Genomic DNA, 144,179 nt, shown 5'->3' with positions numbered 1-144,179 from the left:
CTTTCTTTTAATTTGAAATTTGCTTACTCAACAAGCTCTTACGCAGTTCCCTACATTACTAGAACTATATCATGAGGCCCTTCCTACAACGCGCCTTTTGTCACCTGAGATCGTGTTTAAGAAATACCTTAAACAAATATCTTTTCTTAATGTAGATAATTTTCAAGTGGCAAATTGTTATATCCCTATTAAAAAAATAAATTCCAGGGGTGAGACTAATGAGGTAGGATACTTTGGTACCTAAAGATAATGTGAACCTCACTGTCTTTTTAGAAGATTCACAAGACATTATTCCTAGAAGAGCTGTTTTGTTGGTTTCTTTGGTGTCCAAATCTAAGAAAATGTTGATACTGAGATGAAGAATGATATGTTTTTTTGTGGAGCAAAAATTCAGATTTTTCTGAAATGTATTGAGATCCATGCTACTGCACAGAAAGATTTTATTTTTCAATTAAAATCATGTGTTATTGCTGCCAGTTCACCTTTTTTTGCTTAAGTTTCACTGCAAGTGTTTAATTATATTACCCTGTAAGTGGTACGTTTTTTTCTGATCCAGCTTAGTCGAAGTGTCTCTTACATAGTAACATAGTAGATGACGGCAGAAAAAGACCTGCACGGTCCATCCAGTCTGCCCAACAAGATAAACTCATATGTGCTACTTTTTGTGTATACCTTACCTTGATTTGTACCTGTCCTTTTCAGGGCACAGACCGTGTAAGTCTGCCCAGCACTATCCCCGCCTCCCAACCACCAGCCCCTCCTCCCACCACCGGCTATGCCACCCAATCTCAGCTAAGCTTCTGAGGATCCATTCCCGCGGAACAGGATTCCTTTATGTTTATCCCACGCATTTTTGAATTCCGTTACCATTTTCCTCTCCACCACTCTCTCCATGAAAAAACACTTCCTTATCTTGATGGATCTTGAGAGTAAAGTTAATGAAGCTGAAGCAAAGTCCTGAAGATGAAGGTTTTAAATAATAATAAGAAGAATGATATCTTAAAGTAATTGGGTGGAATTTATATTATGCTATATCCCACTATAAGTTCTTGTAAGGTTTTCTTGAATAATCACCTGTTCCTCCTCTTGATGTGGGCTAGTTGGGAAGTGTTCCTCTTTTCTTAATATCTGTTAGAATGTATTTGTTTAAAATATGTATTTTTTAAAAAGTCCATAAACCATTATTAAGGCAGACTCGGGGAAATCCACTGTATCCTTGAGGGTAAGTAGCATAGAATCTAGCTACTTTTTGGGATCCTGCCAGATAACTTGTGACCTGTATTAGTCACAGTTGAAAACAGGATGCTGGGCTAGATGGACCTTTGGTCTGACCCAGTATGGCAATTCTTACGTTCCTATGCAATCATCTCTAAGTTTATCACATCATGATTTTGTTAACATATCAGGAAGCTGATACTCCTTTAAGGAGAGTAATTTTGCAGTTCCTTGCAGTGGTGCAAATTTGATGTGGAATTTGCTTGACTTTCAAATTGTAAGTATATAGATATCTTCATTTTTAAAATTATTCTAGTAAAACACCTACACACATTTCCCAAGGAAAAATACACTCATATTTTTGAAAATGGAAAAATGTGTATGTAAATGCAAACTCTCAAAACCTGCCCCGATGAATGCCTCTTGTCACCATGGGTAAACCTACCATATACAGACACTATGGGGATAACTGAGTATCTGTGTTTAGGTGTCCCATGGCCTGATAGTAGGAGCCTGTTCTATTATAGAATGCAATCATTACCTGGCATCAGTATTCCCCTATGTTTAGCCATCGGCTCTTACATTAGCCATAGAGCTGGTGTAATGACAAGCTCCTAAATGTGGCAATGATGCACATAACCTACAGAATTCTGTAAGCTGTGCTCATGAGAGACTCCTCCCCCCCCCCCCCCCCCCCCCCCCCCCCATGCTCTGGCTGTGTGAACCCCTGCCTTGCAAATACACGCTCTGCAAGATAAGTGGGTATTTACAGAATAGTGCTTAAGGGGAATATTGGCATAATGGTACAGAATAGCGAAGATTATATGGCTGAGATAAGAAGAAAGTTGGATAACAGATAATATTGCACCCTCTTTGACTCAGACTCCACTGAACCTTTACAGAAAGACAGTGAAGAAGCATTCTTTTTAGCATCATCCATAGGCATCCTGACCAAGAAAGAAATAGTTTTTTTGCTGGTAAAATATCCAGTCATCTCCACAATATACACACTGGCCAAGGTTCACAAATCATTGGCGAACCCACCAGGAAGACCTATTGTATCCAGGAAAGGATCAGTTTTGGAAACAAAATAGAATCTTTTCTTAGAAATTCAGGCCACATGATTAATGTATTAGATACCTTTGATGGTGATTTGTCCGACGTGCTTTTGGTTACACTTGATATTGATGCTCTATACACAAACATTCCAGTTAGAAGAACTCCAGATCCTAGAAACTGCCTTGCAAGACTGTACATTCAACTGTCATATTCAAAACTGGTTCATTCTGACACTTGCTACAGTAGCTCTAAGAATTACGTTTGTTTTCTGGATCAATTCTATCTACGGATTCATGGTACCGCCATGGGGCAGTCATGGCCCCTGACGTGGCTAACCTGTATATGGTGCACTTCGAAGACATTCATCTCAAAGATCATCCTTACAAGAAAATAATTCTCTATAAACAATATGTAGATTATATTTTCTTCCTATGGCAAGGTGATAGCACAAGTCTACAGTTCTTTTTTACTGGCAATGACAGGGATAATAATTTGAATTTTAAATTACAGTACGATGCACATAAATTAGTTTTTTAGATCTACTTATCCAGACCAATGATTATGCATTTACTATAAGCCTGTACCAAAAACCCACAGATGAAAATGCTTTCTTACACTTCTCAAGTTTCCATAACCCACCATTAAAAAGAAATCTACCCTTTTGTGCCAGTTCCTCCATTTAAAGAAAAATTGCTCAACATTTGAAGATTTTGAACAACAGTCTTCCATTACGCAACACAGATTTTCCAAAAGGAACTAACCTGAAAACTGTATCAGGAGGATTTTTGAAAGCGAGCAGGCAAGCCGGAGATGAGTTGTTGACCATGAAACAAGCCAGAAAAGCACCAGATTTGGGGCCCTGGTCACTAAGCCACACTAGATGTGTGTTAGCATTTTTAGCACGCGCTAACAGTGTAGATGGCCATAATATTCCTATGAGCGTCTACATTGTTAGCACATGCTAATTTTTAACACACACTAAAAATGCTAGTGCACCTTAGTAAACAATGTCCTTGGTTTGCACTTTGAAATACTCCCACATTTCAAGCCAAAAACAGAAGGTGATCAGGAAACATTGGCAGATACTAGAAGGGCACGATTGCTTCAAGAATAAGGATCTTGTTATTGCATAGTCCAGGAATAGGAACTTCAAAGTGAAGTTAGTACCATCTGCCCTCCTAGATCCCTTGAAGGATCCATTTGAAGATATATACTTTGGTCATAGACAGTGTGGCAAGTACAGTGTCCGTCCACATGCACTGGTTATTATCAGCTTCACTCATCCCAAGAGCGGCAAAATGTACCATCTCAAACATTCCTCAAACTGCAACACAGCTCAAGCAATCTACATCATCATCTACCCATGTAAGCTTTTGTACATGGGGAAAACAAAACACCCCATCAAAACACGCATCATAGAACATAGGAGCTGCATCAGTTGAAATTTCACAACTGAGCCACTGTTGGGAGTGCTGACAAACCTTGGATCATACTATATCTGACCTTAAGTTTTTTTTTTTTTTTGTCTACAAAGCAATGAAAACATCCTGGAGAGGGCGTGACATAGACAAAATTCTTTTGAAAGAAGAACAAAGGTGAATTTTTCGGGATATTTATCCCCACATGACCTCAACTCTGAGATAGAGTATAACCACTTTTTATAGGAAGATTTACTGGTTTAAACCTCAACTCAGTTCTTTCTCCAGTGCAGTTTTGTCTTGCCACAATACACTAATGTATCTCCAAAATATATTAAGCTGCCTAGTTTTTGGTATCTACTTTTATTCACATTATGGCTACAAAGATGCTGTTTCACTGTTTTCTTTAAACACCTGATTTCACAATGCATATGTTAGCTGTGCTACAATCTGTTGTATTATGTCATTCATTTTGATTATATTGACTTATTACATATTATTTTAAAGCGATAGGTGTGCTATGCCTTAATCTGCTTTTACTCCCATATGTCTCATTATGCTTAACTCAGTGTTTAATGGTGCTTTTTCCTTTCAGTGCCGGGTTTATTTCATTTATTATTATTTTTATCATTGATTTTGTAGCCGGTTTAGAAAACAACCGGTTAGTTTTTAAACCTGTTATATTTATGTCCAGTTATCGTTACCAACCGCACAGCCTTAGCTTTTGCATATGTATGATAATCATACATACGTATTTAAATATGGCGAGTTTTGGCCATGTTTGTTTTTCACCGTGAGTCCATATTAGCTACATTGTGTTCCCATCACTGATATACCAGACCGCAAAGTGAGTTTATAATAGATATATTTCCAAAGATAGATGTTTTTTGAAGCGTTGACTGGTTTTAAAGTTTAACAGTTATTCTCTGGTCTTTTATTCCACATAACTTATTCATGGATGTATATTACATTGAGCTAAGTCTGCATCGTTCTTCAGATTTTTATTTCCATCCAAGACTTAGTAGCACTATTTCACAAATAGCATGGTTTATTAGTCCACAGTAATAAGATAGCTGGTTTTGGCACCTCAGATTGGTTATGGCATTCTTAACTGGTTAAGGCTTCCTACCTTGCAATTACTTAATTTGGGTTTTAGATCTATATTAAGCACTGTACGCACTTCACAAATATAGATATCCCCCCCCCCCCTTGTTGAAGAGCAGTCAGAACCAGTAAGCTGTGCTGCACTCCTGCACCAGGCACACTTTGCTTGATTTAACTGCCAGAGGTAGACATGTTTTAGGTTCTTATTTTACATGGTTTATGCAGTTAATATATGTAGGTTATAAGGTATTTTAAGTGGCTTTTTAGATTGTCTTTAACTAGTAGTTTTATACCATATACATGTACGTGTGTATATATATATATATATATATATATATAAATGGTACACATGTATATGGTATAAAACTACTAGTTATATATATATTTTTTATGTATCTATATATTTATAAGTGATTGTACAGTTGAAGTTTTTCCCTCACTCTTTCACAGTATATTTTAAAACCTTTTTATATTATTTATTACTTTAATTATATATCAATATTAATATAATGTATAAGTATATTGATTATGAACCATCTCTTTTTTTATGTAGTTTGTGACCCCTGAGGCAGGTGGCTGCTTCTGCCAAAACATGGACTGTGTTGGGTCCATATTTCTGGTGCTTTTATTAAAGAACTTTGAAATTAATCTCCCTGGTTGGTCATCATTAGTGTCATCCTCTACTACTTTTTGGTTCCTGCTGGATTTACGTAGAGGCTTCTTCCTGTTTGCATGTTTTACTATGCTAGTATGCTGTAAATTTACCTGAGTAATGCATGCATAAATGTTTATAAAATTGCCCTTTGTGCACATAACTTTACTTGCACGTAATGCACACAGTTTTGTAAAAGCCCATTTCTGTAGTAAAGCACTGTTTTTCCTATGGGAATGGCTGTCAAAGTTATTTTTCCCAGTATATTATCCCTAACTGCCTCTGCTGTTCCATTATTTCATTCATTAATCCTGATGTGTAAAATTTGCTATTACTATCAATCTATTCCAAAACATGGCATAAATTACATACAATATCATATAATTATACAATTTTGGTCATTGCATCTCAAAAAAGATATAGTAGAATCCTCAAGTTAATATTCCCTTATCTCTTTTTTATCCTGTTTGTCCTAATTAGATTGTAAGCTCTGTCGAGCAGGGACTGTCTCTTCATGTTCAAATGTACAGCGCTGCGTACGTCTAGTAGCGCTTTAGAAATGATAAGTAGTAGAATTAGAAAAGGTGCAGTAAAGGGTAACAAATGATAAAGGGGATGGGACAATTTCCCTATCAGGAAAGGCTAGAGACAGCTGAAGGGGAGATAAGATAGAGGTCTATAAAATCCTGAGTGGAACCAATAGGCATTAATCTCTTGTTTACTCTGTTAAGCATCTCATATCCTCAGATCCCAGAGACTGCCACATGGTCTGTTGTGTACAGCACCCTCTTGCCTCGGGGCCTGCTACAGACAGGGGGAAATAGCTATTGATAGTCTGTTTACATTTTGTGTCCTTCCTCAGGACCTACCACCACTTTTTGATGTCTTCAACATCTCTGTTATAGTGATGCATAGCATTTACTTGCCTGCCAATATATTACTATTCAAACTGTTTCATATGTGTATCACCATCCTTACATGGTTTATGGTTTATTTGATTTGATATATTGCACTTCCTGACAAGCATAACAGAGCAGTTCACATAAAATAATATTTAAATAGAACAAAATGCCAATTCTTGGACAGGATATGGAGAATAACAGGTTGTAGAATCATGTTAATCTGTTCTTCACGTTCCCAGAAGCTAATTAAAACCATCTCTTTCTCAAACAAATAAGTCTTAAGGGCTGAGTGAATCTTCATAAAAGACTGCTCTGTATGCAGGACTAAAGGAAGAGAGTTCCAAAGAAAGGGAGTAGTGCGAAAACCCCAAGTGAGCCTGACATGGAGAAGGTAAATGCAGGCAGCCATCGTGCAAGGAACGAAGGGCCCTGCAAGGTACATGGAGAGTTATGAGGCTATTCAGAGTATAATAATGTATATGTTTTTGTAGTGGGAGCCAATGATAAGACTTAAGTAATGGAATAAAGGAGTCTTGTCGTTTGGCAAAACAAGAAGTTTTTATTGCAAAGTTTTGAATTATTTGTAAATGTTTGATTAATTAAAGAGGTAGACCAAAGTGATCAGAATAACAGTAGTCTAGTTGAAGCCACTAACATAGGAGGCCTTTTTGTGAAGTCTCATCAAGGAATGAACGAATACAGCAGAATTGTCTCAGTGCCAAAAAACATTTCTCAACAGGAGCAGAAATTTGGTTTTCAAATGTTAAATGTTGATCAATGTAAATGCCAAGATATTTCAAGTGTGTGATCAAAGTAATAGGTAATGAATTTAACTGTGATGTAATTTTATCATTTATTGGGATTTATTAACTGCCTTTATGAAGAGATTCACCAAGGTGGTGTACAGCTGGTACTATCCTATATAATAATACGCACCTCCAACATTCTGAAGCTGACTGCATGGCTGAAGCATTCCTGCTCTCTCTATCCATCTCCTGAATTGACATCACATACTTCCGGGTTCGTCACAAGCAGAAGTGACCAACCACACGAGGTTTCTTGGCTTCAGAATGTTGGAGGTGCGTTCTATTAAATAGGATTGGTCAGTTCCTTGAAGCACAGCCAGAGCTCAGCGTCCTGCACAGTAACGCTCAGACACCAGAGAGAGGGGGGGGGCTGACACCAGAGAGGGGGGGGGGGGAATCTCTGTCACACACACTCTCTCTCTCTCTCTCACACGTCTTTCTCTCTCTCTCTCACACACACTCTCTCTCACAGTCAATGTCTCACTCTCACACACTCTATGTTTCACACTGTATCACATTCACTCTCTATGTGCCACACAGTCACTCACACACTCTCTTGGTCTCATACACTCAGTCTCACAGAGAGTCTGTGTCTCACACACACTCTCTCTCGTACACACTGTATCTGTGTGAAACATGCTCTCTCTCTCTCACACTGTCTCTCACATATGCACTTGCACACACTCTCATTCTCACACACACACTTGCACCCAGACTCACTCACTCTCTCACACACACTCGCACATTCACTCTCTTTCTCTCACACAGTCACAAATGAAACGGGCGCTAGCAAGGTTTTCCTTGGAGTGTATATTTGAGAGAGTGTATGTGAGAGTGTCAGAAACAGGCCTTTTTTACTAGTTTAACATAAAATTTACAATTTTGTTAACAACATAGCAATAGTAAAATAACAAGCATAAACTAAAAACAATAAATGAGGAAAACAGTAAATTGAAACCTAATAATAGAACTCTGTGTAATTGTAGGAGGAGTTAAACCATTAGTAAACCAAGTTTTAGATGGGTTTAAAACTAGACAGTTTTCAGACAGCCAGAATGATAATCTAAATAGTTTGCATTTTTATCAAGTCGGGCTGTAGCGGATCAGTGGAATTGAGAAGAAGGATGTCATCTGCATAATAAAATGATGCAATACAGTGCAAATGAGTATGGTTAAAGGGTTCAGGAAGATATTAGACAGAAGAGGCACCAATACTGACCTTTGTGGAACACTGCAAGAGGGGAGGTATTGAATTGAAGTTGAATTAATACATTTCTGTCAGAAAGAAATGAAGTATATGGACTTCATGCTCAGGCACAATCCTCCCGCACTTTACCCTATGCTCAGAGATAATAGTACGCATAAATTTGCATGCTATTATCTAAGATCATAGGGGTGGTAAACTTAGAGTGCTGTTTGGAACTGCGTAGGGCTTTCGATCATCTGGGCATTAGAAAGGTAACAAAGATTAGAAATAGGTCAGTGATTTTAGAAGAGTCAGCCTTACTTTGTTTCGGTCTAATAACTGCTTGTTTCCACAAGGGAGGAAATTCACCAAATGTAAAACTATTACTTAGAAGAATCAGAGAAAGGGGAATCAAGTTGTATTTGGTGATTTTGTACCAAGATGAGGGCACAGGATTCAGAATGCAAGTTGTAGCACAAGTAGAGAAAAGCAGCTTTGTCAATGAAGTAAAGATTGCTAGATTAAAGGATAACCATGTGTTGATTAGTGAGGAGGAAGATACTGTGTCAGTATTGATTCCCAATGATGATTCTAACAAACATGATGATTGTTCATGAACTTTGCTTCACAATGAGCAAATTTGACTGTAATTTGCAAAAACATAGGTGAATTTCTTTGCAAAGAGAGTAGAAGTTGAAACAGTAGTAGTAATGTTTGTTAAATCAGATATAATTGAAAAGAGCTTTTTTGGACGGTTCGTGGCTTTAATGATCAGAGAAGAGTAAAACTGCTTCTTTGAATGTTTTAGTTCATCGTGATAGGGTCGCTAGCTCTGTTTATGACATTGTAACAAATCAGAAGACCTCAGTCTGCTCCACTGACGTTCAGCTGGTCTTACCTGTGTTTTTTAAGGAGACATAAACTGATATGAGAAAGATGGCAATTAGAATGAGATCATTGAGAATGAGTTACTGAAGTAGTTGAAGATAGTCCCATTTTTCAGCCTGGTCTGATAGAGAACAAGATTCAAAATCAGTTGGGAATAAAGAGCAAAGTGGAGAATAAAGTGATAGGTTGGTGTTGAGCAGAAGGAAATTGTAAGGATTATGGTACGATAGTAAGCATTAAAAGTAAATGATCTGTCTAAGGCACAGGTAATGTAGAAAAATTTCAGGGCGTTAAAATAGAGCACTGTGTTAGAATCAAATCTAAAGTATGCCCCCACAGTGTATGTTGGACAGATAACATGCTGATTCAGATCAAATCCAAAAAGTGAGAAACCACCTATCCTGTGGCCAAGAAGTATTGTCCATATAAAAATTAAACTGAGTACTAACAAATTGGGGAATCAGGTGGTCATTGTAGCCAGTGTTACAGCATTCCATGTGATGCCATTAAAGGAAGGGAGAAAATATAAAATTAAAAGATAATTTGGAGATGGGAGAGAGAGCTTTATCAGCAGAGATTCCTAATAAATTAGAGACTCAGTAAAAAGTCTGGTTGGAGATAAAAGATTGGGTAGAATTAATGCCACCCTGCCATCAGTGAGAGAGGTATGGTAAACAATGCACCAGAATAGCTGCCTCTCCATTTCTGAGCCAAGTTTCATTTAAGGCCAGTACTCATAAGCTGGACCCAGCAAGTCATATATTTATTTATTTTATTTTATTTATTTATTATTACATTTGTACCCCGTGCTTTCCCACTCAAAGCAGGTTCAATGATAGCAGTTGTCTTTCTCTTAAGTGACCGGCAATTAAGTAAACCGAACTTAATGGGGCTTGATGTAAGAGGTGCAGATATGTTTGTGAAAATAGTAGAAAGACATGGAGTTAAGTATCTTACCTTAGCATGTGTAGAAAAGGACAATAAACAGTTCAGGCAAATGCGCCAAATATTAGAAATAGAGTATGCCATAGACGGTGCCACAAGAGATAAACAGGAATAGCCAAACATATGAAGAGAGATACTATTAAAAAGTGCCATTAAAAATAATGGAATCTCCCCCAGAGTTGCCCCAAAGAGCTGGGTGGGACACAGAAATGGTAATAGTTTTATGGCGAAGGTAAACGACGTCACCACCTGAGTACGAGATCTTGGTAAGCGTGGCTACAGATAGAATAACATTAAGAATAGTAAAAAAAAAAAAGGCACGTCTACAATAAAAAGAAATAAAATCAGCATTCTTCAAGTACTAACAGATAAAATTAACAGAACAATAAAAAGAATGGTACGGTGCCTCAGGACAAGGCCAGTATCCATCTCTGTCTCCTGTGTAGAGACCTGGCTTTTCTCAAGCCAGGCATTCTGTCAGGGTACTGCAATAGAAAAGTGTTTGGTCAGCTTTTTAAATATCCCCCTGACAACTCTTAGCAAATGAGGCAATGCTTGAATACATAAATGCTTGTTAGCCAGGTAATATTTAACTTCTATTTTTTTGAATATAGCCAATATATGAATACAGTTATTGAGCAATTATCCAGATAGTTGCAGCTCTCTGGAGATGTTTGCCATCTATCTGGATGAATGATAAACAGATAGGAATGAATATTTCAAGCTTCTATATCTGCATTAATATCCACTTTTTCTTTTCTTTCTTTTAATGATATTGTATTTTCTTTTGTATTTTGTGTTAACCACTTTGCTGTACTGTCCAGTCTGAAAGGCAGTAGTATATCATAAAAGCATTGTTGCAGTGAATGAAGTAGTGCCAATTGGAACTAAATGTAATCAAATACAACAATACCTTAAGCAAAGACAAGACCTACTGTGAATACACAAGTAACAATATCATATCGTGAACGAACCTGCAAACATTGCATGCGCAAAAAGGTGCTTAACCCGTGAGCTTGCTTGATTATAAAAGGAGTAATATATACCCATGGGCAATTATTGAGCAAGGGATCCTCAGCCCAGTAAACACAGATTAGATACTGATTACACGTCAAATGAAAGGCACGAAATGAAAATCAGGGAGCCAGATGTATCTGAAAGAAGTTGTAAAGGTATATGAAATGACCCAGAGGAACTATTTATTTCATCTTGTTCCACACATAAGAACACATCTCCTGTCACTAATAGAAACACCAAAGAGAATGATTTTTTAGACAAACTTTGGAGAGAAGACCAACCATGAAATCTGTGAGCAAGAAAATGTTTCACAATACACATTACAGAGATCATCAGACGAATTACAGGGGCTGAGGGAGAGGCAGTGACAGACAGACATTTTATTCCAGAGATTGTCCCCAAGACCCTTAAGATCCCAATAATCAATTTGTCCAACATGGCTCTCACTTAGCCATAAATTTCTGTATTACAGAAAGGGCTTAAGTTTGTACCTACAAAACCTCATGATGCTTTTCAATTTCGAGTAGACTTATTCAAGTTCAAAAGAAAACTACAGATTGCTCATTTTTTCAACAGGAAAACTCCACTTACACAGAAATGTCTACACTTAAAAAGAAATCAAAATGAGGCCCTCTTGGACCTGTGGACTGTTTGATAGCAGCTTATTTTGAATGTGTTTTGCGTGATATTACCACTTTAGAAAAGAAGAACAAATAGATTTTTTTTACAATTTAACCAAAACTGAAAATAAGGCATTAAAAGAACTATGAGAAAATTGTGATATTGTAATCAAGCCTGCAGACAAGGGTGGTGGAGTAGTAATTCTTAATACTACCAAATATATTGGAGAGATTGATCATCAGTTATCAGATTGTAATTTCTATGAACCATTGGCATCTGATCCAACCAAAGAAATAAAATATGCAGTTGATAGTTTAGTTACACTTGGATTTGAAGCAGGTTATTTAACTTTAAAAGAAAAATATTTTTTGACTGTTTCAAGACCAGTCATTCCAACTATTTATGTACTTCCCAAGGTACATAAATCTTTAACAAAACCTGTTGGTAAGCCGATAGTGTCAGTCATTGGTTCTGTATTAGAGCCCTTGTCCATTTTCAATGACACTTTTCTAAGACCATTTGTTCCCCAAATTAAGTATTTTGTGTGCGATTCAAGTCATGTAATAAATATATTGAATGATTTTGATGCTGACACCTCTGACATCATTTTGGTTACATTTGATATTTAGGCACTGTAATATTCCTCAAGAAGAGTCTCCTCTGAATGTGATTGAAAATACAGTCAACCAAAGAACTAACAATAAATGTGTTCTCACAGCTTTTTTGATTGAATTAGCCTGACTGGCCTTAAAAGGCAATTATTTTTCTTTCCGTGGAAATTTTGTTAAAGAAATCAAAGGGACTGGTATGGGCACCACAATGGCCCCTGAAATTGCCATACTCTACGAGACATATTTTAAAGATCAGTTTCTGACATATCATCCTTTTAATGAAGAAGTATGTCTATGTTGTCAGTACAAAGGCAGCGTGAAAAGATTACAACAATTCTATGTTTGGTTGAACACTTTAGATTACAACCTGAAGTTTACTATGCAATATGATTTTTGCAAAATAGCATTTTAGATATTATTATTTCAAAGGGAGTATACGTTTTTGATAAAAACAACTTCCTACACTTTGACAGTTATCAGAGGCCTTAAAGAAAATTTACCATTCACACAATTTTTGAGATTAAAATGATTATGTAATTAATTTGATGAATTTGAAAAGCAATCAGCAGAAATGACACACAGATTCTGTAACAAAGGTTATCTGCAAGAATGCATTGAGAAGAGGGTAAACAGGGCTAGAACTGCATATCGTGAAGATCTCCATGCAAAAGCCAACCCTGATCTTGTTTTTACCATTAAGTTTTCCAATCTTTCTAATGAGCATAAAAGAATTATGAGAAAACATTGGCCTACTTTGGTTAGACACCAGTGTTTTAGGGAGAAAGAGCTTGTCACTGCACATACTAGAAATAAAAAGATTAAGGAATTAGTAGCACCATCTTCCTTTCCTGTGCACAAAGATGTTAACAATGCAAACAGAGGACATGTACAGTATTGGAGATGTTTTGGATACCCATTGTCGTTATCCTTATCAGAATTTCAGCATCCATGCAATGGAAGAACCTTTCAATTACAACATACGTCTGATTGCTGTACAAAAAAATGTAATATCCATGATCATATACCCATGCTTTATGATGTACATAGGAAAAAACAATCAGGCAAGTTAATAAAGGATGATTAAATACAAGAGTAATATCAGAAGATGCAATCATGAAGGTCCTTTGGTACAACACTAGAACTCTTTGGGACACTATTTCAATGAAAATATTGTGCCCACATGATGTGGAAGTGGCACAATGCATTTTATTACGTCGTCTTATATCTGAATTTGATATGGTTACTCCAGCAGGTCTAAATAATGAACTAGACCTTACTGTTTTCTTATAGATGTTTTTCTTGGTATATTATGTCTGGTTCAGTACAGTTCTGTGTTTATATAATAAATATATGAGTTTTAAACACATTTTACATTTTATTTTATTATTTTAGTCTCATAGTATTCATATCTCATTTTGAACACTGTCATTGCAAATTATATATCAGAATATCACCTCCTTTTTTATGTATTGTTTTACTTTGTTTTATTGTTTCATTTTCAATGAGATACATTCATTCATTATGATGTATGTTTATTTAATTAATTCAGGCATTTAAACTATTTATGCACTAAGCAAATGTTATGGGGTGCATATGTATGAGTTTTCAAAATGGATAGAAATGCTGTTTCCTTTCTCACACACACTCAGAAGACTTCTTTTTGATATTAAATTGCTCTTGATCCAATTTTACATTGTGTAGAATTCAATATCTGCATTCACATTTTTGTAGTTTTTATATTTTTTATCTCTCTACCTGACATCACATGCACACGCTTTAAGATCTTCTTAGCAGGTTCAGCAGTTTCACTTTTTAAAGTGTTACCCTGCCGGTTTCCAGCTGTTTTCATTTATGCGGGCTTGTTGCATACTAGATTTTATGTTGGTAAGTAAAGACTGAGTGTCAGATGCACAAAGCACACTGTGCTATTAACTTTGCTTCAGACTGATTCTAGTCAGTCTAAAGCAAGTGATTATGTAGCTAGTAATGCAGAAAGAGGTTTTCTGTTGCTCTAATGTGTGCCATTAGCAGCCACTGAAACCCCCATGCAAATGTATAACAATGACCTCATTAGTATTCTAATGTGTATTCCGGGGGATGCACAGCTCCAGGGCAGCTGTAATTTAATGAGCAAATTTTACAGCTGCTCTGGAGCTGTCAGAGGGGAAAGAAGCACAAGTAGACAGCTGTTAAGGCTGCCTGCTTGTGCTTCCTATCTCTTACCTCCTGGTGCCACTCCCCCAATTTTTTAACTTCCCTGTTGGCCCAATGGACTGACACCCTCCCTGAATCTTTTTTTTTTTTATTTCCTTGGTGGTCCAGTGGACCCTGCCAACCTCCCCCCCCCCTCCCCCCCAGCCCTCCTTTAAACTTTTTTTTTTTTAGTTTTCCTTGGTGGTCCAGTGGACCCTGACCCTCCCTCCCCATGGCTGTCCCCATGATTGTCCCCATGACCACCCCAAATCTGGTGGTTCAGTGAACCAGAACCCTTCCCCCGCGTGTGCACACACTGCTTCCAACCCAATCCTGAAAGCTCCTTTTGCCTTGTTCTTTGCTCCTGTGTGAGTCTACTTTGGATTCACTTTTTTGCATTTCCTCCAAACTCTTGTTCTGTGACATATCTTGTAATATGATTATGCACTCTACCTCAGATAGCCTTATTGTATTAAAGCCCGTATTTTCCTTGTTTAATGAAAACTATAGTTTATGTAACCACTAAAATGTGTCTCTTTATATTCTTGGCTACAGTGTGGTAGCTCTCTTTCCATGCTGTCACATCATGGCTTCTCAAGAGTGCTGTCAGCTGTGCAGTACATACATCTGCTGTACTGACACATGTAGATTCTGATTCATGCATACATGTGGTATACTTATGTGTGTGGTTTTAATCCGTGTATGTCTGTGGCATGCATGGACAATTGGTGTAGTGTTAAGAATTTGGTATATCAATACATCTAGGATCAGGCTGGAGTACATATGTAGCATACAAACATCTGAATGGTCTGTGCAATAGAGGCCAACCGAATTTTGGGTTTTCGGCACCAAAATTGGCCCAAAATCCAGGTTCGAATTTCAGCCAAAAATGTCAGTGCATTTTCAGATGAAACTCACTCTGGGTGTACCACCACTACCACCTTCTACCCAGAGGCCTTTCCTGGGCCTACCTTTAAATCTTCTGGTATCATGGCTCTTCAGGGCAAGAGCGATCCCCAGTCTCTCCACATCCAACATGACTGCTAGGACTTCCCATGGCAGTCTTGTGAGACAGTTGTGGGAGGTCCCAATGCCCATTTTGAGATTAGAACCAGCATACGTAAGAGTAATTTCCAACCTCAAAATGGTGCTGGTACCTCTTGTGGCAGTCTGGGCAGCCATTTTGGCTGTGGAACCAGTGGAAGCAAGAGTAACTGGGGATTGCTCTTGCCCTGAAGAGCCACTAGACCACCAGGAGATTTAAAGGTGGTGATGGGTAGAGGAGGGTGGAGGTGGGTGGGCACTGTTATGGGCACTGAGGGTGTTCACGAATGGGGCGGGTGGAGGGAGGGAGCCCCTGAGATTGTGAGGAGGTAGGTGGGGAGGGGGGATTGGTTTTGGTTTCAGCTGAAACAACTGCAAATTTTGGTTGCTAGTTTGGTTTTGGTCAAAACTGAGAATCCTGGTTTCGGTCACCCTTTACCATGCAAGATATCACAGGAAGACTAGAAAGCCATGCAGCTGAAGGAAGGCAATGAGACAGGTGAGATGGCAAGAAGATGATGCCACTGTGAAGGTAGGAAAGAGAGAATGGCTAGATATTCTCTGTTGAATTTTCATTGGGTTACAGCTAGGATTAGCGAGTTATTTTGCCCTACATTCTGTAGCATTTAGCACATTGGTTTTAGCACAGTCTCAGATACCTTGCATTTTTTTCAGTGCAGTGTTTTCCTGGCATCTCTGAACAGTCCATAAGCTGTCTTCCAATTGTCGTGGATCAGTATGTTCCACTTGGCCTCAACGAAATGAATTCTAGTTATGTGCAGGCTCTTTCCTATTAGAGCTTCGGTGTAGCTGATCCACTCCTTCCTCTGTGATTCCCTTGTTTTCCTTTTCTGAAGGAAAGAGAAATCCATTAAAGGCTATTATTTTAACCATGAGTTGATTTTCTTTTAAATGTTACACATGTTTTTCTTCCTATTTCCTCCATTCCTGTCTTATGAATTATGGTGCCCAGCCATACACAATATACAGCTTTAGTTCAGACTCTCTGGCATGGCCCAAATGTATCCCTATAATACATCTGAATCTTATTATGACAGATGGTATTCTTAAGATCAGACTCATATAAGCCTGCAGTGGGCACAGTTCTAACTATGTATGTACATCAAACTAGAAATACACAGAAAGAAACTATTAGGATGAGTGAATTTGCACATCTTAAGAAGAATTTTGGGTTTATGACAAATTCAGATTTTACACACAAAGAATGAATGGCTCAGAGAATTGAAATATGAATGCAGTGCAAACCCTGTGTCCTGAAGTCAGTCAGAATTTTCCCTTGGTCCATGCAATCTTTTCACTACTATCTGAGGGATGAGTTGTTTGTGTGTTTATTTCATGAAAGTCAATCACAGCTCACATATTAATCACAGTGCTAAATTTTAAACTAAACTGAAATTTGGTTGGCCTCTAGCTCAGTGTAATTTTTACAGTGCTGCAGTTTCATTGATAAGGTTGTTGCTCTTTGAGATCTGGGAATTGGTGCTATTATGTTATGGTAAGGTTCTGAATGTGTTTTTGCACAAACTTGTGCATAGTGATTTCCAGTTGAGGGATTTTGTGTTGCCCTGACTGAGACTACATCAAAATATTAATTTTATCCAATTGCTGATATTTGCCCCTGAGGTACACTACTATACAAATACTGGCAAGAAAGAATATTATGATAGTTCTCTGTAAGGAGGAAAGACTTCAGAAACTCTGTATTCACTATAAAGGAAACGTGAATTACAGACTGTCATAGATCTCATGCATACTCGATATTAGAGACCATGATACAGGTTCCTCATCAGTCAAAAACCTCCACTAACAATCAAAACTGTGATTATAGTATTGTGCTTTGTTATGCATCAAATAAACAAGGTAATAACACCTATCTGGGCTATAGCGTTGTCTGCAGGGTATGCTCGACAGAAAGCTTCTGTTTCCCAAAGGCTTTAGCGGGAGCTCAGCCCTCATGCGCCAAAAATTGCCCTAAGGCGAATGAACGGAGAAACACTCATAAAAAAGTACATCAAGGAAGACAGACATACAGCCTACGCTAAAGTATATTTATAACTGCTGCTAGGCATTATATCCTATCTATGAAAATATTAATATAATTTTAGTTTTTTATAGTATCAAATGGGGTTTTAGAACATTTTGCAGGATCTAATATGTGTTGAGTTGGCTGTCTTTATAGCAGACTCGTATCTGGTCAGGTTTAAATTATGAGACACTGCCTGTTGGGGGGGGGGGGGGGGGGGTCTTTAAATACATTTGAATTGTTTCCATAGATGTGTATATTGTTTAGTCTTGGTAAGTGCTTAAAATAATTGAGTTTAGTAACATACCATGATACAGAACTTAACAGAACGTAAGAGTAGCCATACTGGGTCAGACCAATGGTCCATCTAGCCCAGTATACTGTTTTCCAAACAGTGGCCAAGCCAGGTCAAATCGTGACAACACTCCATACTACAAATCCTAGGGCATGTAGTTGCTTCCCGTGTCTGTCTCAATAGCAGACTATGAACTTTTCCTCCAGGAATTTGTCCAAACCTTTTTTAAACGCAGATACGCTAACTGCTGTTACCACATCCTCCAGCAAAGAGTTCCAGAGTTTAACTATTTGTTGAGTGAAAAAATATTTCCTCCTATTTGTTTTCAAAGTATTTCCATGTAACTTCCTCGAGTGTCCCCCAGTCTTTGTACTATTGGAATGAGTAAAAAATCTATTTACATCTACTCGTTTAACACCACTCAGGATTTTGTAGACCTCAATCATATTTCCTCTCATTCGTCTCTTTTCCAAGCTGAAGAGCCCCAACCTCTTTAGTGTTTCCTCATACAAGAGGAGTTCCACCCCCTTTATCATTTTGGTCGCTCTTCTTTGAATCTTTTCTAATTCCTCTATATCTTTTTTGAGATCCGGTGACCAGAACTGAACGCAATACTCAAGGTGTGGATGCACCATGGAGTGATACAAAGGCATTATAGTATTTTTGGTCTTATTCACCATCCCTTTCCTAATAATTCCTAGCATCCTGTTTGCATTTTTGGTTGCCGCCACACACTGAGCAGAAGATTTCAGCGTATTATCTACTACGACACCCAGATCTTTTTCTTGAGCACTGACCCCCAAGGTGGACCCTAGCATCAGGTAACTATGATTCGGATTATTTCTTACAATGTGTATCACCTTGCATTTGGTCACATTACATTTAATCTGCTATTTAGATGGCCAGTCTTCCAATTTCCTGAGGTCTCCTTGCAATATTTCACAGTCCGCACATGTTTTAACAACCTTGAATAGCTTTGTATCATCTGCAAATGTAATCACCTCACTCCTCGTTCCGATTTCCATATCATTTATAAATAGCACCGGTCCCAGTACATATCCCTGTGGCACTCCACTGTTCGCCCTCCTCCATTGAAAGAAATGACCATGTAACCCTACCCTCTGTCCAATAACCAATTCCTAATCCACACCAGAACCTTGCCTCCTATCCCAATTTTCTCAGGAGTCTCTCATGAGGAACATTATCAAAAGCTTTCTGAAAATCTAGATATACTACATCAATCGGCTCACCTTTATCCACGTCTTCAAAGAAATGAAACAAATTGGTGAGGCAAGACTTCCCTTGGCTGAACCCATGCTGATTCTGTCCCATTAAATCATGTTTGTCTACGTGTTCTATAATTTTATTCTTTATAATAGTTTCCACTATTTTTCCCAGCACTGATGTCAGGCTTACTGGTCTATAATTTCCCGGATCACCCCTAGAACCCTTTTTAACAATCGGTGTCACATTAGCTACCCCCCAATCTTTCAGGTACTATGGACAATTTTAATGACAGGTTATATATTACTAACAGCAGATCAGCAATTTCATGCTTGAGTTCTTTGAATACCCTTGGATGTATGCCATCCGGTCCAGGTGATTTACTACTCTTTAATTTGTCGGTTTGGCTCAGTACATCTTCCAGGTTCACTGAGATTTCTTTCAGTTCCTCTGCATCATCACCCTTGAAAACTATTTCCGGTACAGGCAGATCTCTTACATCTTCCGTAAAGACAGAAGCAATGAATTCATTCAGTTTTTCTGCTATGGCCTTGTCCTCCCTGAGCACTTTTGGTGGTTTTTTTTTTCTACCGACAGCGTTCTGAAGCATAAGCGGATTGACTTGTACAGTTAGGAAACATTTCCTGTATTGTTTGTTTATATCCTTTATGTCCAGAAGCAGACCTGTAGGACACAAAAAATTTTTGACCCCTGATGCAGGTGCTTGTGCGCCAAAACACGGCCCGTGTCGGGTCAATTTCATATAAAAGAAGGACTTTGATTATCTCAATCCTGAAGGCCCAGTGTTGCTTTTTTTTTTTGTTTTGTTTCTGTATTGGTTTGTATGCTGTTCACCCTCTCTTTTGGTTTCTTCCTACAGACCTGGATGTCCATATTCTGAGCTGGAAGTCCTTTCTAAAATTCAGCTCCACAATTCTATGTGCTAATTAGTTGACCTAGAATTACAACATGCAAGTTTGAAGCTTGTCTGATGGGAGGGAAGGGAACCTCAATAACAATTTTTGTTTTGGGGATATTCAGCATAAGAACATTATGCAGACAGAAGTGTATGTAAATCTACCTCATCTGTATTCAGCGTGAATATCCTGAAACCCCCTCCTCTGTGGGGTCCCTTGAATTAAATGATTTATGTCCCAAAATAGACACCAAATGCCAAGAAACAAGTATTTGTATGGGCACAGTGTCATTAAACTTTTGAATGCGCCCTACCTATATTGAAAAATATGTTGTTGTTTTTTTTAATTAAAGTGTCACTGAAAACAAGTTTTAATACTGAAATAAGTTAGTATATTTAGCCTGCAGGAATGAGCCTTAGAAAACGAAAGAACTTCAGTGCTGGTAAAATAAAATCAGGATGCTTCAGCAGGGAAAGAAGCTAACCAAGCACCTTTCGATATAGTGTTTGCATCACGATCATTTTGTAAATGAATCTAGAAACAAAACAAAAAAACAAAACTTGGAAGACCCATTCTACGAAACGAAACATTTATTTTATGGTTCCAATCCTGCTGGCTTGTCCGTTTGTTTTGGTTCCTGTCTATAGTGGCTACCTAAAACGTTGCAAAACTAGTTTATCCGCTTCCACAAGGCTGTGCAGAGCAGTTCCGCGGAATGCCATCATCCCTGGCTTTCCCCTATATCCTGCTTCCAGATCTCATCATGCTGGTACATTTATAAAGTCAGATTTCTAAGTGCTGCGGGGGGGGGGATGATTTAGCTTTAGTAAACCCTAAGTTCTGGAAATTCACAGTTCCCAATACCTGAGAGCCTATGTAAACAGGTTGAACTACTGCCGATCCCACTCACATCATTAGAGAGCTTGCCCGGTAGAAATATATGTTGCAGTTATACAGAGAGATGAGAAAACAATTGCTCCGACACAATCAAAAATACTTTTAATGATTTAAAATCCCATAAATGCGCTTCATTTAGAAAGGAGGGTTTCTGGCCCAAATATATATATTTTTAAGCAGGGATGTTTCCTGATTTACATTTAAGACCAGTGGGTAATGTAGAACGATGATATTGAAGGGAAATACGTCACTTTGAATGTATTTAATAAAGGACTATTTGGTTTATAATGATAACGTTTTTTTAAAGTCTCTTTTTAACGAATGTGGAAAAAAACCCTTGTACTTGATGGCTGTGGTTATCTTGCAGACCTTGAGTTATAACAGCATCAAAAGTTTCCCTTGTGGGAAAACATTTTTCTTTTTATTATGAAGCAAGCCCTTTGTGGGGTTTAATAAATATGGAAAAATCACCTGCTTCTTTGCAGAAGGAACATTTGTTTCGACGCTACAGATTATGTGGACTTGATAAGCTACACGTTGACCATGTCAGTATTTCTTTTTGTATGTAATATAGTTTTGCCTTTAAAACTACCATGAGACTTTCCCAGAACTCTTTAAATATTTTGTTTTTCATATAACGAGGCCACATACGGTTTGCAAGCCAGTTAAGCTCTATATTTATCCTTAAAAATGAAAAAGAACAAAACAAAACACACCTTAGTATTGGACAGAACTGCCTGCAATCCAGTTCAGCGAACTTATCGGCCCCTGTAATTAACGCATCAAAATATTTAAACGGGAGTTCTCCGGTGTTGAAAACTGAAGGTGATCCCATGTGCTGAAACTTGCCAAAAACGTTAGCAGCACTTCCAGTGGAAATGTGGCTTGATAGCCGGTTGCAGCGTATATTTCAGTAAAAGGTAATATGAGAAAAACGGGGACTCGTTTGGTTACGATATTTGATGTACCTTCCAAACGATTGATTCTATATGCGTGTAATACATCTTTTAATCGTATATTTGTCCGTCCTCCCCGTAAAGAAGCGTTGGAATATGAGATTCTCAAGGGTTATGCTAGAGGCCTTTTCGTGGGAATTTTGGGGATGAGGAAACACGGTGACTTCTGTCGGGCCCCCTCTACTCCCCTGCACTTAAAGTACAGCAGTCACTGAAGGGCAGAGGCAGAAATAATCAAGCAGCCAGGAAGCCAGCCCCGCCTGATCCGAAATAAGCAGCTCCCTTTCTCTCTCTCTCTGCAAGAGGGTTAAGTGACGCTTAGCTTCCTGAAAGTGGTTCACTTCACGATGCTTTTAAACGGACGTCTCGGTTCCTTGCACTTATTTTAGGCCGCCATAGTCTTCAGCAAGTTCAAGTGCTTGCGCTTTGGAAAACAAAAGCCCGAATTTGCTCAGTCTGTTAAACCCACGAACTTGGACTAAGGTGACGCCTAGCTCAATAATTGGTGTAAATATCCCCCAAAACATTAAAGGACTCTGCAAGACATACACTAACAGCCTGGAAGAGACTGTCAGCAAGCTTTCTCCTTGGGGGGGAGGGGAGGGGAGTAAATTCTGGCTACATTCCTTCGGATACTCAAGCAGTCTAAGGCTGGAAATAGAAGGAAGGCAAAACGACTAGGGAGGGGTAATAAAATACAATCTGTGCCTTATTTTTAATAGCTAAAAAAAAATGTCCTGCTCACAGATTTAATGGCAAGTTCGATTTTTCTGATTTCTGATTCTCTTCTAAAGGTCTCTTTCCTCAGGTAATCATTGCTGTTAGAAATGTTTAACTTATTTGTCCTGTTTGTCTGGCTTTAAATAGATTGTAAGCTCTGGCCAGCAGGTGTTTGCTGTATAGATCAGATCAGCCAATTTTGGGTGGGCCTGAGCCCAAATTAGGTAGGAGCAACATTTTTTCTGCCACTGCCTTACTCCCACTTTCACCCCTCCCCCAGCACCTCACAACTCAAAATATAAATACTTGAACTCATGAGGATCCCCTAGCTCTGTCAGCGGAAGACTTCCTCTGAATCAGTGGCATAGCTAGGTGGGGCCACGGGGGCCTGCCCCCCCCCAAATTTCATCCGGGCCCCTGGTTTTGCTGGTGGGGGTTCCCAACCCCTGCCAGCTGAAGCCTTCTTCAGCACTGGTCTCTGTCACGCCGTGTTCCCTGCCCTATGCTCTTTCTTCCTCCTGACATCCTGCACGTTCCCTTAAGTAAGTGAAACTGAGCATACTCAGTTTCACTTAAAGGAGCATGGACAGGACATCAGGAGGAAGAAAGAGCAGGGCAGCGAACGTGGTGGCGCGGGAGACTGGCATTGAAGAAGGCTTTGACTGGTATTTGCTGCTTTGGGGTGCGGCAGGGGTGAGGTGGTGGGGCGGCAGACTAAAATGTGCCTCCCCACTTCGGGCTCTGGCCCCCTCCCACTGTGAAGTCTGGCTACGCCCCTGCTCTGAAGGTGGCCAGAACCCCATTTTACCAAGTTTGGTGGGCAGCAGCAAAATTTCTGAGCCACCGATGTCGGCACCCTATACATGTGTGGTTGGTGAGTCAAAGATGATGTTGCACACTGCAGAGCTTGGTAGAATGGAGTTCTGACTGCCTCTGGAGGAGTTCCTCAGCTGGCTGTGCTTGGAGATCCCCACCGGCTACAGCAAGGGTCAGAACTGGGGTTAGACATGCTAGGGCCCAGGTCAGAAAATCAAGGAAGAGGCCCTCCCGATCCCTGCCTCCCCTCCAGACTCTCCACAAGCCGTTACTATCAGCAGACCTCCACCAAATTCAGAATGAAGGATCACAAACATTGAAGTGGGAACCCCAAGAAGTTAAACTTGGCATGTACTGTATTGCAACACTAGAGAAATAAAAACAGATATGCATTTCATTTACTACTGAACACATTGCACATTTCCCAAAGTTAACATACTCCATTTAATACATTCAAAATAAAATGTTGTTTGTTTTTTTTTGCTACCTCCAACTGTCCAGCATCTCTTCCTCACTCCCTTCTGTCCTTGGCTCCAACATCTCCTTCTTTTTCCCTTTCCCCTTCTGTGCATATCTCTCCTCCAACCTCTCTTCCCTCCTCCCTCTCTCCCATTGTCCACATCACTCTCTCTCTCTCTCTCTCTGTTCCTTCCTTGCATCCTGGGTCCAACATATTTTTCTTTTTTCCTTCCCCTTCTCCATACAGCATCTCTCCTTCCCTCCCTTCCTCCCACTTTCATATCCAACATTTCTCCCTCTCTTACCCCTGTCCCTCCCTGTGTAGCATCTCTCCCTCCCACCCCACCTCCAATAATTTTCCCTCTCTCTCCAACCCATGCAGCAGCTCTTCCTCCCACCCCCACCAATTTTCTGTCTCACCCAACCCATGTAGCATCTTTCCCTCCCATCCTATATGCAACATTTCTCCCTCTCTCCCTACCCCACTATGCAGCATCTCTCCCTCCCACCCCACCTCCAACAATTCTCCCCCCAAGCCATATAGCATCTCTCCATCCCATCCCATGTCCAATATTTCTCCCTCTCTCCCTACCCCCCTGTGCAGCATCTTTCCCTCCAACCCACCTCCAATAATTCTTCCTCTCCCTCCAACCCAGGTCGCAGCTCTCCCTCCCACCCCATATCCAAAATTTCTTCCTGTACCTCCAACCCATGTAGCATCTCTCCCTTCCATCCCATCCCATATCCAGCAATTCTCTCTTCCCCTAAACCCCATGCAGCATCTCTCCCTCCCATCCAAAAGTGAACCCCCTCTCTTCCCTCCCCCATGTGCAGCACTTTTTTCCTTCCCTCCCCTCCTCTCCACTCCCATGCATTTCTTTGCCCGTGTGATCCTCGGTTTGAATCTCCCCTCTCCCTTCATAAATGTTTCGCAATTCAAGGGGTTGCTGGCAGCAGTAGCGATTCCCACATGCTGCATGCAGCTAACACAGAAGCCTCCCCTCTGCCGCGTACCTCTGAGTGAAAACAGGAAGTTGCATTGAGTGGAGGCAGCATGCGGCAGAGGGGAGGCTTCCAGGTTATCTGAGGGAAGCGTGTAGGAATCATTGCTGCTGCGAACAACCCAATGATGTGAGAAACATTTGTGAAGGGAAGAAGATGCAGGACTACATAAGTATTGCCATACTGGGAAAGACCAAAGGTCCATCAAGCCCAGCATCCTGTTTCCAACCGTGGCCAATCCAGGTCACAAATACCTGGCAAGATCCCAAAATAGTACAAAACATTTTATACTGCTTATTCCAGAAATAGTGGATTTTCCCCAAGTCCATTTAATAATGGTCTATGGACATTTCCTTTAGGAAGCCATCCAAACCTTTTTTTAAAACTTCGTTAAGCTAACCGCCTTTACCACATTCTCTGGCAATGAATTCCAGAGTTTAATTATATGTTGAGTGAAGAAAAATTTTCTCTGATTCGTTTTAAATTTACTACATTGTAGCTTCAACGCATGCCCCCTAGTCCTAGTATTTTTGGAAAGCGTAAACAGACGTTTCACATCAACCCGTTCAACCCACTCCTTATTCTATCATATGTCCCCTCAGCCATCTTTTCTCCAAGCTGAAGAGCCCTAGTCATTTTAGCTTTTCCTCATAGGGAGTCTCTGGATCCCAGCTTGCTCCCTCACATACCAGTGCTGTCAAAGCTGCAGAGCTTCTGGGTGGGCCTCAGCCCACATGGCTACGACCATGGTAGGTCTAGAAGTCCTATACAAATGATAAGAACTAGTAGTAATAGAAATTAAGGGACCCTTTTGCTAAGCTGCATTAGGTGCTAACACATGCCTAATGCAACAAAAAATGGAGTACAGTGGGTTGCTCTACAGTGTCATGTGGTAACTTTAGAATGTGGGTGCTAACCACATGGTTAAATAGTTTTTGAGGTTTTTATTGAGGGGGGATGTCAGGGGTGGAGAGTGGGCATTCCTGCACTAACCAGTTAGCGCATCTACATTAGTACATGGATACCACAGGAGCCCTTAGGGCTTACAACATAGGTAACAGTAAGTTTTCTCTCTCTCTCTCTCTCTCTCACACACACACACACTCACACTCACACTCACACACACACACTCTCTCTCTATCTCTCCCCCAATGGCCTTACACTAGTTTACAGTGTGGCCCTAAAATGTGTTTAATGCCTTTACTGTTAATAAGAAGCCTCCTCTCCTTTCTTCAAGTGAGTTGAAGGAAAGATTTGTGCCAGTGCCTTTCCTTTCTGACAGCTCAGTCTGTGCCCCTGTTAAATTAACCCTATATGCCACAGCACATCATACCACCAAACCATGACCTTGTAGCATATGTAAACTATGGTAAACTCTAATAGACTGAAATGAAACGAAATATTTAACCCCCACCCCTACCCCCAATAAAGAAACAGTGAATGTGGTTCTTCAAGGCATGGCAGATTAACAAATTGACTTCTAAGAAGAGATTTGTATTAGGAAATCATCCAACACCCTGTTATCCCCAATTGTCTTGCATCAGGGTTAGGATTTGATGACTCATAATGTATTGATGTGGTCCAGCAGTTTCCTCCTGCTCCTCTGTGCTGCTAGCTCAACAGGCACTGGCAAGTACAGCTGTCCTTAGGTTCTTTTTATTTATTAAATTGCATAGCAAGAATGAGCCAGACATAGGCAATAGATAGCTACGGCAGGGGCGTAGCCAGACAACAGATTTTGGGTGGGCCTAGGCAAGAAGTGGGTGGGCACCGAGTGTTCTCCCCCCCCCCCCCCCACCAAGCATGCGTACGTGCTGGTATCGTGGACAGTAACATTTTTGTTACCATCAGGAGGAAGTCTTCAGCTGGTGGAGCTTGGGATCCCCACCAGCTACTGCTAAACATGTGCTACTGTTGGGTGGGCCTGAGCCCTAAGTGGGTGGGCCCTGGCCCACCCAGGCCCACCTGTGGCTACGCCACTGAGCTACGGCACTAAAATATTCAAATAAAACAGTACATATATTTCCTTCCCAGCTAAGCTCAGCAATTCCTACCACAGCTTTCCTTTAGGATAGAGGTGGGAATGGTAGAACCAGTGATGAGGCATGCAGAGGCCACAGCCCTGAGCCTTTTTTTTCCATATAAATGCTGCTGTTGCTCCTGCAGTGATAGGAAACAGCAGCAGCCAAGTAATGGGGTGGGGGGCAGGAGGGGAGTGTCAGAGGTAGGGGAACAAAAGATGCTGGGGGTGGATAGGGAAGGGGATGGAAGGGGGAGAGAGAAAGGAGAAGCTAAATGAAAGGGGGAAGAAAGAGAGAGGAGAGATGCTGGATGGAAAAGTGAGAAAGAGAGTGGAAATGCTGGATGGAAGAGGAGAGGAGATGATGGAAAGGTGAGAGGAGATGCTGGGTGGAAGGGAGAGAAATAGATGCTGGATGGAGGGGAGAGAAAAGAGATGGATAAAAGGGGGAGAGAAAGATACTGGATGGAAGGGAGGAGGGAGAGGAGGTGCTGGATGGAAGTAGCAAGAGAGAGGAGGTGTTGGATTTAAAGGGGGATAGAAGGTAGAGACAATGATAGACTGAGGAATAAGAGAAAGGGGAATAGGTGGACTAGGGTGAGGGAAAGAGATGGAAAGCTGTAGATGCAGTAAGAATAAGGAAATTAAAGACTGAATAGTAAGAATAAATGAAATCTGAACACAGATGCAGAAAAACAAAGGGAAGAGAACGTGAAGGAAAAGATGTAGTGGAGGAAATGAAGACAGGAGGAGTGAGAAAAATGACAAATAGACAGGAAATCCTGGCAAGACAGTTGAGAGAGAGAGAGAGAGAGACGAAAGCAGAAACCAGTGACTGGGTCCAACAGGATTATAAATGGTTGGACAACAAAGGTGGAAAAATAATTTTACTTTTAATTTAGGATAAAGTAGTGTGGTAGCCACGTCGGTCCACTCTAACAGTTAATAAATAAAACAATAATAGAAATTAAGGCGATTCCTTTTTATTGACCTAGCTTAATACATTTTTCATTAGCTTTTACAGTTTGCTATAACAGCAGTTCACTGTCCTGATTTGAGAAAGGAGGTTTTGGGCTTCTACAAGCTAATTGAAAAATGTATTAGTCCTATACAAAGGTATCCCCTTATTTTTCCTCTTTTAACATTTTTTTATTTGTTAATTTATAATGTAGTGATTGGAATATGTCAGTTTTTGAAATTCATATTGCTGTCTGTATATTTTGCACAGTACAGGAGGGCACACATCACAGTTTCTCTTTCTCTGGTGTTGCATCTGTATGCCAAGTCTGGCTTCTTGGGGGTTCAGTTTAATTTTGTGTACACATTTCTATTTTTAGTTTGTGGTTGCTTATTCTAAACTTTTTGAAGGTCTGTCTGTGTTCTGTGTGCATGAAAGAGGCCAGGTATTCTGTTAGTATTGAATGCCTATGTAGGACTGATCTGTACTAGTCCAGCTTATTTAATTTTTAAATTGGTTTGCTGATGTTCTAATGTCCACTGCAATGTTTATGGTGTTGGCTTTTCCTAGGTAAACCCTTGCTGTGTGACTCCTGGAAATGATGTAGGGTTTTAAATTACTTCACAATATGCCTGGCACTAAATTTTGGATTGAGATTTAGATCATGCCTTTCTCAGTAGCAGATCAAAGTGAGTTACATTCAAGTACAGTAGGAATTTTCCTGTCCCTGGAGGGCTTGCAGTCTAGATTTGTTCTTGAGACAATGGGGAATTAAGTGGCTTACCCAAGATCTCAAGAAGCAACAGTGAGATCTGAACCCTGACTTCTCTAGTTTTCAGTACCGCTGCTTTATCATACAGATAATACACATTCCAAAGACGCGTGCTAACTCAACAGTAAACTAAAGGCCAGGAGATCTGAAGCCTAGTGACTATTTGGCAACCAGCCTAATAAAAAATTGATAAGCAAATCATTTAATGGTTGACAGTAACCATAGAATTTTTGTTATAGTACTGAGGCCAACAGGAAGATGCTTGACTGGGAAGTTAGGGCTGATTGGGAGCCAAGTGTACTTTCTCAAAGTACCTGCATATAGTTCCAGAATACTGCAAATACTATTCTATTTAATATGTTGAATTAACTCGGTGTGCATTATTTTGCTTTTTTTTGTTTGTTGGGTACATAGTTCCCTGGAGTACATAAGTATTGCCATACTGGGACAGACCAAAGGTCCATCAAGCCCAGCATTCTGTTTTGAACAGTGGCCAATCCAGGTCACAAATACCTGGCAAGATCTCAAAAAAGTACAAAACATTTTATACTGCTTATCCCAGAAATAGTGGATTTACCCCAAGTCCAATTTAATAATGGTCTATGGACTTCCTTTAGGAGGCCGTCCAAACCTTTTTTTAAACTCTGCTAAGCTAACTGCCTTTACCTCCTCCTGCTCCTAAGTATATTCAGTGTGCATAATACCGTTAGTAACTGAGGTCTTGGGGAGCAGCTGCTGCATCTGCACCAGAGACATGTACTTGGGAAAATCCACTGCTTATTCCTGGGATAAGCAGTATAAAATCTGTGCTACTCTTGTTGGATCTTGCCAGATACTTGTGACCTGGATTCCTGGATTGGCCACTTTTGGAAACAGGATACTGGGTTTGATGGACCTTCAGTTTGTTCCAGGATTGCAATGCTTATGATGAAGGGGTACGTCCCTGCTATATTAAAGAAAAATACCTCCACTGTTTCTCTACTACTGACATTGGTGTTGCTCCCACCTAAGGATTTTAACTTGCCCCACCATAAGTACATAAGCATCACCATGCTGGGACAGACCAAGGGTCCATTGAGCCCAGCACCCTGTCACCGACAGCGGCCAAAAGAACAAGCAATTTGTCCCCGCCCATCCTAGAAATACTGTATTATTCCCTTGTCCATTCAATAACATTCTATGGCTTTTTCATCCAGGAAGCCGTCCAACCCTTTTTTGAAGTCTGCTAAGTTAACCACCTTAACCACCTTTTCCAGCAGTGAATTCCAGAGTTTAACTATGTGTTGAGTGAAGAAAAATTTCCTCCGATTAGTTTTAAATTTACCACACTGCAGCTTCATCGCATGCCCCCTTGGCCTAGTATTTTTGGAAAACGTAAACAGACGCTCCACATCGACCTGTTCCATTCCACTCATTATCTTATAGACCTCTATCATATCTCCCCTCAGCCGCCTTTTCTCCAAGCTGATGAGCCCCAGCCTCTTCAGCCTATCCTGATAGGGAAGTCATCCCATCCCCTGTATCATCTTTGTCACCCTTCTCTGCACCTTTTCCAATTACATTATGTCTTTTTTGAGGTGCGGTGACCAGTATTGAACACAATACTCGAGGTGCGGTCACACCATGGAGCGATACAACGGCAGAATAACATCCTTATTTTTGTTTTCAATCCCTTTCCTAATGATACCCCCACTCTAGTCTCAACATGAGCTGAGTCATTGACTGCCTATGACCCCAGGGCAGGTTTGGGAAGCCCTGCTCTATGGGTTACAAACCACTGCTCCATCTACAACTTACGATACTTGCTACTTCTACAACCTGACTATTGTAATGTCTTATACAATGGCCTCTCAATGAACTTAATGAAAACATTCAGAATATGTGCATCAAAATTATTCTGACAATCTTACACCACTTTTCATAAATAGTCCAGTAGTTTCCAAACCTGCCTTGGAGGTTCACCAGCGAGTCAGATTTACAGGATATCCACAATGAATATTTATGAGAGAGATTTGCAAGTACTGCCTCCGCTGCATTCAGATTTCTCTCATGAATATTCATTGTGGATATCCTAAAAACTTGACTGGCAGGGGTTCCTCCAGGATCGGGTTTGGGAACCACTGCCCTAAGGCCTAAAAGTTTCAGCCCTTCTCCAGAATACAACTCAGGTGTTCTGTAGGGCAGAGCACAGTATTTGCCTTTGAACTAGAGTGATCTGTAATTATTTAAAAAAATAAATCTGGAAACATCGGTTTCTTTTATTTCTGTAATTTTCTTCCAGCAATATTTGTGTTTGCTGCATAGCTTAACAAGCATGAAAACTGAGTTGGAAGTGGCAAGGATTCACTATTAAATTCAAGTACTCTTCTGCCTATGCACCAATTAAATATGACATCACGTGAGCTATTTACACAGAAACCCTGAATCCTATTTCATATTTTATTAACTAGCCACATATACTTTTTTTTTTTTAAATAAAATGGCTACCAGTTGTATTCTAATCTACTATTTAGCTAAGTGATTTCTGCTTGAATGATGGGCTACTGTATTTATTTGTTTTCTTAAAAGGCATTTATTTCTTTATATTCTTAGGGTACGATGATATTATTAAGGGGCCCTTTTACTAAGCCGCGTAGGTGCATCCTATGCGTGTCAATTTGGAGTTACTGCCTGGCTACTGCATGGCCTGGGTGGTAATTTCATTCTTTGTGTTCCAGGTGCGCTGGAAAATAATTTTTATTTTCCTGCACGTGGTGGAAACCAGGCGGTAATTATCATTCTATGCACGTAGACAATTACCGCACGATTACCATGTGAGACCTTACCGCTAAGTCAATGGCTGGCGGTAAGGTCTCAGACCCAAATTAGATGCACGCCGATTTTTATTTTGCCGCCTGTTCATTTTCAGCAAAAATGTTAAAAAGGCCTTTTTTTTACAGGTGCGCTGAAAACTGGATCTGCGTGTGCCCAAAACACGCACCTACACTAGCGCAGCCCATTTTTCAGCGTACCTTAGTAAAAGGACCCTTAAGTTTTCTGAGAATTATTGGTTCGTTTTAAATGAGGGAGTAATTACAGTGGGGGAAATAAGTATTTGATCCCTTGCTGATTTTGTAAGTTTGCCCACTGACAAAGACATGAGCAGCCCATAATTGAAGGGTAGGTTATTGGTAACAGTGAGAGATAGCACATCACAAATTAAATCCGGAAAATCACATTGTGGAAAGTATATGAATTTATTTGCATTCTGCAGAGGGAAATAAGTATTTGATCCCTCTGGCAAACAAGACCTAATACTTGGTGGCAAAACCCTTGTTGGCAAGCACAGCGGTCAGACGTCTTCTGTAGTTGATGATGAGGTTTGCACACATGTCAGGAGGAATTTTGGTCCACTCCTCTTTGCAGATCATCTCTAAATCATTAAGAGTTCTGGGCTGTCGCTTGGCAACTCGCAGCTTCAGCTCCCTCCATAAGTTTTCAATGGGATTAAGGTCTGGTGACTGGCTAGGCCACTCCATGACCCTAATGTGCTTCTTCCTGAGCCACTCCTTTGTTGCCTTGGCTGTATGTTTTGGGTCATTGTCGTGCTGGAAGACCCAGCCACGACCCATTTTTAAGGCCCTGGCGGAGGGAAGGAGGTTGTCACTCAGAATTGTACGGTACATGGCCCCATCCATTCTCCCAATGATGCGGTGAAGTAGTCCTGTGCCCTTAGCAGAGAAACACCCCCAAAACATAACATTTCCACCTCCATGCTTGACAGTGGGGACGGTGTTCTTTGGGTCATAGGCAGCATTTCTCTTCCTCCAAACACGGCGAGTTGAGTTCATGCCAAAGAGCTCAATTTTTGTCTCATCTGACCACAGCACCTTCTCCCAATCACTCTCGGCATCATCCAGGTGTTCACTGGCAAACTTCAGACGGGCCGTCACATGTGCCTTCCGGAGCAGGGGGACCTTGCAGGCACTGCAGGATTGCAATCCGTTATGTCGTAATGTGTTACCAATGGTTTTCGTGGTGACAGTGGTCCCAGCTGCCTTGAGATCATTGACAAGTTCCCCCCTTGTAGTTGTAGGCTGATTTCTAACCTTCCTCATGATCAAGGATACCCCACGAGGTGAGATTTTGCGTGGAGCCCCAGATCTTTGTCGATTGACAGTCATTTTGTACTTCTTCCATTTTCTTACTATGGCACCAACAGTTGTCTCCTTCTCGCCCAGCGTCTTACTGATGGTTTTGTAGCCCATTCCAGCCTTGTGCAGGTGTATGATCTTGTCCCTGACATCCTTAGACAGCTCCTTGCTCTTGGCCATTTTGTAGAGGTTAGAGTCTGACTGATTCACTGAGTCTGTGGACAGGTGTCTTTCATACAGGTGACCATTGCCGACAGCTGTCTGTCATGCAGGTAACGAGTTGATTTGGAGCATCTACCTGGTCTGTAGGGGCCAGGTCTCTTACTGGTTGGTGGGGGATCAAATACTTATTTCCCTCTGCAGAATGCAAATAAATTCATATACTTTCCACAATGTGATTTTCCGGATTTAATTTGTGATGTGCTATCTCTCACTGTTACCAATAACCTACCCTTCAATTATGGGCTGCTCATGTCTTTGTCAGTGGGCACACTTACAAAATCAGCAAGGGATCAAATACTTATTTCCCCCACTGTACTTATAGAAAAAGTTTTCATGGAATTTTACCTTGTCTCTCTCCATATTGTGGACTTGAAAAGGATGAGATAGAAATATTTTTTCCTCACAATTTGAATTAGTAATGAAAAGATGTATAATTTCTTCTTTTTTTTGCATGGCAAGTGTTCTTGTAAAAAATTGTTAAAGTTTATAAATAAATTTAAAAAATAAATAAAATGAGGGAGTAAGACATGAAGAAAAATCTTTAAATAACTGCTCATCCTTTTTATTTTAAAAGCCCAGAATGCACTGTGTTAATTAATTAATTTTTAAATGTATTTATTTAGATTTTGCTCACACCTTTTTCAGGGCTCACAATCTAAGTTTGTACCTGAGGCAATGGAGGGTGAAGAATGATCGTTGTCTGTAGGGAAAAGAATAAACTTGATCCTGGGAAACAATCTTACTATAGAAGGGGGGGGGGGGGGGGGGGAAACAAAACTAAAGGCAAGATTTAAAAACTGGAGTAGTCCTGGAAAGCTGCCTGTCTTGGGTGACAGCTTGGGGCTGAGGGAAAACTGAAAGGCATCTTGCCTCCTGGTAGTTACAAACAAGGAGGAGCCGAATCTTGGAGCACCTCCAGCGTAATTGGAGGAACCTGCTTCTCAGGAGCTGATAAATACAGTCAGACTGCAGGAACTAGAGGCAGACTCTTCAAGGAAGGTACCTGCTGTCATCCTTTCAAGGAGCTAGAAAGACTGAATCGCCGGTGGTGGTGGGGGGAAACGAAGTCATAAAACGTCAGTGGAAAGGAAAGCTCAGGGGCGATTGCTGGCGTCAGAGAAGTTCAGGAAAGTTCAGCCAGCGAGGGCGACTTTTGCAGGCCACTCGCCTTCCACTGCTATGACTTCCCTGCTGGGCTCCTACTCGTGGCCAGAAGGACTGGACTGCTCTCCCCTGCACGGGGGGCGTCCCGACGGGCTTCCCACGCACAGATCCCCGGCGGAGAAGGGCTCAGAGACCCGCATCAGGAGACCCATGAACGCCTTCATGGTGTGGGCTAAGGACGAGAGAAAGAGGCTGGCGGTGCAGAACCCGGACTTACACAATGCTGAGCTGAGCAAGATGCTGGGTAAGAGCCCTCCCTGAGCTATTATTGCCCTGACTGGTTTTACTTGCGCTTATTTATCTTCATACAATCCCGCGCTAGTTAGAGACGTTTTTCAGTTTTGCGGCCTCCCCCCCCCCCCCCCCCCCCCCCCAATAAGTCAGCACTATTTATGCGCTTGGATGCTGACAAAACGCTTCAAACGGATTTCTTTACTCTGAAAGTAGAGGAGTGTGGTAGCCGTGTTAGTCCACTCTTAAGGTTATCAATAGAAATCAAACAAAATAAAACATGGAAAAGAAAATAAGATGATACCTTTTTTATTGGACATAACTTAACACATTTCTTGATTAGCTTTCGAAGGTTGCCCTTCTTCCTCGACTGTGACCTATCTACTTATCATTTCTGTAGCGCTACAAGGCACACGCAGCGCTGTACTCCATACACAGAAGACAGTCCCTGCTCAAAGAGCTTACAATCTAGATAGATAGACCTAGTAAACGAGAAAAAAAGTCAATATAATCATCAATGTTTTAAACGGCTTTCTTTCAAAATTTATTTTGTTGTCACGCCTAATTCCCTGCACACAGTTTTCTTTGAAAACAATAAAGAAAATATTAACATTCTTTCTTCTTGGAATAAAATACTATATAGTTTCGCTTCTGACGAAACGTTTTCTGTATGGTTTTATTACTGTCTATTATTTGTTGTTTGCTATACTGTTATAATTACGCAAATAAACGTTACGAAAGAAAAAGACGTACAACGTTTGCCAAAATTGTTCAAAGCTTTAAAGACGTTCTAAAATCCGATATATATTTCCATACTTTTCTCGTCATTTTGCTGGTGGGACAGGACGAGGAAAGAGTTGAGTTCTGCTTCTTGTTTGGGAACTTGCCATGAATACTTGTTTTCCTATTTGCTTTAACTCGGGAACTGCAGAGGAAACCATCTGATTGCAGAGATGGAACCCGATAAGGTGCTCAATACAACTGGCCTTCGACGGTACATTAGTGTCATGCAAAATGTTGCTCTGAAATAGCCTTTCATTAGAAAGCTGTCTTCTGTGCCCTTCCTCACGCTTCAGGTATATTGCTTTTTTGGCCTTGAAATATGCAGATATTTCATAATATCGGAAGTAATGCCTAATAATACGAAAATTACTTTTTGTTATTAATTTAAAAATTTTTTTGTTTACAATTTACAGGTTTAACAATTTACTTAGCAATGCAAATACAATTGTATTATTGTTGTTATTAATATTATTATGAATAATAATAACGATAATCTATCGGGCTATTGTGGAAGTTAAAGAAGTTGCTTTTAAAGACGAACTGATCTGCCACTGCTTTTCAGGAGCGCTGAAAATATTTGGCTGCGTTGCACAATAAGTTCTGTTAAATAAACATTTGAAAGTGTATTATTATTATTATGTTTTAAAAAATATGTGATGTTTATTCTAGGAAAGTCCTGGAAAGCCCTGTCACCTTCACAGAAGAGGCCTTACGTGGAAGAAGCGGAAAGGTTAAGGGTCCAGCATATGCAGGATTACCCCAATTATAAGTACCGTCCCAGGAGGAAAAAACAGATCAAACGGATCTGCAAACGGGTAGACCCGAGTTTTCTGCTCAACAATCTTTCCAAAGACCAGAACTCGGCGTCGGAAAACCGAAACTGCAGGACGGCCGTGACCGAAGATGACAACGCCGGCTTTTCCTCGGGATCGAGGCTGCAAAACATCAGGAACAGCACTAACGTGGACGCCTACCCTTACGGCCTTCCAACGCCTCCTGAAATGTCCCCTTTAGAGGTGATTGAGCCCGATCGGACATTCTTTTCACCTCAGTGCCCCTCAGAAGAACAGCATTCACATATGACTGGAGCATCCTATCCTGCCGAATATTCTGCCGGGCCCATCCACTGCAATCACCTCGGCCAGGTAGCCATTCCTCAGCCCGGGGCCATGCTCCAGCCTGTTTCCAGCTGCCCTCCTCCGACATACTATCCCTCGGCTGCTTTTCATTCTCTGCACCCCAACCTTCATGCCCACTTGGGCCAGCTTTCCCCTCCGCCTGACCACCACAACTATGACGCTCTTGACCAGATCAGTCAAGCAGAACTTTTAGGAGAAATGGACAGGAACGAGTTTGACCAGTATCTAAACACGTCCGGCCACCCTGACCACACCGGGATGACTATGAATGGACACGGCCAGGTGTCTCAGACTGCGACCGGACAGACCTCCGAAAACAGCCTCATTTCCGTTCTAGCAGACGCTACTGCGACCTATTATAACAATTATAGCGTGTCTTAGGCTATCAACAGTTGAAGTCATAAACTAGAACTGGACAAGACAAACAGTGTTATTTTGGCATTATTTTGACAACAAGCTTGTGGACATCTTCTCAGGGTTGCTAAGTCTGATTTTCATTCTCTTCACTCATAAGTAAGGGCTTTTGTCTACCACCAAGCCTAAGCGTAGAGTTTCCTGCTTCTAAAAATTAGATTTTGGAAAATCCTTTTAGCAAGATGCATTGCAAATATCTTTTTTTTTTTTTCCGTAATTTGTAAAGGGATGTCATTTTTCACAACGGGTTTCTAGCGTATACACACACACACACGTTAAAACCTTAAGAGTCACTTTGTATTAACACAACATTAAAATGTGTATGTGTCCATATATCTATATGAACACATATATGCTGCACATGAAACATGTATGAATGTATGTTTAAAATTCATGTGTGACAGAAGGTATCATTTTATATTGCCATATCACCGTCTTTTGGCAACTGGGAAAATAGTTCATGTGGACATTTTTATTATGCCAAACGTCATTTCGAAGGAGAAAACATGTAAAAATGAATTACTAAATAACGTCTTTTTATCAAAGTATACTATCGCTTGTGAAAACTGGTATAAATTAATATTGTTTGATTTTCGTTCCTATTTTTAACGTTCTTTCTCTCTCTTTTTATTTTTATCAAAATAAGGATGAAGTCTTATTGTAAATCAATTATATGAACTGTTTAACTTTGGTAGTATTTTGTTAATGAGTAGCAGCTAGTAATGGACGTGATTATAGGTTTTAAAACCCCCAAACATGTATTATTAATAATAATTATGCATAACTTCAAAATATTTTTCCAGGTTTTAGCAACATATGTTCCATCTTTTGTTGACCACCTTATATGCATTTTGAATGACTTAGATATGTTTGCCTAAACTATTTAATTTAAATAAATAAATATTCTTTTTCTACCAGGATTGCTCGATCATCGTTAAGCCAGAAGTCTAGTCATCTTTCTCAGTTCTCATGTTTGATTAATTATTTCTTAAATCATAAACATGTAATATTTTACAGCCTATTAGTGAAGCTAAATATTTTTTTCTATAAGCTGTGCGTTAACTTTAATAAAGAGATATGCTTTTTGTTTAGAAAGAACAGTGTGGTGCTATCAGTGAATTGAACATAAAAAATGTGACCTAAAATGCCTTAATAATTGAAAACTCAGCAACTAAGGGAGTTTTCCGATTTTTATGTACACCGATCCCAGATACCTATATTTAGCTCTTTTTTTTTTTAATAAATAATGTAAAATGTATTTAATGCATAATGTGTGATATATAATATAGTAAGGAGAGATAACTAGGTAACTAAAAGGTCACGCAGAGTTTGGTATGTTATAGTTAAGTGACTAATTGAAAGAAAAAACTTTAACCCTTATACTGGTAGTAACTATATTTAGCTTTTGATACTTAAAATGTTAAAGGAAGCAGGTGGTTGGAGCAAAATCTAGATGTCGGTATGTGGGCAGAAAGGAAGGACTGTACAATGAAGAGGGTCAGAAGAATAAATTATAAAAATAGCAGCTAAACAAGCAGTCAAAGACAGTCCTGACTAGGAATCCTATTTTTGTTTCAACCAATAATAACTCTCAAAAGAGAATTTCAAATTTTAAATTAAACCCAATACAGCCCTGAAAGCAAACATTTTCAAGATGTTGTAGGGAACTTTGCTTACCCTCAGATATTTTCAGCTATTCCATTTTTGGAGGGTAAAATCAACAAATTCAATTTTAATATTAAACATTAATTGATTCTGATCAACTCCCACAGCACTCTGAAAAGAAAGAGCATAACTTGTGAAGAACTGGAATTTAAGTACATTTTAAAAAATCACTATTCAGGGAGCACTGACATAGTGCTAGATTCTGTAAATGACACTCAAAGATAGGCGCTGAAATTATGCAGGTAAGCTAGTATTTTGTGAAGGGCGCGTTGCGTGTAATGACCTTTACAGAATACTAGCTTAGAGTGCATTTTGCACCTAACTTTGGTGGTCTTTTACAATGCCACACTAGCGTTTTTAGCTCGAGCTAAAAATCAGTTTGCAAATGCTGAGACACCCATTATAGTTTTATGGGCATCTCAACATTTAACACACACTGATTTTTAGCGTGTGCTAAAAATGCTAGCGCACCTTAGTAAAAAAAAAAACCCTTTGGGTGCAAGCATTTATGCTTGCCAAAAGCTGGTGTAAACGCTCACGCTCAACTGATGGCAGTCAGATGCACAAATGTGTCTGCCATTTTAATTTAATTCTATAACATCCTGCCTAATTTCTGGGAATGCCTCTGCCATGGCCACATCTCATAAGTACATAAGTATTGCCATACTGGGAAAGACCAAAGGTCCATCGAGCCCAGCATCCTGTTTCTAACAGTGGCCAATCCAGGTCACAAATACCTGGCAAGATCCCAAAAAAGTACAAAACATTTTATACTGCTTATCCCAGAAATAGTAGATTTTCCCCAGTCCATTTAATAATGGTCTATGGACTTTTCCTTTAGGAAGCCGTCCAAACCTTTTTAAAACTCTGCTAAGTTACCCGCCTTTACCACATTCTCTGGCAATGAATTCCAGAGTTTAATTACACGTTGAGTGAAGAAAAATTTACTACTTTGTAGCTTCATTGCATGCCCCCTAGTCCTAGTATTTTTGGAAAGCGTGAACAGACCCTTCTCATCTACCCGTTCAACTCCACTCATTATTTTATAGACCATCTCCCATCAGCCACCTTTTCTCCAAGCTGAAGAGCCCTAGCCGCTTTAGCCTTTCCTCATAGGGAAGTCGTCCCATCCCCTTTATCATGTTTGTCGCCCTTCTTTGCACCTTTTCTAATTCCGCTATATCTTTTTTGAGATGCGGCGACCAGAATTGAACACAATATTCAAGGTGCAGTCGCACCATGGAGCGATACAAAGGCATTATAACATCCTCATTTTTGTTTTCTATTCCTTTCCTAATAATACCTAACATTCTATTTGCTTTCTTAGCCGCAGCAGCACACTGAGCAGAGGGTTTCAACGTATCAACGACGACACCTAGATCCCTTTCTTGGGCCGTGACTCCTAACGTGGAACTCCTTTAGAGCTGTGTGCTATGAAATTTAGGTGTACTTGTTATAGAATAAAGTGTAGAGCAGATCTTTGCATAACCCCTAATTACTGCCAACTAATAATTTATACCTACTTAATTAATTTACACACAGATCTGGGATTTGTGCCCAAGTTTGCATACCCAATTTGGGGCAATCTATATAGAATCTGGTGGATACTGCTTCCAGCCCTTTTAAGGCTCTCTGGTTTCCTGCAGCAGCTCAGACATATATTCTTAAGCTAGGGCAGTGGTTTCTAAACTTTCTCGGGTCATAGCTCCCATAGGCTACACATTTTCTCTTGTTCCCCTCCCCCCATCACCACCGCTGCTGCCGCCGATGGTATTGAGTCCTACCTTCCATCTAGCTTGTGCCCACCTTCTCTCCCACTTCCATCTAGCATCAGCCCCACCTCACCCTCCTCCATCCAGCTTCTGCCCATCTCTCCCCCATCCATCCACCTTCTCTCCCCCTTCCATCCAGCCTCTGCCCACCATCCATCTAGCTTCTCTCCCCCTTCCATTCAGCTTCTGTCCATCTTCTATCTCCCATCCCTCCAGCTTTTCTGTCCATCTTCTCTCCCTTTCCATCCAGCGTCTTCTCTCTTTCTCTCCTCGTCTTTCCAGTGTCTTCCTTCTGCATCCTCCCATTCAGCGTCTCCCCTCTTTCTGTCCCTTCTTCCATCCAGCACCTTCCCTCTTTCTCTCTCCATTCTTCTACCCAGCATCCTCTTTCCAGCCCTTTTCCATCCAGCATGTTCCCTATTTTCTGTCCCCATCTTTCCACTCATCTCTCCCTCTAATGTCCAGGTAGCATTTGCCAAATTGACACTACCGTCGGGGTAGTGTGGGTGACCGGCAGTAATTTTGAAGTTGGCATGCACTGTCTCCTGCAGTAGAAAATATTTTTCTATTTTCTACTTGGGGTGGTGGTGTTCCTGGTGGTAATCGGCAGTGCAGTCACATTGGCGCATGGTTAGCATGTGAGTCCTTTCTGCTAGGTCAATGGGTGGCGGTAAGGGCTCAGGCAGTAAATAGCCATGTGCTACTTTTGATTTTTCGTGCATGGCCAATTACTGCCCCATAAAAAAGCCTTTCTTCCCAGCCACTTTAAAAACTGGCCCAGTGCGCGCCAAAAACATGTGCTGGCCCACACGCAGGTCACTTTTTACTACAGCTTAGTAAAAGGGCCCCTTAACCTGCTATAAGATGTAATATTATGTATTATAAGATGTAATGTAATCCTGTTTACTGTACATGAACAGTTCTACTGTAAGATAATAGTAATTAACTTGCTGACAACATACTGTTAAATGTAAACCGTTTAGAACTCGTCAGAAAAGTGGGCTATAAATGCCAAATTAAATTAAACCTTCCATTGCCTCAGGTATAAGCTTAGATTGTGAGACCTCCAAGGACAGAAAATAACCTGAATGTACATTGCTTTGATGGCTTACAGGTGGTATGTAAGAAATTAATTAAAATAAAAGGTTTTAGTTAGGTAATAAATAGAAATAAAACAAAACACAGAAAAGATGATACCTTTTTTATTGCACTAAGTTAATACAGAAGAAGTGTTACATTTTTACACATGATCTTTATTCTACCACAATATCACTTTGTATTTGTTCATGCCGGAATTGGCGATCGCCATTACGGTACTATGTAAGCCACATTGAGCCTGCAAATAGGCGGGAAGATGCGGGATACAAACAGTGGCGTTCCTAGGGGGGCCGACACCCAGGGCGGATCGCCAATGCGCCCTGCCCCCCGGTGCAGCACCCCCCCGGAACAGCACAACGCCCCCCCCGGTGAAAGAACCCCCCCCGGGGGCCCGCCGCTGGGGGGGGGGGGGGTGCCGCGCGCCTGCCGGCTCGTTTTCATGCTCCCTCTGCCCCGGAACAGGAAGTAACCTGTTCCGGGGCAAAGGGAGCATGAAAACGAAGAGCCGACAGGCGCACGGCACCCCCCCAGCGGCGTGCACCCAGGGCGGACCGCCCCCACCGCCCCCCTTGGTACGCCACTGGATACAAATGTAACAAATAAATAAATAAATTTGAAAGCTAATCAAAAACTGTATTCAATTAGTGCAATAAAAAAGGTATCATCTTATTTTCTTTTCTATGTTTTGTTTTATTTCTACTTATTACTTTTAAAAGTGGACTAACATGGCTGCCACATCACTCCATCTGGTTATAAAGTTGATTCATGATTGCACATGAATCTCTTACACATGAATCTCACATACATTAAATAGAAGCAGAGTACATGCTTCTATGCCATTAACAGTGGGGTATTTTTTAACTCCTAAAAAATCTGAGATCGTTGGGAGTGATTTATCTATCATTTGTATCCCATAGGCACAGACAATCAAGGTCTTGATTGGCAAAGCACATTGGCGAGTGCATGCTGTTCCACATCATTCAGTATAAAACCAATCACTGTGATAGCAGGTGGAGATTGTATTGCGCAGTCCATTGCTTCCTTTTGTAGCTGACCTGGAAAGCGAAAAGCACCTACAGAGTATAAGCAATGCCCTTCTGAAAATCCAGTTCTTGCTTTAGATTCTTCTTCAAAGATACATTGAATTAGTCCAATAAAAAGATATAACCTACAATTTGGTTGTTGACCCTAGTTTCTATATATACTTTAAAGATGGAATTAAAAATTACCTTCATATACATAGAAATTTGGGTAAGATGCAGAGGTCTCTACAAAAGGACAAAATGGGATTGTGCCCATTTACTCCCCTGGTTACCAAAACAAACATTTGACAAAAACACATCAGCGATTTTAGAACATCAGGTAAGAGACAGCAATATCTTTTTGATTCTTCATGAGATGATGACGTGAGCCTCCTAGGTTTGGAATATTAGGATAAGTGCATTTTTAAGATTACCTAGCAAAGTAAGGGTTCTGTTTACTAAGCTGTGCTAGCGTTTTTAGCGCACTCTAAAGTTAGCATGTGCTAAACGCTAGAGTTACCCATATGTTCCTATGGGCAATTTAGCGTTTAGTGCGTGCTAAAAAAGCTAACATGCCTTAGTGCAGCTTAGTAAACAGGGCCCTAAATTTTTTATACATTGAATATCCCAAAGGATAAAACTCTTTACATGTAAAATTCTTTGCAGAGTAACAAAACTGAAAGAAATATGTGCCTAGTACAATGCTGTATTTTTTTTTTTTTGCTTTTAGTTAGAAGAGGGTCTGTCTCGTATATGATGGAATTTTCTTGTTTTCATGGTGTGTACTCTTTTTTGGAAAATCTGGGGTTCTTTTACTAAGCTGCAGTAAAAAATGGCCTTAGTGCATCCTTACGCAGATTTTTCTGCGTGCTTGGGTTATTTTTTCCTTGGCCATGAAAAATGGCTATTTTCCTTTTTTTTTCAATTTATGACTATGCACTAATATTAACATTTATGAAAATTACCAAGGGAGCACTTAATCCCACCTATTTTGGAGCCAGTAAGGGATCCTTTCTTAAAAGTGTGCTAACCAGTTAGTGCAGGTAATTCTCCACCCAGCTATTGGCAAGATTGATCTAATTAAGATTTATACGATACGATTGTATTTGGGCAAATAGAGGACGAGTAGTTAGTTCTATTTGGTTTTTTTTTTTTTTTTTAAATAGGGGATGTGATTTGACAAAGCCTTTAGGGCAAAACATGTTGGTGGACACATTCTTCCTCTAGCTGTTCTGGATGCTTTTTAAAGTATAATTTTCAAAACTTTTGAAAGTTATAAAATGTTGAAAATTGATATGAAGATGTATGTTGTCTCTTCGGTATGACTGATAAGGGGGTGGGAGCATAAACCTCAGAGCCAAAAACACAGTTGGAGCTCTAAATAGCACCGCTGATGTTTTTACTGTTTAAACTGATCAAATCTGTGATTGAATCTTACTGTTTGAACTCTAATTTTGAATATTTTACTGATACAGATTTTCTGCGTTCTAAAAGTTTATTTTGCCTTATTGATTTGGATTGCATTCACCACCCCCGACATATCTTCTCCCCCCAAAATTTAAGAAATACTTACCTCACGCTTACCATGTGCAAATGACAAAACCAGGGCTTTTTTTGAGAGGGTACTGAGTACCGGCACCTTTTCCATTGTCTGTAAAAATTGCCCCATGGACCCCAAATTTTAATGAAAGAGCTCAGGCTTTACACACCAATTCTGCCTTGTCATTGATTCTGTGACTGGTTGCAGGGGGCCTGGCTATTGTGGGGTGGGTCCCTCAGTGATTACCCCACTCCTGGAGCGTGGCCTAGCATTTGAGTACCGGCACCTTTTTTGCTAGAAAAGACGCACTGGACAAAATTAATGCTGAACACTATAGCACATCTCGAATGGACCATTTTTACTGCATTAGACATGCATTAGTGCTTAACGCAGCTTAGTAAAAGGGCCCCCTACATTTGTGCTTTTTAAAAAGTGAAAACTACAAAATTTATAACACAAGGCAACTCATGCAGAATGCTTTTGCACTCTGCATTTTCTGGCACAAAAGATGCAAGTCCTCACTTGCAAGGCCTTCCTTAAGGGGGTGGGGTGACCAGCGAGGGATCCACTCCCATAGTACCCATTTCATGTGCAAGCAGTGAAAGAGCAGCTGTAAATATTTCATCAGTCCTTCGAACACATAGGGAAAAGAGAACAAGTTGGACTGCTACAAAAGCCTAAACAGAAAGCATATTCTAACAAAACACCTCATCTTGATCACATGGAAAATATGAATAAAGTCTCATCAAAAACAGAAACAATGACCCCAAAGTAGAAAAAGAAATGTGCAGGCAAATTCATAAATTGGAAACCCCAAGAAGCCAGATTCTGCCTACAGTAAAACACAGGAGAAACAGAAGCAGACATACACTTCCTCCTGTGTTGTGCAGAATACAAAAGTATTAGACATGCTGCCCATTCAGATTCCCAAAGCTGACCTATTCACATCACCAAACCACTGTGTGAAAATGGATTAGGAACCTGGGGGTCTTTTAAAGATGATCCTGAGCCTTTCCTTCTGTTTTAAAGCCTTTTTATTCCCATCCTGTTGCCATTTTAAATAAGATAAAATCCCACACCACTATCTTCATGCTAAATCAAACTGTGAGATTTTAAAAATATGTTAAATTGTCCAAAAACGTGAGATGGCTTTGGTGATGAACTGCAAGGACTTTAGGCAAAACCAATGCTTATATACATGGACTAGGGGCCCTTTCACTAAGCTGCACTAAAAGGGGCCATGCACTGTAGAACATGGGTATCCTGCGCTCTGAGGCCACTTTTAGCCCAGCAGTAAAATGACTGATTTTTTCATTTCCTCAATTAATGGCCATACACTAATTTCCTAATTAGCGTTTGGCCATTAGCGTGTGAGCCCTTACCGGCACCTACTTAGTAGGTGGAAGGGCTCATGCATTATGCGCTAATCAGATGGTATGCAGCATTGTCTCTACACTAACCAATTAGGGCTGACATGCCTACTTTCCGCCCCCCACCCCAAACATGCCCCCCAGCACTAGTGCCAGGGAAGCGTGCGCAGACATCTGAACTACCGCAGGGTGCCTGAGCCTGCCCCATGGTAGAACATTTTGGTGCATGGGAAGCTTACCGCTGCTTAGTAAAAGGACCCTCTACGATGTAAACCAAATTTACTAGAAACTAAGGTGTTTTTTTTTTAGCTTACTCCTGCATAATAGCAATACATAGCCAAAAAAAAAAAAGATCGTTAAACATATTGGTAGACTGGAAAAGGTTTGAGCTTTGTGGTAGTTCATGCATATAATTGCATACTTTCAGGTACTTTTAGATAATTAGCTCTGTAGAACACACTTGGAAGCGGTAACATAGATCAGGCCTTTTCTCTACAGCATTAACTGCATGTCCTGGATACGTCAAGAACCATGACACAACACTATTTTCAACCGCTGATCCTGGCATCACTGAACGCACCCTACGTTACCAAAGGTACAAAATGACTTCTACAGTTACAGTGGGACAAGTAACGGAAGTAGAGTTAGGAAATTGCCAATATTTTTTTTTGTTGGTGGAAAGAAGTAGAATCAGAGCTACCAAATAACCAAGTTCCACGAAGCAAACTTTTTGGCCAGGCCAACCCAGTGCAATTTGTAGTCCCTGATTCTACTCATTGAAATCAGTGCCATTAGGTTAGGGTTGTTAGAAATTTAAATGGGTCTACAATCTCCCTCTTGGAACTGAGTATATTAGCTCTGTTCTACTTCCTTTCATCAGCAAAAACATTTTAGCATAGAAATTCCAAACTCTACATTCATGACTTGTTCCATAGTCAATCAAGTTGTTAAATGCATATTGTAAATAAAGCCCATTGAGGATCTTCATATTTAGTTAACAAGTTGTTACGTCAACTTTTAAGTATTTTCTTTAAACACAAAACATTTGATAAGTTGGATATAGTTTTTGATTCATGGAAACTGAGGATCTAATTTTCTAACGTCCATTAGCTGGGAGTGGGAGTTCAATGATTACCATACTTCTGTACACTACATTGTGTAACTGGTTAAGAAGGCTACTACAGTACAAAATGTGGAGGAACAGCCTACTGAGAATCCATAGCTGACATCTCCTTATATTATTTATACATGGGAATATTAGCACTGACTGAGAAGGATCAGACCCAGTATCATTTCTGTATTATCAGAACTTCAGTAGTAAATGCTCTAAAAATATGCAGAATCAAATCACAAACATCAGGACATCCTGACCATTTAGATGTCAATATCATACTGATTACCAGTTGGAAAAAGTAAGATAAATGCTACTAAGAGAACAGAACTGCATTTTCTCTCTCTTTCTGTACAAGTGATAGTTCTTTGAGCTTTGATTTATATTAATACATAGATACATTTTCTCTGCCTCTTGCTGCTCCCTAGATTAAGAAAAAGGAATGAGACAAGCTGCTGAGTGTTTTCCTGCTTTTGCCTGCCAATGGGAGCTGCTTTTGCTGGAAGAAGAGAGGGGAGGATGTGTCCACAGTCGAGTGTTTCCTGCCTGATAACACCAGCCAATCCAACCGGATGTTATGGGGTCGAATCTGATCTTCATGGTTAAAACAAGTATTCAGGGAGAAAAAAAAACCTAGCTGTTTATGTCAAGAAAAATAACTTTACTTATAACATCTTACAGAACCCAAACACTCCTCGGCCCTGAGGCCCCTTTTCTACTCTTGTTCTGTCATTTCCTCTTTCTACCTGAAAGAGCAAACACTTGATTTAAAAGCTCAAAGACAAAAGTGTGGTTTAAGCTGCTGGATGAATCATGGAACCTGATTTATCAAGGATTTTTTTTTCAGATGCTATGTCTCTGAGAAAACTTCTGATGACACAGGTCCAGGGAGCTTAGCCAGAGGTGGTCTGTAATTAGTTCTGAGCAATGCTATGTAAAATATTTTCTATAAAGGTCTTCTCCCTAGATAGCAGGACACACATTACTGCTTATGGGTGACGTCATCTGATGGAGCTCGACACAGACGCTACCCAGCATTGTAGTTCTTTCTGAAGCCTTTGGCAGTGATGTACCATGCATGCGCAGGTGCCTTCCCACCCGAAGTGAGCACACGGGACCAGCAGAACAGTAAAAAGCCTTAAGGCATACAACTCCTAGGGGAGAAATGATAAGTAGTAGTAGTAGTAGGTGGGAGGGTATGTGGTAATGTGTGTCCTGTGACCTCGGAGAACATCTGCTACAGGTGAGTAACTTTGCTTTCTCGGATGACAAGCAGGACAGCACTTACTACATACAGCAATCCTTAGCTTCCAGGCTCACTGAAAACAACAGATAAAAGGGACATGCAGCAGGCAAGGCCAACCAGGAACCAAGTAACCTAGAACTTATATACACTCTTTTTATGTGGTTGCAGACTGGAACAGAATAAAAATGGGTCTAGGAGGGTGGAGTTGGATTTTGGACTCCAAATAAATTCTGTTGAACTGTCTGACTGAACCGACTGTTGCGTCAGGAATCCTGCTCAAGGCAGTAGTTTGATGTGAATGCGTGGATCAAAGACCATGTTACAGCTTTGCAAATCTCCTCAGTGAAGGCTGACCTCAAGTGGGTTACCAATGCAAACATGGATCTGACATTGTGAGACATGATATGACCCTCTAGACCCTCTAGTAAAGGAGATGCAATCTGCTAGCCAATTGGATAAAGTGTGTTTACTGATGGCTGCCCCCATCTTGTTTGGGTCAAAAGAAACAAAAGGTTGGGTGCACTATGGAATTTAGTCTGCTCCAGACAGAAGGCTAAGGTTCACTTGCAGTCCAAGGTATGCAGCACGCTTTCACCAGGGTGGGCATGAGGTTTTGGGGAAAATGTTGGTTAAGGTGGAGCTCTGACACTATCTTCAGGAGGAACACAGGATGTGTGCGAAAAACCCCTTTGTTGTGATGAAGGTGGATCAGCTACTGGAGCCTAAAGCTCGCTGACCTTGTGTGCTGAAGAGACTAACACTAGGAATGCAACCTTCTATGTCAAGAACTTCAGATGGCAAATGTCAAGTGGCTCAAAAGAAGTTTTCACTGGCTGGGTGAGGATGACACTTAGGGCCCATGATACAGTGGGAGGTTCAATTGGGGGTCTAAACAAAAGCAAGCCTCTCATAAATTGAACAATTAGAGGTTGAACAGAGATGGGCTTACTTTCCACATGGTGATGGTAAGTGTGAATTGCACTGAGGAGAACCCTAACAGTGCTGGTTTTGAGACCAGACTCAGAAGGGTGCAGAACTCTCAGCATTCAAGCCATGAACGTATCACTTTCAAAATCTGCACAACTGTTCATAAAATTATTTACGGCGAGGCACCAGGATACATGACAGACCTCATCGACCTGCCAACCAGAAACACCACAAAATCTGCATGATCATACTTAACCCTCCACTACCCAAGCAGCAAAGGGCTCAAATACAAATCCACCTATGCATCCAGCTTTTCCTACCTAAGTGCACAACTATGGAACGCATTGCCAAAAGCAGTAAAAAACTATGCTCGACCACCTAAATTTTCAGAAAGCACTAAAGACAGATCTGTTCAGAAGAGCATACCCCACTGACCCAACATAAAAATACTTGGATACTTGCGACACAATGTAACCAAAGACTGTAACGGACATTACCTGACTCTTCTTCCCCCTTTCCCTCTCTAAGTTCCCCCCAATTGTACCTACCATACATGTACCTCATTCTACCACAATATCACTTTGTATTCATTCATACCATGTATTTGTTCAGACCGGAATCGGTTAACGGTTATATGTCAGCCACATTGAGCCTGCAAAAAGGTGGGAAAATGTGTGATACAAATGTAATAAATAATAATAAGGGCTAGAGATTGGAGGTTGGGATGCAAGAGTGACACCTCATCCCAAGTGATGAGGGTCGGAAAGGACTCCAGTCTCCACAGTTGTTTGGAGGCTAGCTCCAGAAGTTGCGGGAATCATATCTACCTTGGCCAGTAGGGTACAATAAGGATCATGGTTCCCCAGTTCTGCTGGAGTTTCAGCAAAGTCTTCCCCATGAGAGGGATTGGAGAATATGCATACACAAGACTCTTCCCCCAATGGAGGAAGTCATCCAATGCTACCCTGTTGTGTGATCTTAGTCTAGAACAAAACTGAGGGACTTTGATGCTGAAATGAGTAGCAAAGAGATTGACTGAGGAGATGCTCAGTCTCAGAAGATCTGCCAGGCAATGCCCATGTTCAGAGACCACTAGTGAGGTTGCATTATCCTGCTCAGTGTGTCCACCGACTGTTGTTTTTCTACCAGGTATGTGGCTCTGAGTACCATGCCATAGCTGGAGGGCCAATGCCAAATACCGACTGCTGTCTGATACAAGAGGTACAAACTTCCTGCTTGCTGACAGAATACATGGCAATGTGTCTGTTTAGATGAGCATGATGTAAACAGGAACAACAAACATAGAATGTATATATGCGAATGGAGGGAGCAAGACTAAACGACAGCCGGCATGGTTAAAAAGTGAGGTGAAGGAAGCTATTAGAGCTAAAAGAAAATCCTTCAGAAAATGGAAGAAGGAACCGACTGAAAATAATAAGAAATAGCATAAGGAATGTAAAGTCAAATGCAAAGCGCTGATAAGGAAGGCAAAGAGGGACTTTGAAAAAAAGATTGTGTTTGAGGAGGCAAAAACACATAGTAAAATTTTTTTGTAGGTATATTAAAAGCAAGAAGCTGGCAAATGAATCGGTTGGACCACTAGATGACTGCGGGGTAAAAGGGGCAATTAGGGAAGACAAAGCGATAGAGGAGAGATTAAATGAATTCTTTGCTTCGGTCTTCACCGAGGAAGATTTGGGAGAGATACTGGTGCCAGATATGGTATTCAAAGATGACGAGTCGGAGAAACTGAATGAAATCTCTATAAACCTGGCGGATGTAATGGGGCAATTTGACAAATTGAAGAGTAGCAAATCTCTTGGACCGGATGGTATTCATCCCAGAGTACTGATGGAATTGAAAAATGAACTTGCGGAACTATTGCTAGTAATATGTAATTTATCTTTAAAATCGAGAATGATACCGGAAGATTGGAGGGTGGCTAATGTAACACCGAGTTTTTAAAAAGGTTCCAGAGGAGATCCGGGAAATTATAGACCGGTGAGCCTGACATTGGTGCCAGGAAAATGGTACAGACTATTATAAAGAACAAAATTGCAGAGAATAATTCAAAATCATGGATTAATGAGACAAAGCCAACGTGGATTTAGTGAAGGGAAATCTTGCCTCACCAATCTATTTCATTTCTTTGAAGGGGTGAACAAACATGTGGATAAACGTGAGCCGGTTGATATTGTGTTTCTGGATTTTCAAAAGGCGTTTGACAAAGTACCTCATGAAAGACTCCAAAGGAAATTGGAGAGTCATGGGATAGGAGGTAGTGTCCTATTGTGGATTTAAAACTGGTTAAAAGATAGAAAACAGAGAGTAGGGTTAAATGGTCAGTATTCTCAATGGAGAAGGGTAGATAGTGGGGTTCCCCAGGGGTCTGTGCTGGGACCGCTGCTTTTTAACATATATATAAATGATCTAGAGATGGGAGTAACTAGTGAGGTAGTTAAATTTGCTGACGAGACAAAGGTATTCTAAGTTGGTAAATCACAAGAGGATTTGAAAAATTACAATGAGGGAAACAGAGACTGAAAGGACTCTCCATTGGCGGCTCAGCGTGGCTGGGAGACTGGGAGCCTGGGCGTCCAAATAGCAGATGACGTTTAATGTGAGCAAGTGCAAAGTGATGCATGAGGGAAAGAGGAACCGAAATTATTGCTACGTCATGCAAGGTTCCAGGTTAGGAGTCACCGACCAAGAAAGGGATCTCAGCATCGTCATTGATGATACGTTGAAACCCTCTGCTCAGTGTGCTGCGGCGGCTAAGAAAGCAAATAGAATGTTAGGTATTATTAGGAAAGGAATGGAAAACAAAAATGAGGATGTTATAATGCCTTTGTATCGCTCCATGGTGCGACCGCACCTTGAATATTGTGTTCAATTCTGGTCGCCGCATCTCAAGAAAGATATAGCGGAATTAGAAAAGGTGCAGAGAAGGGCGACGAAAATGATAAAGGGGATAGAACGACTTCCCTATGAGGAAAAGCTGAAGCGGCTAGGGCTCTTCAGCTTGGAGAAAAGATGGCTTAGGGGAGATATAATAGAGGTCTATAAAATAATTAGTGGTGTGGAACGGGTAGATGTGAATCGTTTGTTTACTCTTTCCAAAAATACTAGGACTAGGGGGCATGCGATGAAGCTACAAAGTAGTACATTTAAAACGAATCGTAGAAAAGTTTTCTTCACTCAACATGTAATTAAACTCTGGAATTCATTGCCAGAGAATGTGGTAAAGGCGGTTAAGCTTAGCGGGGTTTAAAATAGGTTTGGATGGTTTTCTAAAGGAAAAGTCACAGGCCATTATTAAAATGACTTGGGGAAAATCCACTGCTTATTTCTGGGATAAGCAGCATAAAATGTATTGAACTTTTTTGGGATCTTGCCAGGTATTTGTGACCTGGATTGGCCACTGTTGGAAACAGGATGCTGGGCTTGATGGACCTTTAGTCTATCCCAGTGTGGCAGTACTTATGTACTTATCTACTTATAATTTGGATCAACAGCCAACCTCTGAAAGTCTTTAGAATGTTCCAAATGGCTCACAGCTCCAGATGGTTGATGTGAAGTGGACTCTCCTGAGCAGACCAGTGACCCTTGGTGTGAAGCCCATCTACATGAGCTCCTAAGCCCAGGATGGACACGTTCATCGGCAGTGTCTTGTCTGGAGGAATAATTTGGAAGTTCCATGACCAGACTGGGCCAAATTGTCCAGCACAAGAGTGACTTCTGCAGATTGGAAGAGACAGAAATGACATCTACTAGGTTCCATAAATCATGGCACCACTAGGAAGCTAGGGTCCACTGAGCCTCTCTCAAATGGAGATGTGCCATGGGTGTGAGATACACCATGGAGGCCATATGGCCCAACAACCTCAACAACTGCTGAGCTGTGATCTGCTGGCTCTGGCGGACTTGTATGGGGACAGCGACCAGTGTCTCAGCATTGGCACTCAGAAGGAAGGCCTGGGCTTGAACCATGTATATCAGGGCTCTAATGAATTTCAATTGTTGAACAAAAAGGAGGTGGGACGTTGGGTAGTTTATAGCGAATTCTAGTAGCTTCAACACCCAAATGGTTCTCTGCATTGAATCCTGAGCTCCTTCATTGGATATGCTCTTGACCAGTCAATTGTCAAAGTAGGGAAACACATGTACTCCCAGCCTGTGTAGATGTGCTGCGGCTATGGCGAGGCACCTGGTAAAGTGGGGTGGATGTGAGGCCAAAGGGCAGATGCAATACTATTAGTGGGGTTTTCCTACTCAAAATCTGAGATAATTCCTGTGACTGGGATGTATCTATATGTGGTACCAGCATCCTTTAAGTCCAGAGAGCAGAGCCAGTCATTTGAATGAATTATAGGGAGAAGGGTGCCCAGGGAAATCATCTTAAACTTTTCTTTGATAAGGAATATGTTCAGGGCTCTTAGGTCTAGGATGAAATGAAATCCCCTTTTTCCCTGGTGGCACAGGCTTGACCACATTGGCCTGGAGAAGGGCAGAAGGTTCCTCTACAAGTACCTGCTTGTGCTGAGAGCTGAGAAATGATGCTCTCGGTGGGAAATTTGGTGGTTTTTGCTACCAGTGGAGGGCGTAACTGAGACAGATTATCTGAAGAACCTATTGATTAGAGGTTACAAGGGGCCACCTATGATGGTAAAAATTTAGCCTTCCCCCCCCATTGGAAGACAGGCTCCAGGAGAGCAGGGTTATGTTCTCCTGGAGCCAGTCAAAAGCTCTCCCTTTGCTTTAACTGGGGCGCCAGTTGGGACTTCTGAGGAGGGGGATGGTAGGCCCATGGACTCTGGCCCTGGAATTGCTGGACAGAGCGGGAAGATGGCAGGTACCTATGTCTTTGAGAGTAGTAGGGTCACCACCTAGGCCCACCAGAAAACCTCCAGGAGGTGGAGGGTGCAGCTGGAGGGAACCGAGACGGTGTCTATATGATATCTGTATGTTTCTTTTGAAGTCAGCAACCTTCTCTACTTTATCTCCAAACAAGTTGTCCCCTCAGTACGGGATGTCCACTAACCTCTCCCGAACTGCTGGTTCCAGGTCAGAGACATGCAGCCATGAGAATCTGCGCATCCCCACACCCATGGCAGAGAGTCTGGATGCCACATCAAAAGGGTTATAAGCCTCTCTGGCCAGGTATTTTCTACACTTCAGCTGCTTTCTGGCCAACTGGCGAAGCTCAGCAGCCTGCTCCTATGGTACAGAGTCCACCAGATTGAGTGTACTTTGGGCCATGAACTGCAAATACAGGCTCGTATAGAACTGGATGTGGGCAATCAGCATCGAGGCCTGAAATGTCTTCTTCCCAGACAAATCCAGTATCCAAGTCTCTATGCTTGGGGGTGCCAAGGCATGAGTTCTGGAGCTTCTAGCTTGTTTGAGGGCAGATTCGAACACCAGAGAGTGGTGTGGCAATTGGGCCTCGAATCTGGGAGACTTTTGGATAAGATACTGCGTATCCAGTTTCTTTGGTGCCACCTGCATTGAGAAGGAAGATTCCCAGTTCTTCGTCAGTACATCTTTAAGGATAGAGTGCAATGGTACAATAGTCCAGGACAACCAACATGACAAATCCAGTGAAAGAGGGCCCCTCAGGTGGAGAGTTTTGTCTCTCTTGAAGTGGGAAGGGATCAGAAGGAATACTATATGACTCCTCTTCCAAGAAGTAATGTAGGTCTTCTTCTATGAGTGGTCCCAATCAGACTCTTCCTTGTACTCAGAGTGGGCTGGGAGAATCTGTCTGCCTTGGCTCACAGGAACCCATGTCCTTGCCCTAAAAGGTACTGAAGTACAGTCCTACCCTTTGATTCTGGGGAAGCTTCCTCCCTTGATGTTGAGAGCAGTACCATATGTGTTGATGTCAACGTTGACACCTTTTGAGGTGCTGGTGTCAAACATGTCTGCATTAATGCTGTTCAATTTATGATTTGAATTGATTCATCAATTCGTTTTGGGCAAATCGATTTGAATTGATTCAGAAAAAATTCAGGAGTCCCAATTCGGGACTTCTCTATCTCCCTCCTGCTGTCACCAAGCTGCTGCCGCCTCCCACTCCCTCACTCCCTCCCGCTCGGTTTTTGTCACCCAAGCCGCTGTAGCTGCTTCCCTCCCTTCCTCTCTCCTTCCCGCTGTCACCCAAGCCATTGCTGCTGCTTCCCTCAGCAGCAGCGGTGAAAAGAAGATAAACTAACTTACTCAGGGACAGTCTCTCTATTGGCACAGGTTTCAGGCTCTGCCCTGGAACAGGTGGAAGTGACAACAGGGGGTCGGAACTGGCAGCTGCGTCAAGGTGCCAATGGAGAGTCCTTTCAGTCTGTTTCCTTCCCCAACGCAGCCATCATCCCCGTACACTCAAAACAGAGCAAAGCAACTTATGAGCTGCTGCATCTACGTTGTCGTTCTTGATTGCTTGCAGCATTTTTATTTAATCTTACTTATATTTTCAAACATGCCAGCTTGTGTAGCATACGGATGTACACAGAGGAAGTATAATAACAGAATAACTTTTCACAGGTAGAGTAGTAATTTATTATAAATTGTAATTAGTGTATCAGTTGGAGAGGCTGGTTATAGGGACATCCTAGCACATGTTATATTCATAGAGAGATTTTTTTTCTGTAATATATATTTATAAAAGGTTTTTTTTTTTGGGGGGGGGGGGAGGGGGTTAATTTTTGTCTCCCAGCTGTGTGTTTATATATAGATGAAGTTAATCAAGTCAACATCAAGCTTCCTAATATGATTTGATAGCAAAATTTTCTCAATTATTACCAAAATGTGAACACAATTATAATGTTAATTAATAAGTTTTGGCTGTTACTGAATTCTATTATTCTTTTCACTGTATTTCCAGTTTTGAAACAGTGCAAGTCATCAAACCAATGGACTGCATTAAAAGAAAAAGATGGCATGTGGGAATTTGCTCCTTTTTGTTTTGTGGAATGCAGTGGTATATTACAAAAATGCACTTGCCTTTTTTTAATTACTACTATTTCATAGAGATATATTGAATGAGGGAAGGGCTTCCTTCATGTAGTAGTTCTGTTCCTTATCCAGTCCTTATATGCTTTTTTGTTGTTGTTGCTGTTGTTCTGTGTTAAAGATTTTTTTAAGAAATAAAAATGTATGCAGCTCTTCTTGGTTGATTGTTTTTTTGGGTAAAGAAAGCAACTTCATGGCAGGAATATATTAAAATTTCCTCTCTGACCTAAAATTGGTGACTTTCTGGCCCTTTGTGCCACAGGATCAAGGATATTGGTATTAGGTTCTTGGTCTCCTCTGGCAATATATTAGCTTTAGGATCACTCTTTTTTATCAAAACCTATATTTGAATTTGATATCATGTCCTACTTATTCATGCAGGACCCTTTTTTGTGGTGATAGTGGTGGGGTATGTTTTGAACTTAATTTTAATACTGAACAATAATTGTGGAGATAGTGTACACATTTTAGAGAAGTAGAGGTTGGTGCAGTTTATCCTGTCATCACAAATGCTTTCTTGAATGTTAAAATGTTCAATTGCTGCTGCCTGTTTGTGTTACTCTGTCTGTTTGTGTTAGCATAGGTCTGAGGCTATGGGCCCTTATATTTCAGTTAAGCTGAATCAAATCAAATCGAATCAAAAAAACAATTCATATAAGCAAATCGAACTGAATCGAATCGAAAACTTTTTGAGTGAATCGGACAGCACTAGTCTGCACAGAAATAGAAAGAGCCTCAGAGAGAAGTTGGGGCTGATTTGCAGCTGTTGCAAGCACCCTCAATGACTGAGTGTTCTTGCTGCTGCAGCATCTGTGCCAGCTCCTCCCTGACCAGGGCTTAGAACTGCTCATCAAGGCATCAGCAAAAGCAGGGGATCCAGGAGAGAGGCAGCCTGAGAAAGCATCAGTGTCAAACTGGTAGCCGGGACCTGGCTGCTCTGAGCCTCATGCACTGGAACCTCTTCCAAAGAACGGGTGCGCTCCTCTCGGTGCCGGTGCTGCTCGGTGCTGCCCCAATGCTCCTGGCACTATGTGTTGAAGAGGACTGATTCTTGTGCTTCTTCTGATGCTCAGTTTTCCTTCAGTGCCAAAGAGGACAATGTCAAACCCATATATATCCTTGGTGTCAGGTCTAATGCCGACCAGTCCTGGGGCCAACTCTCAGCGCCTGACGTTGAGACACATGGAGACCTTCTTGATGCTGGTGTACGTCCAGTGGATGTAGAAGCCTTCACAGCTAATGAAGTTGATGCTTCCGGTGTGTCAATGCACTGATCTTTGAGGAGCCAAAAGGTTTCTCCTGTTGGACCTGCCACGCCCTGTGTTGTCAGCTACATTTTAAAACAGACAGAAAAGGAGTTAGGCCCATGGCACCCAATGCACCATGCGTTCGGGTCTGTTACTAAAATCACCCGATTACATTGGGTGCACCTCTTGAAGCCACTGGGGGTCTTCTGAGACACTGCAAAAAGAACCGTGGCCAAATTAAATTCCTTAATTTTGAACAGAAAAAGGGGCAGTGTCCAGCCTAAAACGGTCATAGATGGTCACAAAAAACAGAAAAACTATGACTATAAAAGGGAAAAATAGGGATAAAGGAATTGAAAAGGAAAAATGTCTAAAAATGTACAAATAAGAACAAAAAGAGCCAAATGGTAAAGCACTATAACACTAGAAAAATATGCGCTGTAAAGATAAGACTGTGATGTGTCCTCTCAGCTCCGTGGAAAAATGAAGAATGAGGGAGCTAAGCTCGCATGTCAGGTGGGAAGGCATCAGCGCAAGCGCGATGGGACAATACAAGAAATTTCTTAAACTTGCTAGTCGGTGTCCACACCAGACTCCATCGCATGACATCACCCACATAAAACAGCCTGCTTGTCCTAGGAGAAATAAAGAGTGTAGGAGTAGCCTAAAGGTTAGTGCGGTGGCCTGAGAACCGGGGAGGGGGGGGGCTGAGAACCACCAGGAGAAGTAGGTTCAATTCCCACTGCAGCTCCTTCCGACTCTGGGCAAGTCACTTAATCCCCCAGGTACTAAATAAAGTACCTATGTATAATATGTAAACTGCTTTGATTGTAACCATAGAAAGACGGTATATCAAATGCCATCCCCTTTCCCATAACAGGCCAAAAATGCTATGGAAAATAAAAGGAGACTGGAAAACAATGAAGAAAAAGGGTATAAAAAGGTCCTGCATACTGAGAAAAGGCGCTTGAAAGAGAAAAAATATCTTGTACTGAAGACAGCTGATCAGAAAGCAACTGCTCAGTTCCATGGAAGAAGAGACTGCTGCTCACGTGTGCTCACTTTGGGTGGGAAGTCACCTGTGCATGCATGGTCCAGCGCTACCAAAGGCTTGAGAAATAACTAGAACACTGGGTAGTGTCTGTGCCAAGTTCTGTTGGATGATGTCACCCGTTTGTGGAAGTGTTTGTCCTTGGAGAATACGTGCATCAGTTTCAGTTTCTTGGCCTCTAGACAAAACAAATCAAAGATTCGGTAGACAGGACAGGGGTTACCATGTAGAAAGCAGAGAACATTTTTGTTTTTCTGACAATGGCATTGTAAGAGTAATTTGATTTTGGTAGTGTGTTGACAACAGTTTGCTAAGAAGGGACTACAAAATATAGCATAGAGCAAAAAGAACTGCATGTTCTTTCCACACAAACAACCAAGAAAGGCTAGGGTATGCAACAGTCAAAGCACTAGAAACAGGAGCAAATCACCAACACAAAACAGTGTAAAACTTTACACATTTATTAGTAGAACAGCAGCAATTGGTGTTAGTTGATAAAAATAGCCTAAAATGGCTACGGTTTCGTCTAAATTGTCTTCTGATCCCTGATGCAGCCTATCTAAAAATATCAAGGACATAAAATACATTTTGAGAAAATGAAATATATTATAACAACATAAATTAAAACCAGGTTTATCATACAAAAAGATAACTATAAAAATGTACTCATGCAAATAAAAACGTATTGAACACATATACCATCTTAGCAGACAATAAGACTATGAGGCATATTTTCAAAGCACGTAGACTTACAAATTTACGTGGAGGGGCATGTTCGATATGACATTTAAATCTGACTTTGGACGTTTTGCTCAAAATGTCTACAATTCATGTGGCGAATATAACAATTTTCAAAAGTGAAAAACGTCTTTTTGTTTTGAAAATGGCCTTCTTCTAGATGTTGCTGTACTCAGTATGTATCTTTTTGGACCATTTCTGGAAAAAAAAAGTCCAAGTGAAAAATGCACAAAATCAAGCCATTGGGATGTAGGATGAGCCAGCATTCTTAGTACACAGAACTCACAGACATCCCAGCAGAGCAGTAGGGCACCCTAGAGGGCACTGAAATGGACTTCACCTAAAAGCTCCTGGGTACACATCTCACTGCCACCCCCTTATATTGTACACTGAGCCCCCCCCAAACATCTACTGTACCCAACTACACCATAATAGCCCATAAGGCTGTAGGTGTCATCTATATTTGGTTACAGTAGGTTTTTGGTGGGGTTTTTTTTGGTGGGGGGGCTCACACTTTCTACCCCAAGTGTAACAGTTAGAGTGGATTATGGGTCTGGGTTCCCCCTTCTCTACAGTGCACTATACTGACTACTAGGCTATTCCAGGGACCTGCTTGCTGCTCTAATAGGACTGGCTATAACATCTGAGGCTATCATAGAGGCTAGTATAGTACTATTTCTGTCTCATCTTTTGGGGTGGGCAGGGATCAGTGAACACTGGGAGAGTAAAGGGGGTAATGCCTTAATCTCTCCAATGGTCATCTAATAATTTAGTGCACTTTTTTCTGACTTAGTCATGAAAAAACACAGGACTAGACCAAAACGTTTAAATTGTAGCCAGGGGCGTATCTGCGTGGGGCCTCAGGGGCCTGGGCCCCCGCAGATTTTGCCCTGGACCCCCCTACCGCCATCAACCCTCCCCCGCTGCCGTTCTTACTTTTGCTGGCGGGGGACCCCAACCCCCGCCAGCCGAGGTCTGCTTCCACCTGCCGCTGCCGTAAAAACTTCTTCTTCAGCCGGCGGGGGACCCCAAACCCCCGCCAGCCGCCCCGCGGTGTTTAAAATTCATCTTTGGCCTCCGTGGCCGTGCTGCTGTGATAGGCGCTGTTGAAATCCACTTCGGAGTCTGACGTCGCAGCACGTACAACGTACAACGACGTCAGACTCCGAAGTGGATTTCAACAGCGCCTATCACAGCAGCACGGCCACGGAGGCCGAAGATGAATTTTAAACACCCGGGGCGGCTGGCGGGGGTTTGGGGTCCCCCGCCGGCTGAAGAAGAAGTTTTTACGGCAGCGGCAGGTGGAAGCAGACCTCGGCTGGCGGGGGTTGGGGTCCCCCGCCAGCAAAAGTAAGAACGGCAGCGGGGGAGGGTTGGCGGCGGGAGGGGGGGTGGAGAGAGTCATTGGTGGCGGTGGGGGCTCGGCGGTGGGGGCTCGGCGGCGGCGGGGGGGGGGGCTAAAATGTGCCCCCTCCCTCTGGCTCTGGCCCCCCCTACCGCCGGAGTCCAGATACGCCCGATTGTAGCACAGGACATTTTTGTTTTGTTCCATTATGGCCAAAAAACATCCAAGTCCTGCCCCCAGCACACCCCTTGTGATTTGAATGCACTGCCGGCGAACTGCATTCCAAAATGTTTAAAAAATGGGTTTCAAAAATAGCGATTTGAACATTTTGGCAAGTAAAACAGCCAAATGCTGATTAATGCCACTTTTTAAACATTTTTCTCTTTTGAAAACGAGCCCTCTTGTAACCTATGGAACTTTGTAAGTCTGTGCTTTGAATATGAGCCACCATGTAACTTAATATCAGTTCCAAATGACTTACACTCTAAAGCATTTCCTTAAGAAAGTTTTTAATATTTACCTGTAATGAATATTGAAGACTACTACCAACCACAAGAAATCTTGGGGTCGATATTCAGCTGACGGCACTCAACATTTTGTTGACCACCATTGGCATTATTCCCGGATATTCAGCGCCTGGCCCTGTCCAGGCTTCAGCACTGATATCTAGCTTTGTGGAGCTAACTAATGCATAGCTAGTTAAGTGTGATATTCAGCATTTAACCGGCTATGGGTTATCATATAAAGATGGGACCGCATTAAAGTTCGTCCTATTTGTGCAGTACACCTGGCCGGTTAAGTTCTGAATTATCAGCAATTAATCTGCCAAAATGCTTACTCTGCCCCTGGAATGCCCCCAAAATTGCCAGTTTTCACTTAGGTGCTAAATGCTAATCTTCAGAAGTGATAACTGGTTAAGTGTCACTGAAAATTAGCAGAGAGCCCTTAAACATGTGATTTAACAGGCCAAGAGCCATTTTTGGCTAGTTAAATTGTTTTGAATATTGACTCCCTTGTATTTCAAAATCATTCCAGGTAAATCCAGAAATAAGTCTATTAAATCCAACCACTGAAAAAAATTAATTCGCCTGGGGTCACCCAACTGCTGATATTAAGCGGCATTTAACTGGGCAGTGCTGCTGAATATTGGCTCTGACCAGCCCCCCAAACAGGGAGCGATGTTGGGGAGGAGCTGGCAGTTATGCGGGTGCTGGCAATATTCATGTCCAGGACCCACATAGCTAAGCATCTGAAATTAGGACTTCTCAAAAGTTCTCCTAAATTCAACCACTTAGCTATGTGGGTGTTGGCTTTGAATATTGGGCTGGCACCCGCATAACTTAAAAATTCCTCCCCCCACCAAACCAGCAGGCCCCTTCTGATCCCCCTCACCACCCAAATCAGCAGTGCCCTTCCAATCCCCCTCCGCCCCAGCCCACCATCACCATATACCCTGTCCGAAGCCCATTTGCTCCTGCTCCTAACAGCGGCTTCCAGAAATTGGCTGCTGCAAGAGGTCATGGCAGCCATTTTCTGGAAGCTGCCACTGAGGGTAGGAGCAAGGTAAAATTATGTATCATACCTGATAATTTTCTTTCCATTAATCATAGCTGATCAATCCATAGACTGGTGGGTTGTGTCCATCTACCAGCAGGTGGAGATAGAGAGCAAACTTTTGCCTCCCTATATGTGGTCATGTGCTGCCGGAAACTCCTCAGTATGTCGATATCAAAGCTCCATCCGCAGGACTCAGCACTTAGAGAATTACACCCACAAAGGGACACTCTGCCCAGCTCACCACCGCCGAAACGGGGGAGGGGAATTAACCCAGCTCATCCCCACACAAGTGGGGGAGGGGAATCCGTCCAGCTCATCCCCGCGGAGCGGGGGAGGGACACCACACCCGCCGATGCGGGGGGATCTGGCTTATCCTGCAACCGCAACCGCGGGAGGAGCTGACTGACCCTAACACCGCCGAAGCGGGAAGGGTACAAAGCTGCCCTACAGCCGCACGAAGCGGGAGGGAGTGCCGGCAGAATTTAAGTCTCAATCCAGCCCCGTAAAACGGAGGGGAGAGGAATGCAGCAGCTCACTGTAACACAAATTCGTCTCAACTCTTGAAGAATCCATTGAAAAACTTGAACACGAAGTCCTCCTGAACAGGAACTGAAGACTAAACTTGAACCTGAAATGCAACCAGAATATAAACAATACAGATATCTGGGAGGGACTATGGATTGATCAGCTATGATTAATGGAAAGAAAATTATCAGGTATGATACATAATTTTACCTTCCATATCATCATGCTGATCAATCCATAGACTGGTGGGATGTACCGAAGCAGTACTCACCCAGGGCGGGACATTGAAATCCCTGACCTCAACACTGAAGCTCCAAACCGGGCCTCCGCCCGTGCCGCCACAGTCAAGCGGTAATGCTTGGAGAATGTATGGGCCGATGCCCAAGTTGCCGCCTTGCATATCTCTTCCAAGGAGACGGAGCCGGCCTCTGCCATCGAGGCCGCCTGAGCACTAGTGAAGTGAGCCTTCAGCTGGATAGGCGGCACCTTCCCCGCGGCCACATAAGCTGCTGCAATGGCTTCCTTGACCCATCTTGCCACTGTAGGCTTAGCAGCCTGCAGACCCTTACGAGGACCTGCAAACAGGACAAACAGATGATCCGACTTCCGGAAATCATTGGTCACTTCCAAATATCTGATGATGACTCGTCTCACATCCAGATATTTAAGAGCAGAGTATAACTCTGGGTAGTCCTCCCTACGAAAGGAAGGGAGACAGAGCTGCTGATTCACATGGAAGCGAGAAACAATCTTGGGCAGGAAGGAAGGCACTGTGCGAATAGTCACTCCTGCCTCAGTGAACTGCAGAAAAGGCTCTCGACATGAGAGTGCCTGGAGCTCGGAAACTCTTCTGGCTGAAGTGATAGCCACCAAAAAGACTGCTTTCAACGTCAGGTCTTTCAGAGATGCCCTTGACAAGGGTTCAAAAGGCGGCTTCTGTAATGCTCTTAGCACCAGGTTGAGATTCCACGCAGGCACCACCGAGTGCAGAGGAGGGCGCAGGTGATTAACTCCCTTGAGAAAACGCACCACATCTGGCTGCGAAGCCAGGGAAGCACCCTTCAGGCGGCCCCTGAAGCAAGCCAGGGCCGCTACTTGGACTTTAAGGGAACTGAGCGACAGGCCTTTCTCCAGACCTTCTTGCAGGAATGCCAACACTGAAGAAATTGGAGCAGTGAATGGAGAACATGAGCCTGCTTCACACCACGCTGCAAAGGTACGCCAAACCCTGGCGTAAGCAGTAGAAGTAGAGCGCTTCCTCGCTCTCAGCATAGTGGCGATGACCTTGTCTGAGAAGCCCTTCTTCCTCAGACGCTGCCGCTCAATAGCCAGGCCGTAAGACCAAAGGGGGAGGGATCCTCCATCACCACGGGACCCTGATGTAACAGACCCTGCTCCACTGGCAGCCGCAGAGGATCGTCGACTGAGAGCCTGATCAAGTCCGCATACCAGGGACGTCTGGGCCAATCCGGACCCACCAGGATTACCCAGCCCGGATGCTTTGCCACCCGGTCTAGCACCCTGCCCAACATGGGCCAGGGCGGGAACACATAGAGGAGCTCTTGTGTCGGCCACTGTTGGAGAAGAGCATCTACTCCCAGGGATCGAGGGTCCCGTCCTCTGCTGAAAAAGCGCGGCACTTGGCAATTGGCCGATGACGCCATCAGATCTAGGCTTGGCTGGCCCCAGCGCTTCGTGATGCCCAAGAACGCCTGAGCAGATAGCTGCCACTCTCCGGGCTCCAAGGTATGGCGACTGAGAAAGTCCGCCTTGACATTCATGACTCCGGCAATGTGGGCCGCTGACAGCTGTTCCAGGTTCGCTTCCGCCCACTGGCATAGATTCATGGCCTCCTTGGCTAGAAGGGCGCTCTTGGTACCTCCCTGGCGGTTGACATAGGCCACAGCCATGGCACTGTCCGACAGGACCCGTACTGGCTTCAACGCCAGTACCGGGATGAACTCCAAAAGAGCCAACCGAATGGCTCTGAGTTCCAGGAGGTTGATAGACCACTTTGCCTCTGCAGGAGACCAGAGCCCCTGCGCTGTCCTTCCCAAGCAGTGGGCTCCCCAGCCCGACAAAGAGGCGTCCGTCGTGACGACAATCCACTCCGGGGTCACCAGAGGCATTCCTGCAGACAACTTGTCTGTCTGCGTCCACCAGCTCAGCGCCTTGCGCACTGCTGGGTCCAAGGGAAGGCGCACAGCATAATCCTCCGACATCGGAATCCAACGCTGCAGCAGAGAGTGTTGTAGTGGTCTCATATGAGCCCTGGCCCAGGGCACTACTTCCATCGTGGCCGTCATAGAGCCCAACAGCTGCACATAGTCCCAAGCCCGAAGAGGAGAGGCTACTAGGAACTGGTCCACCTGAGCCTGAAGCTTGACAATCCGATTGTCTGGCAGGAACACTCTGCCCACTTGGGTGTCGAATCGAACTCCCAGATACTCCAGGGACTGAGTTGGGCGCAGCTGGCTTTTCTCCCAGTTGATGATCCACCCCAGGAAGCTCAAAAGAGCAACCACCCAGTTCACAGCTTTGCCGCACTCTGCATAAGAGGGGGCTCGGATCAACCAGTCGTCCAGATAAGGATGGACTTGTACTCCTTCCTTCCTCAGGAAGGCCGCGATGACCACCATTACTTTGGAGAAGGTCCGCGGAGCAGTAGCCAACCCGAACGGGAGGGCTCTGAACTGGAAGTGTCGGCCCAGTACTGCAAAACGCAGAAAGCGTTGATGAGGAGGCCAGATGGGAATATGCAAGTACGCTTCCTTGATGTCCAAGGATGCCAGGTACTCCCCTGCCTTCACTGCCGCTATAACAGAGCGGAGAGTCTCCATGCGAAAGCGCCGAACTTTCAAGGCCCGATTGACCCCTTTGAGGTCGAGGATAGGCCGTACAGAACCTCCTTTCTTTGGTACCACAAAGTAAATGGAGTAACGTCCCTTGCCAAGCTGATTTTCTGGCACCGGAACGACCGCACCCAGGCGGATCAGATTGTCCAAGGTCTGCTGCACTGCCACAGCTTTGACCGGAGACTTGCAGGGAGAGAGTACAAACCCGTCTCTTAAGGGTCGGCAGAACTCTAGCTTGTAGCCGTCTCTGATGACTTCCAGCACCCAAGCGTCTGAAGTTATTGTGGTCCACTCGCCCAGAAACGAGGACAGCCGTCCTCCAATCTGCACTGGGGGGTGGACCAAGGCCCCGTCATTGGGTACGAGACCCTGGGGGAGGACCGGAGGGAGCACCTCCGGGACGGCGGTCTCTGCGAAAGGAATGCTGCTTGGGGGAGAAGTTCCTCTTGAAGGAAGAGGAGGCAGAAGAGCCCGACCTGCCCGGGCGGTACCGACGGGCTTCCTGAAACCGTCCTCTGGAGGTACCGGGGCGAGTACTAGCCCGAGCCCTGACCTCTGGTAACTTCTTGCCCTTAGACGTGCCGAGATCGGTCACAATTTTGTCCAGCTCGACCCCAAAGAGCAGCTTGCCTTTAAAAGGCAATTTAGCCAGGCGGGATTTAGAGGCGTGGTCAGCAGACCAATGCTTCAGCCAAAGCCACCGCCGCGCAGAGATTGTCTGAGCCATGCCTTTAGCTGAGGCTGTCAAGACATCATACAGCAAGTCTGCCAAATAGGCTAAGCCCGATTCCAGGGCCGGCCAATCAGCCCTCAAGGAATGATCCGAGGGGGAAGCCCGCTGCACCATAGTCAGGCACGCCCTGGCCACATAGGAGCCGCAAACTGAGGCCTGCAAACTTAAAGCAGCCGCCTCAAAGGACGACCTTAAGGCCGCCTCCAATCTTCTGTCTTGGGCGTCCTTTAGGGCCGTGCCACCTTCCACCGGCAACGCCGTTTTCTTAGTCACCGCAGTGATTAAAGAATCCACAGTAGGCCACAGATAGGCCTCACGTTCACTTTCAGGCAAAGGATAGAGGCGGGACATAGCCCTAGCCACTTTAAGGCTCGCTTCTGGGACATCCCACTGAGCCGAAATTAAGGTGTGCATAGCATCATGCACGTGGAAAGTTCTAGGCGGGCGCTTCGTCCCCAGCATAATGGCAGAATCAACAGGGGCTGAGGGAGAGACGTCCTCCGGAGAGGAAATCTTCAAAATGCCCATGGCCTGCACTAACAGGTTGGGCAAATCCTCTGAGCTAAAGAGCCGCACTGCAGAGGGGTCATCCGCTCCATCCGAGCGGGGATCCGTCTCATCCAAGGAATCCGCAAAGGACCGTTGGGAGAACTCAGAAACGCTGCCCTCATCTACATCGGAGGAGACAAAGTCCTCCAAGGCCTGGGAATCAACCCGAGGGCGTTTACCTCCGGGGGCCTCAACCTCTTTACCAGACGAGGGAGCAGGGGCAGCGTTTTGCATAAGGAAGGCCTGATGCAGCAGCAAAACAAACTCGGGGGAGAAACCCCCCAGACTGTGCACTTCCGCAGCCTGGGCTACAAGCCCTAGACGCACTCTCAACCGGCGCTCGCAAGAGCGGGGGAGAGACATGCTGCGCATCCAAAATGGCGTCCGGCGCGACACTCCGCGAAGGAGCCGCACGGGAAGAACGGCGCTTAAGTTTAGCCGCTTTTGTGCCGTCGCCCAAATTAAGGGCGTTCATGGCATTAACGTCTCCCACCTCAAGGGCGGCCCAAGAAGAAGCCGTCCGAGCCGCGTGGCCGGCCAAGATGGCGGAGGCGAGCAGCGGGGGATGGGCGTTTATGGCGGGAAAAACCGCCACACCGGAGGAAGGACCGGGACACTCATCGGTCACGAAACTGTCACCCAACAAGGGCGAATCAGACTTTAAGACCCCCGCATCCCCTCTAGAAGCGCACAAGCGATCCGGGGAGCGACTCTTTGCGCCCTCGCCCTCCGACGCCATAGGCCACGTGGAGATCAATCGGGGAACCCCCTGCCGCTATAAAAAGGTAAAAATTACCTGCTTTCCGCTCCGAGCTGTAACGACCTGGTGTCCCAGTGAGTAGCTGCAATAAACGTTTAAATAAACGTCGAAATAAACGCCTTTAAGGACGTTCAAAATTTTTTTTTTGTTTTTTTTAACGGAGCCAGCGGGAGGGGGGAGAAAAGGAGGGACCTGGCGCCACCAGGTTTGCACTTGCTCAAGAAGAGCCCTCAACCCCAGGCACTCAACAAAACCTAAAAATTAGGCTTGGAGGCCTAGCCAGAGCTGCTGCTGTGTGTGACCACCACCTGCTGAGATAGAGAACATACTGAGGAGTTTCCGGCAGCACATGACCACATATAGGGAGGCAAAAGTTTGCTCTCTATCTCCACCTGCTGGTAGATGGACACAACCCACCAGTCTATGGATTGATCAGCATGATGATATGGAAGTACTTTGCTCCTACCTCCATTGCCCTCACTAGACCACCAGGGATACCAGGCAGGCCCGGGGAGGGCCTATGGTGATAGCGGGCCCAGGGGGGTTGGGAAGATTGATGTTGAGGGGGGTCATTTTGGGGTAGAAGGGGGATTGGAAAGGGTCTCCTGGTTTGTGGGGGAGATCAGAGGATTTTAAAGTTATATAGGTCCTGGCTGATATTCAGCTGGGAGGGAGGGAAGTAGCAGCTTGGGTGACAGCGGAAGGGAGGGAGATGGGGAAATCCCGAATCAGGACTCAAGATTTTTTTCCAAAACAAATCAACGAATCGATTTGAATCATGAATTGGACAGCACTAGTCCAGGCTGTCAGTAATTCTCCCTCTGACACCAGCAGTCTCAGTCTTAGTGCTAAATTGTGCAGCATGCTAGACATATTTTTCAGACCTTCTGTGAACTATACAGGAGTTGTCTCCCTACCTAGATCAATCCAGACAACAAAATATTTTTTTCAGTTGACAATGGTTCTTTCTATGATGGATCTGGTGTGCTGGTGAGCCGTGATATTCTTCCTTTGCCTCAGTTTGTGGAATCAAAATGGGGGTCATTAACCACCTCTTCTAGGGGCATTCTCTGTCTCCTGTGTGCAACGGACAACCAGTGTTTTATAGTAACTAAGTAAATGTAATTAGTTACTGTACTTCAAAAGTTTTGTTACTTTTACTTGTAAAGAAGTACAGGATAACATTTGCTATTTTTACTTTTACTAAAGTAATTATTTTACCAATTTGTACTACTTTTACTCAGTTACACCCAATGCTTGCAGTTAAAGGTAAAAGTGGAAGCGAGATGTAAATGATGGCTCCTCAGTAAACCAAATGAAACAGCAAAACTGGGAACAGGATTTTGCCATTGCAAACTGTGAATCATCCAGGGGTGTGCTGGTAAATTGTTAACAGGGGGCTCTCTCTCGCCAGCAAAGTAAAAGAGAATTCAGGAGGGGCCCAAGCCCACATTTTGGGATCCATTTGTTAAAGTAGCCATGGAGAACTGGCTCCCAAAATTCTTAAAAACTTAACAAACAGCTCTCGAGAGCCTGTGAGAGCCTGCTCCAGCACACCACTGGAATAGCAAAATTTAAGATGAGATGATTCAATCATCTCATCTTAAATTTTGCTGTTCAGTGAATATAGCCCATAAGAACAGTGGAGTTGCCTGTGTTTGTTGAACTGGTTACTGGTTTCCAGCCATACAGAACAGTGATGAGTTGGGTCACTTTTGAAGCGGAGATGAAGCTGAAGCTGGCTGCAATTCTTGGTGAACAGACATATGTCTCTATCACAACAGACTGCTGGTCATCCCATTGAAAATTTTACATCGGGGTGATTGTCCACTTGATTGATAGTCTTTAAGATATTTTTTTGTCTGGCCTTAAGGCTGAAGGGTTCCCACATATTTGACTTTCCTGCATCAGTTCTCGAAGATATTCAAACAGAGTTTGCCATCAGACAAAAAATTGTTAGAACAACAACAACAGACAATGATTCCAACTTTGTGAAAGCTTTCTTTTGTAATTGGACAGCATGACGATGATAAAGATAAAGATGAAGATGCAAGTGATGAATTAGTACTACTTCTAATGTACATGATAATGACAATAATGATGATAAAGTATTCTTTTCTATATGGAAGTAAATGTTTCAGAGATTCCCTCGATCAAAATCTGCAGACCCAGTGAGAAGACATCAGTCATATTGCAACCTGGCCTGATTTGAAGGAACTTTATATCAGACTGAATAATGTACTTTCTGCTAGTGCAGTTGTTAAACACCTTTTTAGCTGTGTTGGATGATTCACAAGTGCACTTGCATGAGTGACAGTCATTTTCAAAAATTTAGTTTTACTGAAAGCAAAGTGGATTGAACTGTAGAGCAATAAAGTTGTTGGTATAAAAACAAACAATAGCTGCATTCATTGCAGTTGTGGTACTTTTACTTTTTACTCAAAAATTATATTAGGAAATAACTTTTTTACTTTCACTTAAGTAAATTTTTAATGTGTTTTTGACTGTACTTTTACTTAAGTATTAAAATATACATTTATTTTTACTTTTACTTAAGTACTTTGACCTAGTACTTGGAATAGCACTGACCACAACATAGTTCAGACGAGTGTAGCTCTACATATGAGTTGAGGTGGGCAGTGACTGTGAATATTCATGTATGTGTTCAGTCTGCATATCATGTGGTGCTCCGTCCATGTGTCAGGTGTTGTGTGCATGTGTGTTGGGTCTTTCCTTACTCAGTAGTGTTCACTGCCAAGTCGGTCATATATGCAAGAGTGCTGAAGTATATGAATCATAGAAATATAGAAACATATACAAGTATACACCGATAAAAACCATATGGCCTATCCAGTTTGTCCATCCATGCCATCTACTCTCCATATCACTTCCCTAGAGATCCTATGTACTTGTCCCAAGCTCTCTTTAATTCAGATACTGTTTTCGTTTCCACTACTTCTAATGGGAGGCCCACAAATTCACCACCCTTTTCATGAAGAAGCATTTCCTCAGGTTATTTCTGAGTCAATCCCCTTTCACTTTCATCCTATGCCCCCTTGTTCCAGAGCTTCCTTTCAATTGAAAGAGACTTGCCTCCTGTGCATTTATGCTGCATAGGTATTTAAATGTCTCTATCACAACTTCTCTCTCTCACCTTTCTTCCAAAGAATACATATTGAGATCTTTAAGTCTGTCCCCATATGCTTTATGATGAAGCCACTGACCATTTTAGGAGCCGTCCTCTGGACCGACTCCATCCTGTTTATATCATTTTGAAGATTCTGTCTCCAGAATTGTACACAATATTCTAAATGAGGTCTCACCAGAGTTTTATACAGGAGCATCACCTACATAAGAACATAAGAGTAGCCATACTGGGTCAGACCAAACAGTGGCCAAGCCAGGTCAAAAGTACCTGGCAGAAACTCAAATCGTGGCAACACTCTATACTATAAATCCCAGGGCAAGCAGTTGCTTCCCATGTCTGTCTCAATAAGGACTTTTCTTCCAGGAATTTATCCAAATCTTTTTTAAATCCAGATACGCTAACCGCTGTTCCACATCCTCCAGCAAAGAGTTCAAGAGCTTAACTATTGGTTGAGTGAAAAATATTTCCTCCTATTTGTTTTAAAAGTATTTCCATGTAACTTCCTAGAGTGTCCCCTAGTCTTTGTACTTTTGGAATGAGTAAAAAAATCGATTTACTTCTACTCATTCTACACCACTCAGAATTTTGTAGACCTCAATCTTATCTCCCCTCCTTTTTCCTACTGGCTATTCCTCCCTATCCGCCCAAGCATTCTTCTAGCTTTTGCTGTCGCCTTTTCTACCTGTTTGGCCACCTGAAGATCATAACATAGGATCACACCCAAGTCCTGCTCCTCTTTCATGTACAAAAGTTCTTCACCCCCTAAACTGTAATATTCCCTTGGGTTTTTGCAGCCCAAATGCAGGACCCTGCATTTTTTAGCATATAATCTAAGCCGCCAAATTCCAGACCATTCTTCTAGCTTTGCTAAATCCTTCCTCATGTTATTCACACCATCAGGGATATCTATCCTATTGCAGATTTTGGTATCATCCGCAAAGAGGCAAGCCTTACCAAGCAGCTTCTAGGGAAGCAGGAGCACACATTTGTGATCTCATCCTGTGTGTTACATACCACCTGCATACTGAGTGAATGAAAGGCTTTTTGGTTGTGATTGGTGGGCTCCCTTCCTGGTGGGGGTCTGATGGCCATATGAGGGCAATCAATAACCCCCATGACAGAAAATGGCATATGAAGCATTGTACTTGGGAAGGCAATGTACTGTAAGCAAGGCTGAGAGGAAATGCGTGATGCATTGTAATATGGCAGGCTGATTCAGGCCAGTAATCACAGTCAATACTGACTGGAAGCTTCCTGTGGCAAAAAAGGCAAGGGAGGAGGTAATCTTCATGGCAATCAAGCACTAGATGGTCCCTATGTGTTTGGGAGTATAGCTCCAGGTAAAGATGATGGATGGCAGCCTTACCAAAGAAGAACCAGGTGATGCACTTTTCATCACTGAGCTCTAAGAACTGGGTCCAGGGCCTTTATATCCTTTGATAAGGTTGCATCCTATGGACCCTCCTATCTTCCCTATGTGCCTCATCCAACAAGGTGCAGGCTGCCCACTGTGACCACTAGGGGTCACCCTGGAGCTGGTGACCTGGTCCCTGACATCCCTGATGGCCATTAAAGGCCTGGACAGAGTCACTCTGCTAGGGTGCAGCTGCCCTACCAGAAGTAGCAACACAATTGGTCACAAAAGGGGGAAAGGGAATGGGACTTGATATACCATCTTTCTCTGGTTTTGCAACTACATTCAAAGTTGTTTACCTAGTATATACAGGTACTTATTTGCACCTGGGGGAATGGAGGGTTAAGCTGCCTTTCTGTGGTTTTTACAACTACATTCAAAGCAGTTTCCATAGTATATACAGGTACTTATTTGTACCTGGGGCAATGGAGGGTTAAGTGACTTGCGCACAGTCACAAGGAGCTACAGTGGGACTCAAACCCAGTTCCCCAGGATCAAAGGCCACTGCACTAACCACTAGGCTACTCCTCCACAGACAGGTTGCTGGGTTTTTGGACATTTCTTATAGCAAATCAAGAGACTGACATTGACATTTCCTAGGCTGGAAGTTGCTGCGCTAAATGTTATTGCATTTGGACTTCCATCTCTTGATACTGCCCCTGCCATGCCCCAACCACGCTTCCTTCAGGAACCTCCATTCTTGGACAGTGATGAATCATGGATGTTCATAACGCTCCTGTTCTGAAATGGTGGTTTGGATGTTTTTTGCCACATAGATGGGAATATGGGGCTATATGGACATCCATATGGTGAATAGGGTTTCTAAAACGACTGCCACAGGGACGCCAAATGAGCTGTGCTCTGTTCCTGTAGTTACTTTTCCTTCTTCTATCTCCCTGGCATGGGCTTTTTGTTTCAGATGAAAAGACAGTCAAGGGATAACTTTGAAATCAGATCACAGTTTTTAGGGTTGCCATGTGCGAGCTCTTACTCCTCTTCCGTGCAGGGTGTAATGACACAGTTTCAGTGCTAGGACCAGCTGTGTGGTTCCATTCCGCTTATGCTCTGTAGCTGTGCTATTTCATTGCTGCTTCAGGGTAAAGGGTACCAGAATGGGAGGCTTAAGGATAGGGCTTTTTTTGAGGGGGTACTTGGGGGTACTGAGTACTGGCACCTTTTCCATTGTCTGCTAAAATTGACCCATGGACCCCAAGTTTTAATGATAGAGCTCAGGCTCTACACACTAATTCTGTCTTGTAATAGATTCTGTGACTGATTGCAGGGGGCCTGGCTATTATACAGTGGGTCCCTCTGTGATCACCCCACTCCTGAAGGGTGACCTAGCATTTGAGTACCGGCATCTTTTTTGCTAGAAAAAAACCACACTGCTTAAGGAAGAGCAGGCAACCTGGAAACTGAGGCCTTCTGTTGCATCTTTTTAGCTAGCAACCTTTAAGCTGAAAATTCAGTTTAATATGCAACAGATGGTTCTCCAGCTCGCATACGCACAGGTAGAAGGCAGGCACCATGCCCATATTCATGGATACGAAATAAAACCGAAAAGTTAGAAAGTAGTCACCACTAGTACCAATAACCAAAAGCACATCAACTAAGATTTGTCAGTGTGCTGCTCTAGTATTAGATGACTGGGTCAAAGAAAGGTAATCCTATAAAATGTTTTCTAGGATGTGGGAATTGATAGGGCAAGTTTTACTTATTCTGCCCATTTGCCAGTGCCAAGCACTGTTAAAAAATGCATGCACTACTGATGGTTAGGTTTTAACGATAAGATTTTATCATGATTCACAAGAAGCTACATGATAAATCAAAATATGTATTTCTTTTTAATAATTCTTTTGCATTTGAAATGCCGCCTTTCAGGAACACCAATCAAAGCAGTTTACAATAAAGTCAAAGAAGCAAGGAATGCCATGTAATCAATAGGAAAGAGAAGAGAATAAAAAAGAAAAATAACACATAATAGGGTAAGGGAGAAGGAGCAAGACAGGGAAAATGAGCCAGGGAAACTTTCAAGGGCTATCACAAATAGATGAGTTTTGAGGCCTGATCTAAATTTATTGTAGGACCACTCAGCACAAAGAGTGACAGGTAGTGTATTCCAAATGACTGGGGCCAAATAAAAGAATGTACTTTGTCTAGTGGATTTGAGACATGAGCAAAAAGCTGAGTTGCTTTTTATAAGTCATTTTATAAATGTGCTGTCATTTTGAACAAAGAATCAACAAATAAACATATTTGCTATATAATGTAGAATTCAAATGTACAAACTAAATGATTTCATTTATGCAAGTCCAAAAAGACTTATTTCAAATGTAAAAATGTCTACAATACCTTATAAAATATTTTTTTAAGTCATGACTTCTTTTTCATTTTTTCCGATTTGGACTTGGATAACTTCTTTGAAGACTTAGAGCGCTCTCCTTTAGGAGACGTGGACCGTGGTGGAGATGGAGGATATGGAGTGGGAGGTTTCAGAATCTTCTTCTGGAGTCTCAACTCCAAGATCTCAAAATTGATCCTGATCTCTTCTTTCAAAATCGCTTCAGCAGCTTTAATTTGGGTTCCAATTACTTCTTTCACTACATTTTTAAAAAGCTAATAAGAGATATATTACACAGTCATTTAGGTTTCTGTAAATTTAACATTCCATTAAGTCATAATGTAAGCACCAAAGGGGTAATTCTATAAGTGCACATCTTCATTTAGGTGCTCTGATACCATGTGATGAGAGCCTATTCTATAATGGCACCTGGGCACCCAGATTCTATTATAGAATATTAGCATAGCCCCTTACATTTCTGTATCTGCAGTTACACCTGCCACAGACCTGGAATCAGTGTTCCCTCTAAACTGTGCACATGCACACTGGTTAGAAAGGGAGCGCACACGTCTAGCAATTGTGAGCACAAACGTTTTGCTGGTTTTCTCTAATGTAAACATAGGCTATACATAATGCATACATTGAGTCAAGGCTTGTGCACATGGGCCAGCAAAAATTAGAGAGAACATTGCCTGGCATAACTGTGGTCATGTAAATTTGGCAGGGATACACGTAACTTACAGTATTCTGTAAGTTATGTGCATAAATAGGAGCCTGGCTCATGTCCTGCTTATGCTCCACCCATGCATACGCCCCCTTTCATTTACATGCTATGCCACTTACATGTGCTGTTAGTGCTTAGGTGCCCTGCTGGCATTTGCGTGGGTAACTGTGACCTTATGTACTAAGCTCTAGCGTAACAAGGGCAGGGCGGTGGGGGGCGATCTGCTCCGGGTGCAGGCAGCAAGGTGGTGCAAGGAGCACTCATGCAGCTGTCGGCTCCACTGGTTCCCTGCCCCCTCTAACGTTCCTTCCTGTTCCAGGGCAGGGAACGGTGGAACCAACATCCATGCGACTGCTCCGTGCACCCCAGGTGGTGAGGATGATGAGCTTCGGAGGAGGAAGAGGTGGGTGATATTCTTCAGGGGGAGTGGGGTGATGCGCAGAGAGGGGAGAAGGGGTGATGCGCTGGGAGGGGCATAGCGGTGACTCACCCCTGGTGGCAGCCAACCTAGGTACACTACACCAAGTTATAGAACTGCCCACACTTCTACCAAAAATTCCTTCATAAAAATGTAAAATGAAATGACATATGAAAAAGACAATTTAAGAAGGCAATTTTCAAAATCACCTTTTTACAACCCCTCCCTCCAGGGTGTAGCCAGACACCCAATTTTTGGTGGGCAGAAGAACCCCGCACCATCCCACAGGTGATTTGGTCACTCCTTCTCTCACCTGCATGCCATATGGTCTCTCAAACATTCCCCCTCTCCCGCATACCTTTTAAAATGCAGATTTTCACCGGCAGCAAGCAGGAACTAATACAAACTGATCATGTTGGCCCCAAAGCCTTCCCACTGATGCAACTTCCTGTTTCCGCATAGGCAGGAAAATATATCAGCGGGAAGGCTGTGTGGGACAGTGTGAGCAGTATGTATCAGTCAATGCTTGCTGCAGGCTAAGATCTGCTATTTACAAGGTATGCAGGAGGGACAGTTTTGGGGAGTTTTCAGCTGGTGGGGCTTGGGAATCACTGCCAGCCACATCATAGGTGTGCTGCTACTGGGTGGGCCTGGGCCCACCCTTGGCTACGCCACTGCCTCCACCCACACATAGCATCCATCTTTTTTACAACCCCCATCCTCCCTCTCTCCACCCACCTACCCGTAGTACCTGAAGATTGGAGGGTGGCCAATGTGACACAGATTTTTAAAAAGGGTTCTAGGGGTGATCCAGGAAATTATAGACCGGTAAGCCTGACGTTGGTGCCGGGCAAAATAGTGGAAACTACCATAATGAATAAAATTATAGAACACGTAGACAAACATGGTTTAATGGGACAGAGTCAGCATTGGTTCAGCTGAGGGAAGTCTTGCCTCACTAACTTACTTCATTTCTTTAAAGGCATGAATAAACATGTGGATAAAGGTGAGCCGGTTGATGTAGTGTATCTAGATTTTCAGAAAGCTTTTGATAAAGTTCCTCATGAGAGACTACTGAGAAAAATAAAGAGTCATGGGATAGGAACAAAGTTCTGGTGTGGATTAGGAATTGGTTATTGGACAGAAAACAGAACGTAGGGTTAAATGGTCATTTCTCTCAATGGAGAAGAGTGAACAGGGATCTAAACTGCGATCAGTTCTATTTAACATATTTATAAATGATCTGGAAATCGGAACGACGAGTGAGGTGATCAAATTTGCAGATGATACAAAACTATTCAAGGTTGTTAAAACACATGCGGCCTGTGAAATATTGCAGGAAGACCTTAGAAAATTGGAAGACTGGGCATGAATAATCCCATCACAGTTATCTGATGCAAGGGCCCACCTTGGGGGTCAGTGCTCAAGAAAAAGAACTGGGTGTCATTGTAGATAATATACTGAAATCTTCTGCTCGGTGTGTGTCGGCGGCCAAAAAAAGCAAACAGGATGCTAGGAATAATTACGAAAGGGATGGTGAATAAGACCGAAAATACTATAATGCCTTTGTATTGCTCCATGGCACATCCACACCTTGAGTATTGCGTTCAGTTCTGGTCGCTGTATCTCAAAAAAGATATAGCGGAATTAGAAAAGGTTCAAAGAAGAGCGACTAAAATGATAAAGGGGATGGAACTCCTCTTGTATGAGGAAAGGCTAAAGAGATTAGGGCTCTTCAGCTTGGAAAAGAGACGGATGAGGGGAGATATGATTGAGGTCTACAAAATCCTGAGAGGTGTAGAATGAGTAGAAGTAAATTGATTTTTTATTCGTTCCAAAAGTACAATGACTAGGGGACACTCGAGGAAGTTACATGAAAATACTTTAAAAACAAATAGGAGGAAATATTTTTTCACTCAAAGAATAGTTAAGCTTTTGAACTCTTTGCCGGAGGAGGTGAAAACAGCAGTTAGCGTATCTGGGTTTAAAAAAAGGTTTGGACAAATTCCTGGAGGAAAAGTCCATAGTCTGCTAGTAAGATAGACATGGGAAGCAACTGCTTGCCCTGGGATTTGTAGTATGGAGTGTTACCACGATTTGGGTTTCTGCTAGGTACTTGTGACCTGGCTTGACCACTGTTTGGAAAACAGGATATTGGGTCTGACCCTGTATGGCTACACTTATGTACTTACACAGCTTCCAGTTTTTTTACAGCCCCCTCCATCCACCCAACCAACCACACCCCCCCACATGCATACATATAGCATCCACTCATATTTTTTTTTACAGCTCCCTCCCTGCCTGAACCCACACGCTAGCAATATTTTTTCCAGTCTTTCCCTGCACTCACCCATGAGGCAGGAGCAGGAGGAGCTGCAAGCCCACTGCCACTGCTCTGGGCTAGTGCCGTCACTTTTTCAAATGGCCGCCAAGACTTCCTGCAGCAGTCTCATGAGATTAGTGCTTGAAGTCTCGGCGGCCACTTTGAAATGAGATGAGAGTAACTAGTGAGGTAATTAAATTTGCTGACGACACAAAGTTATTCAAAGTTGTTAAATCGCAAGAGGATTGTGAAAAATTACAAGAGGGCCTTACAAGACTGGGAGACTGAGCATCTAAATGGCAGATGATTTTAATGTGAACAAATAAAAAGTGATGCATGTGAGAAAAAGGAACCTGAACTGTCGATGACACATTGAAACCCTCTGCTCAGTGTGCAGTGGTGGCTAAGAAAGCAAATAGAATGTTAGGTATTATTAGGAAAGGAATGACAACAAAAAGTAGGATGTTATAATGCCTTTGTATAGCTCCATGGAGTGACCGCACCTCGAATAATGTGTGCAATTCTGGTCACTGCTCCTCAAAAAAGATATAGTGGAATTAGAAAAGGTACAGAGAAGGGCAATGAAAATTATAAATGGGATAGGATGACTTCCCTATGAGGAAAGGCTCAAGTGGCTAGGGCCCTTCAGCTTGGAGAAAAGAAGGCTGAGGGGAGATAGGATAGAGGTCTATAAAATAATGAGTGGAGTGGAACAGGTAGACATGAATCACTTGTTTACTCTTTCGAAAAATACTAGGACTAGGATAAATGCAATGAAGCTGCAAAGTATTAAATTTAAAACAAATCAGAGAAAATATTTCTTCACTCAGGGGTCCTTTTACAAAGGCGTGCTGAAAAATGGCTTGCGGTAGTGTAGGCGCAGGTTTTGGGCACGCGCCAATCCATTTTTCAGTGCGCCTGTGAAAAAGGCCTTTTTTTGTCGAAAATGGACATGCGGCAAAATCAAAATTGCCGTGTGTCTATTTTGGGTCTGAGACCTTACCACCAGCCATTGACCTAGCAGTAAAGAATCCAGGCGGTAATGACCTGCGCGCGTCTGTTATGCGCATCTGAAAATAAATAATAGTTTTCAGCTGCGTATCGGACACGCGCCAAAATGAAATTACCACAAGAGCCATGCGGTAGTCAGGCGGTAACTCCATTTCGGCGCATGTTGGCCCTAAGGGCTATTGTAGCAGTGTACAGTGGGTTTTTGGTGGGTTTTGGAGGACTCACCATACAATATAAGGGGGTAATGGTGAGGTGTATACCTGGGACCTTTTATGTAAGTCCACTGCAGTGCCCCCTAGGTTGTCCCACTGCTCTGCTGAGATGTCTGTGTGGCCAGTCTACTAAGAATACTGACCCCCCCCCCCCCCCCGCCATACATCCCAATGGCTTGTTTTTGTGTGTTTTCCCCTTGGATGTTTTTGTTTTTTTTTAATGGTCACAGACGCACTGATCACAAAAACGTCTTGCAAATGGCCATTTTTAAAACAAAAAGTTGGACGTTTTTCTGGTTTGAAAATGCCCATGTTCGCTACTGGATTTTTGGACATTTTTCACAAAATGTCTAAAATTGGATTTAGACATCATATTGAAAATGCCCCTCCACGTGAATGAGTGATAATGAATGATAAGTGAGTAAAACAACAATAATAAAAAAATGAAAACATCGATAGAAAAAAATGGCAACCATCATTTGGGTCTATCTGTATACATATATAAAACAAGGCAACTGTTTGTCCTAATATATATACATTTATTAAAAACGTTTTGACTCATATAAGTAGTAAAGAAGTGTAAAATTGACAACTAGATACCAGTGAAACATGTGTAATTAGATAATATGAATCAATTCAGTCTGCTGTAAATTAAATTTTAACGGATTCACAAAATAAAAGTGCCATACCAGAAAAAGTTCTTTTCCAAAATTAATTTAATAAATTATGTTAAAACTTTGCAAAAAAAAAATCATAAAGAAGTTAAAAGCAGCATCAAAAAGGTGAGCTTTTAGCCTAGATTTGAAGATGGCTAGAGATGGAGCTTAAAGTACCGGTTTAGGAAGTCTATTCCAGGCATATGGTGCACCAAATAAAAGGAACAGATTCTGGCGTTAGCAGTGGAGGAGAAGGGTGCAGCTAAGAGAGATTTACCCAGTGAACGGAGTTCCTGGGGAGGAGTGTAGGGAGAGATAAGGGTGGAGAGGTACTGAGGAGCTGCAGGATAAATGCACTTGTAAGTCAGTAAGAGGAGTTTGAACTGTATGCGGAAACGGATAGGGAACCAATGAAGTGACTTGAGGAAAGGGTTAATATGAGCATAGCGACACTGTCGGAATATAAGTTGTGCAGCAGACGAAAGGCTGAACTGGAACCCACTCACACAGCAGTGGGAAGCTGCGCTGGAACCCACACACACAGTGGATGGAAGGCTGAACTGGCCAGACACTGAGGGCAGCAGGAAGGCATCTCAGGAACCACAGGAACAAGACACAAGAGCATCTAGGCAAGGTCCAATGGGGTTAAATGCTCCACTCTGAAGTCAGTGTCTGACATGATCTACTGGTGCTGGCGGCTGCAATGCAGGTGCTGCGATGCTGCATGGAGGTTCCTCCCACTGCGTGCTGTCAGTGTGATCCAGCTTGCATGGAAGGCTCCTCCGCCATGTGCGAGCAGCGCGATGCAGCCTCTGAGTCATGGTAGGACTGTGACAGTCCCTTTTGCTTCTTCATGATCTAACTGTCTCACAGATTCCCTCTGCTTCTGATGTACCTGAAAAAGACGTTACTATGAGTTTTTGTCTCTGCGGCAAGTTTTTCTTCATATTCTCTTTTAGCCTTCTTTATCAATGCTTTGCATCTAGCATCTGGTTTGGGCTTCCACGATGGTATTTTTAAATGACGTCCATGCCTGATTTAAAGACCTTACCTTTGTGGCCAAATCTTTTAACTTCCTTTTAACTATTTTCCTCATTTTATCGTAGTCGCCCTTTCGAAAATTAAATGTTGCTACAGTGGATTTCCTTAGTGACTTCCCTCTAGATATCAGCTCAAATTTGATCATGTTATTTATCGGATTATTGAACATAGAATTGTATCAATGGGAACATTCTGAGTTGAACATTGTATTGCTGCGGGACACTCAACAGGTGATTTAAAGTACTTTCTCATTAGAACCTTACAAAAAAAAAATGGGTGGGCCAAACATTTCATGTCCGCCCCCCCCCCCCAAACTAAAGCCAAACCCAAATGTAATTTCCACCTCCCCCTCCCTCCCCAAATAAATGAAATACCTCTGCTGGTGGGGATCCCCAAGCCTCACCAGCTGAAGATCTCTTTCCCGCTGAAAGAGCTTAAATCTTGGGCAGCTGCCGGCACTGTACCTGAGCAGCAGCTGCCAGCCACTGGCCTCCACATATGCTCAGTATGGTGCAAGCATGAAAACTGAGCATGGGCATTTGGGGGAAGGGCTGTGGCTGGCAGCAGTGGCTCGTGCTGGCGACTGGCCAAGATTTAAGTTTTTCAGAGGAGAAAAGGTCTTTAACTGGCAGGGCTTGGAGATCCCCGCCCGCCACATTAAAGTAGATATAATTTTGGGTGGGCCCGAGCCCAAATTAGGTAGGCCCTGGTCCACCCAATGCTACCCATGGCTACATCACTGGAAGGGAAGATAAATATGCTTAACCGCCTGCACAAAGTGCACCTGATCTGGCTAGGCTGCAATGGAAACTCTACCAACCTTACCCCTGAAACAGGATAGGGCTGCTACCTGGACCTTAAATGAATTAAGTGTCAAATCTTGCTCCAATCCCCCCTGCAAGAAGGACAGGAAGGAGGGAATATCTACCCACCAGGGCAACAAATCATGTTCCAAATGCCAGTGCTCAAACCTTCCAGACTATGCCAATGACAAGGAGAATCTACAGGTCCTCAAGAGCACAGCAACAACAGAAGCTGAATAACCCTTTTGCCTCATGAAATGCCTTTTAAGGGCCAAACCATAAGCCAAAAGGAATCCAGTTCCTCCATGAGTACTGGATCTATTGAAGAAGATCTGGACCTCTCATTAATAAGAGTGGGGGATCCAAAACCAGATCTGAATACCAAGGATGAAAAGACTAATCCAGGGCTATTAAGATTGACCTACAATGGGTGTCTTGCAGAAAGTCCATGGTGGAAAGACATAAAGAGGCAGGCACCTTGGCCAAGGCTGCACCAGGGCATCCATACCTGCATTCCCCTGTTCCTTTCTTTGATAAAGAAGAGAGGACACTTCAAATTGCCATCAAGTTGAACATCAGAGCTCCCCACTGCTCCAAACCAAGCGGAAGGCTGCAGAGCTCAGGCCCCACTCTCCTGGGTTCATCAGCTGCCTGCTGAAAGTCTGCTTGGACTTTGTCCATGCTCACAACACGTGCTGCTGAGCGCTCTAGCAGATGAAACTCTGTTCTGGCACAGAGCTTGTTGACTGCCACACTTCTCGTTCCCCACTGCTTGTTCATGGCAACTGCCATGGGTTATCTGACATTATTCACATCACCCTTTCTTGCACCAGAAGGAGGAACTGCATGAGGGCTAACCAAATGGCTCTTGCCTCCAGGTGATTGATGGTTCACAGGGCTTCCTGTTATGACCAGCATCCTTGTGCAGTCTGATTAGACAATGTGCCCCCAACCTCAGACCCATCAGCAGGCCCAGGGGGAACGCTCAACAGATGCTCCAGAAAAGTCCACCAAGCTAACTACCTCCTGAGAGATAACAATAGGGGGAGCGAGATCTTGAACATCTAAGATTGTGGGAACCATTGTGACAACACCTGTTTCAGAGGTCTTATATGAATTTTTGCTCATGGAACTACCTCCAGAGTTGCCACCTTGGAAGTGAGAAACTGAAGATAGTTTCACACCCTCAGAATTCATGACACACAAAGCCCTGAGCTGAGCAAGAAGCTTGTTCGCTTTCGCCTCTATGGCAAAAATTGCCCCTACTTGGGTGTTAAACTGCACATTTAGGTATTTGAGAACCTCTGAAGGTGACGTTTATAACCCATTCTAGACTACAAAAAGGAAACCACTCTGTCTGTCATCACTTGAGCCTCCTGTTCTAAGTTGTTTTGGATCAGTCAGTCATCCAGGTAGGGGTGGACTCAAATCCTCTCCTTGTAAAGGAATGGTGCAGTTACCACAATTACCTTGGAAAAAGTTCTCGGGGCTGTGGCTAGACCAAATGGAAGTGCTTTGAAATGATAAAGTCCACCCTGAATATAAAACCACAGGTAACATTTGTGACTGTTCCTGGTGGCTGGCTATATGAAAATAGGCCTCAGCCAATTGATAGAGGTCAGAAACTCTCTGTCTCACTAAGAAGATCACAGAATGCAAGGTCTCCATCTGAAAATGTGAGACTCAAAGAGACGCACTGACTTCCTTTAAATCCAGAATAGGCTGAAATGTTCTCCCTTTCTTGGGGACCACACAATAAATTGAGTAATGACCTCGATTGCACAGAAACAGGCTTGACAGCACTTAGCTTGAGCAGACTTTGTAAGATCTTCTTCACCAAAGATATTTTGGCAGCTGAACAACAGGGCAACATCATAAAGGTGTCTGAAATGGGTTCTACAACTCAAGCACATATCCCTGCTGAACCATCTCTAAGACCCACTGGTTGGAAGTAACAAAGATCCACTTCCTGAAAAACAGGTGAAGTCTGCCTCTCACCTGCCTTTCTGCAAAAAGGACATGCCTAATCTCATCAGGAGCCCTTGGATAAAGCGGAAGGTGAAAGAACTGCCACTCTCGGGCCTCCTTGCCCCACAGAGGGCTGTCCCTTTAGTGAACCAGCCAAGTGTCAAGAAGAACTCCCAGGATAGGAATGACCCTAGTCCCTGAGATGAGACTGAATGCCCAAGGCCTTAGCTTCTTAAGATCTTCCCCAAAGAGAAAATGGCCAGGAAAGGGGAGATAACTTGAATAAGACTTGGAAGCGGCATCTGCAGATCAATTCTGCAACCAGAGCCACCAGTGGGTAACCACTCCCAAAGCTACCAAATGAGAGCTAATTTGAATCAAGTCATACTGCATATCAGCAACAAAGGCTGTGCCAGACTTCACAAGGACCACTTATGAAGAGGGCGGGAGCTGTTGCACATATCAATGGGCAGTCCATGCTGTATAACCACTGTAGATTGCTGCCTGAACTCCAAGAGCCGAGGAACTAAAGGCCTGTTTGAAGATCAAATTACCCTTCTCTCATGGGAAACTTTCAAGGCTGAACCACCTTCCATGTGGATCATGTTCTCTTCTTTATTGCTGTAACTAGAGCATCAACCTGGGTCACTCAAACAGCCTGTCTATTGGGCTCATTTTTGAAAGAGAAGGACACCCATCTTTTGACATAAATCCGAATATGGACGTCCTTCTTCCAGGGTCGTCCAAATCGGTATAATCGAAAGTTGATTTTGGACGTCCCCAACTGCACTCTGTCGCAGGGACGGCCAACTTTCAAGGGGGTGTGTCGGAGGCGGGACTTGGGTGTGCCTAACACTTGGACGTCCTTGACCCATAATCAAAAAAAAAAGAAGGATGTCCCTGACGAACACTTGGACGTTTTCACCCGGACCTGTTTTTATTACGACTAAGGCACAAAAAGGTGCCCGAACTGACCAGATGACAACCGGAGAGAATTGGGGATGACCTCCCGTTACTCCACCAGTGGTCACTAACCTCCTCCCACCCTCAAAAAACATCTTTCAAAACATTTCCTGCCAGCCTCAGATGTCATACCCAGGTCCATGACAGCAGTATGCAGGTCCCTGGAGCAGTTTTAGTGGGTGAGAGCACTTCAGACAGGTGGACCCAGGCCCCCCCTACCTGTTACGTTTGTGGAGGAAACAGTTAGCCCTTCAAAACCCACCAGAAACCCACTGTACCCACATCCAGGTGCTCCCCTTCACCCGTAAGGGCTATGGTAGTGGTGTACAGTTGTGGGTGGTGGGTTTTGGGGGGGCTCAGCACACAAGGTAAGGGAGCTATGTACCTGGGAGCAATTTATGAAGTCCACCTCAGTGCCCCCTAGGGTGCCCGATTGGTGTCCTGGCATGTCAAGGGGACCAGTGCACTACAAATGCTGGCTCCTCCCATGACCAAATGGCTTGCATTTGGTCGTTTCTGAGATGGATGTCCTTAGTTTTGAAAATCGCTGAAAATCAGAAATGTCCATGTCTAGGGACGTCCATCTCTAATGATGACCAAATTTAAGGATTTGGACGTCCCTGATGGTATTTTCGAAACGAAAGATGGATGTCCATCTTGTTTAGAAAATATGGGTTTCCCCGCCCCTGAATCGGGACATTTTGCAAGGACGTCCAAATCGAAACGTGGATGTCCCTTTCAAAAATGCTCCTCTATGTCTTCCTAGCAAAGAAGATACAACTTGCACATCAACTTAGTGATCTTCAGAACAAGATCTGGTGCCTCCCACTCTGCCAGAACCGTACTGGAAAGAGCCATATGCAGGGACCTTAGGGGGGGGTCCCTTCAGCTCCTCCAGAATACAGTCCCCATCCTAAACTTGCTCATACACCACCAAAGGGATGGAAAGTGCCTGGATAATCTGATCAATGAGCAATGACAATTCCTCATGGCGAAATGGGGAGTTGCTACCCTCATCAGGAGAAACCTCCCATGACTCTAGTGAAGAAAGACCTGTCTCTCAAGTGACAAAGAGAGGAGAACCCAGGAAAGATCACCCTACAATACCATGCCAGGTGATCTCAGCCTTTTGGAAGTAAGAGAGGGCTTGCAACTATCTAGGGGTCCCAAGGTGACCCTGGTGTGGGAAGGGATCCCTACTGAACATGACTCTGGATCCCTGCTCTGTGCTTTTTTGCTTTTTAACTCAGCTTTACTGTATAGCCATAAACAGGTAATAAAGTTGAAGCAACCAGCTGAAAAAAATAAGGCCTCCCTTCAAAAATCTATGTTTTTTTCTAGGAAGGGTCCTGCAGGGGAGTAGGGGAGAACTTACCCCTGCTGGCAGTAGCTCCACAAGCCTTTGCCAGTAAGCCTCAGTGAATGACAGCTTGTGGTGAGATGCTTGGGGCTGTGGAGGGGAAGAAAGCCCCCTTGGTCTCCACCAGGGAAGAGCCATAGTCTGATCCCTGGGCAACTTCTTTGAGTAGAATTCAGCCATGGGGCCACAGGATGTAGACTGTGCCTGGGGAGTCAGGCTTACTCAAAAAAAAAAATCCTACTGCACCAGTCCAATCTGTTAGAGGCAGGTTTCAGATTGCACCACTCCTTATAATGATAATGTCACTAGAATCTTTATCTTCTCTGCCTTCATCTGCTGCTAGGTGAACATAACTCATTGGTCTGGACTGGTTTAGCAGGATGATAAAGACATCTTTTTTGAGATGCAGTGACCAGAATTACACATAATACTCAAGTTACGGTCATATCATGCAGCAATACAGAAGCATTATGAATTTTTTTTGTTTTATTTTCTATTCTTTTTAAAAATAATTTCTAACATTCTGTTTATTTTTTTGGCCAATGCTATACACCGAGCAGAAGATTTCAATGTGTTGTCCATGATAATACCTAGATTCTTTTCCTAATCTGGAGCCTAGTATTGTGTAGCTATAATTTGGTCTATGCTTTCCTAGGTGTATCACTTATTGCTGCATATGGAAGGGTGAAGAGGCAGGGGTGGATGCTGAGGAGATAGAAGTAGAGGGGTCATATGCTAGGGGTAGGTATGAAGTGGGCCAGATGCTGGCAGAGGGACAACATGTTGAGAGAAGAGAGGGAAAGGTGGTGGATGCTAGGAGAGGAGTAGGGGAGAGATAGAAATGAGATGCTGTGGAGGCAGGGAAAGATGCTGCAGGAAGCGGCAAGGTGAGGAGAAAGTGAAGGGATTATAAGAATATAGGCCAAGCTACACTAGGTCAGACCAAGGTCCACTGAGTCCAATATCCTGTCTCTGATAGTGGTGACAAATACTTCTCAGATCCCAAAAAGTGGGTCTGTTTCTGATAGCTCATTTCCAGGGATAATAATTTTTATGGACTTTTCCTCCAGGAACTTGTCCAAACTTCATTTGAATTCCATTATGTTAGTCACCCTGACCACATCCTTTAGCAACAGATTTCACAGCTTCAGTAAATGCTGCATGAAAAAATGTATCTGTTTCTACGAATAAATTTACCGCAATTAACACACCTAAACTACAACTGCCAATCTCCGAAACTTTAAAAATCCTTGGAGTCACTATCGACCGCCACCTAACACTTGAGACTCACGAAAACAACACAACCAAAAAGATGTTCTACTCCATGTGGAAACTGAAAAGAATAAGACCATTCTTTCCGAGATCCGTCTTCCGCAGCCTAGTGCAATCACTCGTACTCAGTCATCTGGACTATTGTAACTCATTATACGCAGGTTGCAAAGAACAAATACTGAGGAAACTTCAAACAGCCCAGAAGAATACAGCAGCCAGACTCATCTTCGGAAAACCAAAATACGAAAGTGCAAAACCCTTACGTGAGAAACTGCACTGGCTCCCACTCAAGGAACGTATCACCTTTAAAGTATGCACCTTAGTCCACAAAATCATCCACGGTGAAGCCCCGGCATACATGTCTGATTTAATAGACCTGCCACCCAGAAATGCTAAAAGATCATCCCGAACTTTCCTCAATCTCCACTTCCCTAACTGCAAAGGCATAAAATACAAAGTACTGCATGCATCAACCTTCTCTTATATGAGCACGCAACTCTGGAACACACTACCACGCAACCTGAAAACGATCTACGAATTAACCGACTTCCGCAAATGATTGAAGACTTATCTCTTTGAGAAAATTTACTGCAAGGATCAAAACACATGAAGTCCACACACACTAACAGAAATATATCAATACACCCTCTTCTGAATTCTCTTACCCCGTATTTTCTCCACAATTAATACTCAACCCACATATAAAATTGTTATACTCTTAAGGTTTTCGTGCTATTGTTCTATTGCCCTATCTTTTCCCCATTGTAACATTCCATTGTTTCTACGCTCCAAATGATGTTTTGACTTGACTTTGTCTTCCCATAACTCCTCATAATGTAACCCATAATCGTACTGTAACACATTGTATTTCCATCATTCACAATGTATTGTAAGCCACACTGAGCCCGCAAATAGGTGGGAAAATGTGGGATACAAATGCAATAAAATAAATAAATAAAAATAAATCTGCTGAGCATTAACTTCATGGAGTGTCCTCTTGTGTTTGAAAGATTCCTATCCACTCATGATTTTATAAACTTCTATCATATCCGCTCTCAGGCTGTGGAGCTGAGGGAACCATTCCGCCCTCTCTCCCTGATTCCCCCTTCCCAATCCAGGACTCTCTCTTTTCCTCCCCATCTCTCTGCTCCTTGATTCCACCATCCTCCCTTCTCTCTGAGCTTCAATCCTCGCTTTTATCCCTTATTCCTCTGCCCCTCCTGCCTCATTTGCAGGGCCGTGCCAACACGGTAAGCGAGGTAAGCATGGCAGGGGGGCGCTTCCCTCTGGGGGGCGCCGCCGCACCATGCTCACCTCGCTCGCCCTCCCGCTCCCATTGTTCAACTTCCCGCCCTCTTCTCCCCCCAACATCCCTTTTCTTTTTTTTCCTTTTTAAATTTACCTCCGTGGCGGTTCCGGCAGCGCAGCGTCTGTGAAGGAGGCGGCACTCCCGACGTCGCTAGCCTTCCCTTCGATGTGTTCCGCCTTCTTCTGACGTCATTGATGTCAGAAGAAGGCGGAACACAGCGAAGGGAAGGCTAGCGACATCGGGAGTACCGCCTCCTTCACTGACGCTGCGCTGCCGGAACCGCCACGGAGGTAAATTTAAAAAGAAAAAAAAAGAAAAGGGATGTTGGGGGGAGAGAAGAGGGCGGGCAGTTAAACAATGGGAGCGGGAGAGCAGGGGAGAGACGAGAGCATAGATGCGAAGGGGGAGGGGAGAAGAGGGCGGGCCAGGCCAGGCCAACTGGGACATGATGGGACATGGGAGCGAGAGGAGAATGGATGCAAGGGGGGTCATGGAAGGGAGAGAGGGGAATTGCTGGATAGGGATTAATGGAGGGTGACAGAGGAGCATGGATGGGAGGGGCAGGGCTCAGGGAGAGAGGGGAATTGCTGGAAAAGGATGAATGGAGGGGGCAGGGGACAGAGGAGCATGGATGGGCATGGATTGGGAGGGCAGGGCTCAGGGAGAGAGGGGAATTGCTGGAAAGGGATGAATGGAGGGGGCAGGGGACAGAGGAGCATGGATAGGCATGGATTGGGAGGGCAGGGCTCAGGGAGAGAGGGGAATTGCTGGATAGGGATGAATGGAGGGGGCAGGGGACAGAGGAGCATGGATGGGCATGGATTGGGAGGGCAGGGCTCAGGGAGAGAGGGGAATTGCTGGATAGGGATGAATGGAGGGGGCAGGGGACAGAGGAGCATGGATGGGCATGGATTGGGAGGGCAGGGCTCAGGGAGAGAGGGGAATTGCTGGAAAAGGATGAATGGAGGGGGCAGGGGACAGAGGAGCATGGATGGGAGGGCAGGGCTCAGGGAGAGAGGAGAAATTGCTGGACATAGAGGGGAGGGAAGAGAGATGAAGGAGATGAAATGAGGGAAAAGGAAGAGAGGAGAAAAACTGCACATGGATGAAGAAAATAGGCAGAAGCTGAGGACCAGAAACGAAGAAGAAAGGAGGAAAGGAAAGAAATAAATGGAAAGGAAGCCCTGGAAACGGAGTTAAGAGGACAGATAGCAGCAGAATCAGATACTGGGCCAGCATGATCAGAAAAAGAAAGTCACCAGACAACAAAGGTAGAAAAAAATCATTTTATTTTCATTTTAGTGTTTGGAATATGTCCACTTTGAGAATTGACATCTGCTATCTTATTTTGCAATGTATAGCAATTTGTTTCTAAGAATATTGCTGACAATTCCTGTCAGTGTGGCAAGTGGTGAGCGATCATTTTCATGGGGGGGGGGGGGGGGGAGGGGGAGGGCCGCCGCCGCCACCGCCAACTGATAGTCTGCAGGGGGGCGCCAGAGACCCTAGGCACGGCCCTGCTCATTTGCATTTTTCCCTTTTCTCTCCTCATTCTTTATCTCTCTCCACCATTCCCATCACATATCTCTAAGATCCCTATTTCTCTCCACCATTCCCATCACATATCTCTAAGATCCCTTTCATCTCCTCCAGAAAAAAAATGACCAAATAAATTAAAAGACACAGAAGAAATGTAAGAAAATGTATAAAAGTTCAAGTTTGCATGATTTAATATGCAAATGTATACAAATATGCACACTACAACTACAGGTTGGACTGCTTAAGTATGTCTTTTTCCAATAAAGCCCGATCAACGCTGAAATGAGTTTGACATCCTCACTTAAGACAGTTATTCTAATTTAGCTTAGCTTATAGTTCAGAAGGCACCTTACCATTCAGTTCCAAGGAAGTTTTGGAAATTTAGATACAAGTAAGAGATACTTTAGAACTTAATTAGAGAAAACTGCTAGAATGTTATGATTTCCAATGTTTTGTTCTCTGAATCATACAGTACTGTCTAGGTGCAATCTATTCATGCAGAAATATTTCTAAAACTATTTAAACAGAAGAAAGAAAAATGAAAAGACATGGTTAAAAGAAGATCATATAACTTCTCTCTCTTTAGAAAACTGACATTGGAGCCGAAGTAAAGTGGGGATGTTGGAAAAGGCATAATTACTGTCTAAGACCTAACAAGCACAGAGACCTACTATAAACTATCTTTGAACCTGCAAGTCAAATAGCAAGACAATACTTTAATGATATAACATGATTTTCTCCTCAAAATGCATGAATAATTTACAGCTTCAAAATAAGCATCTCTTACGATGAGACAGTCAAAATTCTGGATGGCAAGATTCCAATCTTTCCCTGGCAGCTGGCCATGACCAGGTGCTATCCATCTTAAAATCTAGGCAAATATTAGATTAAAACAGAACTAATGGATCATTATGTTATCTTCATTATATAAATATTCAAACTGTACCTTGTTATCTAGAATCTGTGTATCTTGCACTCCCAGGTCTTTATAAACTTGTTCTAGCATCTTCTCACACTTCAAACACAGTTTTTCCTTTAAGTGCAGCAAGCTGGTGCGTTTTTCAGCTTCAGCAGCTGACAGCTCTGCTAATTTTTGCTGATAATTGTAGAGATTCACATCAATACCTTTAGTTAATGGAAGAGGATGTAGTGGTGCTTGGATTTCCAAGTTGATTAGTGTTCGATCGAGTTTTTGATCTTGACACAGTACAAACTGATAGAGCTGGTAGTTCCGGAAGAATGTATTGTTGAAGTAGTCAAACAAAGTAAGCAGTTGTTGATGGGTCAGCTGAGATTCATATGCTTTAAGTTTATCCTTTAATAATATTATTGCTTCCGAAACAGATAGCCCTAAAACAAGTAAAACATTTCTGTGAATTAGATTTAAGAGCAAGTTAATTATGGAGGTCAATTTAGCTGGCTTGCACAGCCTTAACATATATAAATAGGGGTGTTTACACATGTAAATGACCAAAGCGTGTGAATAGCTATTTTAGAAAAGTATTTACATGTACAGATCTTCAGCATGCACAGTTGTCAAGAGAATGTGTTGAGGACATGTTTTGGGCAGGCTGGAAACGCACACGTGTACACAGAGTGTAACCCTGGTCTCACCACAATTTCTGGTCACCAGCTACCTCTTTGGGTCAGGTACCCAAACCAGGGTCACAAACAAAAGTTTTATTGCACTGAGGCAGGCATAGGCCGGGGCTGTGCTTGATCCTGGTAGGTCACAGGGTTTTAAGCCACACTTTTATTTTGTCTCTCTTTATTAGTCTTAGAGCAGATGGACTTCACTCATACTCCAATGAAAAATCTCTCCACTCCAGGTTTTATATTAAATGTGAAACTCAACTTTACTGGAACGCTGCAACAGGCAGATACTCTAAACTTTATACGTTTCTTTAACAAAAAGTTCACTTGATATCAGTTTACTTTGCTGAAAGAGGTTTCTGTGCCAATCCAAGACTTTTATTATAACGTTCCACCTACTAAGGGCCTCTTTTACAAAGCCACGCTACTGATTCTCACTGCGGCAAATGAGAGGAAGCCTATTCAATTCCTTTGGGCTTTCTCTCATTTGCCACGCAGGAATCGCTAGTGTGGCTTTGTAAAAGAAGCCCTAAGTTAATAGTCTCTTTATAAATCTTAGGGTATTTACATATTTAAAGCATCCACCAGTCCTCTAATACCCATCCTTCACGGTAGAACAATCTAAGGCTGTGGCTTCCAGCGCTTTCCGTGGCAAGCTGTCCTGCTGGGCTTTTACCCAGCCACCGTCTTGTCCTTCCTCCAAAGGTGCATGTCCACAAACTGCCGCCTCTGGCACTGAAAAGGCTCTTCCTGCCCTGCTCCTGGGGTTCTACCCATCCACAGCACGCCTCACAGTTACTGCTTTTACTAACAGAAACCACTCCTTGGTTCGGTCATAGATTATTGGGCCTGATCAGGATACCCCCTTTCCTCACAGGTCCTGGATGGGGTGAAGGCATTCAAAGACCATGTGCTCACTAATCCCATAACTTTTATAACCTTCCAATTCCACCCCCCTATAACATCCTGTCACCTATTCTCTCTTAAAACTCCCTCTGGGCTGGGCTCTTCCCCCTCCCAACTCATGCTGCTCTCCCTCCCCCCCAGTGAATCTGGAGAGTTCTACACCATAGAGAATGACACGGGGACAAAATTTGTCCCCATCCCTGTGGGTTCTTTCTCCATCCACACCCCATCCCCATAGGCCCTGTCTCCATCCCTGTCCCGTTCCTGCAGGCCCTGTCTCCATCCCTGCCCCGTCCCCGCAGGTTCTGTCCCCGTCCCATCCCTGTGAGCTTTGTTCTCATCTGCAGAAGCCTCGTACATTTATGATTTTATATTAAAATCTTTTTATTAAAGTAAAAAAAGAAACAATATGCTGTGCAACTGTTGTGTATAAATTACAAATAGAAAACAATAATAACAATGAGCAGCTATAATAACACTCCCACCCTCTACCCTTCCAACCTCCAAAATAGCTGGCTTCTACATCCCCAAGAAATCCTAATCCACCCTGTTAAAATGTCCAGGGGTACCAAATACAACCCATTCTGTATGCCCTAGAGGGGAAAAATATGCCCTATGATGCACTGTTATGATTTTTTAATTTGTAGATAAATAAGAAGTCATCAACAGTCTCAGGATTCAGTCTAGTTCTCCTGTCTTTCACAGTCCCTCCTGCAATAGAAGATGTCTTCTTAGAAGATGTGCTGGTAGTGGGATGTACAGGATCCCTCATGCAAATTTTGCTAGCTGTGGCCAGCATGTTTGCTTGTTTTTCTAAAAAATAAAAATATTGTCGTCTGCATCAATCAAACATAAATAACAGTCCCATTCATTAACTGGCTTCAAAGTAAAAAAGGGATGTCTTTGTTTTGTTCCATTATCGCTGAAAGACATCCATATGTTAGGAACACCCAAGACCCACCTTGAACACACCCCTGGCACAACCCCTTGAGATTTGGACATTACTTCTGACGGACTGCAGTTGGAGACATCCAAAATCGGGTTTCGATTATACCGATTTGGACGTCCCTGGGAGATGGATGTCCATGTTCTGATTTATGTCGAAAGATGGACGTGCATCTCTTTCGAAAATGAGCCTGAGTGTATCTGAGTTTCTAGAGTAGGCTATCCTTAAGATTATGTAGCAAAAACTGGGTGCGTTTGCATAATGTCCCTATTCTTTTTTAATAATGATGAATACTGTACTCCAACGGTCTGTGTTTTTATAATCATCGACCGTGTCCTGACCATTTGACATCATTAAAATGATGTCACTATTGTTTGACTGGTTCTCTGCTTGACGGTGTTCTGTTTAAATAGTGAGTGCCATTTTGTTCCCTTTTTATATTGAGAACAGACTCATTGAACAGCACAAGTATGTCTTTGCATATTTGCAATAAGTTTTGTTTTTTTCCAGTATGATATTTTGCTGATAGAAGTTTCTTTACAGGCAATTTTACGGCTAGATCTCCAGAAGAAGATGTTTGCGAAACGGGTCCCCGTCGGGACCTTAGCTGATTTAAGGTGGAACTGCGTAGTGAGTTTGAAGATCCTCACTGCTTGAAGATTGGATTTTCCCTATTGTTGGATTATGAGCCAAGATGTTTGAGTGCTGTGATGTTTTCACGCAGAGGAAAGTAACACTGTAAGTTAAGTGTGTCTTTTGTTTTTTTTGGATACACTGTGTTTATTCGGTGGACATTATTAAAGAGATTAGAGATTTTTTGATATTATTAAAGAAATTAGTAATCATTTGGAGGTTTTTCAGATCTATGATTACTTTTTAACCGACTACAAGTTTTAAGTGGTCATACTTAAGATTTATGCTTTAACATTATCTGTATCGGTCTTTATGACTGTATCGGTCTTTATGACATCTTTTCCTCCATGTTTTTGAATATTGCTATTTATGAGAGTTTCCTGCATTTCTATAAAACTCACCATTTTTCTTTTTAAATTTAGACTGTTTGTAATATGGTGAAATTGATCTAACTTGTTTTTGTTTTTGAGGTCTTGTATCCATTATCTTCAATTCAGAAAGTACCTAAAATCTTTTTTTTATTTTGTAAGGCAGGTCTAGCTGATGTTTAGTTTTAATAACTTGTAGCTTCTGGACTGATTGGTCCAGCTCTTGTTTACGGTAATCCGTCTTTGAACTGAATAGGTATAGGCAGAATAAAAGAAAGCCGGTATAACATAACATTTCTGCCAACCTCATCCTGATACATTATAGGGCCTGCAGCACTGGAATTTAATCGATAGAGTCAGGGGTCTCAAATACCACACTGCTTTGGGATGTAAATTTAAAACCAGGAAAGGCCAAAATGTCTCTCTCCTGGAATGGGGTAACTTGGCCGCTCTGGTTTACACAACAAAGTTACTCACCTGTAGCAGGTGCTCTCTGAGGACAGCAGACCAAGTATTCTCACAGCTGAGTGACATCATCCGATAGAGCCTGGTGCGGTCTCTGATTAGTGAAAATAATTAGAACTTTCTAGCATTGTCCCACTGCGTATGCGCTGGTGCTTTTCCACCTGATGCATGAGTGCAGGTTCCTCAATCATTTTTAAAAAGCTAAAGGTGGGAGGTTATGTGAGTTGGCCTGCTGTCCTCAGAGACCACCTGCTATAGATGAGTAAATCTACGAGGACAAGCAGACTGTTGTATTCTCATAGCTGGGAATCTCTAGCTAACAGGTTCACCGAAAACAATTCTAGGACAATAGAGACTTGAAACACTGAGGCCTCAAAGTCAATTAATCTGAAACTATTTACACATTAGCTGTGAAGGTGCAGCCTGGAACTAAAGAAAACTGGGCCTAGGAGGGTTGAGTTGAATTCTAAATACCGAACAAACTCTTCAGGACTGCCTGCCCGAACTGGCTGTCACGTCGGGAATCCTGCTCAAGGAAGTAATGAGATGTGAATGTGTGTGAGATGTGTGGCTTTCTTTTATTCTGCCTATACCTATTCAGTTCAAAGACGGATTACCGTAAACAAGAGCTGGACCAATCAGTCCAGAAGCTACAAGTTATTAAAACTAAACATCAGATAGACCTGCCTTACAAAATAAAAAAAAGATTTTAGGTACTTTCTGAATGGTATAGACACATGACCACATTGCAGCTTTGCAAATCTCCTCTATGGAGGCTGCCCTCAAGTAGGCTACCTACGTAGACATGGCTATGACATTATGAGCCTTGTCACGAGTCAAGCTCCAGTCAGCCCAGCCTGGGCATAAGTAAAGGAGATGCAATCTGCTAGCCAGTTGGAAATTGTGTGTTTGCCAATGAGTATCCCCATCTAGTTTGGGTCAAAAGAAACAAAAAGCTCTTTGTAATGAGGTCAGCAACCTCTTCCACCTTGTCCCACAAAAGGTTGTCTCCTTGGCAAGGGATGCCTGCCACATTTTCTTGGCCCACTGGTTCTAGGTATGAGATGTGCAGCCATGATAGTCTGTGCATGCCAATGTCTATACTATGCTACAGGCTTATAGCCCGCCAAATCCATTAAAAAGGTGCAAGGTGGATAACAGAAAACCCAAGGATAACAATTCATGCAAGTACAAAAAGAAAAAACATAACTTATGTATAACTGTACAAATCAATCTCCTAACTTCACAAAACATACTTTGTAAAAAGATAAGTTTTCAGTTTTTTTCGAAACAAGAAATAAGAAAAGGAAGAAAGAATATCCTGTGGAAGAAGATTATAAATTCTAATCGCATGGAAAACTAAAGATATGCCATATAGTGATCTATATTTCACACCTTTCAAATATGGTAGCTGCAAAATAAGACAATCCATACTTAAAAGAAGTACCTGACAAAGAAAATAATAAAAGTGTGCAGTGGCAGCCAAAAAAGCAAACAGGTTGCTAGGAATTATTAGGAAAGGGATGCTAAATAAGATCAAGAATATAATACCTCTGTATCGCTCCATGGTGCGACCTCACCTTGAGTATTGCATTCAGTTCTGGTTGCTGTACCTCAAAAAAGATTTAGCGGAATTAGAAAAGGTTCAAAGAACAGCGACCAAAATGATAAAGGGAATGGAACTCCTCTCATATGAGAAAAGGCTAAAGAGGTTAGCGCTCTTCAAGCTGGAAAACAGATAACTGAGGGGAGATATGATTGAGGTCTACAAAATGAGTGGTGTAGAACGAGAAGAGGTGAATTGATTTTTTATTCTTTCAAAAAGTACAAAGACTAGCAGACACGCAATTAAGTTACATGGAAATACTTTAAAAACAAACAGGAGGAAATATTTTTTCACTTAACGAATAGGTAGCTCTGGAATTCGTTGCCAGAGGATGTGGTAACAGCAGTTAGCATATCTAGGTTTAAAAAAGGTTTGAACAAGTTCCTGGAAGAAAAGGCCATAGTCTGCTATTGAGACAGACATGGGAAAGCTATTGCTTGCCCTGGGATCGGTAGCATGAAATGTTGCTACTATTCGGGTTACTGCCAGGTACTTGTGACCTGAATTGGCCACTGTTAGAAACAGGATACTGGGCTGGATGGACCATTGGTATGACCCAGTATGGCTATTTTTATGTTCAACATACAGAATACTGTAAGTTATATGTGTCTCTGCTGCATTTAGGTGCCTGTACCTATGACAGCTCTATAGGTGATGTAACTGCAGGCACTCTATAGGTGATGTTAGCATGCCAAAACCAGGTTATGCTACTATTCTCTAACCTGGGTGCCTAGCTTCCATTATGGAATGGAGGTGCCCATCTACAGAATTACCTTCTAATTTTTAAAACTGCAGTTGATATACGCTGTTTATATGGCATTAATAGTATGTACTAAAACCCACATTAAACACCTAATGTGGGTTAGTAAATAGGTCCCTTAGTAATTAAACAATCCCTTTTTTTGGAGATTTCTTGTGTCTAAAGACAATCAGGCAGGTGGACATCAAACTTTTTTTCATATAATTCTTTCCAACATTTCATATACTGGAAAGCATAAAAAGGCAGATTAGTTTAACATCACTCAGCTTCCCACTCAGACACTTACTTGTATAAGAATAAAATTAAAAATGCCCACTCATAACACATATGCTCACAATTCTCTCAGCATAATATACATACACATACAGATCACTAATGGTCTTCAGGTTTCTGTTAACACTGCAATATAAACTGGATCAACTGTGTTGACAAAAAGTGAAGTATAAACAAGGGGCTTTGGTGCTGAAATGTATATTAGGCAAACAGATGGCACACCTTAAAGAGTGTGGAGCTTCTTTAAAACCTAAGTCAATAGGTATTAGGTGTGAAATGTTAGCTGACAAGTGAAGAAGAAATTTACTGTCACACCTTGGGATGGAAGCTACATTCTAATCCTTTATAAAAGCTGATATGGTACATAAATATTCAGTGTTAAACTTGTTCTGCTGGTCTCAATTAACAGAATCATCAGCCTGGAGTATGATGGAAAATAAAGTTGCCCCATGCTCCAGTAATTACCACACCTGAAAAAAGCAGAGCTGTAAACCATCCTGTTTTACCAGTGGCTTCATTTTTCTCTTATTTCTGAAGTCAGTCTTTATGAGACAACTGTATCCTTTATTCTGGCAGGCAACCTTTGCATCAAACTAGTTCAAAGTCTGGTTTGCTGAATTTTTACAAGAAAAAGTATTCTGGTGGAAAACAAGCATGAAAATCACTTACCGGGTGGATCCACCTTATGCCAAGGAACAGAACAATAAACATGGTTTGAACAGACCTCACAGAATGCTTCTGCTACTTGATGGATATGTTCAATGACTACTGATTTTTATGTTTGCTTATGAGCAAGTTAACATTTTTAAATCACCAGCATTCAGTCAGGCAGATTCTCACTTGAATGAAGAGGGATCTGTTTTACTAAGGGTTTTCTCTCATTCTTGTCTATGAGAGAAAAAACACACTTAGCAAATCAAGACCCTAGGTCTTTTAATGCACCATCATTTATTTAGATTTTGCTCACACCTTTTTCAGTAGTAGCTCAAGGTGAGTTACATGCAGGTACACTGGATATTTCTTTGTGCCAGGAGGGCTCACAATCTAAGTTTGTACTTGAGGCAATGGAGGGTTAAGTGACTTACCCAAGATCACAAGGAGCAGCAGTGGAATTTGAGCCTGCCACCTCTGGATTTCAAGACCTGGTGCTCTAACCACTAGGCCACTCCTCTACTCATTGTGATACATTGCTCCATTTTTACCTCAGTCATTCCAAAGATCAGTCTCTTGCCACATTGAAAGCAGCACTTAGAGGCATCTGTCTGAGAGATGGACATAGAACAGAAGCACAACTAATAATTTAGGGCAGGATAGTATTTAGGGCAGGTAGTAGCAGGAAGTAAGAAAGAGGGCACTTTCACACCCACTGCTCCTCCTTCCAAGCTGTGTACTTCTCTTCTCCAGTAGTAAAAGAATACATCTGAAGGCACCACAGTGTACCTGCAGTTTGCATACTTCATGGCAACAGGTTATTGTAGAACCCAGTGGTGTACCTAGTGTATCTGATACCCAGGGTGGATCTTAAACACCCCCTCCTCTATTCAACAAAACTGAACAAATTATAATAATGACCAGAAAAGAAACACAGAGAGCAAGACCAACTAAAGATTTTTGCTTTTTTCAGGGAGAAGTATTTTATCATTGACATTGTTTATACTTTCTGCCACTTGGTGATAATAAAATGCCAAGGGGATTCAGTAAACATTATTTATTATTATTTATTTATATTTTGCTAACACCTTTTTCAGTAGTAGCGCAAGGTGAGTTACATTCAGATACACTGGATATGTCTCTGTTTCTGGAGAGCTCACAATCTAATTTTGTACCTGAGGCAATTATTTATTTATTTATTATTACATTTGTACCCCGCACTTTCCCACAGAAGCAGGTACAATGCGGCTTACATAATAAACAGAATTACAATTATTAGATTCATTAAGAATATTACGAACTATAATGTAACATAATAATAGAATGCTTTGAGTATGTGTGAATTAACATGGGAAGGAGTAATGAAGATAGATAAGGAAATAGGGATGGGTATGATGAAGGAAGGATGGGGAAGGGAAGACTAGGATAGTAGGGAGTATCTAGGGTGACATGGAGGGGCACAATTGAACATCGCCGGCAAAATAGATCGCCGGCGATCTATTTTGGCGGCGGCGCAACAGCTGGCCGGAACCGTATTATCGAAAAAGATGGTCGGCCATCTTTTTTTTCAATAATATGGTTTACCCCGGCCAAATGCCAGAGTTCGCCGGGTTTCAGATTGCCGGTTTTGTTTGTCAGCGATAATGGAAAAAAATGTCGGCCATCTCAAACCCGGCAAAATCCAAGGCATTTGGTCATGGGAGGAGCCAGCATTTGTAGTGCACTGGTCCCCCTGACATGTCAGGACACCAACCGGGCACCCTAGGGGGCACTTCTAAAAATGTTTTAAAAATACACAAATAGCTCCCAGGTGCATAGCTCCCTTACCTTGGGTGCTGAGCCCCCCAAATCCCCCCCAAACCCACTCCCCACAACTCTACACCATTACCATAGCCCTTATGGGTGAAGGGGGCACATACATGTGGGTACAGTGGGTTTTGGGGGGTGGTTTGGCGGGCTCAACACTTAGCACCACAAGTTTAATAGGTAGGGGGGGATGGACCTGGGTCTGCCTGCCTGAAGTGCACTGCACCCATTAAAACCTGTTCCAGGGACCTGCATACTGCTGTCAGGGAGCTGGGTATGACATTTGAGGCTGGCATACAGGCTGGTAAAAAAAGGTTTTTATTTTTATTTTTTTAGTGTGGGAGGGGGTTGGTGATCACTGGGGGACTACGGGGAGGCCATCCCCCATTCCCTCCGGTGGTCATCTGGTCAGTTGGGGCACCTTTCTGAGACTTGGTCGTGAAAATACAAGGACCAAGTAAACCCGGCAAAATACTGATTAACGCCGCTTTTTTTTCCCATTATCCACGAAAGCCGGCCATCTGGTAGCCACGCCCATGCCCGCCCATGTCCCACCTTCGCTACACCGCCGTCATACCCCCTTGAACTTTCACTGGTGCGGCGACGGGAAAGCAGCGATGGTGTCAAAAAAGCCGCTTTCGATTATACCGATTTTGCCACTTTTGAGAGATCGCCGGCCATCTCCCGATTTATGTCGGAAGATTGCCGGTGATCACTTTCGAAAATAAGCCTGATGGTTAATATATAGACATCGTCATAATAATAGAAATGTGTAGGGTTAGGTCGGGTTGTTTGGGTAAGCTAGCTTAAAGAGATGGGTTTTCAACATTTTCCTAAAAGGTAAATGGCCATTAATCGCTCTGATGGTTCTTGGTAATGCGTTCCAAAGCTGGCTGCCCAGAAAGGAAAAGCTGGATGCATAGATTGTTTTGTATTTGATTCCTTTGCAATTGGGAAGGTGTAAATTAAGGTAAGTACGTGAAGACACTGAGCTGTTTCTGATAGGAAGGTCGATAAGGTTATTCATGTAACTAGTGGATTCTCTGTGAATGATCTTGTGAATCAGAGTATGTACTTTGAAGGTTATTCTTTCCCTGATGGGGAGCCAGTGAAGCTTCTTCCGTAGAGGTGTTGGACTATCGAATTTGGATTTGCCAAAGATAAGTCTGGCCGCAGTGTTCTGGGAAGTCTGCAGTTTCTTCAGGATTAGGGCCTTTCATCCAGTAAAGACACTGTTGCAATAGTCCACATGGGTCAGTTCTGTGGACTGTACTAGGTTCCCCAAGGTATCCAGGGAAAGATATGCTTTCACTCGTTTTAGCATCCACATCATGTTAAACATTTTCTTCATGATGGAATTGGCATGATTTTCAAATGATAAGTGGTTGTCAATCGTTACTCCCAGGATTTTTAGGTTGTCAGATATGGAGAGTGTAACGCCGGGGATGCTGAGAGTAGTCGGGAGGGGTGGAGAGTATTGAGATGAGAGAATTAGGCACTGAGTTTTTTCTTTATTTAATTTCATCTTAAAGGCATTGGCCCAAGAGGTTAGGGTAGACACACCAGTAATTATTTTGTCAGAGATTTCATTTAAACTTGATTTGAAAGGGATAAATATGGTGACGTCATCCGCGTAGATGAAAAGGTTAAGGTCATGTTTGGACAGTGATCTGGCCAGGGGAATCATTATGAAGTTGAAAAGTATCGGGGAGAGCAGAGATCCCTGAAGTACTCTGCAATCAGATGACCATGGGGATGATATATTTGTAATCCCTTTAACCTGATAGGATCTAGTTGTAATAAAGCCCTTTATCCAGTTGGTAACATTGCCGTCAATCCCAAGCTTGTCCAAAAGTTTAGTTAGGATAGTATGGTCTACCATGTCAAATGCACTTGATAAGGCAATGGATGGTTAAGTGACTTGCTCAAGATCACAAGGAACAGCAGTGTGATTTGAACTAGCCACCTCTGGATATCAACACTGGTGCTCTAACCACTAGACCACTCCTCCACTCCAATGTGCCAAACAGTTCAACACCATAAAGCATCAATACATCTATTGAGAAATCTGAACAAGCCAAATTACTTCTGTTAGCATGAATTTTCTTTTAGTTATCTGAATACCTGGTCCCGGTCACACAAACAGAACACAGATACCAAATACAGAATAAATGACCACAAACTAGAAATAAAAATATGTAGACAGAAATTAAACTGAAAACTCAAGAAGCTAGCCTTGCATGTAGCACAATACAAGAGAAATAGATGCATTTCCTTCTCTGCTGTACACAATATAAAGATAGCAGGTGTTTGGGGAGGGGGAGCAGTGCAACAAGGCCAACTGCCCTTGACCCTCTAGCCAAAGAGGGTCCAAAGCCTGTCTGAACTTGAAGAATGCACAGCTTGGTAGTGGGCTTTGGGGTACCCTTCCATTCCCAAATTTCAGCCCTGGACCCAACCATGTCCAATACCAGCTCTGATAGATGTACTTTCAAAAAACTGATATATTTTAATTACTAAACAGAAAATAAAATTATTTTTATACCTTTATTGTCTGGTCATTTTATTTTAATTGTATTGGTCCAGAAGCGGTGCTGTGAGGACTTCCAGAGCAGGACAGAACTTCAATGGTAAGTTATTTGATGAAATTGCATTTAAACTCACTTAACCAGACAGTGCTGCTGAATATTCCCTGAGACTGCCCAAATAAAAAGTGGGCAGAACAAGGGCGACACTGGGGAAAAGCCCCAGGTTATGCGGGTGTCGGCAATATTCAGTGCCGGCACCTGCATAGCTAAGTGGCTTCATTTAAGACAGCTCAAGACCTGTCCTAAGTAAAGCCACTTAGCTATGCACGTGTCAGCTCTGAATATCAGGCTGGCACCCACATAACTTTTTTTTAAAATGAAAAAGTCAGGGGAGGAGTCAAGATGGCGACTGCAGCACAATGTGGAGCTCCACAAAGCTGAGATTACAATGTAAAAAGAAGGGAGAAACTGAGGGTTTTTCCTTCAGAGCCCCAACCGGACCCTTCTTCTCTTCAGAAAGGTCCGATAGATATTTTTGTGGTGCGTGGAGTATCTGAATCCCAGAGATTTGGGGAGTCGCTGGCTGCCTCTATACTATTGGCAGGAGGAATGGCATCAGGCTTCAGCTCAAAACTTTCTTTGACCCTCAATATGCAGTCACCTCCACGTCAGCCGCTAATGGCAAGTCTCGAGGGTTCAGAGACAGACATTCAGCAGTTCCAGTTGGAAGCGTCTGCATCTTGGATGTGTGTATATAAATAGTTCACTTCTAGTTCATCCAGCTGCTGTGACGGTGTTGGATGTGGTCGATATGGGGACTGGGAAGGAGACCAAGAATGCTGATGTCAAAGGTGGTTCGTTGAAGGTAAAACTGTTTGCGATATAGCTGCAGAAGCCATCTACTTTCACTTTGGGGATTGATATGGACTGCAGTTTCTGAATTGGGTAAGGCGCTTTCTGCACAGTTTGCCTTAATGCACATTACTGTTCAAATTAATTCTACTGAAATATCTACAGTTCAAAATCAAGTTACTCAAGTGACTCAATTGTTACGGTAACATAATGATATGATTAAGAATGTTCAGATGGTAAATTCTGCTGCTATGAAAGAGAATATGGTATTAAGGAGGAAAGTCTAAAATCTTCAGAATTCTGTTAGATATTCGATATTTAAATGGCCAGGAGCTGTTCCTAGCCAGTTAAATAGCGCTGAATATTGGCCAGAAAGTGAATGCGCTGAGGAGAGATCAAAACTGCGACCTCTCTTCTCCATGGAAAGATGAAGCCTGCTGGTCCCAAGCTCGCACGTTAGGTGGGAAGGCACCTGTGCATGTGCAATGAGATGCTGCCAAACGCCTCTTAAAGAGACAGAGCAGTGGGCAGCATCTGCATTGGGTTCCGTCGGATGATGTCACCCATTTGTGAGATGATATGGCCTGCTTGTCCTCAGAGAAAGCCTATTCTATAATGGCATCTGGGTAACCAGATTCAATTACAGAACACTAGCGTGATCCAGCATTGACACACCTAAAATTTAGGTGCCTGCAGATTCACCAGCTATAGGGGTAACAGCAGGCACCTAAATGAAGTAAGGGTAATCGTAACTTACAGTATTCTGTAAATTGCATGCATGAGTGGCAGAATTGACCATCTTCTTCCCATGCTCTACCCATCTGAATGACTCCCTTGCACTTACATGCTCTGCCACTTATGCACACTCTTACAGAATGGCGATTAGTGGTTTTGCTGTCACTTATGCGCCTAAGTGTACACTTATCTATGAAAGTGCTGGTATCCTGTACATTTAAATGCACAAGTGGCTTGTAAATTCGGGTGCCCAGGTATAGAATTGCCTTTTCTAATCTATTTGGGTCAAAAGAAACAAACAATTGGGTGGACTTTCTAAGGGTTTTAGTCCACTCCAAATAGGTGGCCAAGGCTTTCTTGAAATGCAATGTATGCAGTATGCTTTTTCCTTGGTGGGCGTGAGGTCTTGAAAAAATGTTGGCAGGATGAGAGGTTGGTTCAGATGGAAATTCAACACTACCTTAGCAAGGAACTTAGAATGAGTGCACAAAACCACTCTATTGCTGAAGAATTTTGTGTAAGGTGGATTAATTACTAGATCCTGGAGCTTATTCACTTTGGGTGCTGAAGTCACCCCACCAAAAACAGAACTTGCCAAGTCAGGTACTTCAGTTCACAGGCATCAAAGCAGGACAAAGGGAGATTTAATCAGCTGGATTAATATGACATTGAGGTCCTGTAGCACAGTAGAAGGTTTAATGAGGGACTTCAATAGAAGAAGGTTTAATGAGGGACTTCAATAGAAGCAAACCCCACATAAATCAAACAAGATTATACAGAGATAGCTTGTCCTTCTACATGATGGTGAAGTGCCTATTGCCCTCAGGTGTGCCTTAATACAGTTGGTCTTTAAATCTAAGTCTGACAAAAATAGAGGGTATTCAAGCAGTTTTCATTAGGGCCAGGAAAAGGGAGCTAGGGCTTTTCTGTACCTCCAAACAGCATCCTCTACTTAAATCTATAATGCCTTTCACTGGAATCTCTATTGAAAGCCAATAATACTCCAAACACATTGTCAGGAAAGTTCAAAGAACCTATTGTTGTTCTCTCAGTATTAAACCTGTGAGGATGAGTGACGATGTTGGGATGCAACTGAGACCCTTGAGCTTGTATGATCAGTGATGGAGAATTCTCCAGTTTTATGTTGCCTCATATGAAAAGATCCTGAAGAACTAATGTGGGGCAGTGAGAAATCATGGTTCCCTAGTCCCATCTGAGGTTCTGGAGAGTTCTTCCTATGAGAGATATTGGAGGATATACATACAGAAGACCCTCTCCCCTATGTAGGAGGAAGGCATCTGAAATAGTTTGCTATGTGTCCCTATCTTGGAGCATAACTCACTCTTTCCTAATAATGGAACCACCACACACGTGTAAGCTAATGTATATGTGCACCCTATCGAGAAAAGAGTACGCCCTCTTTCCTCACAGTTCACACTCGACTGCACACCATAATTAGAAACTGACAAAAGAACAAAATGGCCAAACAAAAATGAATAAAATGAAAAACAAATATGTTCTGCCTCCCCATTCCTGCTTAGGCAGACATCCAAATATGGAAATGCATGCGTTCCCAGTCTATGTAGATATGCTGTTATGATCACAAGTCATTTTGAGCCCCTTTTACTAAAACATAGCACGCACTTACAGAAGGTAAAATTATGTATCATACCTGATAATTTTCTTTCCATTAATCATAGCTGATCAATCCATAGACTGGTGGGTTGTGTCCATCTACCAGCAGGTGGAGATAGAGAGCAAACTTTTGCCTCCCTATATGTGGTCATGTGCTGCCGGAAACTCCTCAGTATGTCGATATCAAAGCTCCATCCGCAGGACTCAGCACTTAGAGAATTACACCCACGAAGGGACACTCTGCCCAGCTCACCACCGCCAAAACGGGGGAGGGGAATTAACCCAGCTCATCCCCACACAAGTGGGGGAGGGGAATCCGTCCAGCTCATCCCCGCGGAGCGGGGGAGGGACACCACACCCGCCGATGCGGGGGGGATCTGGCTTATCCTGCAACCGCAACCGCGGGAGGAGCTGACTGACCCTAACACCGCCGAAGCGGGAGGGGTACAAAGCTGCCCTACAGCCGCACGAAGCGGGAGGGAGTGCCGGCAGAATTTAAATCTCAATCCAGCCCCGTAAAACGGAGGGGAGAGGAATGCAGCAGCTCACTGTAACACAAACTCGTCTCAACTCTTGAAGAATCCAAGTGAAAAAACTTGAACACGAAGTCTTTCTAAAGTAACTGAAGACTAAACTTGAACCTGAAATGCAACCAGAATAAAAACAGTACAGATATCTGGGAGGGGCTATGGATTGATCAGCTATGATTAATGGAAAGAAAATTATCAGGTATGATACATAATTTTACCTTCCATATCATCATGCTGATCAATCCATAGACTGGTGGGATGTACCGAAGCAGTACTCACCCAGGGCGGGACATTGAAATCCCTGACCTCAACACTGAAGCTCCAAACCGGGCCTCCGCCCGTGCAGCCACAGTCAAGCGGTAATGCTTGGAGAATGTATGAGCCGAAGCCCAAGTTGCCGCCTTGCATATCTCTTCCAAGGAGACGGACCCGGCCTCTGCCATCGAGGCCGCCTGAGCTCTAGTGGAGTGAGCCTTCAGCTGGATAGGCGGCACCTTCCCCGCGGCCACATAAGCCGCTGCAATGGCTTCCTTGACCCATCTTGCCACTGTAGGCTTAGCAGCCTGCAGACCCTTACGAGGACCTGCAAACAGGACAAACAGATGATCCGATTTCCGGAACTCATTGGTCACTTCCAAATATCTGATGATGACTCGTCTCACATCCAGATATTTAAGAGCAGAGTACTCCTCTGGGTAGTCCTCCCTTCGAAAGGAAGGGAGACAGAGCTGCTGATTCACATGGAAGCGAGAAACAATCTTGGGCAGGAAGGAAGGCACTGTGCGAATAGTCACTCCTGCCTCAGTGAACTGCAGAAAGGGCTCTCGACATGAGAGCGCCTGGAGCTCGGAAACTCTTCTGGCTGAAGTGATAGCCACCAAAAAGACTGCTTTCAACGTCAGGTCTTTCAGAGATGCCCTCGACAAGGGTTCAAAAGGCGGCTTCTGCAATGCTCTTAGCACCAGGTTGAGATTCCACGCAGGCACCACTGAGTGCAGAGGAGGGCGCAGGTGATTAACTCCCTTGAGAAAGCGCACCACATCTGGCTGCGACGCCAGGGAAGCACCCTTCAGGCAGCCCCTGAAGCAAGCCAGAGCCGCTACCTGGACTTTAAGGGAACTGAGCGACAGGCCTTTCTCCAGACCTTCTTGCAGGAACGCCAACACTGAAGAAATTGGAGCAGTGAAGGGAGAAAGTGAGCCTGCTTCACACCACGCTGCAAATATACGCCAAACCCTGGCGTAAGCAGTAGAAGTAGAGCGCTTCCTCGCTCTCAGCATAGTGGCGATGACCTTGTCTGAGAAGCCCTTCTTTCTCAGACGCTGCCGCTCAATAGCCAGGCCGTAAGACCAAAGGGGGAGGGATCCTCCATCACCACGGGACCCTGATGTAACAGGCCCTGCTCCACTGGCAGCCGCAGAGGATCGTCGACTGAGAGCCTGATCAAGTCCGCATACCAGGGACGTCTGGGCCAATCCGGACCCACCAGGATTACCCTGCCGGGATGCTTTGCCACCCGGTCTAGCACCCTGCCCAACATGGGCCAGGGTGGGAACACATAGAGAAGCTCTTGAGTCGGCCACTGTTGGAGAAGAGCATCTACTCCCAGGGATCGAGGGTCCCGTCCTCTGCTGAAAAAGCGCGGCACTTGGCAATTGGCCGATGACGCCATCAGATCTAGGCTCGGCTGGCCCCAGCGCTTCGTGATGTCCAAGAACGCCTGAGCAGATAGCTGCCACTCTCCGGGCTCCAAGGTATGGCGACTGAGAAAGTCCGCCTTGACATTCATGACTCCGGCAATGTGGGCCGCTGACAGCTGCTCCAGGTTCGCTTCTGCCCACTGGCATAGATTCATAGCCTCCTTGGCTAGAGGGGCGCTCTTGGTACCTCCCTGGCGGTTGACATAGGCCACAGCCGTGGCATTGTTCGACAGGACCCGTACCGGCTTCAACACCAGTACCGGGATGAACTCCAAAAGCGCCAACCGAATGGCTCTGAGTTCCAGGAGGTTGATAGACCACTTTGCCTCTGCAGGAGACCAGAGCCCCTGCGCTGTCCTTCCCAAGCAGTGGGCTCCCCAGCCCGACAAAGAGGCGTCTGTCGTGACGACAATCCACTCCGGGGTCACCAGAGGCATTCCCGCAGACAACTTGTCTGTCTGCATCCACCAGCTCAGCGCCTTGCGCACTGCTGGGTCCAAGGGAAGGCGCACAGCATAATCCTCCGACATCGGAGTCCAGCGCTGCAGCAGAGATTGTTGTAGTGGTCTCATATGAGCCCTGGCCCAGGGCACTACTTCCATCGTGGCCGTCATAGAGCCCAACAGCTGCACATAGTCCCAAGCCCGAAGAGGAGAGGCTACTAGGAACTGGTCCACCTGAGCCTGAAGCTTGACAATCCGATTGTCTGGCAGGAACACTCTGCCCACTTGGGTGTCGAATCGAACTCCCAGATACTCCAGGGACTGAGTCGGGCGCAGCTGGCTTTTCTCCCAGTTGATGATCCATCCCAGGGAGATCAAAAGAGCAACTACCCGGTCCACAGCTTTGCCGCACTCTGCATAAGAGGGGGCTCGGATCAACCAGTCGTCCAGATAAGGATGGACTTGTACTCCTTCCTTCCGCAGGAAGGCCGCGATGACCACCATTACTTTGGAAAAGGTCCGCGGAGCAGTAGCCAACCCGAACGGGAGGGCTCTGAACTGGAAGTGTCGGCCCAGGACTGCAAAACGCAGAAAGCGTTGATGAGGAGGCCAGATGGGAATATGCAAGTACGCTTCCTTGATGTCCAAGGATGCCAGGTACTCCCCTGCCTTCACTGCCGCTATAACAGAGCGGAGAGTCTCCATGCGAAAGTGCCGCACTTTCAAGGCCCGATTGACCCCTTTGAGGTCGAGGATAGGCCGGACAGAACCTCCTTTCTTTGGTACCACAAAGTAAATGGAGTAACGCCCCTTGCCAAGCTGACTTTCTGGCACCGGAACGACCGCACCCAGGCGGATCAGATTGTCCAAAGTCTGCTGCACTGCCACAGCTTTGACCGGAGACTTGCAGGGAGAGAGTACAAACCCGTCTCTTAAGGGTCGGCAGAACTCTAGCTTGTAGCTTGTAGACGTGCCGAGATCGGTCACGATTTTGTCCAGCTCGACCCCAAAGAGCAGCTTGCCTTTAAAAGGCAATCTAGCGGAACTTCCGGCGGAGCCGAGCGGGAAGATGGCCGCCGACTAGAGGGCTCCGCGACGCCGCGCGAGAGATCTCCTTCTCCCCCCGCCTACTGGGCTCACCCGCGGCAAACAACGATACATAAAGGTCCCGAGAGCACGGAGACGCAGGCGGGTGCCGGCAGAAGTGCCCCGCGGTATCGTGGCCGAATTAATTCCACCGCATGTGCCGCGATTCAAGATGGCGGCCGGAAGACTCCTAGAGCGGGCAGAGGAATGAGCGGCAGCATAACAACGCGGCGGATGGCGGCCTGGTAAGGAAACGGGCCCAGAGGCAGGGAAGATCGATAAATAGAGGAGAGATTGAGAGACATTCCTTTTCTACTGCTCCCTCCCCGATCTGAAGAGGGCTTTAGCCCGGTCCCTTACAATTTCCTTAGCTGAAGGGGGAAATAAGCCAATGCCTTACGCAATAGAGATGCAGTGACATAATAATGACTTGGGTAAATTAAAGAACTCATTGTAACAGCCCCGCAATCTCTAGACAAACCAACTGCATATAAAGGAGAAGAACTGTGTTCAGAGTGATTCTATAATATATGTTGGATAAAGAATCAACTTAAAGAGAGTGTTACCCTGGTCATAATATTCAAACTATCCCTGAAGGTGGAATAGCAGTGCACACGGGGCATAGAAAATCCGGTCCCACAGACATTTTCTGATAAGAACGACAGCTCCATAGTGCAGGTGCACAAAGCACAGTACTGGACGAATCATAGACTGCATGGAGCAATACCTAAAGCCTAAATCTGCCGGCACAACCCGAAGTGGCACCAAATTCGACAAGGGGAAAAACACTCCCCCACCCACAGGAGCGCGAATGGCTGAGGGGAAACTTGAAAAACTAGGGGACTTCTCTGAAAAACAATTGGCCCAAATCACCATGGCAGTGAGTGCTGCACTTAACCCCAGATTTGATTTGCTAGAACGCCAAATGAGTAACATGGAAGCTAACATGGCAGATACAGTGAAGAGGCTGGGAGAAACGGAAAGCAGAATATCCGCTTTGGAAGATACCAGAGCACAGCACACCCAAGATGTAGCCCGGATGACGGAGCAACTCAAGGCACAACAAGACAAGATTGAAGATATGGAGAACAGAGCAAGAAGATGTAACCTGCGCATTGTGGGTCTACCAGAGGCAATTCCAGAGAAAACCTTAGGGCACGTTCTGGAGCAGTGGCTCAAAAAAGAGCTGGCTCTGTCTGATAGCTACGGAGAACTGTGCATCGAAAGGGCCCACAGGCTGGGCCGGTGGCAACAGGGGCAGCAAAGACCCAGATTAGTGATAATCAAAGTTCACAATTACTTGCACAAAGAAGAAATTATGAGGGGCTTCCGTTTAAAAAGAGACACTCTGAGCTATGACGGAAACCAGATAAGAATATTCCAAGACTATTCTGCAGGAGTGCAAGAACAAAGGCGCAGATTTCATCCGCTCTGCACGACACTAGTCAACCGGAAAACAAGATTCTTGCTACTTTATCCAGCTGTTTTAAAGATCCAGCACGAAAATAAATGGCGTTCCTTCCAATCAGTGCAAGAGGCCCAGCAATTTATAGACACTGAATTAAAGGCGCCTGATGAGGCGCCAACTTGACTATGAGAAAAGAGAAATTCAGTTGATGAACCGCATAACCTTTGCAAGTATAGGAGGAAACATGATGATATGATTTACTAAGGTTGTATAAGGCATTTGCTGATGTTACATAGTTAAAGTGATAATATGATATCTGCCAGATAGATAAAACTAATGGTGGAGGAAGTTTATACATGCAAGGGCCATATTAGAATTGATCTAAACAAAAAGGGGGGGGAGCTACCACTTAGGCCGAGAGGAGGAATGGGGGGGGGAGGGGAAATCTCATAGCGGTAACGTGTCACCTGGAAGCAGAGAAGCAACGGTTAGGGTTGGAAGGGAGGGGGGCTCAGGCAACGGGATAAGGGGATGGAGACTTCGAAAGACACAATGTTTTAAGGGGGGAGGGTGCTCCAGAGCTAAAGGAATTGGGTGGCACACACGGGTTAAGCAAAAGGGAAGCATACATAGGAACTGCGTACCAATGGGGAAAGGGAAATGTATGAAGCCACTGGGGAAGGGCTGGGACCCAGGGGCTAAATTATCAGAGAACAAATATTGGAAAATAGCAAACCCACACAGTCACACACTGTAAAATAGTCACTTGGAATGTAGGTGGCGTTACGTCTCCCATTAAAAGGAAAAAGATTCTGGCACATTTAAAACACCTCAATGCAGACATAGCTTGTTTACAGGAAACAAAGTTGACGGCAGCAGAACATGAAAAACTCAAACAGGGATGGATAGGACAGGTGATACATGCATCCGCAGATGGGCGAAGGGGGGGAGTTGCAATATGTATTCATCGCCGACTGGCCTGTAAGGTAGAGAAGATCTTTCATGATCCCAAAGGAAGATTCCTCCTGGTTAAGCTCTGGTTACAAGGGAGGGAGTTATATCTACTGAATTTTTATGCTCCTACCCCTCCTGAGGGCTCCTTTTTTCCAGGGTTGTTGAGGAGGCTGATACCATATGAAGACAAACACCTGATTGTAGCAGGGGATATGAATATTTCCATAGACCCCAGAATGGATTATTCAGGCGAGGGTGGCAGGGGAGTGGAAGGTAGGAGGGGGTCACTGATGTTAAACGAGTTCACTAACTCTCTCTCTGTAGTGGACACATGGCGTAATTTGCATCCGGATCAAAAAGAGTATACACATCGGTCCAGGGCCCATGGGACATGGGGAAGATTAGATTACATATTCATTTCAGCAGCCTTGTTTCATAGTGTAAGGGACACGAAAATAGAGGAGGTTCTGATATCTGATCATAGCCCGGTCTGGTTGGAGCTGGAGGCCCCAGGAGGCTTTCAGCCGTCCAGGCGCTGGAGGTTCCCTGGACACCTGATAAAGGATAAATCTTTTCAAAAATTCTTAACGAAAAAGTGGGAAGAATATGAATTATTCAATAAAGACCACAAATCGAATCCACAGTTGTTTTGGTGTGCAGGAAAGGCGGTGCTGCGGGGGGATCTGATAGCATATGTAGCAAATAAACGGAAAAAGAATGCAGCTAGCCTGTTACAGTTGAATAAGCGGCTGCGGAAAGCCAGGCGTCAGTATATAGAACAAAAGTCCACGGCTGCTAGAGAAGCTTATTTGTCTTTACAGGCCGCGGTAAACTCCCTATTGCATGAAAAAATGTTACAGAATAGAACTTTCCAAAAATATAAGTTCCACCGCTTTGGAAACAGAGTAGGAGGTATGCTGGCCCGGCTAGTTCGGAAGCGGGAGGGAAATAGAACAATATCAGCCTTGAAAGAAAAGACAGGTGACCTTACTAATAACCCAGATAGGATCCTCCAAATATTACAGGAACATTTCAGTGACCTTTACAGGGCCAATAGGCCTGCCACGGAGGTTCATATGAATGACTTCCTCAGTAGGGCAAAAATGCCAAAATTAGGAGAGTCTGAAGTGGCGGGCCTGGAGGCCCCTATCCAAAATAAAGAACTGTTAGACGCAATAAAAGGGCTAAAGTCTTTCTCGGCTCCTGGAGTGGATGGGTATTCAGGAGAATTTTACAAAATACTCCAGCCTCAGTTGCTAGGTCCATTATTTGAATATCACCAGGCGGTAATTCGAGAGGGAAGATTCCCATTGCATGAAAACGTTGCCTCCATATCACTACTGTTGAAGCCGGGGAAATGCGGGGAGGAACCCGAATCCTATAGGCCTATCTCGTTGATTAATGTCGATATCAAACTGCTTGCAAAGATCTTGGCCACACGGCTCAATGCATATCTCCCAAGTGTGATTGAATCTACACAAGTGGGATTCATCCCAAAAAGGCACTCGGTAACACACATTCGAAGAGTCTTACTGGCAATGGCAAAGTGTCGGCATGAGGAGATCCCAGGGATTTTGGTGAGCCTTGATGCCGCCAAGGCTTTTGACAGGGTCGAGTGGACCTTCTTATTTTGTGTTTTAGACTGGATAGGAATTCCGGCAGAAATGAAGCAAATTATAGCTGCCCTATATTCCGGTATGAAAGCCCATGTCACAGCAAATGGAGGGATTTCAGAGGGGTTCCCAATAAGTAGAGGAACACGTCAAGGTTGCCCACTCTCCCCACTGTTGTTTGATCTTACATTAGAACCATTACTACGTTATCTAAATTCAGACCCGGGAATTAGGGGGGTGAGATTAGGGGAACAGGAAGTTCGAGCTTTAGCTTATGCCGATGACGTCCTCCTGGTATTAACTAACCCGCAAGAGTCCTTTGAGGCTGCCTTAACACTGATTAAGGAGTATGGGCAGTTATTAGGGTTTGGCCTTAACCTCTCAAAGTCATGCGCGATGTCCATGGATAGTGACGTTAAATTAAATTGGCAAGGAGAGGCTTTGCTGAGATGGGAGACAACAAAAATGAAATATTTAGGAGTGTATATAACCAGAGATGGGGCCTCCCTATATAAAGAAAACATAGGTCCGCTGATGGAGATGACTAAAAATAAGTTGTTTATGTGGAGGGAATTACCACTTACAATATGGGGTAGAATAGCGCTGTTTAATATGATGGTAGCACCCAAGTGGCTATACGTCTTTCAGCAATTACCGTTGTTTTTGAAACGAAAAGATGAAAAGTCTTTACAACGTTTACTACAAAAGTACCTTTGGCAAGGGAAGAAACCGAGAATTCCATATCATCTGATGACAGGCCCAAGGGAGGGGGGTGGCATGGGACTTATGAACATTAAATTTTTGGCTATCGCAAGTTCCATGAGACACATAAATGATTGGTATCGAGGGACCTCTGGGTTTTCCATTACGCCAGTGGAGACGCAGATGTTCCCAAACATACACTTTAGTCATCTGCTTCATTCTGGGACGCCATTGCCCACTGGAGCATCCAGGAGGCATCCCCTACTGAAGGCCCTCAGGGAAACATGGAGATGGGTGTGTAGACGTTATCACTTCTCTGCCCGTACATCCCCCTGGCTGTCCATATGCGATAACCCAGCGTTTCCCCCGGGACAAGGGGTTAGTGTTTTTAGTAGGTGGGCGCAAAAAGGGATAATATACCTGGCACACATAGTCACGGAACAGGGGAAAATTCTCTCATACCTAGAGCTTCAGACTCGATTTAGGATCCCCCCGACATATCAATTTGCATATTGTCAGCTGCGACACTATGTTGCTTCCCTAGAGTGGACTGACCTCACGGAGGATGTGGTGGAGGTTCTCTCCGAGGAGTTTACTCTGGGAGCGCAACTCTCAGTACCATTGAGATTCCATCATAGGCAATTGAAGGATACTGCAGCAGAATTGGACTTTAGACGGATTGCACGGGACTGGTCAGAGGACCTGGGTTGCACATTTACAGAGGTAGAATGTAGATCATATTTGAAAGCTATGTATAAGCAACGACTATCCATACCCCAGAGAGAGAGGTTATATAGATGGCTGTTGAGAACACACATATCTCCATACAGAGCGCTAAGAGCGGGGTTTGATACTACAGGAACCTGCCCCAAATGTAACCAGGGAGCGGCTTCTCTAGGGCATATGTTTTGGGGCTGCCCACTAGCAGGAAAGTTCTGGAGGCAAATCATAGCGGGAATAGACCAATTGTGGAATTGCACTCTCATCTATGATCCCCTAATTTTATTTAACTGCTTTAAGCTAACTGCAGAGGCTCCAGAGGGCTTTAAGGCATTTGCCAAGATGGCTATATATTTTGGAATAACCACCATATTGCAATTTTGGAGGGCAAAAGAAATACCCCCCTTACAGGCCTGGCGGGCACAAATGGTGCGACAAATGAGAATAGACAGATGTGGGGTGCCTGATCTAGAAAGCCCCGCAGGTCTCAAGTTTAAGGCCCAGTGGGAAATGCTTTGGATTACCCTCCCGGTTAAGGCACAAAGCCTATTGCTGAAATTCTAAAACCAATGCAAGGTCGCATGGGCTTGTTATTATTAAACAGAGGGGCGATGGATTATGGTAAAGAAGGCTCAATAATTACTGAAAGTCGGGTACGCTATATACAATGAGAGCTGCCACTTCCTTAGATGCTGACTTCTTGTGTGCACAAAACTACAAATACAGTTGACTTTATAACGGAGCAAAGGGGGGGGGGGGGGGGGGGGGGGGAGGGTCAAGGGAGGGAGGGATAGGGCAGGGGGGTTGGGTAGGGTACTCCTCCAGATTCATGTAGTTAAATAACTCATATAAGTCGAAGCCGAACAACAGAGAGTTTATTTTGAAATAATTTAGCCTGACGTTTGTCAATTGTTGGGAGGTTTGTTACATTTGTAATACTAGAATGTGGTAAGAGATAGGGAGTGCTAAAGGTTAAGAGGAGGAGAAGGAAAGGGAGAAAATGCAAATACTATACTGTAACATGATAAGCTATTTCGGCCTGTTGGTTGACAAATTTGTGTATAAATTTTGTTTTTCGGCAAAGAAAGGTTTATTTGTTTGTTACAACCAATAAAAATGATTTAAACATAAAAAGGCAATCTAGCCAGGCGGGATTTAGAGGCGTGGTCAGCAGACCAATGTTTCAGCCAAAGCCACCGCCGCGCAGAGATTGTCTGAGCCATGCCTTTAGCTGAGGCCCTCAAGACATCATACAGCAAGTCTGCCAAATAGGCTAAGCCCGATTCCAGGGCCGGCCAATCAGCCCTCAAGGAATGATCCGAGGGGGAAGCCCGCTGCACCATAGTCAGGCACGCCCTGGCCACATAGGAGCCGCAAACTGAGGCCTGCAAACTTAAAGCAGCCGCCTCAAAGGACGACCTTAAGGCCACCTCCAATCTTCTGTCTTGGGCGTCCTTTAGGGCCGTGCCACCTTCCACCGGCAACGCCGTTTTCTTAGTCACCGCAGTGCTTAAAGAATCCACGGTAGGCCACAGATAGGCCTCACGTTCACTTTCAGTCAAAGGATAGAGGCGGGACATAGCCCTAGCCACTTTAAGGCTCGCTTCAGGGACATCCCATTGAGCCGAAATTAAGGTGTGCATAGCATCATGCACGTGGAAGGTTCTAGGCGGGCGCTTCGTCCCCAGCATAATGGCAGAGCCAACAGGGGCTGAGGGAGAGACGTCCTCCGGAGAGGAAATCTTCAAAGTGTCCATGGCCTGTATCAACAGGTTGGGCAAATCCTCTGAGCTAAAAAGCCGCGCTGCAGAGGGGTCATCCGCTCCATCCGAGCGGGGATCCGTCTCCTCCAAGGAATCCGCAAAGGACCGTTGGGAGAACTCAGATACGCTGCCCTCATCTACATCGGAGGAGACAAAGTCCTCCAAGGCCTGGGAATCAACCCGAGGGCGTTTACCTCTGGGAACCTCAACCTCTTTACCAGACGAGGGAGCAGGGGCAGCGTTTTGCATAAGGAAGGCCTGATGCAGCAGCAAAACAAACTCGGGGGAGAAACCCCCCAGACTGTGCACTTCCGCAGCCTGGGCTACAGCTCTAGACGCACTCTCAACCGGCGCTCGCAAGAGCGGGGGAGAGACATGCTGCGCATCCAAAATGGCGTCCGGCACGACACTCCGCGAAGGAGCCGCGCGGGAAGAACGGCGCTTAACTTTAGCCGCTTTTGTGCCGTCGCCCAAATTAAGGGCGTTCATGGCATTAATGTCTCCAACCTCAAGGGCGGCCCAAGAAGAAGCCGTCCGAGCCGCGTGGCCGGCCAAGATGGCGGAGGCGAGCAGCGGGGGATGGGCGTTTATGGCGGGAAAAACCGCCACGCCGGAGGAAGGACCGGGACATTCATCGGTCACGAAACTGTCACCCAACAAGGGCGAATCAGGCTTTAAGACTCCCGCATCCCCTCTAGAAGCGCTCAAGCGATCTGGGGAGCGACTCTTTGCGCCCTCGCCCTCCGACGCCATATGCCACGAGGAGAAGAATCGGGGAACCCCCTGCCCGCTATAAAAAGGTAAAAATTACCTGCTTGCCGCTCCGAGCTGTAACGACCTGGTGTCCCAGTGAGTAGCTGCAATAAACGTTTAAATAAACGTCGAAATAAACGCCTTTAAGGACGTTCAAAATTTTTTTTTTTTTTTTTTAACGGAGCCAGCGGGAGGGGGGAGAAAAGGAGGGACCTGGCACCACCAGGTTTGCACTTGCTCAAAAGAGCCCTCAACCCCAGGCACTCAACAAAACCTAAAAATTAGGCTTGGAGGCCTAGCCAGAGCTGCTGCTGTGTGTGACCACCACCTGCTGAGATAGAGAACATACTGAGGAGTTTCCGGCAGCACATGACCACATATAGGGAGGCAAAAGTTTGCTCTCTATCTCCACCTGCTGGTAGATGGACACAACCCACCAGTCTATGGATTGATCAGCATGATGATATGGAATTAGTGTTTGCTAAATGCTAAGAGGTCCAAAGAGTATAAGATGGGCTTCTTAGCATTTAGCATGTGCTATGCTTTAGTAAAAGGTCCCTAAGTGAATATCCAATGGCCAAAAGGCTACACCCGGTCATAAGAATTATCTCTATATGGATATTAGTATCTTTTAAGCCCAAAGAACATAAGCAGGCTCCCTTTTGAAGAAGGTGGTGCATTAAATAAGTGCAGATGATTTCCTAGGCAGACTTTAGAACACACTGATCAGAGGTTATAAGAGACCAGTAGTTTGCGAAAAACCGCAAGCTCCCTCCTACTAGTAGGTTGTCTGGCACAGATACTGGGATGCTGGTTATTTTCTTGTGGAGGCAGTCAAAACCCCATCCCTGGTTTTAGCTGTGGTGCTGGTTAGGTTGAGAGTGGGATCCCTGTCTTGACTGAGAAGTATGAGAGGGAGGAGGAAATCTATGCCTTTGGGAGTAACAGGAGCTCCTTTTCCCTCCACTCTAGTACCTCCAAGGAGAGAAGAATGGATCAGAAATAGGTCTGGAGAGGGTCTAAAGAGTGTCATTATTTTGTTTGATAAGGATAACAGCTTCCTGCACCTTATCTCCATGACCCAGCATGTAAGCAAGGTTTTCTTGTACATGATATCTCAGGTCTGAAGCCCAGAGCTAGATGAGTCTCTGGTCACAATACCAACTGTAGAAGCTCTCCATGCTGTATCAAAAATATCATAGGTGGTTTGGACCATGTATTTTCTGCACTCCTTTCTTTGCCTATTAGTGAATGTAGTTCCTCAGCCTTTCCAGCACCATGTACAATGTCTTGTAACTACATGCTCATGAGATATAAGAGGATATATGGAAAGAAAGCAGTCCCCCAAATTCTATATATGGCACCTTTAGTTGTGTGTGTTAATTTGGCCACTTAATTGATTCTAAAGGGAATGGGACTTACCACCTTTTTGTGGTTACAATCAGTGGTTTACATACAATATTTAGGTACTTATTTTGTACCTGGGGCAAAGAAGGGTTAAGTGACTTACCCAGAGTATAAGGTGCAGTAGTGGGAATTGAACCCAGTTCCCTGGGGTCAAAGTCCACTGCACTAACCACTAGGCTACTCCCTCCCCTCCACCACTAGGCTACTTCTCCACTCCAGACTAACCAGTGCCAATAATTGGTACTTAACAACCAATTAATGGCACTAATTGGTCTTAATTAGAATTAACGTGTACAACTTTCTAGACATATTCTATAAAGCGGTGCACATAAATTCTAATGCATGAAGTCAAAAAGGGGGATGTGGCCATGGGCATGGAATGGGCAGATTATGGGCATTTCAAACAACTATGTGCACTGTTATAGAATACACCCAATCTGCACCTAACTTATGTGCAGGTATTTAGGCCTGGTTTTTGGTGGCCTAAATGGGTGTGCTTAAATTTTACTCGCAAAAACTTTAGGCGCAGTTTATAGAATCATGCTAACTGCATGGTTTTTCTGAGCCAATTTTTATGGCGCCATATACAGAATTCCCCCCATAGTGTTTTGAAAAACATTTTTCTCCCAGGAGACCAAAGTGTCCAAGCTTCTCTCCCTAAGGGCACCGAGGAATGAGTTGTTCTGCCCTCATATTAATGGAGGCAGGGTATATTGTGATGTATATTTAATTGCATTGCCTGTGTAATAGATAGCACTGTGTATTAGAACTGTAATTCCATCAAGATTTTTCACCATTTCCCCAAGTCATTCTCCATGTATTTACCCTGAGTTTCTTTCCCTTATTTCCTTTGAGAGTTACAGCTTAGGTTCTGGCCATCTCCTTGCCTCTAGGGTGGCTAGACACACAGACTCTATGTGCAGAAGGCAACAATTCTCTTCTAAGCAACTGAACAATAAGTTGGATTTTCTTTGTTTATTATGAGTGCTACAATAAAGAAGATTTGCTTAAGAATTGAGAGTCTACTGGTAAAGCTTTTACTTGGAGATGATTTAAGCTGGCTGTGTAGCTACACTATACTTTGCCTAAACAGTACATGAGTCTTGGAACTTTTGGCCTGTGAAAGTCGATTTGACCACCATTAAATAGTAAGGAAGTAGCTGCTTCTGGAATCCAGGAGCCTTCTGGACTGTAAATATAGAGTTGACCTTGTTAATAGGCACTACAGAGAGGCAGATCTCTTACATTCTCATCTGTATGTCCGTCAGGATTTTGTAAATGGGTATGGTCATATATTTCTAGGGGGGGGGGAGGTGTTGAGAAATAGCTAAGTTGCTTACCTGTAGCAGGTGCTCTACAAGGATGGCAGGCATATATTCTCACATGTGGGTGATGTCATCCACAGAGCCCGGTGAAGACATTGCCAAGTGCACTATCACTTAAAATCTTTGAGGCAGTGCCCCCACCTCACATGCACAGATGCCTTCCTGTCTGATGCTCGAGCGTGGGACTAAAGCTAAGAAGACAACTCCAAGGGGCGGTGGGAGTGATGTGAGAATACATGCTTGCTGTTCTCAGAGAACACCTGCTATAGATAAGTAACTTAGTTTTCTCCGAGCACAAGCAGGCATAATATTCTCACATGTGGGACTCTCTAGCTAACAGGCTCACAACATAAATGAATTCTGCAACTTAGCAGATAATGAGCCTGGTGGAAAAAAAGGGCCGGAGTGCGGAGTTGACTTTTAAGTAGTAAAAAGATTCTTTAGGACTGCTTGTCCATACCGGCTAGCCCACCTAGAATGCTGCTCCAGACAGTAGTGAACAGTGAAGGGGTGGATAGGAGACCACGTAGCCACATTGCAAATTTCTTCAAAGGAGGAAGAGTGGAAATAGGCAACTGAGATTGCCATGGCTCTGACACTGTGAGGAGTGACTTGGCCCTGAAGAGTCAGTACAACTGTGCATATGTATAGGAGATACAGTCAGCCAACCAAGTTGTAATGGTACATTTGGCGATGGGAATCCCTAATCTGTTAGGGTCGAAGGATACAAAAAGCTAGGACAACTTCTTATGAGGTTTTGTACTGTCACGGCCACTGCCATGCTCCGACCTCCCCAACTCACTGCAGGTCCCCAAGGGCCTGCCCCACTACCTCTTTGAGGATCCAACAGCCAGCTCCGCCATGATGGGGCACTTGGGTGGTCATCTCATGTGACCCATGGTGCTCTTAGGGTCTCGCGTTCTGGCCGCCGCACTGCACTGGCAGGAGCCAGTCTGCTCAAGCACTCTTGCACAGAGGACACTCCCACAGGTACTTCTGTGGGAGATGGAGCAAAGCGCCCCCGATGATGTCACCAACCTAAGACCATTTATGGCAGCCAACCCCCCACCACGTCTTTGTAATGAGTAACCTTGTGCCAGAGTTCCTGCTCAGCGCCTTGTCTCCAGTCCAGCCCTGCCTCTGCGTCCTGCCTCCCATCCAGCCCTGCCTCAGCATCTTATTTCCAGTACAGTCCAGCCTTGCATCTTGTCTCCAATTCAGCCCCGCCTCAGTGTCTAGTTTCCATCCTGCCCTGCTTCTGTATCCAGTCACTAGTCCAGTCCTTCATTCTTGTTTGTCTCTCAGCCACTCCAGGTCTCGGTTCTGCTGGGCCTGCTCCCAAGGGCTCTTTTCAAAGCCATTCCAGGATCCAGTTCTGCCGGACCTGCCCCCAAGGGCTCATTTCAGAACTATTCCAGGTCCCAGTTCTGCCAGGACTGACCCCAAGGGTCCTTCTCAGAGCCAGCCACCATCTTCACCCTTCTTGGAGAGACTCGTCTACCATCAGCCAGGGCCTTTCTGACACCCATCTGCCTGGATACAGTCCAAGTGCTTACTCACCTTCAGTCATTACAGACTACAAAGGCCATTGAGCTTGGGCAAGCCACCAGCATTGCATTTGCTTCATCAGTTAGCCCTCCAACTCCAGAAGCTCTCCAGTGCAGTCCAGGAATTAACCTTATGTATGCACCACCTCCAGAGGCCTGAACAATCTAAACGAGTTCCTGGAACATTTGCAGTGGGTCTTTGAAGAACCAGGAAAGACCTCCTCAGCAGCCAAAGGCCAGTCATGGATGGCAGAAAGCTTCACCAGGGCAAGGGAGTGGTGCAACGGTTCCTGGGGTTCACTAACTACTACTACCAGTTTATACAGAACTACCTCCATTGCCGTGCCTCTGACTGCCCCGAATCAGAAAGGGGTCAACACCTGGGACTGGCCAGAAGAAGCTATAGTGGCCTTTGGCCTGCTAAAACAGATCTTCATGACAGTTCCAATTCTTTGTCACCCAGATCTGGAGAGGCCTTTCTTTGTGGAGGTCAATGCATTTTCCACTGGGGCTGGAGCCATCCTGTCTAAGCCAACTGTCAACAACAAGTTGTTAACCTGCGCTTTCTTCTCAAAGAAGTTCTCACAGGCCAACACCAACTATGCCATTGGAGATCAGGAACTTTCGACCAATAAGATGGCGCATGAAGAATTGTGTCATCTTCTCGAGGGAGCCTGTCAGGAAGCTCGAAGACTTAACCCCCGCCAGGCCTGATGGTCTTTATTCTTTTCCTGATTTGACTTCCGGGTAGTCTTCTACCCAGCCTAAAAGAATGTACAGGCGGACGCCCTCTTTCACTCTCTGAAGACTACCAAGGACAGCCACACTCTTCAGACTATCCTGGACCTGGCCAAGATCCAAAGAGCTGTCTCTGGTGGTGCCCAAGCATCTCCGAGGCTCGGTATTGAAATGGGGGCATGAATCCAAGATTGTGGGTCATCCGGGAGTGCGGGGAACATTGGAACTCATTTCTAGAGCCTATTGATGGCTGCAGCTGAAAAAAGACATATATGACTTAATGGCATCCTGTCTTGTCTGCACCTATCATAAGCCTTCCCATTCCCATCCATGAGGTCTCCTTCAATTGCTTCCTGTACCAAAACATCATGGATCCACATTGCTATGGATTTCATCATGGATCTCCTGGAGTTGGATGGATACACCACCATATGGATCGGTTTGTATCTCTGCTTGGTCTACCCACTGCACCCACCTTGGCCCGGCACTTTGTTAGAGAAGTCTTTCGCCTTCAGGGTCTACCAGACTCCAATTCTCATCTAGATTTTGGAAGAAACTCTGCAGGATGTTGCAGATCAAACTTGAGTATTCCTCAGGGTATCATTCACAAACCAATGGCCAGACTGAGAGGATCAACCAGATTTTGAAGTCCTTTTTACGCAGTTATGTTTCATCTCAGCATAATGAATGGTTGTAATTGTTACCCTGGGCTGAGTTCTGTTATAACAACCACGTGAGTCATCAGAGGCATCCCAATAGTATTCGGGCGACACTCGAGAGTACCCCAGCCAGTACCGTCAATGCCCACTGTGCCAGCTGCCAAGGTCGCTACTAAATTCCTGTCCAACTTCTGGAAGACCACGAGAGACCTTTTGATCCAAGCCAACCAGAGCTACAAGAGACAGGCAGACAAAAAGAGATATCCTGTTCCCAAATTCCATCCTGAGGACCTGGTCTGGCTATCCACCCAGAATTTGCGCCTCAGAACTCCTTCCTCCAAATTCGCCTCCCCCCAATTAATATGGCCATACCCAGTGATCCGTCAGGTGGGACCAGTCAAATATCAGCTGAAGTTGCCCGCTACTTTGCGAATCCACAACATGTTTCATGTGTCTCTCTTAAAACCCCTTGTGCTGAGATGAAGAGGCAGGGTATCCCAGCACATGTCCCTGTGTATGCTGATCCCAACACGGAGTTTGAGTTCCAGAGCATCCTTGACTCTCGGAAGGTATGGGGAGGCTCCAATACCTCACTGCCAGGAAAGGTTACGGTCCCAAACAGAACTCGAGAAAACTAGCTAACCAAGTTCATGCTCCAGCACTCCTCCAAAGATTTTATCGTCTGTTTCCTCACAGACTCAAGCCTGGTTCAAGGGTGATGGGCCTTTAGGGAGAAGGTACTGTCATGACCACTGCCATGCTATGACCTCCCCAACTCACCGCAGATCCTTAAGGGGCTGCTCCACTACCTCTTTATTGGGCCGCCTGTGTGGCCACCGTGGGAGGTGGAGTTCGTCACCCCCGATGACGTCAGCAACCTAAGGCCATTTCTGGCAGCCAACCCCCTCCTCACCATGCCTTCACAATAAGTCGCTTTGTGCCAGAGTTCCTGCTCCACGTCTTGTCTCCAGTCCAATCATTACTCAGGACCTTATCTCCAGTTCAGTCCTGCCTCAGCGTCTAGTCTCCAGTCCTACCCTGCTTCTGCATTTAGTCACCAGTCCAGTCCTGCGTTCATGTTTGTCACAGAGCCACTCTAGGCCCTGGTTCTGCCAGGTTTGCCCCCAAGGGCTCTTTTCAGAGCCACTGCTGGGCCTGCCCCCAAGGGCTCTTCTCAGAGCCACTCCATATCCCAGGCCTGCCAGGCCTGCCCCCAAGGATTCTTTTCAGCGCCACCCACCAACTTCACCCTTCTTGGAGAGACTCGCCTACTGTCAGCAGGGGCTTTTCTGACACCCGTCTGCCCAACTACGGTCCAAGAACTCACTCACCTTCAGTCAATGACATGTACGTTCCAGATAGTATGCTAGAGCACAATTGCAGTTTCAAGTATGCAGTGCTGCTTCTCCAGGATTATTATGTAGTTTAGGGAAGAACACAGGAAGGACAATGGACTGATTCAGATGATACTACTTTAGGTACAAATATTGGATGGGTTTGAAGAACAACCCTGTCATGGTAGAACCTTGTTTAAGGTGGGTCTGCTACCAAGGCTTGAAACTCACCTAGTTCTATTAAAAATACTACTTTATATGTGAAGAACTTTAAAGAACAGGAACAAAGTAGTTCAAATGGAGGTTTCATGAGATTCCACGTCACCGGAGGTGGTTTGATGGGAGGTTTCGTATGAAATAAACCTTTCATGAATCTGACTACTAAGGGATGAAGTAAAATTACTTATTCCCAAGTTTAGAATGAAAAGTGCCATTGGCAGTGGTGTACCAAGGGGGGGGGGGGCGGTCCACCCTGGGTGCACGCCGCTGGGGGGTGCCGCGGCGTGTGCCTGTGGGCTCCGACTTCGCTAACTTTGCTCGTTCGCTGCAGCTCCCTCTGCCCCGGAACAGGTTACTTCCTGTTCCGGGGCATAGGGAGCTGCAGCGGGCGTGCACCCAGGGGGGTGTCATATCGCCGGGGGGGGGGGGGGGGAAGGTGTAATTTCGCAGGCGGGGAGGGGAGGGGGGGCGCATCGGCGATCCGCCCCGGGTGCAATCCAAGCTAGGAACACCACTGGCCGTTGGCACTCAAATGTACTCTGAGATAGTTTTGAGGCCTGAATTGGAAAGATGGAGAAGGTACTTGATTTTGAATAGAAGTATCCCAGTCAGGAGCCTGAGATCCTCAATCCAATGCCTACACCAGGCTAGACCAAAAAAAAAACAAAGGAAAATTGAAATGGCTGAAAAACCTAGCTAAAATGCTAAAGGGGAAAAAAGTGCCACATAACAGAAAAAGGACACGAGAAACTTACAAGACAGAACTTTGATCGAAAAAATATTCCCCAAATATTCAGCCCACTGTGGTCTTCGGTTTTAAAGCCCTTGACCTATATGAGCTAAATGTAACCTGGCTATTCATTGCCTAGCCATGAATACCCAGCTCAGCTGAAGACCCAGAAATTATGAGGGTACCAGCTGATATGCAGTGCCAGCAACTGCATAGCTAACTGGGCAAAGATACTTGCCCAGTTAGCTATGCAGGCACTGGGCTTCTCCTCAGCTCTGTCCATAGACTGCTCCAGAACCAACTGCACAGTGCTGTGGCAGTCAGAGGGGATAGTCAGCAGCACTATGTGGTTAAGTGCCACTGAATATATGGGGACAACCTGCTGATTGGCGTTTAAGTGGGCAGGAGCCTCTGGTTGCAGCAACTTGAAGACTTACCAGCCTGTTTAACACTGAACCTCCTTTTTGCACATACCTTGCTGCCAAGTCTCTCTACTCCAGGATAATCTGCTACCTGCTTACAGATTTGAATTCCATGCCTGCAGTTCTGGCTCATTTACAGATATTGCTACAGTCTGGTGACTTGCTGATTCCTTTTCTGTCTACAGTTCTGGTTAAATTCCAGTTACTGCTCTAGCTAAGTGGGACCTATTATACTGCATGCTTTGACTTCATTCCTGTTAGAGCTTTTCTCATACTCACGTAACCCGGGTCTCACCCGGTTCTAGCTCAGGACCCGGGCCACAAAAGAAGTTCACTATCTTTCTCACTTCAAAACCTCACAGTTCACTTTCACGCGGGCCACTTACACCACACCTCCTTTCAGTCTGTTTATAGTCGACTTGGGGTGGGTCAATGGTTCATAATCTTGCTCCATGTGTTTGGGAGACACTTTACAATTCAGGGTTCCACTCAGCTCTTCAGTCTGGGAACCACGCTGCACTCCAGAGCTTAACAACAACTCAACTTTTATTGAACTTCTGCAACAAGCAGCTGGTAAATTAATATACTGGCAACACAATTGACTGAAGTACTCTTGAATAACTTAAAGTCAGCTTTTGTTGTTCTGTGAGGAACAACTATACCACTTATATCACGGGTATACTTACAAGGATTTGGGTTTCTACCAGGCACTTGTAGTGGCTTGGCCACTGCTGGAAATAGAATACTGGGCTAGATGGACCATTGGTCTGACCCAGTTTGGCTACTCTTATGTTCTTATGTAAGATGAGTAATACTTGCATAAAGGGCATTGCAACAGTTAAGCTTAGAATCTACAAAAGCATGATAGCGGGTAAGGAGAGTATCCTTCTCCAAACAATGGCGAATTGACCTGTCCTTGTAATGCAGAAAAACCTGATCATAGAACAGCAGAAATTTGTTGCCAACTCCGCCCCCAGACTGCCAACAAAATCGCCAGCCATGGCTTTAGCAATAAATGTTGATATTCAGCGGCACTAACCAGTTAAGTGCTGCCGAATATCAGCAGATAGCCCTGCACAAGCGATTTAATTGGGCAGGAGCCTCTGCTGCCCAGTTAAATCGCTTTGAATATTGACCCCTTAAAAACTAAATTAAATGGCTATCTACTTCCTGTGCTAAATACCTTTGCATTGATTCATGAGTTCTTCTGTGAACTTTCCTACCAGGGCTACTCCAGACCACGGGAATCCTTTCTGTGCTGCAAAGATGAGGCTTTCATGGAGCAGATCAAGAAGAATGCTCTGCTTCAAGTCTCCATCTTCATCAAATTCATCCCTCCTTAATGATACCCTCAGAAACTGGCGTCCTGCTTCTTTCTGCAAAGAAATGAAATAAATTAAAGTAAAAAATTTTGAACAGCAGCAACAACTTCTGATCATTTAAAATTAGAGATAGCTGTTAGCTTACTAGTGATCAGAGTCCAGAGCCATGTAAACCAGGACAGTCAAGTACTAATTATTATTTATTGTATTTATTGTATTTGTACCCCACATTTTCCCACCTTTTTGCAGACTCAATGTGGCTTACAGAGTATGGAAATGAAAACGTCGTTACATGATTTGAAAAAAAAAATTCTACTTCCCAGGACCATAATTAGGGATGGATGAGGATGCAAAACTGATTATGGTGGGAAAATGATCTGGCTTTCAAACATAAGCTGGTAGCAGATGAAAAAAAGTGTCAATGTCCCCTTCAAATCCAGGTAAAGGGAAAGAGTGAAAAAACAAACAAACAAACAGACTGGATATTAGAGTGGAAAGGATAGTGGGAAAGAGGAGCAGGAATTCGGGAACATATGACTGCAAGCTCAGTTGACTGCCCCAGGCAATAAAATGCCTTGTTACAGCTGTTACTTCCACCACTCACAGGGTATGTTTCAATAAGGAATTTCTTCCATAGGCAGAGAATAGGGAAATGCCCTTCCTAATGAGGGCACTTGAATAAGTATATGAAATGTAGGGAGTTGGTAACCATATTTGTATTTCTATTATGTCGCTGCACACTGAACAGAGGGCTGCATGATAACAGGTCCCTTTTCCTGGGAGGTGACTCCTAATATGGAACTTCACATCATATAGTTATAATTTGGGTCCTCTTCCCTACATGCATCACATTGCACTTGCTCACCTTAACGTCATCTACCATCTGGATGTCTAGTCTCCCAGTCTTGCAAGGTCTTCTTGCAATTTTTTACAATCCTCTTATGATTTAACAACTTTGAATAACTTTGTGTCATCAGCAAATTTAATCACCTCATTCATGATTCATGTTTCTAGACCGTTTATAACAATGTTAAAAAGCAGTGGTTCCAATACACACCCCTGAGGAACCCCACTATTTAAGCTTCTCCACTGAGAATATTCACCATTTAACCTTACTCTTTGTTTTCTATCTTTTAATCAGTTCTTAATCCACAGATAGGACACTGCCTCCTATCTCATGACTTTCTAAATTCCTCAGGAGTCATTCATAAGGTACTTTGTCAAAAGCATTCTGAAAATCTAGAACACAATACCAACAGGCTCAACCTTTATCCATGATTATTCACTGCCTTGAAGAAATGTAGCAGATTGGCGAGGCAAAATTTCTCTTGGCTATATCCGTGTTAGCTGTCTCATTAATCCATGCCTTTATATAGGCTTAGTAATTTTGTTCTTTCTAATAGCATCTATCATGTTGCCCAGCATTGAAGTTTTTCAGGTTTTCAAGTTCTGCTTTTATGTGATATACCGCCACAGGGTCATCCCATCAAGGCAGTTCACAATTCACAAAATGACATAAAACAAAAATACGCAACGGAAAAGGAATGATAATATTTTAAGACAAGAAATAGTAAAGATAGAAAAGAAACCCTACACAGACACATAGTACAGTTCTGTCCTGGGCAGAGCATCTTACAATGAGTTGACATAGAGTTAAACTAGTTTTGACATTTGCCAGGTAGACAAACTCTTAATCCAATTATTCTTTAATGCAGTTAATCAAAGGAAAAGGAAAAAACAAACACTTATTATTGAGATGTACTGGAAATAAGAGTTACTGCCACTACAGATTAAGAATCCATTCTTAAGCAGCCTTCTCAGGCAGGAGGGAATAGAGACTGAGCTACACAAGCTGGATGGTAAAATTGTAAATACTATACAGGTGAAAACACAATGAAATCACTGGGATCTATCTGAATGGCTCATACAGCAAGATTATGGCAGAAGCAAGGTGAACATTCTGTTTCGGTGAACATGCTGATTTTCTAAGACACAATGGGAGGGGAAAAAAGCTCCTTACCCAGCATGCCTGAAGGCAAGCTAAGGCAAGTCAATAAGAAAAGCCCATAAGACACTGGGAACAGAGCACATCTAATATAATAAAACGCACCGTGAACGTTCTGAAGACAATGTTCTGTGAAGCCGGAAACTTGAAGCCGGAAGCTTCAAGCCCTGAAGCCTTGAAGCCATCTGACGTCACTCCCAGTGAAGCCTTCAAGCCAGCCAGCCGTCTCTGCCCCGCCCTCGCCTCAAACCAAACAAATCGGGAAGCGAAGCGTCAGGGAAGGAGGCGGCGCTCCCGACGTCTAGCCTTCCCTTCGCTGTGTTCGGGCGGAACACAGCGAAGGGAAAGCTAGACGTCGGGAGCGCCGCCTCCTTCCCTGACGCTTCGCTGCACGAACCGCCACGGAGGTAAAGTTAAAACGAAGAAGAAAAAAAAAAAAGGGATGCATGTATGCGAACGGGGGGGGGGGGGATGCATGGATGCGAAGGGGGGGGGCATGGATGCGAGGCATGGATGCGAAGGGGGGGGGAGAAGAGGGCGGGCCAGGCTGGGACATGGGAGAGAGAGTAGCATGGATGCGAGGGGGGGGTCATGGAAGGGCAAGAGGGGATTTGCTGGAAAAGGATGAATGGAGGCGGCAGGGGACAGAGGAGCATGGATGGGTATGGATTAGGAGGCAGGGCACAGGGAGAGAGGGGAATTACTAGAAATGGATGAATGGAGGGGGCAGGGGAAAGAGGAGCATGGATGGGCATGGATTGGGAGGGCAGGACTCAGGGAGAGAGGGAAATTGCTGGATAGGGAAAAATGGAGGGGCCAGGTGACAGATGAGCATGGATGGGCATGGATTGGAAGGGGCAGGACACAGGGAGAGGGGAATTGCTGGATAGGGATGAATGGAGGGGACAGATGGGCATGGATGGATATGGATTGCAGAGCAGGCCTCAGGCAGAGAGAGGGAAATTGCTGGATAGGGAAAAATGGAGGGGCCAGGTGACAGATGAGCATGGATGGGCATGGATTGGAAGGGGCAGGACACAGGGAGAGGGGAATTGCTGGATAGGGATGAATGGAGGGGACAGATGGGCATGGATGGATATGGATTGCAGAGCAGGCCTCAGGCAGAGAGGGGAAATGCTGGATAGGGAAAAATGGAGGGGCCAGGTGACAGATGAGCATGGATGGGCATGGATTGGGAGGGCAGGACTCAGGGAGAGGGGAATTGCTGGATAGGGATGAATGGAGGGGACAGATGGGCATGGATGGATATGGATTGCAGAGCAGGCCTCAGGCAGAGAGGGGAAATGCTGGATAGGGAACAATGGAGGGGCCAGGTGACAGATGAGCATGGATGGGCATGGATTGGAAGGGCAGGACTCAGGGAGAGGGGAATTGCTGGATAGGGATGAATGGAGGGGACAGATGGGCATGGATGGATATGGATTGCAGAGCAGGCCTCAGGCAGAGAGGGGAAATGCTGGATAGGGAACAATGGAGGGGCCAGGTGACAGATGAGCATGGATGGGCATGGATTGGAAGGGCAGGACTCAGGGAGAGGGGAATTGCTGGATAGGGATGAATGGAGGGGACAGATGGGCATGGATGGATATGGATTGCAGAGCAGGCCTCAGGCAGAGAGGGGAAATGCTGGATAGGGAAAAATGGAGGGGCCAGGTGACAGAGGAGCATGGATGGGCATGGATTGGAAGGGCAGGACTCGGAGAGGGGAATTGCTGCATAGGGATGAATGGAGGGGACAGATGGGCATGGATGGATATGGATTGCAGGGCAGGCCTCAGGCAGAGAGGGGAAATGCTGGATAGGGATGAATGGAGGGGGCAGGTGACAGACAAACATGGATGGCCATGGATTGGGAGGGCAGGGCTCAGGGACAGAGGGGAATTGCTGGAAAAGGATGAATGGAGGGGGCAGGGGACAGATGGCCATGGATTGGGAGGGCACGGCTCACACTCTCTCTCTCATATACAATGTCTTTCTGACTCTCACTCTCACACACTCTGTCTCACACTGTATCACATTCACTCTCTATGTGCCACACAGTCACTCACACACTCGCTTGGTCTCATACACTCACTCAAACAGAGAATCTGTGTCTCACACACACTCTCTCTCTCGCCCACACACACACACTCTCACTCACACTGTGTCTCACATACACACTCGCACACACTCTCATTCTCACACACACACTCTCTCACAAACACACTCACACCCAGACTCACGCTCTCTCTCACACAATCACACTTTCACTCTGACTCTCAAACAGTCACTCTCACATACACTCTCCCAAACATACACACTCCGAGGAAAACCTTGCTAGCGCCCGTTTCATTTGTGTCAGAAACGGGCCTTTTTTACTAGTGTGATCAGAAAAGCCAATTACCTAAGAACTACAAAAAACACAGGCACTTGCAGTCCACAACACAGTAGTACTTAATATACAAAGACAGTCAAATCTGCAAACACTTACAATGGGGGCGGCACACTTTCCGCCTGATATCGGTAGACACCACTATTTAACTCTTCAAATAATGAAACACAATAAGCATGCAAAGTTCATTTGTAAAGCTAGATTGATTTTGTTCAAAGAATTCCTGTTTATCTCAGGCTCTCTGTCATCCAGGTGATCTTGCAGGAGTTGAAATGAGAGACAGATAATACAAAATTGGACAATATAAAGAGTCTCTGAGTGGACAGAGTTCACCATTCTTCATGATGTATGAGGATCATTAGTTCAGAGATGACTCTGCTGAAGAAGTTTATTGTCTTCTGTGGGAGTCTGGTATCGAAGTTCCCAGGTGGTGCCAAGTTGTCATTGATGATTCATAATTCTACATCTGACAGCACTTTGTTCACAGGTGTCTGGTCTTTCATCAGCTGGTTGATGAAATGAGAGTGCAAAATGAATGAGGTGAGCTATGGCTCTTCTGAACATTCCCAACTTGAGAAACAATAAAGGCTGCTTGACTATAGGCTTCTAGCGAGTGTAGTGTTGTGCAACCTCTGGTGTAGGAATTTCATCCCTATTATATGGGTATCTGATTACAATTGATGAGAGCAGGTAGATGTGTCTTGTTCTTGCCATCGATTGCTCCTATTACATATCCACTTGCTCTTCTCCCCGTCACTTGTACAACATCTGAACAGGTTTTGAGACTGTAGGGAAAGTAATCTCTATGAATGTCAAAGAATTCCGACCTTGAAAGACGTATTACTTTGCTCATCTATGGTAGCATACATCTTTTCTTTCTCGGGTTGTTCTTTAGGATGGACTTTGGCTAAGCATATCTTGATGCAGGACCTTCCACTGTTGCCTTTCCCACACATCTGTGTACATTTTGGAGTGACATCAGGTGCTGGTGCTTGTTCTGCTTCCTTTTTACAGCTATGGTTTGATTCAGGGGCTGATGTTTCTGGAGGAGTAGATTTAACCTTATTAGGGTATAAAGCACTAACATGTTGATTACTGTCACACTGTACACTTGATGGCTGCTTTTCAGTCTTTAGACTGAAGAGCAACATTTACATCAAATTCTGTACTTTTTCAACTATTCTTTGCATTCTTTTAAAGGGTTTCTGAGTATAGGGCACTGATGATTTGGATCCTCTATTTTATCTGCAGAAGGATGATGATAGACAATGTGGATGCTGTGGGCAACACCTCTGTCTTATGTACATTTATAGATTTCTCAGTGTTGCTATTCTTGACTGGCTTTTCATGCTGGGAATGGCTTGTCTTGTTTGCATCAGGTGTGTCAAATGTAAAGCTGGGCTTGTTTCTTCTCTTTTCCCAACTCTTTCTTTCACCCAATCTTTGTAGAGCACTGGAATCTGTAGCTGAAGTGAAGCGTCTTCCTTGGTGCGTATACCTGGATTGTGAGGCAGTGGTAGTGCATCTATATGCATGCAAGCATGTGGATCACTGTCATGATGGATGGCTTCCATGACGTGATGTACCTTAGGGTTGCTTCTTACAGGCGAGACAGCCAGTGGTGAAGAACGACATATTCAGCATCTGAAAATTCCTCTGGGTCAGTACTAATATGTGCTGAGGCATGAGCCATTTCATAAGCTTTAGTTGACTAAGCTGTCTCTCCTTGCCATCCTGCTTTGTAGTTGCTTCAAGAGCCTTGACTTGGGCCTCAACAGTAGTTGCCTCTTTTTCTTGCCACAGCCATATCCATAGCAACATCCAATTCAGCTTTTTTGTGTGCAGTGGCAGCAGCAGAAGCATTGGCAGCAGCCTCTTGTTCTTCTAGTCTGAAGTTCTCCAGCTTCAGGGCTGCTTCTTCTTGGCTATAAAGAGCACGTGATTTAGTGGCCTCTGCTTCTATCTGCAAAATGATAACAATTGAACTTGTGGTGGACTGGCTTGAGCGGCCTGCCTTATGCGACGGTGAAGATCTTGAGCTATGCCTAGCAGTACTATAGTGCTGTGATGTATTACTACTACTACTACTTAGCATTTCTATAGCGCTTCTTATTTAATTCAGTGTTTCCAATGGTATCTGTTACTATGCCCTGGCATGTCAAATCTGTGGCTTACTGCCTATCTCTTAGGTCTAGGCTTTCTTCTGTATAATTCTGACTTCTGTATGTATTGCTTATGGATTGACTGCAATTGTGTATGGAGAATGCAGCTTACCTTTTCTTAAAAATTCAAATATATCTTGTTCCACCATAAACCAGTGCTTATCCAAAAGAAAGAGGTATCTTTCTACTTCATTATTTTCTTTTGCCTTTACAGTGAGCTTATGTGTTCTTTTGAACGTTTCAGGATTTTTCTCAGCCTCAGGACTTTCATGTGCTGCATTTGAAATGTCATCTAATTCAGTATATTCAGTCTGTTCTGGCACTTTTTTTATTCTCCTTGGTATTAAGCTGTGCAATAGAGTCAGGTTAAAATTACACTATTAGAAATAAATGACTTTCTTGGAACCTTTGAGAGGTCAGTGTGTGAACCTTGACTCTGTGCCAAAATTATTTCTTTTCTCGTAGACCTTCCAGCACTAGTCTGAAGCTGGGGGATTGCAGGAAGCTCTTTATAAGGAATAAATCCTTGCTGTGTGCAAACAGCAGCTGGATGACCCTAGGAGCAGGACTGTAAATTTCCTTTGTTATATCACACATTAAATACTTTAAGACTATGCAATCTTTACACACTGTTCCTTATAGTTCACTCTGATAAACTTTCACAAAAGGAGCACTTCCTGGGAAGACACAATGCTTTCTTTCTCTTACTATACCTGTCCTAAAGACATAATATGTATCTGTCATCAATCTTTGTCTGATGCTTTGAGTAAATGCACTGAAAACATTATCAACACGAAACTCCCTGAAGAAAATTCCTATGTTTTCATTCTTCTGTATTGACATCACCAAGTAGAATCAAACTCTTAATCCAGTTATTTCCTTAATGTAGTTAATCAAAGGAAAAGAAAAACAAGCACTTACTATTGAGATGTACTGGAAATAAGAGTTACTGCAGATAAATGTGGGATACAAATGAACCATAAATAAATAAATAAATAAATAAATAAAGTGCCCTCCAACCACCCAATATCAGTTGGGTTGGGGGATTTGCACGGGGAAATTACAAGGGGTTTGGTTTGGGGAGGTGCTCTGGTCACTACTATTTCTTAATGATGCTAGCACCTTTAACAAGGGGGGCAGCAAGTTAGTGGACCAATACTCCCAGGCCAATGGAATAACGCTGCCAGTGACGTGGCTTGCAAGCAGTGTACTGTTCTAGGCAAGTCTAGGCAAAGTATAGTGTAGCTTGAACAGACAGCATAAACCATCCCCAAGTAGAAGCTTTACCAGTAGACTCTCAATTCTTAAGCAAATCGTCTTTATTGTAGTACTTAGAACAAAGAAAATCCAACTTGCAGTTCAGCTGCATGTAAAAGAATCTTGGTCTTCTGCACAAAGAGTCTGTATCTAGCCACCTCAGAGGCAAGGAGATGGCCAGAACCTCAGCCCAGCTGAGAGGAAAGGCTGTAACACTCAAAGGGGAATAAGGAGGAATCAGGGAAAATAAATAAGGACTGACTTGAGGAAATGGTGAACAATCTTGATGGTATTACAGTAGATTAAGGAGGTATCAGCTTCTAGAACAGCTGCTGATTACAAAGGCATTCTAGGAAGACTGGGCTCTCACACAGCCTGCAGGGGCAGAGAAGGAGGGCTGGCCGTAGCTCTGAGCTACCAGCCAATAGGGAAAGTTCAAAAGAAGTCAATCACAGGATACTGTAAACTGTAGGGTGGTTGGGGGGGAACCTCAGTACACAGTGCTAAGTATTACACAACAATGCAACTGAATACAGATAATACTCATATTACATATACACAACACTATATACCCTGCCTCCATGAATATGGGGGCAAACACTCCTAGCCTGGTATTGGTAGGTACCACTATTTTACGCCTCAAACTATAAACATTATAAGCATGTAAAAGTCCATTTTTATCAGGATCTTAAACATTGCCTGTCTCTGATTCACTGTTGCTCTGGCAACTTCTCTCTCGCAGTCTTGCAGGAGCTGAAATGAGAGACAGACAACAAAAACAACAAGCAACACAAAAGAGAGAGAAAAGTCTGTGAGATTCTGGAGTAAACAACAGTCCACGTTGTCATTGCTTCTTGGTCTGGATCACTGGCTCAGTGATGGTTCTACTGAAGTTCCTTGTCTTCCAGGGAAGTCTTGTGTCAAAGTTCCCAGGTGGTGCCAAGTTGTTATTGATGATCTTCTGTTCCACATCTCTGATGGCACTTTGATGATAGTTGTCTAATCTTTCAACAACTGGTTGATGAAGTAAAGATGCAATTTCTTTGTGACAGGCAGTTCCGAGTGCTGCAGGGATGTAAGTGCATAGAATATGAAGTTGTTCAAGAGTCTTTAGAGAATTTTTCCATTTCACCCATTCTTGTCGCATTTCTGGTGGTAATGGAACATCCAACTCATCAGTAATTCCTTGAACAGTGACTGGAGCCATAAACCGTAGTGGGTCATACAGACTATTGACTGTAGATAAGACACCTCTACACGTATATGGTTTCTCTTGGGTAAAAACTTGAAAGGTGAAAATGTCTCATTTTAGATCACAATCAGGCATACTTTCAAAGCACTTAGATTTACAAAGTTGCATAGTAACCTATGGAGCTTTGTAAGTCTAAGTGTTTTGAAAATAATCCCCAATGCAATCCAAAGTTTCTCTGAAGTGGCGGGGTGTCTACTCTTAGATCTAGATCCTTTAAATCTTTGGCATGATCCTATACTTCTGGACTGTTGGAGATAATTTTATGAAGTCTCAGATTGGCTTCTGCCAGCATTGCTTGTTTTCTCTTTCGCAAGTCGATGACTTCGCCTTCGGTAGGTAAGCACTTCAAACCATCAACTATATAAAAGTCTCTCTCAATGAAGAGCCTGGCATTTGTGCCATATTCTCTTTCTTGCAGGTGATGGACTATTACCAAAGATATGAGCTCTCATTCTGTATTCTATGATTTTCTGGTTGATGTCGTCGTCACGGTACCACAGGAGTCTTAAGTAATTTCTGTAGTCTGTGTGTACAACAAAGCAATAGCAAATTTGCTGGATATCTGCTATTATGGCGATAGGAGCCTTAATCAGCTTCAGAAAGGACCTTAACAGGCTGTTGATCATGTCAGGCCTAGAAAGCAGTACATTGTTGAGTGATGTTCCTTGAAACTGAGCACTGGAATCAAACGCAATCCTAATCTGGCCAAGTTTTTGTGGACGATACTCACCAAAGGTAGGTAAGTATCAACATTCTTCATTGTCTTTTAACAGTGGACCTGGCTCTACATGGCCATTATCCAGCATGTTCTGCATAAATGTTGTAAAGTGCTGTTTTCTCTCTGGTTTTCTTCTCAGACTCTGCTGCAATGAAGTGAGATGAGAGAGCTTGCTCTCTGTTGTTAGGTAGTTGTGTTCTGGGTGTCCGGAATAGTAGCAGAACCACCAAGCTGTTGGACTCAACCTTGTAGAATTCCTTGAACATAATTCTCAAGAACTGTCTTCTACTGAAAGAGTTGGTTTGTTGTCATCCTTGGTGACTTGGAACACCGAGTTCCCCAGATGTACTCTTAAATCTGGTGGAGTGGTGCCCTTACAAATAGTTGAGCCGGGGTCTGGTTCTCCCAACTGTAAATCTCCTTCATGTGTAGATGGTTAGGACAAAGCTTGAACAAGATGGTGTGCCCATTTTCCAAGATGCCCTTTTTGTATACATCTACACTTGGTCTCCTCAATCTGTTAAGGCAGACACCACCTACTATCAACAATCCTAGGGTGAGTCGGTAGGCATATGGAGCATCAAAAGGACCTGCATGTGACCCTCAAACTCTGACCAATGTTGGTGCATCTCTGCCCAGAAAGAGTAAGATCTTGCTATTTGGATCCAAAGATATTCCACTATAGGCTGGAGATGATGATGGTGCTGCACAATCTCTGGTGTGGGAATTTCTTCTGTTATCAGATATCTGATTACATTCAATAAGGGTTGGTAGATAGAAGCAATGGATGGTAGCAACAAGACCTATCATATATCCACTTGCTCTTCTCCCCATCCTCTTTGACATCTATGGAGTTCACTATCCCTACCACCTCAAGACCTGTACAGGGATGACAAACAGGTCAAAGAACTCTGTCCTTGTCAGGGACTCTGCTCATCTATGATGAAATACATCTTTACTGCCTTTTCAGGTTGCTCTTTTGGATATACCTTAGCTACACATATCTTGGTGCATGACCATCCACTGTGGCCTCCTCCGCACACTTGTGTACAATTTGGAATAACGTTTGGCTGTGATGCTTGCTCTACTTCCTTCTCCCCACCATGACTGAACTCTGAGGCTGGGGTTCCTTAAGAAGTGAGTCTGAAGAGGTTTTTGATCACTCTGCTCCTTTCTATACTACACCTCCTCGCCAGCAATTGTCAGAACAGGTTTTTCAACTGGAGAAAATATGGAAAAAAGGATTGGTAACGGAAAGTCCCTTACCACAACCACAAAGGGTAAAACAGGGGAGGCTACCATATTACACGGGCAGAGGGAGAGGGTGAAGGGGAAGGGGCAATTGAAACTTCTGTCCTGGAGAAAGGACTGTCTTTTGTTCTGACATTCCTCCACAATGCCATGAACACTCGTATTGATCTCTTTAAACTTACATGCAAATTGAAGATCATTGAATATTTCTCAAATCATACTACCCCCTCTCTATTGATATCTCTGTTAAAAAAAGATTGTATATGGAACCCTCCTGGGCTCTGTAACCCTATGATACATACATTTGAAAAAGTGGTACTCAAAGAGATTGAGAAACTGGACAGTGAGCCTAAAATGCCTTTTTATAACCTAACTAAAGAGGAGAAAAAAGCTATTGACACCTTGAAAAATGATTATACTATAGTGATCAAAGAAGCAGATAAAGGTGGAGCAGTTGTAATCATGGATAAACATGAATACGTGAATGACATTAATTATTATTATTATTACACTAGCCGTTGAGCCCGTAAAAACGGGCTAGTATAGGGGGGGGGTTGAAAGGCCCCTTCTCCTCGCCGCTGCAAGGCCCCCCCGCCGCCGAGCTCGCCGCTGCCCCTCCGAGGTCACCGCTACGCCCCCCCCGGAGTCACCGCCACCACCCCTCCACCCAGGCCGGGCCCTCGCTTCGCTATTGAAACAGCGCGGGAACGCAGCACACAGCTCAGATGAGCTGCCGTCCTTCTTCTCTGCCTGTGTCCCGACACAGGCAGGGAAGGAAGGCCGACAGCAGCTCAGCTGAGCTGTGTGCTGCGTTGACGCTGTTTCTATAGCGGAGCGAGGGCCCAGCCCGGGTGGAGGGTGGGTGGTGGCGGCGGCGACTCCGGGTGGGGGGAGTGGTGGCGGCGACCTTGGGGGGGCGGGGGGAAGCGGGAGCGACGACGGTTTCGTCCCTCCCCTTGCGCAGTAGAGACCCTCTCTGTCCCGCCCCCGTCATCACGTATTGATGTGGAGGCGGGACAGAGAGGGTCTTTACTGCGCATTCGCGAGTGAGTTCGGTCACTCGCCGTTTATATGTTTGATTTGTACCCCGCGCTTTCCCACACAATGCAGGCTCAATGCAGCTTACATATAGACAGATTCAGGTTAAAGATTTTTATGCTCGTTTGAAAAATGATCCCACAGCCTTGTTGAAGAAGAAGGTTGACTCCTTGTTAGAAATGGGTAGACAGGTAGGTTTATTCACTTCAAAAGAATACTCGTGCTTGCTTACATCTTTTTCAAAAATTCCCATAATTCATATGTTACCAAAGATACACAAACCACTCCAGGCAGACCAATCATTTCTGCTATTGGGTCACTGCTAGAACCCCTGTCTGTCTATACCAATGTATTCTTGAGTCCCATGGTACAATTAATCCCATTACACACCAGAGATAGAACTCATATCATTAATACACTTCAGGATATTGAATTACCAAATGAAGAGGTTATTTTGGTCACATTGGATGTGGAATCTTAATATATTAATATTCCCCAAAATGAAGCCATAGAAGTGATAAGAGCTGCTTTACGTAAAAGAATTGAAAAACAGAGAGTCCTCACAGAATATATTACCAAACTGACATCTTTAGCCCTTTTATTTTGAAGGCAACGTTTACATATGAAACAAAGGCACAGCCATGGGCCCTTCAATAACTAACCTTTACATAGCTAATTTTAAAGAAAAAAATTTAAAAATTGCAGTTTTAAGGACATTTTATTATGGCGCAGATCTATCAATGATATTTTTATGATTTGGACAGGTACAGAGGATATCCTTTTAGAATCTTATGCATGGCTAAACTCTCAGGACAATAATCTTAAATTTCAGATCAATTATGACCATAATTCCTGAATGATGGCAAAGACAAAAGATGCCAATAAACTTCTACATTATAGTAGTTGCCACAATAAATCCCTCAAAAGAAATTTACCTTATTGTCAATTTTTATGATTGAGAAGAATTTGTTCACAGAAGACAGGCATGAATCACCAAGCTAAATGTATGGCTGCCAGATTTTATGATAGAGGGTACCCTAAGCAATGTATTGAAGAGGCAGTGCTTTTTTTGTGCCGGTACGCAACGGTACGGCGTACCGGCACCTTTTTTTTTTTGCTCCCCCCGCCCCGTGAGTCCATGTCCCGCACGCAGTGCCAGCCCCCATTTCCGGCCGCTGCTGCTTCTCCTGTTGAGCAGCAGCGGCCGCTACACAAAGAAAAAGAAGATTAAAACAAAAATTGAAACCTGGCTGAAACGCGGCACCCCGGCACTGTAGACAGCCATTAGGCATTGGCTGTTGCCCCGCAGCCGCTCCTCCTCTTGCCTCTACGTCACTGCGCTCCTCCGGGGTCTTCCTCCAGGGGCAGTGACGTAGAGGCAAGAGGAGGAGCGGCTGCGGGGCAACAGCCAATGCCTAATGGCTGTCTATAGTGCTGGGGTGCCGCGTTTCAGCCAGGTTTCAATTTTTGTTTTAATCTTCTTTTTCTTTGTGTAGCGGCCGCTGCTGCTCAACAACAGGAGAAGCAGCAGCGGCCGGAAATAGGGGCTGGTGCCGCGTGCGTCGCGTCTTCGCGCCGTTCGCGCCAAACTTGGCAGGGAGAGGGAATCCAACAGAGGGAAGGATTGGGGAGAGAGAGAAAGAGGGAAACCAACAGAGGGAAGGATTGGGGAGAGAGGGAAACCAACAGAGGGAAGGATTGGGGAGAGAGAGGGAAAACTGTTTTATGTTATATGATTGGGGAGAGAGAGAGAAAGAGGGAAAACAACAGAGGGAAGGATTGGGGAGAGAGAGAAAGAGGGAAAACAACAGGGAAGGATTGGGGAGAGAGAGGGAAAAACAGATGGAAGGATGGGGAGAGAGAGGGAAAAACAGATGGAAGGATTGGGGAGAGGGGAAAACAGATGGAAGGATGGGGATAGAGAGAGAGGGAAAACAGGGAAGGATTGGGGAGAGAGAGAAAGGGAAAACAACAGAGGGAAGGATTGGGGAGAGGGGAAAACAGATGGAAGGATGAGGAGAGAGAGGGAAAAACAGATGGAAGGATTGGGGGGAGAGAGGGAAAAACAGATGGAAGGATTGGGGAAAGAGAGAGGGAAAACAGATGGAAGGATGGGGAGAGAGAGGGGGAAAACAGATGGAAGGATGGGGAGAGAGAGGGAAGATGCTGGATGGAAGAATGCAGAAAGAAATAGGGGAGACACTGGAAGGATGGGGAGAGAAAGCAGAGCTGCTGGATGGAAAAGGGGAATAGAGAAAGACTGGAGAATAAGAGGAAGGGGCATGGGGAGAACAAGGGTGAGGAAAAGATGAAAAGCCACAGGTAGATGAAGGAAATTAAAGAATGGATAGTAAGAATGAATTAAATCTGGACAGAGAGAGAGCCTGAAAAATATTGAAGAAAGCAAAGAAAAAGGAGACAAAAATGACAAATGGCACAGAAGAGTTAAGCGAAAACAAAGGAAAGCAGAATCACAGACTGGGACCAATATGGAAAGAAAAACAGTCACCAGACAACAAAGGTAGAAAAAATCATTTTATTTTCATTTTAGTGTTTGTAATATGTCCAATTTGAGAATTTACATTGGCTGTCTTATTTTGCACTGGGTATACTGGAGCTGTAAGAGCTTACAGAGATTATTTATCATGAAAAAAAATCACGTTATTTTTTTCTCCTATAGTACTATAATATTTTCAATGATGTCTGTTTATATGCGCCATGGCTGGTATAGGGGGTGTGGTTAATGTGGGTGTGGCTATCATAGGGGTGGAGCCATATGTGGTGACCCCACCCATAATGAGTACCGGCACCTTTTTTTCTACAAAAAAAGCACTGTGAAGAGGAATATATTAAAGCTATCCAACAAGATAGAAGGACCCTCTTACAGACCAAACAGAAAAAACCTCCTGAAAAAGTTGTATACGCACTTTTTTGATGATCATCTATCTCCTAACATTATTGAAATTGGTTTATCATCCAATGCATTCCTGGTTTTGTAAAAAAAAAAAATTTGAAGGATATACTAGCATCTTCAGCATTGCCAGTACCACGTAAAGTTACTTCTGTTTGGGGATATTACCTATGTCTCTCTTGTTCAGTTTGTCATGTTAATTCAAAACCAAAAGTTTTTACACACCCTAATACTGGTGAAAATTTTGAACTGAGACATTATTCCAATTGCAAAACAGCTCATGTAGTCTATGCTGTTGTATGCCCTTGCAAAAGGATTTACATAGGGAAAAAAGGCCGTGTATTTAATAAATGCATTATAGAACATTGCAGTGCTATAAAAAGAAACGTCTCTGATAAACCTTTAGTAGTACATATGCATGAGAAAGGGCACAATTTTGACAACCGAGATTCATTGTATTACACAAAGTCGTCTGTCACTGGAGGGGTAGAGATGTGGAGAAGATTTTTACTAGTTTTCATTTATTTTCAGTCATAGTAAGCTAAATTTTTTTACATTCCTTTGTATGTAGGACTATTTTAAATGTTTTAAAGCAGCTTAGGGTTAACGTTTTTAGCGCACGCTAACCATTAGCGTGTGCTGTGTAGGCACCCACAATATTCCTATGGGCGCCTACACAGTTAGTGTGCGCTAATTTTGTACACGTGCTAAAAATGCTAGCGCACCTTAGTAAACAGCGCCCTTAATATTTCTATTTACCACTTTGGAGTTATTACTTTTATAATAATCCATTTTCAATTTTTAATACATATTTTATAAGTCAATACCCAGTGCCACTGCCTGACCTTTCCAGTGCTTCCTTAGAGTCAAAAACGAATTGGACACACTCAGATGTAGTGTCTCTTCACAAAAGCAGAAGGAAAGAGGAAGCTGGGAACTACAGGCCAGTTAGGCAGACCTCAATGATGAGCACTTGTCAGAAGAATTTAATCAATTACTTTGACCAGGTGACCAGAGAGTTGGCCTGGAAAAGAGAGCTATATGTAGTATACCTGTAAATAAACTGAGCACCCTTAGCGTGGGTTCGAAAGTGACCGAATTGGTCAGGAACTAGTTGAGAGGATGACAACAAAAAAAAGTGGCAAACAGAGTTCACTCTGATATAAAGGGATGTTATCAGTGGTGTGCTGCAAGGATGTTCTTCAATTTGGTTCTTTTCAACATGTTTGTAATCAATGTTCTAGAAGGGTTATCAAAAACAGTTTGTCTTTTTACAGATTAATACAGATGCTGAAGATATTTATTGTGTGTGGGGCAATTGCAGGGGGTAAATTTGGGGATAGGATAGTTTGTGGGGTGGTGGGACACTTGCAGGGAGATAATTTTGGGGGATGGGGCAGTTTATGAGGTAGTATGGCAGTTGTGGAAGAGGGGGAATGATTTTTTTTTGGGGGGGGGGGGGGATGGTGAAGTCTGCAGAGTGTGGCATTTGTTGGAGGGTTTCATTTTTTGGGGAAGGGCAGTCTGCACCTATAGGGCAATTTGGGGAGTTGGAAGGGTGGGCCTGTTTTCCCCTGATGCCATGTTTCCTCCCATTCCTTTGAATTTTTGGATAGTTATTTTGACCCCAGCCATTCTCGACATTCTTTACAACCTCTATTGAGTTAGAAAGAATTAAAAAACAAACAAACCCAAAGACGAAGAAATCAAGCGTATTAAACTGAGGAAGGAGAGAGAAACAGGACACCCTACTCTTGTACCCTCGCAATGCAAGCCAAAATTAAAAATCAGGAAGAAGCCGAGTTCAATCATTTCTAGAAAGCGGGACAGCACAGCAATTCGTTCGCTTTCGTTTTGAGGCAGACGGGCTAAGTCAGATTTACCTGCAGTTCCACAACTTTTTGTACCACTGCCGTAGACAGCCAGGACGCCATGAGCTCTTGGGGCAGCGGTTGCTAAGGGGCGTGGCTAATTGGTGACGAGGGGACTGATTGACAGTTGCCGCGGTCCTCGGACCCGCCTCATCACGGATTCACGGTCGCTGACGCTGACACTGATGGGAAAAATAGTTGGTTAGTGGGTGGGGGGCTTTCAGGTAAACATGGCGCCGCCGGTGTTGTACAATGTGATAAATGGTAATTAAACGTTAATGCCTATTATGGGGGAAGATGTGTGACAAAACAAAACAGAAAAGCAAAGTGTGTTAACATTTATAAATCCTCTGGGCGGTTTTGTATTTTTGTAATTCATTTTGGAAACACATAAAAATTGTCACTCCAACAGAACTTCTTGACTATGAATTTTTTTCTTTAACAGTTTTTAGCTGGACCTTTGTTTATCTGTACTTTTAAAATTTGCCAAGAGCTGAAAATGCAATGGACGGTTTTGTGTGGACACTTGTAAACCATGAAGTCATAATTTCATCTCCATCCAAATTCCTAAAAGCTTGTACTGAGAATCGCAATTTTGAGAGAACTGGACACTAGGAGCCAACTTCAGCTTTGTCGGTGCCCTTTACTCTTTAAAGTTGTATAAAATGGTGCAAGAGATTTTTTTTTTAATTTGAAGGTAAGTTTAGGTAAGTTATATGAAATCTCAAGTGCATTAATAATTACC

The 144,179-nt window shown here is 43.7% G+C and overlaps 2 protein-coding genes across 2 annotated transcripts; one reads left to right on the top strand and one right to left on the bottom strand.

Annotated features, from left to right (window-relative positions):
- Positions 1-33,945: 33,945 nt before the first annotated feature.
- Positions 33,946-38,217, top strand: SOX7 (SRY-box transcription factor 7). Its single transcript, XM_030198713.1, has 2 exons — positions 33,946-34,504; positions 35,944-38,217. The coding sequence occupies exons 1-2, from the start codon at positions 34,276-34,278 to the stop codon at positions 36,792-36,794; spliced, it is 1,080 nt and encodes a 359-aa protein (XP_030054573.1). The 5' UTR covers positions 33,946-34,275; the 3' UTR covers positions 36,795-38,217.
- A 20,160-nt stretch (positions 38,218-58,377) lies between these two features.
- C3H8orf74 (chromosome 3 C8orf74 homolog) lies at positions 58,378-143,532 on the bottom strand. The gene is made up of 5 exons (XM_030195562.1): positions 143,447-143,532; positions 126,439-126,631; positions 90,392-90,795; positions 73,858-74,121; positions 58,378-58,440 (listed from the first exon to the last, which is right to left on the bottom strand). Exons 1-4 carry the CDS (start codon positions 143,495-143,497, stop codon positions 73,879-73,881), a joined length of 891 nt encoding a protein of 296 aa, XP_030051422.1. The 5' UTR covers positions 143,498-143,532; the 3' UTR covers positions 58,378-58,440; positions 73,858-73,878.
- Positions 143,533-144,179: the final 647 nt, after the last annotated feature.

This window comes from Microcaecilia unicolor, chromosome 3, assembly GCF_901765095.1.
Source record: "Microcaecilia unicolor chromosome 3, aMicUni1.1, whole genome shotgun sequence".
In the NCBI taxonomy this organism is placed as follows: Eukaryota; Metazoa; Chordata; class Amphibia; order Gymnophiona; family Siphonopidae; genus Microcaecilia; species Microcaecilia unicolor.
The sequence above is the reverse complement of the archived record's forward strand: the minus strand, read 5'-3'. Positions and strand labels throughout refer to the sequence as shown.

Coding starts and splice junctions, on each gene's coding strand:
- SOX7 (XM_030198713.1), top strand. CDS start 34,276: ATGACTTCCCTGCTGGGCTCCTACTCGTGGCCAGAAGGACTGGACTGC. Junction 34,505..35,943: donor TGAGCTGAGCAAGATGCTGG/GTAAGAGCCCTC, acceptor TGTTTATTCTAG/GAAAGTCCTGGAAAGCCCTG.
- C3H8orf74 (XM_030195562.1), bottom strand. CDS start 143,497: ATGGCGTCCTGGCTGTCTACGGCAGTGGTACAAAAAGTTGTGGAACTG. Junction 126,632..143,446: donor AAAAAGTTGTGGAACTGCAG/GTAAATCTGACT, acceptor ATTTCTTTGCAG/AAAGAAGCAGGACGCCAGTT. Junction 90,796..126,438: donor ACTCATGAATCAATGCAAAG/GTATTTAGCACA, acceptor TACTTGTTTTAG/GGCTATCTGTTTCGGAAGCA.